The 121,896-nt window shown below is 37.2% G+C and overlaps 1 protein-coding gene and 1 pseudogene across 1 annotated transcript; both read right to left on the reverse strand.

Annotated features, from left to right (window-relative positions):
* Positions 1–54,178: 54,178 nt before the first annotated feature.
* Positions 54,179–106,200, reverse strand: LOC147828553 (uncharacterized; annotated as a pseudogene).
* A 5,424-nt stretch (positions 106,201–111,624) lies between these two features.
* On the reverse strand, positions 111,625–114,303 carry LOC101724300 (melanoma-associated antigen B3-like). Its single transcript, XM_087209316.1, has one exon. The coding sequence runs from the start codon at positions 113,215–113,217 to the stop codon at positions 112,135–112,137; it is 1,083 nt and encodes a 360-aa protein (XP_087065442.1). The 5' UTR covers positions 113,218–114,303; the 3' UTR covers positions 111,625–112,134.
* Between the last annotated feature and the right edge of the window lie 7,593 nt (positions 114,304–121,896).

Genomic DNA, 121,896 nt, shown 5'->3' on the forward strand with positions numbered 1-121,896 from the left:
AGAGGGAAACCTTAAAACTCATCAACAACAAAAATTTCAGTGTTACAGTACTGAAGAAAGGAAACAAATTAAGAATGATTAAGAATGATTCTGCTTGAAGTATCATTAAAATCAATGCAATCTTTCTTATTCTTCAAAAGTGAGGAGAATTGTAGTTAGCTCAGAGAAGTACTCTCTAATAGAAGTTATTGTGAGGGTAGAATGTATTATACTTGGACTATCAAACATGGAAAACTCCAACCTGTGAGGAATTAAAGTACATTACTGGATACTTCAGTGTACACAGTGCAAATATGTAAATAGATTTTTAATTAATTTAAAATTGTTTAAATTTAAGTAGCCACATCTGATTACTAGTTACAATATTGAGTAGCATGACTTTAGAGCTTGTTTTTAAACTGTGGGTTGAAAGACATTAATGGACTCTTAAGAATAATTTCATGTCTCATGTCAGCATGTCTTTAAAAAGGATTAAAATAGTATAAATAATAGCAAAGTTTCTCACCTAAAGACCACCAGTAACTGTCATTTCATAAAATTTTCAAAGAGAAGAAATAAAAAGACTAACTAAGCACGGAAGAAAAGGTGTTCTGTGGGAATTACTGACCACTACCCCACAGAGTCTTTGAAAAAGTAACTATAAAAGAAGAATCTCTCTCTCTGAGGACAAGGTATTTTTGTTTGCAAAGACAGTAAGAAACTATGTGGTAGTAGCTCCACCTTGAGGTCTCGGGATAACATTTCAAGTGGAAATATCAAGGAAAGACAGAAAGGAAATGAAATAGATAAGAAATACCACAGTTTTCTCCTAATGTTTGCAGTACAATACTTTTCTTTTCTTCCCATGCTTCCAAAATCAGGGCCTTATGCATGCCAACTTTCCAGAACCTAGACTGGCCACCTCACACACATGTTCTAGCAAGAGTCTACGATCCAGGACAGAACCTGCCATGTGATACTCCCATGGTACTCTGGTGGTGGTTTTTGATGTGTCATTTCAAAGAGCGACAAAAACAACCCATTGGGATTTATCCAATAGACAGCTCAGAGGCAGGCTTTGCAGGTGGCTGCTTACTCAGGGCTACTAGTATTGAACATCTCCTTGTGTGAAGAGAGCATAGTCCCTAAATCCTCAAAACCTACTGGAGTCCTACAGATAAAAAGTATGGCAATTCTGTGGCCCTAAAATTGTTTACATCGAGTCCCACTAATAGAATCTGTTAGTTGATATGATTTTATTATACGATTTTATTGTAGAATGAGAGGAGGTAAATTGTCAAGGAAAGAATACATATCATTGGTTATGTTTTGGACCTAAAATGTCTCTCCAATGTCTCATGTGAAAGATGCTTGGATTATAGAGCTGCTATACTCATTTGTGGATTGAATCATTGATGCAGTCATGTGCTATTGGAAGGTTGACCCCAATGGAGGGGCGGGTCACTGGGGGTGTGACATGAAAGCTGGGTGTATTCTTTCTCTGGCTCCACCCCTCTGTTGCTCTTCTTCCAGGCGGCCATAGGCTGAGCATCTTCATGAGCCCTGATAAAAAATATAGAGAATGCTGCTGCCTAGTCCCATGCAACAGAAAGGCAGCTTATAGAAACACTACAGTGTGCCCTCCTCCACCTTATTCATCAGATTTGGCACCCTACAACTTCTGGCTCTTCCGAAAAGTCAAAATAAACATGAAAGATGAACATTGTTAATTGATCCAGATTATGAAGGCAGCCAGAATAGCACAACTAGACACTCAGGCAAGAAGACTTCCAGAAGTGCTTCAGAAAATGGCAAGAATGATGGCAAGAGTGTTTGAAGAAAGGAGGAATATTTTGAGGAGGATTAATGCCAATGTATCTTTTACTGTAATAATTCTTTTAAAATTTAAATATTCACTATATTTTTATACCTCATGTAGTCATACCACTTATTTTATATAATCTATATATGAATATTTTAAAATAACCAGCTGCTATTCATTTTATTTGTATCTTTGAAGAGTAGATTTTTAAAATTCTGATGATTTTATTTTCCTTAAGGTATGGATGTAAAAATTAACAAAAATTTTGTCTAAATATTTGATGGAATTCACAAATGAAGCCATCCAAACTCAAAGTTTTCTCTGGAAGATTTTTAATTTGTATATGCAATTTCTTCAATTGATATTGATCTATTTAGATTTTCTACTTCCCAGTATTTTATTTTCAAATATTTGAATATCTTTAAGACCATATACCCAACTATTTGCTTTCATTAACCTCTTTTGCATTATGTTTTGATGTGTTATCCTTTACTTTTCAAAAACTATTTAGAATTTGAATTATAACATTTCACATTGAATGGAGAAATCTTACAACAGCCTAAGCCCATGCATCTCCACATTTCTTGTACTATATTTGTTATCTGTATTAAATAAATACCAGATGCCAATATTATTATCATTTTTACTTTGTAACTAGTGAGATACTTCAAAGAAATTGTAAAGAAAATACGCTCGTTTATAGTGAACCATAATTTTAGCATTTTGGATGCTCTTCCCTCTCTCTGAATTTCTTAGTATCCATTTAATATCATTTCCTTTCAGCCTGAAGAACTTCTATCTTATGGGTGTAGGGGGAATATTTCACCTAATTTTCTTTTATGTAAAAGCCTTTTAATTTCAATGTCATTAGTGAAAGACATTTCTACTTAATATAGAATTTGAGTTGAGAGGTTTGTTCTTTAAGCACTTAAAGATATGGCCAAGACTATTTAGGTATTGACATTTTTCTGCAAAAGGAGCATTCAAGTAGATTTTTGCTATTTCCTGCTCTATCAGTATCAATAGTTTGTGTTTATTGAGGACATTAGCCACTCTACTGAGGTTGCTGTTTGATAGGCATAAAGTTTTAGATAAGATTTTTATGTTCTTTTGATGATGGTGCATTATATATTATGCTTTTCATTTTATTACTAATAGAATAGTTTCGTGTTTCTATGTTTTAATCAAATGATTTGGCATTAATTAGTTATATTATCTTTTCTAAACCTTATATTTAATGGTGAAAAGCTGAAGGCATTTCCTCTAAGACTGGAATCAAGACAAGGATGTGTACTGTCGATGTTTCTATGGGACATTTTCTGGGGGCCATGGCCAAGAAATAAAGAAAATAAAAGAAATTTTAGAATATCTCACATTAGTAACAAACAAACACCCCCCCATCTCTTTTTTTTTAATTCTTAAGTTCTTTTATTGGTACATTTTAGGTATACAATACGTTTACATTTGTCATTGGGTGCTTGTACCTGTACATGATGTATCTTGGTTCTTATTTTTTCCCCATTACCTGTGCGCCCTTCACCCCCTCCACCCTTCCCTATTTACATAGTTTTCATTTCCACTTTTTTTTTCTTTTCTCATAATTTTTCCTTTCCCTTCTTTCCTTTCCTCTTTCCCTTCCATCACCCCTACCCCTTTGGACTTTTCTTCCTATTTCAAATTATCAATTATTCATTTTAATCATTTTAACCTTTATTTACACTTTCAGTTTCATATTCCTGTATTATATATTATATTCATACTATATATATATTCTTTGAAAAATGCTAAAAGCTTTATTATATCCTTTAAGTCTAGGCTGTGGACAAATGAAAACTTAAATGTATCATTGAATAAAAATGACCTGAAACACAGTCAGGGATGTAGTTCAGTGGTACAGCACATGCTTGGCAAGCATGAGGCCCTGAGTTCGATTCCCATTACCAAAAAAAATAAAACAATATAAAATAACCTGACACAAAACCCTGTTGAGGCAATTGGGAATATCTATCATTTATACTTCCAAGAATTTATTCCACAAATATATAAATATGTGCAAAATGTTGTATATACTACATGTTATTACTTATTTATTTATTAGAAATTTTTAGCAATAAGCATGTGTTTAGCTATTTATGGTACTTCAATACAATGACATATAATAATCTTTAAAACATATACTTGATTCCCTGTAATGATATGGTTCCTTTTTTCCTTACTTATTTTTAAATGTAGCATTAAAAGTGAAACCTATGTGCATGGAATATTATTATTTTTCTTTTTAAGAAAATAATACATATCTACTTATTAAAAATTTTTAAGAAACATACATAACTGATTAGTGATTACTAGAACAAGATTAGGAGGCAGATACTACTTTTCAGAGTATCTTTTTATATTCATTAAATTTTATATATAACCTACTTGTACACTAAATTAATAAAAATTTTATATTCAATATATATATACAATTTATCAACATCTAAAATGAACTATTTATTCACATCTGTGCTGAAGACTATAGCTTAAATAGAAATGGAAAGACATCTAGATGTTTATAGGTATTATTCTCTGAGCAGAGCCGGTAAAAGTTTACACATTCTGGAAATTTTACATATTACTATTTATTAAATAGGTACCTAAAATAAAAATACAATCAAAACCTAGCTCAAAATGTCACCAGTCAAAGGTCTGAGGATGTTCCTAAAGCTTAGATAAGAAATTTAACTCACCTTAATCTAGAACAGGATCTCAGGTTCACTGATTCTCATTGCAGAAAAGGAAGTTTTAAGACTAGTAAGAGGCAGGAAGATTGTCGTTAGGCAGAAATTAAAAGGTACACACTCAAAGAAACAAAGTATAGACCCTCAGAAGAGAGCAACACCTTATTTCCTGGAACTATTAATACGTATTCTTCTCTTAAAAGGGTGGAGCCTCCAGGAAAATGAGGCTCACCTCTCACAAGGCTACTGGCCCATGTGACAGGTATAAACCCAGGTTTTGTTCTTTTTTTTTTTTAATGGATAATTTCAGCAGTCTGAATTCTCTTAATCCTTTAATCCTTTCCTTTATCTTACGATAAGGTAATTTCTCCTTACTTTCTCAAATAAGTTCATACATGGACTTCAGTACTCCTGAGGAAATTTTGAGTGTGATGAGTCTGGGAGGAAAGGAGCTTAATAAATTAAATCAAGGGAGTATTGGTGTGGATTATATTGAGGAACTTTGCTTAGTCATGGAAATTGTAGTTTTCTTAAAAGTATAATTGTTTTAGTTATGAGTTCCTTTGTCTCCATTCTAGTTTATTTCTTCTATGCTACCACACTATATTCCTATAAAAACCTTCATTTGCTAAGATACTTTTTAAAGTGGTACAGAATTCACTCCCCTTTGTGAGGCAGACTAAGTATACTAGAAATTATTAATCTAACTTTGTGTCAAAAACTGCGAAGTTCAATTTATGAATACACAAATGAACCTGGGTAAGTTTTAAATCATCTAGGTTAAAAAGAAATTTAAAAAAGAATATATACTTTCAGGAGGTGTGCACTGGAGAGAGTACAAGATTGAAATGTATAAAACAGTGATTAAAATCTTAACTCCTCATGTAGAGAGGTGCTGTTTTACTTACTAGTTTTATTTTCAATATTCCCCACCCATGGACATAAGTCCTGTTTTCACAGGGTCACAGTCAAATTAGAATGTTTAAGAGATTTTGAAAAGCTTATCACTGTGCTATGCAATGTATAAATATAAACTAATATGTCCCAGTTCATGACTGTGGGAAAGTGGAAAAGAATGAAAGATTATTCAAAGATTACTCTAAGTCAATGTCTAATTCATACACCAGGAAGGCCAGAGGGGCTCCCATTAACCAAGACCCCTTAGCATGAGAAAGCCACAAATATAGCCCCGAAGTGAAGCCTCTGTGGTCTTTTTTGGATAGCACCAGAAAACAAACATGAAAGAAAAGTTCCTCCCTGTCCAGGAACTCATGTAGGGGACTGAGAAGAACAGGAAAGTCAGGGTGGTCTGTTACATGACTGGTCTTGGGACCAATTTAAATGATAAATAGGAGTATAAGGAGAACAAGGCCAGATCGTTCATTCCTCAAGTCAGTAACTTGGTCCCCCTTGGACTTGTGGCCCAGTAGGATATCTTTTTTTTTTTTTTTTTTTTGGTACCAGGGATGGAACTCGGGACCTTGCACTTGCGAGGCAGGCAGCAGAACCACTTAGCTAAATCCCTGGCTGTTATCTTTTAATCTCTGGAAGGTTTTGGGTGTGTGGCTCCAAATGTCCCTTTCCTCTGGGTATCCATCTCATACATATCTGTGGCCAACACCTCTACACTAATATTAGTTAACCCTGGCTCCATATCTACATACAACTTTTCAAAATGGCTTTTTAAAAACATAAGTCACACTGCACTGTACAATTAATATGCAATCAGAAACCAAGACTGTATAATCTCAGAAAGTATTTGAACTTGTTTTTCATAATCTCTTAATATCAGTAAATAAATATTAAGTGATATTGACTGATATTCAATATAATTCCTTTTCAAATATTAGTAATAATTAATATTAGTAGAGATTGTGTCTTATTTTTGAATTCAAAAGTGCAGTGATATTTAGGTTCATTAAATTGAGATTTTTAAATGAAACTTGATTAATATAATTACTAGAATCAACAACCTTAGATTTCAAATATTTCTGCAACTTGAAATGAAATTTGTTCCTGAAATTACTAAAATTAGTATTTTTGCCCACTGCTGAAAATCAACTATTATGACCACAAGCAACAAGAACAAAGATACTTTCTTGTATCAAAATCAGAAAAAAACCAAAATTAAATTTGGCAAATATTCCTTTTAATTGGCCACTTATACTCATCAAATGATAATTTGATTCTATAAGATAAAAGTATATGGATCTCTAAAATATCATTGTATAACTAGAACTGGGTTTGATGGTGCATGCCTAAAATTCCAACACTCAAGAGGCTGAGTCAGGAGGATTCCTTCAAGTTTGAGGCTAGCATGGGCTATGTAGTGAGTTCAAGTCAAGCTTGAAATACAGAGAGTTACTGGCTCAAAAATAAAAATAAAAAGTGATTAATACTCAATTGTTATCACAAAGTAAAAAAAGTAAAAATCTTAGAATATAATACAACAAACTACATACAATAAAGACTTAAACTCTGATTTACTAGCACATAAGTAGACAGAATAATGGTAGAGAAAGTTTTAAATCTATGTATATTTATCAATTTATCATATACTTAAATTTTTATCTCTTTTATGTTTAATCTACTTTAATAAACATAGGGGCTGGGGATTTAGCTCAGTGGCATTGCACCTGCCTTGTAAGCATAAGGTCCTAAGTTTGATCCCTGGTACTGCAAAAATAAATAAATGAATAAACATAAAAGACTACATGAAAATGAGAGATACTTTATATGTTTAGTGTGGGGAAAATTCAAAGGACAGGAAAAAACGGTTAGAACATTGAGCTATATTACCAAGCTAGGTACTTTAATTACTCTTAACATGGAAAACTGTTTCCTTTTACAGAGTCAAAATCAAGTTTAAATCTATAATATATGTTGAAATACTTACTCATAGTCTATGCAATCTGCAAAGATAGACTAATATTAATTACTTCTAGATTAGTGTTACCTGTTAGATATATTCGGATGTAAATGTAGATATCAAAATAAAATGTTACTCTAGCTAAAGGACTTGCATCTCTAGTATAGAAAGAACTTTATGAACTAATTTAAAACACATAAAAAAGAATATAATATTAAGAATTAAGCTCCAAATATAGACATATCCATGAAATATAGAGGAAAGTATTTAAGTTCCTCAAAGTAAGATGAACACAATTTAGAAGTGCATGGAGAAATTAAGACAGTGCATGTCAGTTATTTTAGAACTCAGGAGGCTGAGGCGAGAGGATTGCTTTGAGTGTGAGGCCAGCCCAGGATATATAGTGAGGTCAAGTCCTAGACAACTACATAGTGAGACACTGTTCAAGAAACAAACAAATAAAAAAGGGACATTGATTTCATTTGTCAATTTTGTAAGAGCAAATATTCAATAATACCTCATGTTTGTGATGGTAAGGACAAATGGGAGTAGGAGAGTGTAAACTGGAAACCAGCCACATATATTCATATATATGTGGATATATGTGATAGATAGATAGGTAGATGGATAGATAAAGAGAGTAGATGGACATGATAAGTACTCTGCAGATATTAGACCCTCATCACAGCAGGTATGGATAGAAATGGACAGGATTAAAAATACATATTTAACTAGTGTGGTAGTGCACACCTGTAAGCCCAGCACTCTTGGGAAGTTGAGGCAAGAAGATTGCAAATTCCAGGCAATCCTGGGCAATTTAGCAATTTATCAAGACCCTATGTCTGTACAAACAAACAAATAAACCAACAAACAAGCTGGGATGTAGCTCAGTGAAAAGAACCTGAGCTCAATACATAACACCAAGAAACAAAACAAAACAAAGTAACAAAAATGCAAAAAAAAAAAAAAAGTGTAAAATTTTCTCATCACATTTGTTTTCACAATAACTGAATCCTGGAAAAAACTTAACTGCCTACCACTAGAAACATGTTAAATACATTTTTGTGAGAAAGTATAGAAGAAATAATGATAGGTGGAAAGGAAACTCAATTTTTGCCTCCCGTATGTTAACACTGTGAGTCAAACCTCTGCTTAGCTTCCATTTAAGTATAGAATCACTGAAGGAGGATCAATATTGCAAGGTTTCTTAGCCCTTAATTTAACCTACTTTATCTCATTCCCCTTCAGTACTGAAGATAATAAGATAAGAGTAACTAAATTAATTTTCGTGGTTTACAGAGACATCCAATTTCCAGGCTGTACAATATCCAGTTCCAGAATGTATGGACCGATGCCTGCATGTCTCCAAACTTCCAGTCACCTCAGATTCCAGAAAACAGCAGAGACTCACAGACCACCTCATGGTAATATCTCCTCCTTCCAAGCAGGTGGGTTTACTCATCACAGAAGAGAGGAAGTCCCCGCTTCCCAGCAGGAACAATCATCTCATGGGAGCCACATTGTCCCTCAAGTCTTAAGGGTGCCTCTACGCTATGAAGCAAGAACTGAGATAATGATTGACAAGTGTTCGGCCCTCCTCAGATATCCCATAAAAGCTGGCATTGTGCTTTTGTTATTTCAAAAATATTCCAGAAGGTTAAAGGTGAAAAAAGAATACAAATACTTTTCTATAGTAGGGTATCCAAGATTTGGGGAAAGGGATGTGAGGAAGAATTGGGGCAAGTTAAAACAGGTACATAGAAGCAAAACTCTGAACTTTTCACCAGTATGTTTTCTCAATCATGGATTACAAGATCAGGGAAAGTACAATTTAAAGGGTAGAAAAACTGAACAAAACAAAAGTGCATAGTGGATTCCTGGCTGAAGATAATTAGTTGCAGAATGCCTAAAGGCTTCTGTGCTTGCACAGGATTCTTCTCTGCACTACTTTGGGTCCATTTGCATAGCAATTCTGTCCAGAGGGTGGTTTTTATCTGTTCCTCTTTCTTGACCATTTCTCCCTGAAGCATTTTCTCATCTGATGTGCATGAATTTAAACTCCTTGAGGCACAGTTACTATATATAGAAAAAAGGAGAATTTCCTACTAATTATTTTTAGTAAACTTTTAGCTTGATTTTTATCCCTTTGACATTAAATCCACACGAAAGTGAATGCCTGAAATAGCCAAGCATCTGACACAAAGAAAAAATAATAATATTCATAGACAATAACATATTACTCACCTCATGAACTGAATTATTACTCTCAAAATAGTTTAGAGGGTGCCTCAATCTAGCTGCTATCACAATATAAATAATAGGAAAGATGTATTCAAAGGTTTGAATGCTAGAAGGTCCAAAATCAAGGTTCTAGAGAATTTAGTGTCTGATGAAGGCTCCTATCCTATTCTAGTTCACAAAAGAAGGGTTTTCATTGTTTGTATGCTCACACGGCAAGAAGAGGCAAAGGAGAACAAGGGGGCCTCTTCTTTTGAAGGAAAGAAGGCTTCACACTAGCCCTAACTATATCCCAAAGTCCCAACTTCTAAATATTACCACACTGGTGAATATGTTTCAACATATTTCCATAAACTTTTGGAGACACAAACATCCAGACCAGAATACAGTGTCAAACATGCCGTAACTCTTTCTTTTTTTCTGACCCCTGTCCTGAAGACACTGAAGTGTGTAGTCAAAAGACATAGCAGTGGGAAACAAACTGGGTATAGTGTATTAGAAAGAACAAAGAAAAATTCGTGGTATACAAGAGGGACTCCAAGGGAGGCCACTGAGGAGGAGCCCACATTCCAGAGTTTATGTGCATCTTGTTGGAACATTTTGGTAGACACACAAAAATGAAACAATCTGATTGCCACTTCTCCTCAGGAGGAGCTGACTTCCTGTACGTCCCAACTTCCCCGGGCTTATCTCTGTTTTCTCAGGCACTTGATCTTTGAAACAATGCGGTTGACAATTTCGGATAGGTCTCTACGTTAGGAGAACAGACTTTCTCTGCCCTCACAGGGGCAAAGCCAGTAAGTCTCCCTTCCTTTGTGTTTTAATCTTCCCGAGGCCTGTTTTGGTTTACTCAAGGACCCATCTTTGCTGCCTATTGTTTGTCTGGATCCTACTCTCAATGCTAAGTTGTCTAAGGTCACAAAAAATTAAGTGATTATGCTGAGTGATTAGCTAAAGTACATTAATCTTCCCTGTGTTGTTTTTCTGGTACAACATGTCACTGCCACAGAAACTAATTCTCTTTATCATGGGTTAAGTTGGTATTACAAGTCACTCACAGTCCTTGATACTGAGTTTTAGATGTGTAAATAAATGAAGATCATCTCATATTGTAGGATAGATCTAACCAATTGATTCCAGGCTCTTGCATATGATGAGCAAAGAATTGCAAACATACACCCAAATGGTGAAAGAAAAGCAATTGCGTTCATTGAAGACAACAGGAAGAATGTTTTGGGGCAGATTTGTGCCAGTAGAAAACAAAAACGTGTCACAAATAGAAAAGTGATGCTGGAGCTACAAGAACAGCAAAAGGCACACTGCTCAAATCAGGCTTTCAGACCACTAGGGAAGGGCAACCCAACAGGTGCCTCTCACTGGGTCTCTAGGGGAGTCTGACAGCAGTGATTAACAGAATGCCGAGTCATCCTCAGGTGGCAGCTTTCAACACGTACATTTGTTCAGCCTTCACTCTGATTAAGCTACATGTAACACTGGAAGTAGGATTGGACCTGGGACATTGACCAGACTCAAGTGGGTAGAGGGGAGTGATTACTGGAGTGGTCCTGACGGCCCTCCCTGGAGTACTGTCATAACATGCTTAGGGAACCACCCTGGGCAGAGACACTGCGCCCCATGATGTCAGGCTAGCAAGGTCGCTAGTAACTGGGACACAGGTTGCCAGAGCTTTCAATGTTAGAATGGCCCTGAGTACGAAAAGTGTATAGCTTTCAGTTACTGGAATTCTGTGTGACTGGTTGGAGGAACATACTGCATTTGGTTTTCTCTAGTTACTTTAAAAGTTGTAAGTGAGGGCAAACATTTAAAAAGTAGCAGTTGTTGGACAAATTCTTACCCAGTTGATGCAGAGGTTGTGGGTCACAATCCTATTTTTAATAATGGTCTGACCTTTGACCTTATGTACACACAGTTCTTACTGCCCTGAAAGAATTCACACTTTGCTGTGCAAATACATGGCCAAGAGGACTTAAACATTTATCTTAGTGTGGCTGAATGTTCAGTAGGCTTCTTCCTGGCCCTAGGCTCTGCCCTCCCATTTTTTAGAACACTTATTTTAAAAATTTTGTGTTTCTTTTGTACTTTATATGTCAATCATTTAAAATCTTACCAGTTTTATAAATTACGACTGTCTTTCTCAAGGGCCTACAAATCAATCTTTTGAAATATAGTCATCCAGAAAGAGGTAAAGGGAACCCCTACATCCCAATTTCTGTGGAAAAGTGAAGTCTAATTTTGGTACCAAATTCACCTGATTTTGGTGGGGGGGTTTATAAAACTCCCACCTTTCAAGAAGACAAACTTTATTTTTCCTTTGAGTGAGAATAGTTAGCAAACCCCTATGGGCTCTGAACTCCCCTACATAGTTCTTGAAAACCCTTCCATCTTTATTTCTGTGGAGTTGGGATCAGATGGTGATGATGATGATGATGATGATGATGATGATGATTTTGCTTAGTTCAATAGTCTTAAATGAAGTTGACACATATAGCAGAAAGGCTAAAGCAAAAATCTGATTTCTAATGTAAACAATTATGTACACATGTAAATATGTATAAAACTCTTAATTAGCAAATCGAGTCTTACATAATTAGAAAATTGAGTCTTTTTTTTCCCCATTAAGTTTATTGGTACATTTTCAGTATAAAATACAGTTACATTCATCATTGGGATCTTGTACCATTACATGAGTCTCTTGGTTCTTATTTTTTCCCCTTCCCTTGCCCTCCCTTCACCCCCTCCATCCTTCCCTATTTGCAAAGACCTTGTTTCCATTTTTTTTCCTCTTTTCAGATTTTTTTCCTTTCCCTTTTTTCCCCTTCCCCTACCCCTCCCAATTACCCTGCTCTTTTAGACCTTTTCTTCCTGTTATACAATATCAGTTATACATTTTTTTAAATTACAATATTAAGATCTAGGAGACATTACCACAGATTTTACAGAATTTAAAAGGATATAGAAAGCATATTACAAAAATCTTTTTTGAAATAAATTTGACAACTTCTAAGAAGTACCTTGGAAGACAAATTAATGAAACTAACTCTGGAGGAAATATAAAATTTGAATAGCACCTATTAAAGAAAGTATATTCCTAGCTTGAAAACCCACCTATATGACAACAGCAGGCTCATAAACATTTTAACTGATAAATTCTATCAAACAATTAAAGCAGAAAAAAGAAGGAGCACTTCTCCCCTAATTTTAGGAACTCAACATTGTGTTAATCCTAAAACTGGATAAAGGTAATAGAAGAAAAAAGTATGAACATAGATAGAAATTTGTTTAACAATGTACTCCTACATAACTTTTAAATTTCAATATCCAATTCTTCATTTATAGCAAGTATACACAGACCTGAAGTTTTATATATACCTTGTGTTTTCTAATCCTGCTAAATTCAAGTACAAGTTCTAGGGTCTCCTAGAGATTTCTTAGTATTTTCTCTGTAGATGATCATTTCATCTACATATAAAGATTTTATTTCTGCCCTGCCAATCCTATCCTAGTTGTGTCATTTTATTGCCAGACTATTTTGGTGGGGACTAGGTTTCAAAGTTTAATGGACAGATAAAGAGTAAGCATATCTGCCCTTGTTCCCCACCTGAAGGAGAAAGCATTGTATCGTCTCCATTCATAGAAGGAGTTTTTGTTGGAAGTATGGAGTACATGTCTTTGATCTGTTGAGAAGTTTCTGTTCTACTTCTAGGCTCCTGATAGCTTTGACCATAAACAGCTGTAGAATTTAGTCCAATACTTTTTCTCCAACTAGTGACAGGATCATATGGCTTTTTCCTTTCCTCTGTTGAAATGATGACTTTTGGGGTGGATCTTCCAATGCTGACCCAACACTGCCATCCCTATAAGAAAATTGAGTCTTTTGGGGCAGTTGTTTCACTCACTATGGGCCACTAATATTTTTAAATGAAAATAAAACATATAGAGCATGTCCCTCTTTATTATTTTGAATAGCTTTCATGTCTCAATATTTTAAGGCATTTTATCCCCTCATATATAACATATCATGATTGATTTCCCCCCTGAGGCTTGGATACTTCAGGGTACATCTGAAGTTAAATATATTTAATTTATCTCAAAAAATAGAATGTGCTTTGTTCTTATTAAACACTTCTAAATAATAACTGTTACAGACAGATTTTACCCTCCATTGTCTCCCAACTTTTATTAAGAAGATGTGAAAAAGTATCTCATATTTCTCACTTTCAACAGTTATCTAAAGCTCTTTGAACTCCATTGCAGGTGAAATTACAAGTTGTCCAAGGAAGTAAAAGGATCTTTGTTATTTTTTGTCCTATGACTTCATTTTCCTCAATAAATTAGAGGTTCATCATCAGACCCTTTAAAAATACAGCATTTACCAGAAACTCTTATCCATGGTCCAGGTCTGAGAATCATACAAAAGAAGATTTAGTTTATAGAAAGAACAGCACTGTTGATTCAGGCAAAGCTGGACAGTAACTGACAAGTGATATCAAACCTAAATAAATGGCTAAGATGAGCAAAAGATCGAAGAGAGAGAATTATAACTTGCAGGGCTTAATTGTAGAGACATAGAAGTCAGAAAAGAGATAGACTGATGTTACTGTTTGGGTCTAGATGCCCACCCCCAAGCCTCATGTAGTCATAGGCTTGATTCAGAATGTGTGAAGCTGGAATTGATTCATGATGCTTTGCTAGGCTCGAGGGCACTAGGATTAAGAGTGTGAGTGCTGCCCACCCTAAGTAGTCTGAATTAAGATAAAAGGGGCAGGGATACCCTGTTAACTCTCTTGTTACCTTTGCTGCCTGTGCGCCCCGTGTTGTTTCTGCCCTGCCATACCTGTTTGTCATCCCTGCCTTGGAGTTGGCTGATTGTGGACTGAAACCTCTATGAACTGTAAGCCAAATAAACTCCTTCCCCTTTAACTTTGGGTGTCTGGTATTTGGTCTCAGCAATGAGAGAAAAGTAACTAACACAGCTGAGAAATTCATGTAAGTAGAAATGAAATCATTAGAGCTGTGTAAAACTCTGGGCATACATACACTTCATGGATTGTCACAGGCACTGTGTGTCTTTGAGGGCCAGCTGTTCTTTTAATATCATTCATTTGGTGGCTCAGCTCCAGATCCTGGACTGACAACATATAATAGTCCTCTGCTGATTGTGTGTCTAAGTGCAAAACATTACTTTGGAAATGAAAATAATATAAAGTTAAATATTTAACACCACCCTATTTCTTTTTATTAATATTTTCATTGGAAATATTAACATTATGTATTTGTCATTTGTTCTTAATACTCTGTAATAAATATGTATGACTTAATCAGAAAAACTTGCTACTAAATATTATACCTGCTTGATGAGACAAATGCTAAAAATTACAGCATAAAACCACTTTCTTATTTGAGTAATTCTTAAAAGGACCAGAATAAAGTAAATTTTACATTATAATTGCTTTTATTTATGTGTGGGTGTGAATATCTAGAGTTACAATATATCTGTACTATTATTATGGAGAAGTTCTATATCAGTATTTAGTAAAATATTGTGGTGCTATTCACATTGTCCTAAGAGGCTGTGGAATAAAAAATTAATAAATGAACAGCTGAGTAACTGAGAAAATGAATAAAAATGTCCTCCATTTGTGAACATGTGGCTTGAAAGTAAATTATGAGAGTGCAGAATAAAATATTCCAAATAAGATCATGAATTTAGTGTAGCCTTGTGGCTGATCTCAATTATTATGAAATAAAAAATATCTTCTCCTATGCCTAGCTTCCTGGAGTCACCATCTCCATTGTGTTATTATGTTTCACTTACATCTTAACGCTTAGAAAAATGTGGCATTTTCTGGCATTCTATGCAGCTCTTAGTGTACTTTATGCTATAGAGATAGAATTGATCGCTTCTCGGCCTTTTGGCCGAGATCAAGTGTGGAGATAGAATTGATATAGTTATTAAATTAGGCTCACAAATTTAGAGAGTTTTAGAGGACAAGATTGTTTTCAGGAATCATTTAATCAAAAACTCTTCATTTGTTATATCAGACACAAGAGAATAAATGCTAAGAATGTTTCCCCAGTTTACACACTGGGTGAGCGTTAGCTAAGGTTAGGATCCAGGGCTGTTCTTGGTCACCATTTGGCCCCTGCACTATATGAGACTATTTTCTTAAAGAACACAAAGAAACCTTGTGGTAGGATAAAATAATATTTTAATGTAATAGTTAAACAAATTTAAAGTAAGTAACCAGAATAAAAGATGCGTGGGATGGGATTATTAGATTTGGTTTTATATGTATTAAAAATATATTATCTTATATTTCATGCACTTTTATTTTCACTTCTTGTTGGTTAGTCATGAACCATAACTAAAATTGATATTCATAACTCAAATAAAATATAATGAAAGGGAAAACTGACAAATGCTAATAATATTGAGAACTGCTGAATGTTCATTGTATGTTGTTGAGTCTATCCAAATACCTCACTCAGAGATTTGACTAAAGGTTAGCAGTTCATATCTGTTTCCCTAGCATGATTTCAGTCCCCCTTAAATTGCCTGAGAAAGTTTAATGGTGACAGGAAAACAGATTTTTTGTTCCAATCAAAACCTGGTAATAGGTAGTTAAGCCCCTGAACCTCCTGTTAGAGCAGTTGCTTGAAAAATCATGCAATAATCAATCCTTTCACTGCTCTTTGGTATGCAAATATGTCTTTGAAATTGTTTCCTCAAGGAGCTGAGACCCATCTCTTTGTAAGGTAGACATTTAGAAAGTTGACTTGCTTAAATGTTACTTGCTGCAAGTCCCTATGAAAGGATGAGGACCTAATATCAATGGATACCTTCCTCAAACTGTCACTAGTGCATCCTGCCATGAAGACAGAAATTTGTTTCTCCTTCCCATAAATACCATTGAACAAAATGAGGTGGCTTAGTCACATTGGACTATTCTCATTCACATCTCCCAGTGCCTTTATTTTTAACATAAGCTCTGTATTAAAACATTTCCTGTTGCAGTAATACTAAATGAGTAAGCTCTGTACTTATTGCTTTAGTTAATTCCAACATTGTGTATCTTTGACAATTTGTTAGTGGATGACTAGAATTAACACATCAAGCTTGAACTATGGGCAACTGAATGAGTTACCTCATTTAATAAGCAAAGAAGGTCATCAAGGTCTACACCCAGAGGATAACACAAAAATGAACTCCTTTCTCTCCTGTAATGCACTCATTTCATAATGCCTTTTGACATTAAACATTTTAAACATGAATATTTGAATGCTGAAGGCCTTCAGTACAGGTAGAGGACTCTATTGCAGATGCTGAAGACAGAAGGATTAAGCCCATGACCCTGTCCAAACAGCTTTACTCAGAGTAAATCCTTGATAATCATAAAGCAGCCTCCAGCACTTAAGTTTTCAAAGGCCAAGTGAGTTAAATGTGTAAAGTCTTTGTTATAAATGACAGAGAGTCCAGGAAACTATTGCTAAGTACACTGTACAAGTATTCAAAAAACTTTCAAATTTATAATAAAAATAATCTTTACTAATATATAAACTAATTTTGAGCCTTAATTGTTGATGTATTTACCTATGATTTGTGAAAATTATTGAAAGCATGAAAAATATTATTTGAGGTTAGTATTTTATTAAATGCTAAGACATATCTTTTTTTGTTGAAACTTTCTTTCAGATAAAGATGGATTTGTTTTTTCAAAATAACATACTGTATTTATAAATATAACTTCTAATATATGCTGTGTTTTAAGAAATAATGTTTTGAAATTATTTGTATTTTAACATGTTACACACTTTTACATATTTCTTTAATCTTTTAGAGATATATGGAAGTTATGATCATGTCAGATATTTGAGTACCTCGTACAATGAGAGTATTATATGTACCAAATATAAAGCCAACAACAAAATTTTTTGTCACAACTATTCTCTAGGAAGTGTAATCCATTTAACAAACTTGAAAACAAAAATGTGTTTCTAATGTTAAATCAGTTTTCAGTCTCTCCATCTTTGGTGTTAATTAATGTGAACAGATGTATTTTTCTAGCAGAAATAAGGAATTCTGAGAATTTTATAGATTTATTTTTAGTTTTGGTTAAAAGGAACAGGTGTTGAACTCCAAGTTTACATCAGTATACCAGTTATTAGTAGACAGACCATGCCAAGATTTAAGAGAGACCATTAGAACCAGACAAAGGAAGGAGCCAAAGACAACATTAACCAACGCGATAATTTACCAATGAAATTCACATCACCTTGGCTTCAGTAGTTACCCTAAACAATATCAACAGTGCTGCTAAATGTTCACACGTTTGATAGGAAGGATTTCTTGAGTGCCTATGAAACTCAGTGCCTTGTACTTTGTCAAAATCTGAAAAAGGTACATAACAAGAGTTAAGCCATTTAAACAGACAAGTAGGATGAAGGGTCATGTGTAAATGTCTTAATCCATTTTCTGTCATTATAGCTGAATACCACAGACTGGGTAAATTAAAAAGAGCAGAAATTTATTTGGCTTATGGTTCCAGAGGCTGAGAAGCCCAAGAGCATGGTACCAGCATCTTCTTAGCTTCTGTTGAGGGACTTCTTACTGTATCATAACATGGTAGAGTTTGTCATAGGCTAGAAGTGAACAAGTCTGCCATAAAGAGCTCACTTTTATAACAAAGCCACGCCTAAAATAACTTGTGAAGATATTAATTCATTTGTTCATGAATGGAATAATCCATTCATGAGATGAACTTCAGGGTCCTGCCTTCAAATAACATTAACAAATACATTTGTTCATCTTCACTAGAAAGAGTGATTGTTTCTAAAACATGACCTTTGTTCCCAACACAAGAAATCTGGGGGACATTTCAAATCATAGCAGCGAGTCATTAATTTTCTTAATTTTATTTGTAAATATATCTATTTTCTTTATCCTGTAAGGAACATTCATAAACAGAAAAACATTACAAAGGTACCAGGGTTTTCATGCCAGTTGAGCAGTTGCCTATTATTAGCAGAATTTGGGGAAGTAATACATTTAAAAAATAATTATAAAGGCAATACTCAATGGAAATGTTTTTGAGAACTTGAATTAGAAAAGAAAATTGAAGAAAGATGTGTGAACATAATGCCAGTCAGCAGGCAGAGAGGTTCATTAAGGATGAGATTCTTCTGTTTGTAACTTCTGTTGCCAAATCTTATTGCTGGCTTCTCTTCTGTCTTCATCTCATAAGTGACTTTGGCTTCCATCCACACATTACTTATTAACATTGAGTACCTGCAAATGATTCCCGATTTAAAAAAAAAAGAAAAAGAAAAAGAGAACAGTGCTCTAAATGACGGAAAAAGAGACTGATATTTACTTGACATTACCTTCTTAAGTACATAATCAGCAATCTCTCTCCACTTGACACAACATAGAAAAAAATCCATCTTCTCTGAAAGCAGTGACTGTTAAAGATGTGGAAATCTGTAGTGTGAATAGCTGTGGAACCGTTATATAGAAACCAGGCATGAAGAAAACCCTGGCGTGGGCCAGGGATTTATCTCAGTGGTTCCACTGCCACCTGCCTTGCAAGGTCCCGAGTTTAATCCCTGGTACCAAAAAAAGGAAAGAAAAGAAAAGAAAACCCTGGAGTCCAAGAAACACGAATAAGGAAGATTAAGGAAGATTTATGTTTTATATTTAGTCTACTCAAGAAAATACAGAGAGATACAAAGGTTTTAGTTAAATCATGTTATTTTAACTGAAAAAGAATCCCAGCATGTTTCTATACAAATTCTCATCTTCAAAATAATGAAGCCTAAAGAGGAAGAGAGTAATATTATGTGTTTAAGGAGAAAAGCATTGGATCATATTCAAATAGTAGAAATAGCAGAGAGCACAGAAACCATACTGTGAATAACTTGCTTAAAAGAAAAAATTTGAAAAATTGGAAATAAATAAAGTGACAAAATTAAATTACCATATGCAATTTGAATTAACAGTATGACAGAACTGAAGGTAGCTTTTACAATTTATATGACTCTTTAAGACTAAAACATAGAACAAAAGGCCAAATGATCATTTATTTAATTTGCAGCCAAATGAAAATGTACAGAATCGATGTGTCCTAAAAATAATCATTTCAAATTAACATTTAATGATTTAGTGATTAACATTTAATGATTTAAACTCAAGGGATGATATAAAAAATTTTAAAAAGCTATTTTTAATTTGCAAAATAGGAGCAAAGTTGAATTATTTATTTATTTTTAAAAATTCTTTTATTGGTACAGTTTAGGTATACAATACATTCACATTTATCATTGGCATCTTGTACCTGTCCATGATGCATCTTGGTTTTTATTTTTTCCCCATTCTCTGTCCTCCCTTCACCTCCTCCACCCTTTCCTATTTATAAATACACTGTTTCCATTTTTTCATTTTCTCATAATTTTTCCTTTCCCTTCTTTCCTTTCCCCTTCCCCTCCCACTTCCCCTATCACTTTGGACCTTTTCTTCCTATTTCAAATTATCAATTATTCATTTTAATCATTTTAATCCTTATATACACTTTCAGTTTCTCGCACCAGAGAAACTATTTGATATTTACACGTGTGTCCTATGTATTTCACTTAAGAGTATTGCCTCAATGTGCATCCACTTAGCTATAAATGTCTCTAGTTTCTCATTCTTTATGGCTGAGTAGTACTCCATTTTATTAAAAAAAAAACCCACATCTTCTTTATCCAGTTTCCAGTTGATGGGCACTTGGGCTTTAGCTATTACAAACTATGCCGCTATAAACATGGGTGTACATATATCATTGTGGTATGATTCTTTTAGTTCTTTTGGGAAGGTCCTCAGTAGGGGAATAGCTGAGTCAAATGGGACCTTCAGCCCTAGTTCTTTGAGTTATCTCCATACTAATTTCCACAGTGGTTGCACCAGTCTGCAGTCCCATCAACAATGGAGAAGGGTTCCTTTCTCCCCACACCCCTGCCAGCATTTGTTATTGGTTGATTTCTTGATAGCAGCCATTCTTTGTGGGGTGAGGTGGAATCTCAGTGTTGTTTTCATCTGCATCTCTCGAATGACCAGTGATGTTAAACATTATTTTCATATATTTATTGCCTACTTTTACTTCTTTGTCTGAGAAATGTCTGTTCATTTCAGATGCCCATTTTTGAATTGGGTCTTTGAATTTTGGGGGTCTGATTTTTTTCAATTCTTTATATATTCTAGATAGTAGGCCTTTTGTTGAGGTACAGCTGCTAAAAATTTTTTCCCACATTGTACGTTGTCTCTTAGCTCTGTTGGTTGTTTCTCTTGCAGTGCACAAGCTTTTTAATAAAATGAGATCCCAGATGTTGTTTCTTTGTGCTAGTTCCCATGCTACTGTTCATAAAGTCTTTTCCTATGCCAATGTCTTCAAGAGTTCTACCTAACTTATCTTCCAGCAATTTTAGTGTTTGTCTTAATATTTAGATCTTTAATCCACTTCAAACTTAGTTTAGTGCATGGTGATAGGTATGGGTCTAGTGTTAATCTTTGACAGGTTGATATCCAGTTTTTCCAATACCATTTATTAAAGGGGCTACCTTTCCTCCAGTGAGGGTGGTTGACTCCTTTGTCAAAGATGAGGTGGATGAGTATGTCTGGAGTTGTTTCTGCATCTTCTAATCTATTCCACTGATCCTCAGGTCTGTTTCTTTGCCAGTACCATGCTGGTTTTATCACAGTAGCTTTGTAGTATAGTTTCAAATTGGGGATTGTGATACCCCCAGCCATGTCTCTGTTGCCTAGAATTGCTTTAGCTATTCTAGGTCTCTTCTGGTTCCAAATGAATTTTTGTATTGTTTTCTCTAGTTCTGTGAAGTATATTGTTGGAATTTCAATCGACATTGCATTAAATCTATATAGTAGTTTGGGAAGTATGGCCATTTTCACTATATTGATTCTTCCTACCCAGGAACAAGAGATGTCTTTCCATTTTCTTATATCTTCCTTCATCACCTTTTTCAGAGTGCTGTAGTTTTCAGTGTAGAGGTCTTTTGCTTCCTTTGTTAGGTTGATTCCTAGATATTTCACTTTTTTGGATGCTACTGTAAAAGGAATTGTTTCCCTAATTTCTTTCTCAGTGAGTCTGCGATCTGTGTTTAAGAAGGCTATTGTTTTTTGAGTGTTGACTTTATATCCAGCTACTCTACTGAATCTGTCAATTAGGTCTAGAATACTTCTGACTGAGTTTTTTGGTTCTTCTATGTAAAGTATCATATCATAAGCAAATAATGACAGTTTAACTTCTTCCTTTTCTATCTTTATTCCTTTTATTTCTTTCTCTTTTCTAATTGCTGTGGCTAATGTTTCCAGAACAATATTGAACAGTAGTGGTGATAGTGGGTGTCCTTGTCTTGCTGCTGATTTTAGCATGAAATTTTTCAGTTTTTGAGCATTTAGTATGATGTTGGCTGTTGGTTTTTCATAAATAGCCTTAATCAAGTTGAGATAAAGACTGTCTATTCTAATTTTCTGTAGCATTTTTATTATGAATGTGTGTTGGATTCTGTCAAATGCCTTTTCTTCATCCATTGAGATGATCATATGGCTTTTGTCCTTGACTCTGTTAATATAGTGTATTACATTTATTGATTTACGAATGTTGAACCATCCCTGCATCCCTGGGATAAATCCGATTTGGTCAGGGTGTATGATCTTCTTGATGACACTCTGTATTCTGTTTGCCAGTATCCTCTTGAGGATTTTTGCATCTATGTTCATTAGGGAGATTGGTCTGTAGTTCTCTTTTTGCATTGGGTCTTTCCCTGGTTTTGGAATCAGAGTAACACTTGCTTCCAGGAATGAATTTGGAAGCCTTGCTTCCCTTTCAATTTCCTCGATGAGTTTAAAGAGTAATGGTGACAGTTGTTCTTTAAATGTCTTGTAGAATGCAGCAGTGAAGCCATCAGGACATGGGCTTTTCTTTGTTGGTAAATTTTTTTATTACATGTTCAATTTCACTCATTGTAATTGGGGAGTTTAGAATTTCTATATCTTCTTCATTTAACTTTGGTAATTCATATGTGTCTAGAAATCTGTCCATTTCTTCTGTGTTTTCCATTTTATTAGAGTACAGGTTCTCAAAGTCGGTATTGATGATCCTCTGGATTTCTGCTGGGTCTGTCATGACTTCACCTTTTTTGTTCTTAACTGCATGGATTTGAGCCTTTTCTTTCCTTTTTTTTTTTTTGATAAGGTTGGCTGAAGGTTTATCCATTTTATTTATTCTTTTGAAAAACCAACTCTTTGATTCATTAATTTTTGTATTGTTCTCTTTGTTTCCATTGCATTGATTTCTGCTCTGATCTTTATAATTTTCTTTCTTGTATGAGCATTGGGTTTGCTATGCTCTTCTTTTTCTAGAAGCTTGAAGTTCTGCATTAGGTTAATTAACTGAGTTCTCTGTTTTCCTAATATGGGCATTCATTGCTATGAATTTCCCGTGTAGAACTCTTTCATTGTGTCCCATAGATTCTTAAATGTTGTATTTGCATTATCATTTACTTGTAGAAACTGTCTAATTTCTTCTTTAATTTCCTCTGTGACCCATTGGTTGTTCAGGAGGGTGTTATTCAATTTCAATGTGTTTGTGGGAGTTTTGGGGTTTCTTATGTTATTGACCTCCAATTTCATTGAGCTGATAATATACAGGGGATAACTTCAATTCTTTCACATTTACTTAGACATGTCCTATGCGCTAGCATGTGGTCTATTTTGGAGAATGACCTGTGTGCAGCTGAAAAGAATGTGTATTCTGATTTTGTGGGGTGGGACACTCTGTAAACATCTATGAGTCCATTTGTTCAATAGTTCCATTGGTTCAGTTCTAGAATTGCATTGTTAATTTTTTTTTCTAGGTGATCTGTCTATTTGTGATAATGGGGTATTAAGGTCCCGCACTACAATTGTGTTAGTGCTTATTTGGTTTTTCATGTCCATTAATATTTGTTTTGTATAGTTGGGGGCATTCATATTTCATGCATATATATTTAGGTTTGTCATCTCTTCCTCTTGGATTGTTCCCTTCACAAGGATGTAGTGACCATCTTTGTCTCTCTTAGTTTTGGTTTGAAATCTATTTTGCCTGCAAATAAGATTGCTCTCCCTGTTTTTTTCCGGTTTTCTGTCGCATGGAGAACTGTTTTCCATCCTTTTACTTTCAGTCTATGAATTTCCTTTTGAGTTAGGTGCGTTTCTTGTATACAGAATATTGCTGGATTTTGCTTCTTAATCCATTCTATTTCTTTTGATTGGTGAATTGAGGCCATTAATATTGATAGTTATAATTCATAGATATTGACTCATCCTTGTCATGATGTTTTACTGTTGTTGGCTCTTTTTTTTTCGTATTTTCCCCCCTTTCCCTTTAGTGTCTTACCTTGCCTGGTGGCTTCCTTCTGTTGGGTCTCATGGAGTTGCGACCTTCATTGTCTTTTTCTAGGATATTGCTTAGAATTGTTTGGAGTGCTGGTTTGGTGTTCATGAAATTTCTCAGGTGTTCCTTGTGGTGGAAGTATCTAATTTCCCCATCCAGTTTGAAAGATAATTTTGCGGGATACAACAGTCTAGGTTGGAAGTTATTTTCTTTTAGGACTTGAAATACTTCACTCCAGGCTCTCCTTGATTTGAGGGTTTGTGTTGAGAAATCTGCCGTGATTCTGATGGTTTTTCCTGTGTAGGTGATTTGTTTCTTTTCTCTAACTGCCTGTAGGATTTTGTTCTTCTGTTCAGTTTCTGGGATCTTGACTATTTTATGTCTAGGCTTAGATTTATTTTTGATCATGGCTAGTTGGAGTTCTATATGCCTCACTTATCTGAATGTCCAATTCTCCACCTCTGTCTTGGAAGTTTTCTATTATTACTTCTGTGAACAGATTTTTTTATGTCAATTGTACTTTCTCCTGTTTGTTCGTGGACTGCTATCAGTCTTATGTTGTTCTTCTTTGCATCATCTAACAGCTGCGGGATTGATTTCTGTGGTCCCTTACTATTTTTAAGAAATCTCTGTTTTCATGGTCCTTCACTGCAATCCTGCCTTCTACATCTGATATTCTATCTTCAGATTCCCTTAATCTTTTCTGTATGCTTTCAGTGGAGTTTTTAATCTCCTGAATATCTGTTTGAATCTGTTTCATAGATTCCATTTCTTTCTTATATTGGGCAATTATAGTTTCCATTTCTTTCTTATGCTGGGCATTCAAGGCTTCCAGCATATTTCTGAGCTCATCTAGTTTTTTTTATCTGTTTCTATTCTAGAGCCTCTAATCATGTCTTTCACTCTGCTCACCATCTCTGTAGTTATCTGGGAAATTATTTCTGTTTTGAATTTTTCTACAGCCTCATTCATCTGTTTTGTTACTTCCTGTGCTATCAGTTCAGGGTGTCCAGGTTGGTTGATTATTGGACTTTTCCACCTCATTTACCCCAGAATTTGCCTTTTGTGGGGTGCAAGTTGCCTTACTTAAATGTCTTCTCATTTTTGTTTTTGGTACTGTCCTTGGTTTAAATCCTGGGTTGATATTTTGAAGTTGCTAATTGTAAGCATCTTTGTTGATGTATTTAGAACCCTTATGAAATGATTGCTTCTCAGAGGTGTCTTCCAAACATAGCTAGTCTTTAGGTTTTGAGTCTCTAATGACTCTGAGGCTATCTCATTTTCATTATACCAGGAAGCACCAGTGACTAGATCAATAAGAACACCTTCACCCAAGTGATACAATCTGCAACACAATAACATCAAGTACCTCTTAGAAAATGACAATTTGTGGTAGTTATTAATCTATCACCTTTAACTGTGTGAATTAAATCAAAATCAAGAACCAACCCAACATATGTTTATAGTGAATAAACTCTTCAATATAGCAACTTTGCTCTTCAGAAAGGGGAGTTAGGAGAAGTTGGGGAGGGAGGGATACGTAGGTAGAAGGATAGGGGAAGGTTAACAGTGAGGCCAGAGGACACAGGTGAGAGAAGGAAAAAGAAGAAAAGAAAAATAAAGAAGAAATATGAATTAGAGCCAGAACAGGAACACAAAGGGTGATGAAGAACAATGTGGGACACCAAGGGAGTGAGGGAGAGACAGAGAAAGAAAGAAAAGAGAAAAGAAAGAAAAAAGAGAAAAATTTTAAAAGAGTAGAAAAATAAGAAAAAAATTAAAAATAAGAGCAAAAAAATAATGGTAATTTTGAAAATAACAAATAAAAGATAAAAATGAAGGGCCTCCTTCAGGGTATGTCTCTGCTGTCACAATAGACAATGTGGGCAGCAGTGTGCAGCTATAAGTCAATGAGTCCCAGTAAGCCAGTCACAGACTCATGAGATTCAGGCTGATTTCTGGCTGCAAGTCCCAAGTTGAGCTCCCTGACCTCCTGCAGGGTTGAACTGTGGAAGTTTCTATTGCAGGTTCCAGCTGCCCTTCCCCTGAAGATAGTCCAGGTTCTTATGAGAGGTGATGATCCCTCCAACTTACCAAGTAGAGTGGTCTGGTGTGCCTTTATTGCAGAGATTCTCTTCACCTTTCCAGTGGGCTTCAGTTTTCATCAGGGAGCCTGAGAGTGGCCCACTCTCTCTTGTTCACTTCTGCACCTCAGGACAATGGCCTTTATGTCCCTCTGTGCCTCTGTAGTGTGGAAACAGTTAGCTGCACAATGAAGAGGCCAGAGGTGGGGGTGGTGGTTCTGTTGCTGCAGGCATCTGTGCATGTCCACAGGCAGCTGGTGGGCATTGTAGTTGTGGTTTTTATGTATTATTATTACAAAATGGAACATAGCAACAACTCCATGTATTTTCTCCAATAAAAATATTTTTAATGTATTTTGTAAATCATTTGTTATAATGCGAATTTATAGATTCATCACCCTAAGAAAATTCCAACATGTCATTAAAGCCATTAACACAATTTTCACAACAAAAAAATTCTGAAGAGATTGTACAAAATTTTATTATAAAACCTTCTAATTTTTCTTTTTCTAATCTTCAGAGTTTATCAAGTTGCAAAGCTCAGAAAATGTGGCAACTTATTTACAGCCCATATATCACACAATGTAAATTGATCCCCATGTGCTGTGAAGTCCTTGCTGAATCAAGGTTGAAAGGTGCCATGAAGACTATTTGTTTGATTCCAGGAAGAATGGCTTATATACACACTAATTCCACAAATGTTAAAAGGGCACCTGCTACCTGAGCCCATGAAAAAGTTCCTAAAATAACTAGTGGCTTTAATTTGAAGGAGTCATGAGGAAAAAGAGCTGGAAAGTTTTCTTTATGTGGAAAGCAGAACTAGTTTCTTCACCAAGTTTTCCCTAAATAAAGCAGGGAAGAGAGAACTATCCTAGTAGCAAAACTGGGAAGTAATAGTTTAACTTCTACCCAGAGGTAGGATGCACCTTGATGAATGAACACTTACGAAAAAGACAGCAACAGCTGAGGCAAGATTTATTTCTAAACCGTCTATGGGATGGGTCAAAATTACTGCTACCTACAACCTCCTAAATTTATTTAAACTTTATAATCATATTTGTAAATGTTAGTGGTGTGTGTGTGACGGATGGTGTATCTTATCATTTTGATGCTATTGTGATTCCCCTAATTTCTCTCTCAGTGAGTTTATTATTTTTGTAAAGGAATGCTATTGAGTTTTGAGTGTTGTCTCTGTATCTCACCATGCTATTGAATTTGATTATTAAATCTAGAAGTCTTTTGGTGGATTTTTGGAGGTCTTCAGTGTAGAGTATTCAGTCATCCACAAATAATGGTAATTTACCTTCTCCTTTCCTATCTTTATTACTTTTATTTCATTCTCTTGTCTAATTACTCTGGCTAATGTTTCCAGAACTATATTGATTAGAAGTGGTGATAGTGGACATGCTTCTCTTGTTCTTGATTTTGGAGTGAAGACCAAGAAGATTTTGACCATTTAGTATAACATTGGCTGTTGATTTTTCATAGATGGCTTTTATTAGATTGAGATAAAGATCATCTATTCCAATTTTCTGTAGAGTTTTTTTCATCATGAATGAGTGTTGGAATTTGTCAAATGATTTTTCTGTATCCATTCAGATGTCCTTGGTTCTGTTAATATGGTGTATCACTCAACTGTAGGAAGACCAGGCTAATGAAGTCCTGGGATATAATTGTTTCTCTTTTTAGTTTTGTGAGAAGGCTATCGCTGTGTATTCCAGGACAGCCTGAAATTCACTGTTTCTCAGGCTGGCCTCAAACTCATGACCCATTTGCTTCAGGTTTCTGAGTGCTGGAATTACAGATGTGTCCTACAACAATCACCATAGTATAATTTTTAAAGAAATAGTTCCTAGAAAGATATTTAAACAAGTTTTTCAAATTAATAAAAGCCCCTCCATATTCGAGGAGTTAAACCATTTAAGGAAAATATCCTTGACAAGTCCCTATTGAACAGTAAATATTTCTAGATTTTTCTAAGGGATAAATGCTATCTCCTCCAACTTGACTGAAAGCATCACATAGAAGAAAATAATTAATTATGTAGAGACATGTAAACTTAAGGTCAACATTGAACCTAACCACTGAATTTGATTTAGTTTACAGCCAATTCGGTTTACAACCAAAATTGTGAAAAGAATTAAGTCCATGAGCCAATGTACTGCAGTAATTATCAAGTTACCAAAACCTTAAACTTCCCACAGCAGATGGAAGCTATGGTAGTAGCACTTGAGCTCATCCAGCACCCTCTGTCTCAGTGACTTCTTTACTGCCACTGGGGCTGCTGGGCTCTACATCCTCCTCCAGCTTTTTGTTCTTGACCTTCAGGGACTGGAGTCATGGCCTAGAGGGGGCAACAAATGCCAGCCACGCACCAGAAGGTATCGGCCCCCCCGACAAACACAGTGGGTGCAGCGGGAGTCCATGGTGCTCCTACCACCACACACACACAGGCGCTTGGGCCCCGGCGTCCAGCAGCCACCGGGCTCAGCTCTGAGGCACAGCTACAACTTCTACTGTGATATTGAAGAAAAATTGTGAGAAGAGAAATCTTTGCCATATTTCTGATCTCAGCAAGGAAGATTTGTGTCTCTCATCATGCACAGCAGCAATGGTATCCATCAGTGTCTTATAGATGTTCTTTCAAGGCATGCTACTGAGAATGTCCATTAATGGAATGTTGCTCCAAGAATGATTCAGGCAGGGTCAGCTGAAGAAGCCACGTTGCAACCAGACTCATGGTCCCTAATATTGAACATATTTGAAGTCTTTATATTCTGAGATGTTTCCTTATGCAGTGATAATTAAACCAGGATGCTGATTTCTGTGAAGACATCAGGATCTGGGAGTGAGGGAAGGACAAGGAGCTGTGCTGCTTCCTCTTAGACATCAGAGAGCCCCTGTGATTGAGGTGCGGAAGCCACACCAGCCCCATGCACAGGATCTTGCTATGTAGTTCAGGCTGGCCTTGAACACAGTATGTAGCTGAGGCTGACTTCAAATGTGTATCCTCAGTCTCCTGGTGCTGGGATTACAAGCATCCTCCACCATGTCTGGAAGCAGTTAACAATTTTTTGGCAACACATGAGCTGATACTCTCTTCCTGATAAATGCTCCTGCTCCCAGCCAGCCGCACAGTCATGAAGGGTAAACAAGTGGTGTTCCAAAGGGGACTGTCTTGTACAAGCTATCTTCTTCAGGTTCACCTCTTTGCAGATCCTGAAATCAAGATTTCAATAGCTCAACATTGCTGGAATCAGGTTGACCCTCACATAGAAGAAATTTGTTATACAACTTTCTAGAGCAGGCCCAGAGACAGCATAGCCACATAAAATCCTCAGATGCACTTCACAGTGCAAAACAGCAAAAAGCTGGAGGAGTAGAGCCCCCCCCCAGTGCCAAGGAGGTGAGCTATGTGGGCGCCAGCAGCACTGCTCTCCCCCACCCCGGTGGCTGCTCTGAGACAGTATTGGGATCCACAGCACAGAGGCACAGGGGGTCATAAAGGACATTGTTCTGAGCTCCTGAAGATAGAGCAGAAGGGAGCAACAGAAAGAGGGCATCTCTCAGGCTCCTTGATGAAAATGGAAGCCCATTGGAAAAGTGAAGAAAATCTCTGCAATAAAGGCACAGCAGACCACTGTAGTTGCACACTGAATCAGGCAGGATGGTGCGTGACTGCAGTCCCAGCACTCTGGACAGGTGAAGTAAGAAGATCACATGGTGGAGTCCAGCCAGACCAATTGGGTGAGTTAGTGAGACCCTTAGTGGGTATCTGGAGTAAAATGTCTGAGGATATAGTTCACTGAGGAGATGCAGAGTACAAGCCCCAGTAATGCAAAAGTGAAAAACTAACAGATAGATGAGAAATAGAAAAATATATTCATAGATACTTAGATAAAAATAACAAAATAAGTGGCCACTGACTTATTTAGTATGAAGAAAAAATGGCTGTCATGGGGGGACACAGGGGGAGAATCCTCTCAGTCCCGGGCCTGACTCTCCCAAGGTTGCAGAGGGTTGTGGAAGAATCTCATAGAGACCAAAAGCTTAGAAGAAAAGTTGTACTTTTATTCAGCAAGCATGCAAGGGTACAGCTGCCTTCTCACAGAGAGACAGGCAGGGGTGACCAAAATGGAGCCACCATTGAACGGGGGCTCAAGATGGTGGTTTTATAGTAGTTAGGCCCTATCCTGCCTCTGAGCTGAGGGCACCCCTACTTGATTGGTTAATGATTAATTTAGCTCATTACTTGGGACAACAGGGAAGTGTCTTTTCAGGGGCCCTTTATGTCTTAGGGCCAAGGTTCTTTTTCCTTTTGATCTTAGCAAACTAAGCTTTGCAGGGTACAGGGTGAAGAGGAGATGCAGCCTCAGTAGACTGTCAGCTTTCTATGCATGGTTAACCCTGTTCTGCCAGCTACCTGAACTCCTTTGGGGAAGGGCTCATCTCTCTCTGCCTAGGGGTCTCTATCCCTACAGGGCTATAGGCTTTTCTATTACATGGAGACTCAGGTTATGGAACCCCAAGACATGAGCTCACTTCCTTGGCAACTTCTCCAAACAGAATTTGAAACCCTTGTTAATGGGCAGAAAGTAGCCAAGCAACAAGGGACCCTAACAATGTCTTTCTGTGCTTTTTACTCTATCCAGGCCACTAGGATTAGGGTGGTGCCAAACCAATCGGTGGGCTGATTTAGTTATCACACACCCTTAATCCCAGCATCACACTCTAGGTTCAGGCACTTCTGAGAAAGCCCCATCTAAAACAGCATAAGGCTTGGGGGAACATCTAGACACAGCCATAACATTCTGCCCCTGGACCCCAAAGACTCATGCACATCCCTTTATGCAAAGCCATTTAGTCCATCTCTGAGAGTTGTCAAAGTCCTAACAGTTTCAGCACTGCTGAAAAGTCCAAGTTCAAAGTCTCCTCTGAGAGTTAAGGCAAACTCCAAGGTGCAAGTCCCTGTACAAATAAAAAGGAAGTTAGATACTTCCAACATTCAATGTCACCAGGTAGACATTTCCATTCCAACAGTTACAAATAGGGGGATACAAAAACATGGGACCAAAGCCTAGTCTAAAATCCAGCAGGGTGAACATTAAGTCCTATACTTCTATGTGCAGCATCCGAGGCAATCTGTGGCAAGATGTGAACTCCAAAGGGCTTGCGTGGCTCCACCCCTGTGGCACTTCTGGTTGTAGCTCCCATGGCTTCTCTCTTGGGCTGGCTCTGCTCTCTCCTTGCAGTTTTCCTCAGATGATCCTCCTTCCTGGCTTCTCCAAACTTCTAGAGTCTCCATTTTACCTTTGGTTTCACACTCACAGCTTCACCCACTGCCCTGTCAGGGGCACACAGCCTGGCCTCCCAGGCCTTCTTCTGAAATCTAGATGGAAGCCTTCCTGACCCTACAACTCTTGCATTCTACATGTGCCAAAAATCAGCACCACATGGATGATGCTAAGGTCTGCCACCAGCTGGAGCAGCAGCCAGGCTTCCTTCTTTCTTGGCTGTAGGGGTTGAGTGCCTGTGAACCAAATCTTGAGGAGCAATTTCCCTAGGCTGCTGCCATTTTGCAACATGGTGCTCTGGGACTCTCTTCTCAAAGCAAAATCTTCTACTTTTGCAATTGTGAAGCTGCAAGGGGTGGAGTCCTGCTGCTTTTGTGAATCCCTCAGGCCATCTTTTTTATTCTGTTCCTTCTCAGCATTTAAGATCTCCTCTGGTCTATCTTTGCAGTCCACAACTTTATTGGAGCTTCCTTTCTGGTCAAATTCAAAATGTTTTAAATCATTCTGCTGTGCTCTTTGCTCTTGATTCTCAACATAAATCTGGTTAAAAGCTCCCAATAGTAGCCATTCCATGACCTCAACATAAGACTGCCTTGAAATTTCTTCTGCCAGATTAATTAGTCTGCCACCCTTACTCTCAGGTTCAGGTAAACTCTCTAGACATGAGCAAAATGCAGACAAACTTTCTGTCAAGGCATAACATATATCATCTGGAGTCCAACAGCCATTGCAGTTCTTCCCAGCAGAAATTTCCTGAGCCTGGTCTTTACTGGTTTTTTTGGTCTTCTGAGCTCTGATCAGAATCTCTCATACAATTCAGCCTAAGGTATTCCAGCTCTACTTTTTCAGCTGGCATCTCCAAACCTTTCCTAACTCACTCCCTTCCCACAAGCCAGCTGCAAAGGCTTTTGAGCCACAAAGCCAGGTAATGTCATAGCAACAGCCCCATTTCTCTGGTACCAACTTCTGTCTTAATTATGTTTCTCATTGCTGAGACAAAATACCTGACATTGAAAGTTAGGTAGGGAAAGGTTTATTTAGCTCACAGTTTGCAAAGGTTTCAGCCCACAGTCATAGGTCTCCAAGTAGAATGGCACAGCAGACACACATTGCAGAGGAGAAACAGTTCATGGTGGACATAAGGTAGCAAAAACAACAACCCAAAGTACCCTTTTTTACCACCAAATTTCTGAGAAGTTTTTGCACTTTCCCCCGGTAAACAAGTCCTCCAAGCCAGTAGGTCTCAGGTTTTAACGAGCTTACCAGTCTTCAAATTCTTGTTAAAATGCAGGTTCTGACTCACTAATTCCACTCACTAAGTGCCTCACAGTCTGCATTTCTCATAAGATTCCAGTTGGTGCCCATGTATATACTTTAGCAAAGCTGTAAGCCACAATGTGCACAATTGATGAAGGAGTCTTCATTACCGCTTGAAATAGAATAGAATCAACTTCCTTCATGGTAATGAAGCATGACATGTTTACCCAGTCCGCTGACCTTTGAAAGATAGCATCAAGGTTAAAAGCACAGTATTCCTAGTCCTTTTCACAGACGATAACCCACAGTTTCAAGATTGGACTTTGAATTTTAAGTTAGGTAATGAATATTTCAATGGCAGAAAACATTGAAATCTGACCTTCTCCATAATTTTCTAAAAATGTAATTTGTTAAAGTTAAAAGTTATGGGATGCTTAAAAGAAGAGTATGTCATTTGTATATATCATAATCTCTCAGAATATCTTTATATTTTGTGCTACTTATTAGTCTATATCTTAAAAATCAAAAGCTGCTACAGAAGGTGATCTAAAGTATTTGGCTTAGAGTGATCATCATGTCAGAGCTGCTAATTAGGACAGCTCCTTCAATTAGGAAAGCAATTTGAGGACATTCTGTCTGATGGGTGAATAATACAAAGCAAGGGAAGCAACGCAGGGCTTTGTATTTGTATTTGTATTTGCAGGACCTCACTGGCCCATCAGTTCCATGCACAGGTGGGACAAGTGCTGTTTTCATTTTATGTGAACAGGAAACTGAGCACAAGTGTAGCATTTCAGAAGAATGGTACAGGAAGGGGCAAGCAGAAATGTATGTGAAAGAGCAGAGTGTCTGTCTTACCTTCTGATTATATCTAGCCAGTTAAATGTCCTTGATTGGCAGTTCCAAAGAGTTCCTTATGAAGGCAAAAATGCTGTGATAAGGGCCTCTATATGATGGGAAGGACTTTAAGAGGGACACATAGTCCAAGACAGGGTGAGGCAGAACAATAGAACAGAAGTGTCTGGCGTGGATGTTGATTGATTGAGAAACTGGATAGGAAAAGAAAGTCTTTTCACAATTCTGGCTTGGAAACTTGAGGACAGCCTCAGTGAAAACATATTCTGCTTGGGAATAAAGTGAGTTAGAGAATTAATTACTTCTCTAAATGAACATTGGCAAAGCAGTTTACAGAACGATCTATCAAATGTTACGTCCATTTTAGAGATGCAACCATTGAAACGCAGGAGGCCATAATTTGACAGAGATAAAAGTATCAGTTATGCAGATGCCTCCTGAGTCTGTGATCTTTTTAAGAAACCACACAGTTTACATAAGTTTCCACATGTAATATTTTATTTTCTTAGGCAATTCCAACTTTTGAAATCAGACTACACAATTTCTGAGTTTCAGCATGTAACAGTCATGATAGTAGTCCTGTTGCATGTCCCAGCACTGCAAGATGAAACACTAGGATTCGGGTTTAAACAGCTAGCGAATGGGAATTTGGGCCAGTATACCATTTAGGTATTGGCAAATTTGAGGTTTACGTGAATAAATCTTAGCTATCCCTGCCTTGTGGATGAGCTCAGTTCTGTTTCTACTCTGGCAGCTGAACTTTTCCAAAATATTTGGAATTTGAAGCAACCTCCCAGTACCTGGTGAGCTTTTCCACAGGAATGGATTCAGACACTAAGGAGATTCAAGTCTTCCATCTCCTGCTTCCCTGCATTCCACCGGCAACTGGACCAAACACGACCCCTTCGTGCCAATTTTCAAAACATGATGTTTGGATTATTCAGAAAATCATAATACTCTTCAAGGATCAGAATTTACTTTAAGCTATTTCAAGAGATGCTTCCCCAAGTAAGAAAATGATCATTGTAACTATCCCAAACACTTTTTGAAAAGAACATTTTATACCCATCCAGACCGTCTTATTCAATTATTGGATCAATATACCACATCATTTCCTGCAAAATAACATTTTACAAGTTAAAAATCTATATATTTGCATTCCTATGTAGCAGAAGATGCATGTAAAAGAAAAATACTTGAGTAATATTTCATTTTCTGTTGATTACAAAATTAACATGGGAACCCAGAAGAGCAGCTGATTTTTAGCCATACTTGGAAATTATACTTGTGATGTTTTCCTTAAGGTTTGTACATATCTCCACAAAAAGTAAGGTAAGCATGAAAAAATCCAAGAGATACTGTAACTACTTGAAATCCCAGAGTTGAAATTATGAAGTCTCTGAATATGCTGGCTTTAAAATGTTGCTTAAGCTTTTAGATGGCCCTTTCAGGTCAAAATTACATGTTTATGATATTCAGATTATGAAGGAAATGAGAAAAGAATAAGAAAAAGTAAAAGATACATGTACATGACATGAAAAATGTAAACATTGTGTACTGCAAATAAGTACCAATAAAAACAAAATTATTAAATTGAAAGAAAATGCAAAAGGGAAAGAGAGCATAAATTAATTAAGAAAAACTAACTGGGACAATCCACAAAGTATTATTTTCTTCAAAAGTACAAAAATCTCTGAATAGATTGATCAAGTATAATGCAAAATTAAATAATAATGGAAATTACTAGAGATATATCTAAAGTTCTTTAGAAAATTGAAAAGCCTTAAAAGAAAACTAGAAAATACTGGTTGTCTTTTCATTTTCTTGATTGTATCATCTGTATCCTAAATGTTTTTGTAAAGTCCAATTTGCCTATTCCTTTTTTCGTTTGTGGTCCTGTTGTTTATCTAACAAACTATTGCCTAACTCAAGGTAAAGGTTTATTCCTATATCATTTTTAGAAATTTTAAATGTGTATGCCTTACATTTAGGTTATGATCCATATTGAGGTAATTTTTGTGTATGGTGGTGGGGGGGATTCAGGGAAGTTCTTTACTATGTGGATATCCAGTCTTCTAGTATTTTGGGTAAAGACTAATTTTTGCTCCATTGAATTGTGTTAACACTCTTGTCAAAATCAACTGATCACACAAGTGAGGACTGTCAAATGAATTCCACCAATGCATGTATCTATTCTTATGTCAGTATTACACTATTCCAAGAGCTATAGTCCTAGACTAGCTGCTGAGGTTTGAGGATTCCTGTGCTCTTGACCTGACCTCACTCACTGTCACACTTAAGAAGTACCAAGAGGTGGCCTTGGTTCAAATGCCACTGACTAATTGTTCTCATTGATATTTAGATTGCCCAAAAGAAATCCTTCAATCCTTCCCATGTTCTGAGTGTACTTAGGCCAATTTTCAGTGGCCTCATTTGTGGATTTTTTTTTCTTTCAATCTTTATCACTTCTGATTGTTTCTTTGAGATGAGGATCCATAATGCTGATCAAACCACCATCCAGAAGCTCTTTCTAGGCTTTGGATTTTGTTCAGTTTTTATTTTCTCCTGCAAATTTTTAGTTTGGGTAGTGGGTATTGCTGAATTCAGGTTCACTGCTCTTTTCTTCTGTAGTGCAAATTTTCTGTTCAACAGCATATGAGTTTTTCATTTTAGATACTGTAATTTTCACCTCCAGAAGTTATATTTAGTTTCTTAGTATTTCTCTCATTGCTACATTCATGTTTTCCTTTTATTCTTTGATCATATTTAGTATTGATAATAATAATTATTTTGAAGTTTATGACTGCTGGTTTCATCATCTCTACACTTTTGTCCCATTTTTATTGTCTGAGTTTTCTCCCAGTTATGTTTCACATTTTCCTATTTTTTGCCACGTCTTGTAATTTTTTTATTACATTCTGAGCATTCCAATATCATGTGCTTGTGTATGTAGACTTTTTATTTTTAGGAGGAGGCTGAATATTTTCTTCTGAAAACTGTGTTACTTAATTGCTTTGATATTTTATTTTTTACTTATTAGTACATTTTGTGATACATAAGGGCTCCTTTCATTGTGGGTATTTGGTACATGTACACAACACGTCTTAGTTCTATTTTACTTCTACTTCCGCTTCCCTTCCTGTCCTGGACCCCCTTCCTTCCATCTCTTTCCTTACCATTTCCAAAAGATCTATCTCCCTGTTTCCTTTTACTTTGCTCTTTACTTTATTTATACTTTGGCATTCTCATATAAAAGGACCATATAGTATTTAAGTTTGTGCATCTGATTTATTCACTGATTTATTCATATCTTCAAGGTGCATTCATTTTCCTACAAAGGCTCATGTTTAGTCTATTACAGTTTGGGTGCAAAGTAAACTTTTATCCAGGGATACTTTATCCCTACTGCTAAGATAGGACTTATCTAGGGTCTCTACCAATGTCTCAGTGATTTGTAAGTTCCATCCACTTTGATTTGCTAGAGGTCAAATATATATCTACCCAATCTGACTCTGGGAATTGTTTCATCTGATAGCTTCTTGATCCTTTTTTGCCGAGGCTCATTACACTTCATCTTATGCATGGGTGGCTCAACATTTTGCTTAAGACTCAGAGGGAACTCTGTGGACTGACTCTTCTGGAAGTATTTATTTATATTCAGTTCCCTTCTATTATCCTAATCTCTGGCCATAATTTTCATCACTGCAACTTCACTAAAAGCTGAGGTCTGTTTCCTAAACTCAACATGAAAAGGATGCTCTACTTGGAGTCCCTCCCATGTTTCAGGGTCCAAAGTGTGGGTGCAGACAGGAAGCCATGGCAACCACAGAGCTCATCTAATCTCCTTTGTGCCCTTTCCCCAGGGCACAGTGCAAAGATGCCTGTTCTCCAAAATCCAGAAACAGTTTTTAACACATTTTGTCCATTTTCTAATTGTACAACAATTAGAAACAACAAAGAATAAGTCTGGCCCATTTTATTACATTGTCTGCAGAGATTAAATCACCATAATAAATTTCTAAGGAAAGTCATATTGTGAAACCACTATAAGAGGATAAGTTTGAAAATGGTGAACAAAATACAAAAAACAAATGTACATCCATCTCTGACCTCAAGAAGATTATAGTTTAATGTTATAATGCTGGTGATGTTTTCATAATTTTATTAAAATACATCAAGAAAACATGACCTCCTAGTTTAGATGCTTTTTGTGTATTCTTATGTCTTATATCAGAGATCTTCATATGTGGCTATAAAAGAGAACCAATGGATATCTTTTTAAAATGCATAGATAATGCCTTAAATCTCTTTTATCAATTTTCAGTATTCAATAAAGTATTATCAAATATATTCACCATCCTGTGCTTTAAAAAAAAAAAGGTAAGGAAAACAAGGCCAAAACCCCACAATTTTAGTTTCAGTTAGTCTGACTGAAATCCAGAAATCTCTGTTTCTAAACAATCTCCCCGGGGAACTCGTACACAACTAACCTTGGACACTCTGGATGCAGGCTTGACTACCTTAGATTGCCTTTCTGGGAACCATCAATTCTGAAAGTTGCTTCTATTTAGGTAAATACTGATCTGAGATGTTTTGCTTTTCTTCATCTCTTCTAAAGTCCTCTAGTTTTAGTTTTTTAAAATGTATTAATGCATATTAATTATACCAAATAGTGAGTTTTGTTGCAGCATAGTCATGCATGTATATTATACTTTGATCTTTTCTCCCCTTATGCACTGCCTTCCCTTACCCCCTCCCTCCTCCTGGTTCCCCTACCTCATCTCAATAGTTTCCCTAACATTTTCATGTTTTGCCCCTAGATTCCACATATGACAGAAAACTTGTAATACTTGTCTTCCTCTGCGTTTATTATTGCACTCAATATGCTGCTCTGTAGTTTCATCCAGTTTCCTCCACGTGACATGATTTCATTATTCTTAAGGGCTGAATATAAATATCTGGTGTCCTACTAGGTGCCCATCAACAGATGCATAAAGAAAATGTGATATACATATATTACGTATATTTTCTTTATCCACACATCGGTTATAGGCACCTAGATGGCTTCCATAACTTGGTTATTGTGTGAGGCTATCTTATTACTCTGCTCTCTAGCTGAGTTGAATATTTCTTGGAAGCCCAAGTAGCCCCAAACTTTTCCAACCTATATAATGTAGCTCATTGTCCCACATCGGGTCCCTTAAGAGCCTAACAGATCTACCTCATCTCACTGCCACTGGGGTTTGCTAAGCATCTAGTGAATTCCATTCACCCCTTCCGTAAAATAAATTTACCCATAGGAACACTTTTTCTGGTCTTTCTGCCTGAATGACTCCTTCTCCGGGGCTCAGACTTTTCTTCAGTGACACTCTGTTTGCCTTCCTCAGTGTCTAACAGTCTTGACTCCTCTTTCCATCTAACACTATTTTCTAGGGAAATCCCCGAAGGCTCTCTACTCAGAGAGACTTCAACAGAGGAGTCCAATATGCCTCTTTCTGGCTTCTCTGGACAAGCCAGCTGGCCTGCTCTCCCTTTTCCCCAGCTGTGTTGAAGCCCCATCTGCATTTTGACCTCCATGGCACAGAAAGTAAATTCTGATCTGGGGTTGGCCAGTGTCCCTTGGCAGTGAATCATATCACCTCATTTTGCACATCTGATCTAGGAAATTAAGTCCAATTGGATAATGAGAAAGGCTAAATCATTTCTAAGATCATAATGAAAAACACTTCCTGCCCAACTCAATGCTAGCTAGGATCTGGGACTGGCAGGATGGCAGATTAGATTCACCAAATGTGTATCTGCCAAATTTCCTTTTTAGTTCATCCAGACAATTTAAAAAATATCAAATAGTGACAGTTGTATAAGGAGAACGAAGACCATATGTTAATTCCAGAGGGAGAGTCTATTAATTAAAATATTGATGGAGGATGAAGTAGGATGAAAAAGATATTCTTAAACAAGCCTAAGCATGAAACTCTGAGGGAAACAAAACAGGCTCCACTTTTAGCCTGGTCTGCACTACCATTGGATGACTTGATCATAAAAATGGATAACTACATACAAACGTGTATTACATTTATTCCGAAACCATGTATCCTGACCTCCATCCACACATCTATTTGTCTCTATCTTGATGCACCCATTCAGTGACTAAATGTGGCCAGCACTAAAGTCAACAAACCAACACTCTGGCAGCTAAGGAAAATGGAAAAAGAGGTAGTGGACCCATGGCTTGCTGGTTAAATACAAAAATCTAAAAGTGGTGGGGGGAGTATGTGCTGGGTGTTTATTTACTCATGCACTTGAACGTTTATTTTGCAATGCCCTGGGTACACATGAGTCAGTGTATGAGATTCTGTCCTCAGAGTGGAGAGACAAAAGAGTATGGAAAACTATAAACACAAGTATCCTTTACTATCAAACCTATTCTATGCATGCACTTTTCAGTGAGGAATATTATTTTCTCTGGATTTAACTGGTTTCTAACTTTTGAATAGTGAGAAGAGAAGGTTTGGGTGTAAGAGATATATCTAAACAGCTTTCCAAATCGATTTATGTGCTGAGTTTTGAGATCAAGAGTTCATGTGACAAGAGAGCTGAAGCCAGATATGATCTCACAGGCCTGTAAGCCCAGCACTCTGGGAGGCTGAGGCAGGAGTATCACAGGTTTGAGCCCAACCTGGGTAACTTAGAGACCCTGTCTTAAAGGGCTGAGGACATGGCTCACTGTGAAGGCCCTGGAGTTTAATGCCCTGTATTGCAAGATAGAAGGGGCAGGGGAGAAGGAGGGAGGGAGATTACTGATTTCCAGGAACAGAACATACATGTGCTGGAAAATTGTGATAGCTATCATACAGCAAAAATGAGTTCTTGTCGTTAATAACAGGATGAAAATTTCAACATGGATAGAATGATCATGGGACTCCTCTCTGATTGCATGACATCTCAGAGGTGACCTAGAATGAGGAGCTGGCTGCGTGAGGGAAATCTCTTTCCCTATGATACTCTTTGGTGTTTGGCCATTAAGATCATGCATGCAAAGACCGTGAAGTCAGAAAGGGCTGGAAGAAACTAGTGTGGTTGTGTAGTGGTGGTGAGAGGGGCACGGGCTGAGGACAGAGCTCTAGGGAGATCCCTGACCTTGCAGTAAATGGGACCAGAATGCTGTTTAGGTTCATTTTAAGGGCAATAGCTGGCCACGCTAGGGTTATCTTTTATAACTCTTCATAATGGAACCAAAGTGGCTCCCTGGGCTCATCATAAGACCCTAGAGTCAGACCAGGAGACTATCTCTTAGAGTAATAGACTTTCCCTAGGGGTATGAAGGCCTCTTATGCATCAAATTGGGCCTAAAGGCTGTTATTAAGCCTTCAGATTTAGACCCTTGGAAATGGAAGTTCTAACATCCAACGAAGCTCCTGGAAACTCATATCACACTACATGGTAACAAAATGGCAAATATACAATATCTTTGCTTTTCTCTTTCATTCTCATATGAGTGAGTAGATCGAAAGTAATAACCACACATGAAAAGCAACTAAGTCCAATGAAGAGACACTGCAGAATAAGGCAAAGGCATGAAGATACCAGAGGATAAACAAAAATGTCAGTGCAATTGAAAAGGCTGAATGTCTCAGACAAAAAGAGACTCCATTCCAGTTTGAGCTCCCCATTTCTAAGGTTTAACTAGTGCAGATACATCTGTGAGAAGTCAGAGGGTGACTGTATACTCACTAATTGTCATCACTGTGGAATTAACTTCTAGATTCAGCTCTCCACTAATGTAATAGGTTTACATTGCTCGGGAGTCCTTCATCTCTTAGACTTAATGATACTTCTCCAGTCATGACACTGACAACTCAGGTAGTAGCAACAACAATCTTGGAATATCAGATACAGCTAGAGCAGCTGTTGGAGAAAAATCTGAGTCTGAACAAAAGTCAAAACCTTGAAAAACTAGCTACTTACACAGATGTTTATGTACCGAGAATTAACAGCACAAAGATGCATTTCTCACTTTCAATACATCTTAGACTACTTGAATAATGGGCTAGTAATATCAATTTGCGTCATCTCATTCTTTAACTTATGCTATAAAAGATGATCTAAAAGAATCCACAAAGCAGTAACAGGACCATTTTATATTTCTGCCAATTGCAGGCAAAGATGGAGCCTTATTTGAAACTAAATGACAACAGCAGCAAAAAAGAACTTCAAAATATTTTTTAATAAAAAATTAGAGAAACATAGCATGAGAAAGATAGAAGAACAAACATAGATTGCTATAAGAAAGCAGAAACACTTTTAGGCTTAAGTCTAAACATTTTAGGTAGAGACTCTTTGCAGCTCAAAGAAATACTATGTTTTTTGTCAATACATAAAAAATAAAATAAGATAGCAAAACAAGAAGAAGTGGGTTATAGAAAAGAAAGAACACAATCTTAGGACATAAAAAGTACCATAATGTAACCAGAAACTTCAGAGATGAACCAACTGCAGAAAGTCCAAGCAATGAGAAGAATAAGGTTGGCAAGGTCTTTGAAAGCACAAGGAATGAAGAAATGAAAAATAACAAAAAGAAAGAAATAGCAGATACTGCAAGAGAGAACAGGAATGTGGCACATGTATAACTGATATTTCTGAAGAAGGAATAGGAAAAAAGTGAACCTCATTATTTTTCTTATTCAGATCCATTATGCCCCATGGTTTCTGTCTATGAGATACATTAAGGAACAAATGGCACACATTTAACACTCATGCTATTAAGGTATTGGTCCATTTTTTGGTTTGTATTTCTGTGCTTCAGCTTTATAGGTTCATTCTATTATTTGGCACCCTATATTTTAAATATAAACAGAAGCTATAAATCAATAAATACCAAGACTCTCCTAATAGAAAAATTGGCAGGGAAACTATTGGTTCTACAAATAGGAAAAGTAGTGAATACACGATAAATAAAAATGAAAACTCTTACTGTTAATCAAACATAAGCCTATGAAAATAGTAATGAGAACAATTTTCACCAATTAAAATGAAAAGATTTTTTTAAAATGACTATATTCTATTGGATCAATGATGTAGGGAAAATGGCATATCTTACATAGTTTAAGATAATCAGCACTGGAAGGGAACTTCTCCATACACTTAAGGAGCCACAAATAATTCATGTTATTTGACTGATCAATGAAATAATATTGGAAAATCTTAAATGTTCACAAATTCCTTTTAAGAATAAATATAGATTGTATATCATCAGACTGGCTATCAGAGATTTATACATAATGTGTGTGGACACATTGCTATTAGGAAATAAAAACTGGCCACTCCAATTTCTTCATGGCTGACTTCTGTACTATCAGTAATTTGTTTTACTCTTTCTGTTTCTCTGTAACTACCATATTTATGTTTTCCAAATGAATAATGCTTTCTTTATTATACATGAAAATAAAGGAGCAAAAATAGAATAATAGTAATCATAGATTTCACCTCAAGTTGATCAAGGAACATGAAATATATGTATTATACAGTTTATAAAGCTGATCTAATTAATCCACTTCCATCATCCACTATTTTTTTTAAGAGACAGGGTCTAGCTTTGTTGCTTGGGCTGGCTCAAGCAATTCTCCTGTTTCAGCCTCTTGAGTGCCTGCAACTACAGGCATGTACCGCCATGCCCAACTTCTGATAAACTTGAATCATTTTTAGGAATATGGATTCACTCTGAGATAATGGTAAGTAAAATAATTCAGACATACAATCTTAAGTATTGCATGGTCTCTCTTGTATGAGAAAGCCAAAATATAAATAAAGAGCAAAATAAAAGATAGGTAAGAGGAAAGAGGGAAATAGAACTTTTGCAAAAGGAGAGGGGATCAGGAGTTGGGGGTGTGAACAAAGAATTAGGATGTGCTGTGTACACGGCCCCACTCCCCGTGAGGAGTGTCAGCATTATGTCCTGCAAACAAGTAAAAATAAAAATTAAAAACTACTTTAAGAAGTTCATAGAAGATAGTAAATAATAAACAAGTCTGAAAACTCCAAATTTTCCAGACTGAAGTAGAATTTTTTGTTATAGTGAATACATACATAAAGCATATAATTTACTGACTCCACCAAAAAAACCCTCCAAATATCTACTTGGATAAAGTTCACATCTATGGTTGATATAAAGAAACAAAGGTGATCAGCAAAGCTGAAATCACAGATAAATTAGGATACAACTTTTAATTGATACATTCTTAAAAATCAGAAGAGGAGTGTTGACAATGTCAAGGTCCAGTTTGGGAGAAAAAAATAATGAGATAAATCTAGCTGAAATGAAAGAAAATACATGATTAACAAAGTCAGACATGAGTCGGAGAGTGCAACAGGACTTTTTTACAAGACTCTTATTCTCTGTTCAATTTTGATACACCCACCTCCTAAATGAGTCACATGAACTTTTTTCGTGTCTGAAGATAAAACAACTGAATTATATCAGAGATGGTAGCATTTCACTATTTTTAGTTTCTTTGATTACAAGTTGTATGTAAGGGATCAGGTGTGCAGTACCCAATTGAAGCACCAGAGGAAGAGAAACAAAACCAGATGCATGCTGATTCGACTAGCAAAGGAGAGAGACTTCACAGTGCAGCTACAGCAGGGCCCTGGAAGGTTTGGTCCATAGAAAAAGCGTCATCACATCCTAAGGAACAGTCTCCTACCCCTCTCTCCACAGGGAATTCCGGGCCAAGGCAGGCGTAAGGAGCTCTCCATAGACATTAAACTGTACTTTGCTGACCTTGTTGGTTTTGTATGATTGTTTTTTCCAGCAGACGAATCTGTCTCTCCTCCCTGCCGGAGACTAATGCCCAGCTTTGTCCTTTATGCTGGTCTCCACCTAGGATGTTTTGCAGGAGTTGTTTACTAAGTGCAGTATGTTTTGTTCCTTAGAGACCTGCCCAGGTTTTTGTGGAGGTTGTTCTGGGCCACACAGCGCTGTGAGTGTGTAGAAAGGGAAGGAGAGGCAATTTGGGATCCTGTCTTTGGGGTTCAAAGAAGGTAGGAGCTCCTCAGAAGCAGTCTGGGAGGGCAGGCTGACAGTTTCCACAGGAAAATAGACCCTAATCTTTGGCCCTGCCCCTGAGCGACAAGACCCAGGAAAAGAAAGGTCACCAAGGCCAGGGCTGGCCATTAGGGGCCTTTCGAAGCCTTCCCGAGTCCTCCTTCTGGAGGGGACCACTGTGAAGGTGGTGTGACAGGAAGAGACCTTCCAGGCCCACAAACTGTTGTCTTGAGACAATGGGCAGGAATTCTCTGGTGTCCCATCTTTGCTAATCTTGGTGGTCAGACTGCAAAACAGGGTTCTAATGTATTTAAATCCCAGTAGAAGATCAGGAGTAAGAAACGAAATAAGCCACAGAAAATTCATTTTTATCCTGAATGTCGTAACCTTAACCATGGGTTATAAATCCAAATCAAAATTAATATATTCTTCAAATTGAAAAAATGCCGTGAAATGAATTCTCTAAAGGAGTTCATACCTAATAAACATCTTCATCTCAAATAATCCTTGGGATATCGAGGAATGATTCTTGTCTTCATTTTCACTCTGGATAAAACCTAGGCTTAGAGGATTTAAATAAATTGCCCAAAGAAGTCTAAGGTAAAGAAATGACAATGCCTACCCTTTCTTCCTCTCTGCCCATTAATCTGTTAACTCCAAGCAAACAAGGTCTCAAAACTTCTCAGGAAACATTCGATTGAACAAAGTTGTCTGACAGAATTTCCTAGCATACAAATGGTGGAAATATATAAAATTTAGATTTTAAGTAGAAAGAGTGATAATGTTTTCCCCATCATAAAGAGGCTGCCGAGAAGGACGATATCACCACAAAGTTATCACTGAAATCCCTGTAGAATCAGAGCAAATTTCTAAAATCCTGCACAATCTCACTTTATCATATTCTGGCCACATACCTTTTAACAAGGATGCACGTATGTATGAGCGTGCACTCACATACACATCTATTTATTTATGTACCTATTTGTACTAAGTGGGAATAAGAAATGAGTGAAAATCTGAGAAGAAAGGAAGGTTAGGCGGAGAGTTTGTGCTGCCTAGGCTAGGTATTCACTGTCATCTGAAATATGTTCCCTTGGTGCATCCAAGTAAGTCACCATTTCTGAAACCCGCCGGTTAGTAGAACGCAGGCAATGCTGTTTAAAATTCTAGATTCTCAAGCTCCATCCCTGGAGATTTGAGCCTACAGGTCTGAGGGCTGGGAATTTGGATAGTAAAAGTGATGGCTGGGGGTGTGTTTGGAAAACAATGAGCCATACTTTCCTGCTGAGCGTGTTCTGTATTTAATCCTGACAGAACCAGGCGATGTTAGCACCAAGAGACTTTGATATCCTGGAGCTCACTTCTCTCTTAGTTGAGAAAATTGAGCCCCAGGAAAAGTAAGCCACTTAGCCTTGGGTTTAGTGGTTTAAACCAAAATAAATAATTTAAACAGCAAAATAAAAAGAGACGTGTTAAGCAACAGAGGCAGGCTCTGGAGAGATTCGAGCAGGAGATCTGAGGAAACAGAGGGCAGTTGAGGGAGAGAAAGTAAAAATGATCAGGCTGTGATACACAGAGGCACCAATTCCCCAAGCTAAGTATAATCAGCATATCACCAAGACGCCAACAAACAAGGTGTTGGAGAGCTGGAACCTCGGCTCCTTTCTTCCTCCAGCACTTTCTCCTTTCTGCCAATAGAGGGAGACCGAAGCCCATTTATCTTTTTCATCCCTTACTTCCCAGGTCCCTGCCTTAATGGGGAGGCTTCTGATTTGCAACATTTGTGTCAAATCACAGAACAGTCCTGAAGCCCACCTCTCCTTAGTGCATATATTCATAGACTTAAAATTAATAGGAGCTATATTAACAACGATGAATTGCTACTATTGCTTAGATCTTAGAATACCCAGAGAACTGGTTCTGAAGCACAACCTCTATGCCTGACCTCTCTGCACCCTTGCAAAAGCCTCTTGATAAGCATAGCACATTCTCCTATTCCCATTTTTCAGATGGAAAAAGTAAGGTACAAAGAGTAGGTGCCTCGCCTGGGCTCAACAAGCCTGTTGGTGGTGGAACTGACAGCAGAGTTAATGGCCTTAACCCCTGCAAACCCCTGCGCTGGGGAACAAGCAGGAGTGGTCCAGGCAGAGCAGGGAGTTGGATTCCTCTGGGAGTGAGGGAAGAGTGCACCAGAGAGCAGAGACCACCTGATCAAAGGGAGAGGGGTGAAAAGACATGGTGGGGTGGCTGCAGCCTTGCTAAATCAGAAAACAGCAAAGGCAGTGAGGAGAGATGTAAGCAGGAGAGCCACAGAGACCCTGTGATGCTAGGCATTGAGCCACGATAGAGAGCCTTTTACTTCGAAGGAAAAGAGACTCCTGCCGTGTTTTAAGCTGGGAAAGGTAAGATACACTTTCCATTTTGTAAAACTCATGTTGCTTGCTTGCTGGATGGAAGGCAGATTAGTAGGGGGCTGTGCACAGGTAGAGGATGGCTGAAGAGCACTGAGTACTGAACACCTTGCAGTGAGGGAGCACAGTGGCCCGGATGGCTGGGGATGTGCAGAGAAGGAGGACAGACCTCTGCAGCAGAGATTCTACACCTCCACACTCCCAAGCTTGACTGGATGGTAGCACTCTGTTGTGTGGGGTCAGCGGGCTGCCCTGGGCTTTTTAAAATGATTAGCAGCATCCCTGGTCTCAGCCGACCGGTAAACCCCCAATCAGCCCCACACACATATCCATGCACAGACACACATCCATGCACACACACAAGTTGTGGCAATGAAAAATGTCTTGATCCTTACCATATGCCCCCGGGGGGAAAGATCTGCCCTGGTTGACAGCCACTACTGTGAAGCAGTCGGTCACCTACCCCAGTCTTCTAGATGAAACTGAGCCTGCAGGGACCTGGCCTCAGGCAGACCTGGATTCAAACCACAGCTTGGTCACTTCCCAGCCTGTTGGTCTCAGAGAAGAGGACTTCATCTGAGGAAAGGACAAGACCCATCCCTAAGAATGTGGCTGTGAGGTTTAACGAGAGAGCGGTACCTTGTGAGTGTCATGGTGCGTGGTAATCCCACTGGAAATGTGATGAACAACCAGGATGGTGGCCCCTGCTGTAAGAGATGGACACTACTTCAAGGAGACCCCACCAAGGGACACACACGCCTCTTCCTTCATCCACATCATGGATCCCCATCCACGGGCTCCTCCAACAGAAGTCCCTGGATTTCACTTATGACCCTGAGAACCAAGAATCAGCAAATGCCTAAAGGTGTGGCCACACACAACTGTAAGCCTAACACTCTGGGAGGCTGAGACAGGAGGATCACAAGTAAAAGTTTGATAGAAGGAAACAGGGAGATAGATCTTTAGCAAACTGGAAGAGGTCCAAGAGACTGAAGGCAAAGGGAGTGGGGAGGGGAAGGAGAAGTAAAATGATTTAGGATGTAGTGTTCATGTACCAAATACCAACAATGATTATAAACATTATATGTCATGAGTATAATACTAGCAGTAATACTGAAACTGGGGAAAAAGGATACAGAGATAGAGGGGGGAGGGTGGGGAGGGGAAAGGGAATAAAAGGAATTAAGATATGTTATGTACTTGTACCTACACCCTAAGATGAATGTAAACTCATGTATTAAAAACATGAACCAATAAAATAAAATTAAAAATAAAACAAGTTTAATCCCAACTTGGGAAATTTAGCCCTTCATTAGATCCTATCTCAAAATTAAAAATTAAAGGGTTGAGGATGCAGCTCAGTGCAAAAGTGCTGGGTTTAATCCCCAATGCTGAAAGACAGAGAGAGAGAGAGACCCCAGGCCACAGGCAGAGGGTCAGCTCCAAAGCCTTCTGCACCTCATGGCAAAGCAACAGGGGGGACGCTGCCCTCGCGCACAGCCAGACTCACTCCGCCCCCACTGAGCCGGGCTGATGCTGCCACTGTCCTTGGGGTGACAGTGGGACCCCCTGTGTGATCTGGGATGATTGCCACCGAGACAGAGTGATGCTGCAGCATAGATGGAAGAAGGAGTGTACTGGCTCCCCAGAGCCCCCTGGAGAACCTCTTGTGTGAAAGTTAACACAAGGCTTCAGCCACCAGCCACAGCAAGCATCCTCCAGGCCCAGGCCAGCATCCACTGAAGTTGGAGTGGGGTTAGAGGAAGCCTAATGTGGTTCCAGGAGAGCACAGGCTGAGTGCCCCATCAGCTCCCAACTTGCCCAAGAATCTTTTTCAGGAATCTAGTGTGGTGGACCTTGGATAATAATCTCCTTTTGTTTTGTACTTGTCTGTTACACACACACACACACACACACACACACACACACACAGACAAAAGCCACTTCCTGGCTTCATCGCTCTTATTATGCTTCAAGACTATTTTTATTGAAGGCCTTTTCCTCAAACCTGCCAATCTTGTGCTTGAAAATAATTTTTATTATAATTTAATGACAATCTTTCAGTCTGCCTTTGTTTCTAGAGAATTCATATTTATTATTTATTCAAATAGTTCCCCTGTGCATTTCTTTTTTCTCTCTGCTTTTTGGGGCTTGTTTTATCTGAATGCTGATAACTTCTTTTCTCCACTCTGTTTACCTACTTCTCCTGAGAGTCCACTGATTTCTAAAAGAGGTCCTTCACCTGGTCCTTCCACTGAGATATGATCAGCAGTCTCTGTTTAGGACCCTTTTGTGTTGGAGATTGTGAATACATTTAAGCAGTATTGACTCTACTGCCCTCCTTTTGATAACCTGTCATTGTTGTTTCATATAGTTGATTTCCATCCTTATCTATCCTAGAATGTCTACAAAGCCTGTTTTAAAATCCTGGAATGTACCTTCCAATAATTCTGCGGTGGAGATTCAGTCATGCCCAGCCCAGATGCAGCCTGGCTTTGGGGTGGCTGTTGTGGTTCAGTCCTTGAGTTATTTTGCCCTGTGAGCTCACATTCTGTAGGAGGGAGGGCCAGCTACTCTGACGGATGCAGGGAGAGGGATCGGGGTAGAGCCCAGGGGTGTGCAGGACAGGAGCAAATCCCTGCAACTCCTTCCTAGTCCTTCAGGGCCTGCCTGTTGTCAGTTTTACTTTACAGAGTTAGAAACTGGGAGCATTTGGAGTAAAACTCAGTTTGAAATCCATCATTCCAGCCAGCTGGAGGAAGAGGGAGAGGGGCAGGACTGCCTGAGAGAGGTGGGGCAGACTGCAGGTAGGTGCAATAACTTGCCCTCCAAATCTCTGCCCTTCACCGTTTTGTATGAATGGCCTGTGGCTAGGAAGCGTGCGCCACTGTGGCGGGAAATCCAGATCTTCTGATTAGAAATGATTGTCCATTTCCTACTTTTTTAGGGCACAGGGGAAAAAAAGAAGAAAGACAAAGTGACAACAGCAAAAGAAGGATCAGGCCCTCAGGAAACTTGTATCACAGCTGCTGGGGATGAAGGATGAGAAGAATTCTCTGGTGGGGGCAATGCAGATACGCAGTTTAATTTGGATTTCAGATCATCCACGGGTAAATTTTTGTGGCACTGTGTCCCATCTAATATCTGAGTTATGCTAAAATATGTTTGTCATTCCATATAATGGGTGTCCTTATTGCATGTGGCATATTTACAGGAAGTTACATACTGAAGTACTTCACCTGATGAACTTGGAATGAGGAAGGAGACATATGTCACATGCTCATTATTTCTGTTAGGAAAAGGCTTCTCTATGGGAGGAAGGAATGAGGAGACATTGCTACGCTGATGCTCTAAATACCAGCACTGTCCAGTTCTCTTCTGGTCTCAGCCTCACATCCTCAGTCCTGCTTCTCCGGGGGAGTGGGGAGTGGCCTGAGATTAGCAGAGACTCAGAAAAGTGGCCAAAGGGAACAGTGTGATTTCTCTTTAGCTGAATAAAAAGGCAAAAATAGCATTTTTTATCTAGTCTAGACAACTCGAATCTCTAAAATCCCAATGATGTGAAGAGGACATAAAGAGGCAAAAATAAATAAATAAAACTCTTTTGCACAACAACTAGCATGGTGAAGAGACAACTTACAGAAATGGAAAAAATCTTGTCAGTCATTCTTCTTCCAGAGAACTAATATCTAGACTTACTAGTGAGCTAAAAGAAAACTAGACCCTACCCCGCAATGGCCAATTGAAATGAGTAGACACTTCTCAAAATAAGTACACGTGGCCAACAAGTATGAGAGAAGATGTTTAGCATCTTTGGCTATTAGAGAACTTCAAATCAAGACAACACCACTGAGATTACATCTCACTCCTCCAACAATAGTTATCAGCATTTAAAAAATAGCAAATGTGGGGGAAAAGGAACTTGTGCATTTTTTGTTGGAAGTATAAACTAGTACAAGCACTATGGAAATTAGTATGGAGGTATCTCAAAAAACTAAAACTAGAAATTCCACTTGTCCCATTTACCTCTTCTGGGTAACTTCCTGAGAGTTAGAGTCATCATATTACAGTATGTGGATGTCCATGTTTTAGCAACATAACTCTTAAGAGCTAAACCATAGAAGTGGCCTATCTGCCCATCAGCAGATGAATGGGTAAAAAATGTGGTATATTTCCACAACGGAGTACTAGTCAGCCACAAAGAAGGACAAGCTTGAGTCATTTGTAGGAAAATGAACAGACCTTCAGACCATAATGCTACGTGAAATAAGTCAGACACAGAAGGTTAAATATTGCATGGCTCCTCTAATACAAGAAATGCAAAATATGAATGATTTAAAGAGCAAAATCAAGATGAGATGATAAGAAAAAGGGAGTTTGTCTTTTTGGAGATAGGAAGGGAATTTGAGTAAAAAGGGAGCGGGAAGTGGGAGTAAAGTGATTAAGAGGTCATACATATATGCACCAATTCTCTAAGAGGAATGTAATTATTATGTATCACAAACATATCTCTCTGCTGCCTCTCAAAGTCGCACAATAAAAGCTAGAATGGTTAGCTGAGGAGTTGGGTGTCTGAGTGCCTGTGGAGCGAGGCTTCTGTGGTGGACTGGGTTCTTAGGAAGGACAATACCAATACGAGGTGTGCAGTACTTCTGGGTCATGACATTCCTGGTTTGCAGGGCGCAACTGCAGTAGGACTTCCTGAGATGTGCCTGACACTGCCCTAAAATTGGGTGGTGTTTTTGTAAGCAGGGCATAAGCTTTATTACAAATACTGTGTCAACTTTATTTCTACTAAATAATTATATTCTACATGATGTAATACATGAAAATGTTTTCAAAAAACTATAAAGCAGCAAATACCTGAATATTATTACTTCGGGGAGCAGGTAAGGCTTCTGCCTGGGTCAGTCTGAATGATGCACAAAGCTGCCTGAGAGTCATGGCCTTATGCCAGTTTTGTCTTAATAACTCAATTGCATTGCTCATCTGCCTAACTAAGGATGTGGTTTCAATGTTTTGGGGCTGGCCCCAAGTTGCATCTTGATACTATCTGTGAATTGGTCCTGTATGGATCTGATAGAAAAAGCAGGTGTATTATCACTCAGGGCTCACTCAGAGAGACGGAAACTACAGTTTTAACAAGGAAAGTTTAACATGAAGAATTAATAATTGGCAGACACGGAAGATTAAATATTGAATGATCTCTCTAATGGGAAAGACCTTAAATACACATAATTCCAGGAGGAAAATAAAAGAGAGGTAGTAGGAGACAGGGAAGTAGAGTATGAAGTTGGAGGGGATCTGGGGTGGGAGGAAGGGGGGATGGCGTGGGAAAGGGCAGGTAAAAATGATCCAGATGTGATACATACCCCAGCTTCCCAAGATGAATATAATGACTATGAATCACAAATGGATACAAATAAAAAAACCTTTCAGAACACTAATATCATAGCTTAGCTTAGGATATAGTGCTTATCTTTGTAAGGGAGAGTTGGGGTTTATTTGTCTAGGCATTGGTTTGTGGAGGGCTGGGGTACCTGTGCCACCCTACTATGCCAGGGAAGCTGCTGGCCAACCTGCGCTGCAGGCAGCAGGAGGAAACAGTGGCGGAGCCTCACGGGAGGAGCCAGGAAAACTGTCCCCCTCCTTCTACAACAGAATTACAGCTGTACCCTTCACAGACATTGTGGCTGCCGGAACCTGAGAACTATCCACGGGGCCCACTTTGATGACTGCAGCATAGTGCACAGGTGGGCAATTTTAGCTGAGTGGTAATAAATTGGTAACCACCACGGCTAGTGTCAGCAATAAGATTTGTGTTCTTCAGAATAAACCATCTGCAGACAGGAAGGAAGGAGGTCTATCTCGGTCCTGGATCGCTGCTTCAGCAGGCAAGTGAACGACCTGCATGTTTAAACGCAGATTCTGGAGTCCTCTTTGAGGGTTCTGATCCCAGATCTATGAAGGGGTTGGGACATTTGTATCACCCGCCAGTTCTCAAGGGATCCTGATACTTAAGTCTCTTTTCACCTTTAGGTGACTTTCTTCTTGTTTTTTATACCTGCTTTTATGACCAGAGCCACATTCTGAGTAGCCCTGTATTAGTTTATCTGCTGTCTTCTAATTTAGTTATCATACATAAAAAGCAGGAAATCTTGATCTGTCTAAAAGCTCATACTCAGAATTTTTAATAAGATCATTTCCCAAAATTATATCTTTGATTATTTACAAGAACTTTATCCTTTCTAAATTTGGGATATTTATGAACAGACTAAAGAAAGGTATAACTGCAGTAATATTTTCTCAATTATTCTAGTAAAACGTCTACTCCAATAACATTATGACTGCGAGCTTTCAATTTCACACATGATTTGACAGTAAATAACTGATTTACAAACCTCAAGAAACTAACCAAAGGGTTTTTCTATCGAGAAATTGTGGTATAGAAATGAACACAAAGGTAGAAGAGGAAAAAAAAGTAAAAACTGTTTTTGGCAGTTTCTTTCCCTTTCTTTCCATGCTGAGTCAGATGGTAAGAACAAAGAAAACCCAGCAGGCTCAATTTTTCCTATGTAATACCTGGGGGTTATTGTTTATTTTTCATTCACAGAAGTGAAATATACAGCAACAATGATATATCTCTTCATCTTAATAAAATCTATATCTATATTAAGCTGCATGACAGCAATATGCTTCACTTTGAACTGAAGCACTATTTTGAGTCTATATTCCCTAAGACTTCCCTTTTTCAGAAGAATAATGACAATTTTATTACTCAATTGGATCAAACACCCTCCACCCAAAAACAAGAGCCAACAACGAGTATAAAAATCACATAAATTTTAGGTTTCCTTCAGATCGGGTAGGCGCTATGCTTTTTATATTACTTATGTTCACAGGTTTTTGAGACAGAGGAATTTTTACAGGACACTGAAACTGTGACAACTGACCTCTTTCTTGTAGTTTTCTCATTCACAGGGTCTTGATCTGGTGTAGATTCCTACATGTGGGCCAACTAAGGGGTTTTGTGCATCTCTTCTACTAACGTTTTTCTCCATACTGTTGCTTCAACCCTGTGAATGGAACCCAGGTAATAGAAGTTTTCCTGCAATCTACCTTGACAGGAGGTCCCTCCTTTAGGCATTCTCAGGTCAGCTACGGTGGTTTTGGGATAAGAGGCCTTCCACATTCTGTCTTTAGGGCTTCTTTAGTCCTTCTATGATTTTGCAAGTAGCCAGAGCTCCTGAAGACTGCCCCATATCCCTCACATGCAGTGTCCGTCCCCATTGTGAGTTTTTCCTGTCTTAGCATTTTGCTGTACTCTCGGAAAGCCTTCCCACAAAGCTCACACACATAAGGTTTCTCTCCATTGCGGTTTCCTTTCTGTATTCGAAGAGCACTGGCACAAGTGAAGGCTTTTGCACAGTGCTTACATACAAAATGTTTCTCTCTAGTGTGGAATCTTTTGTGTATTTCAAGGAAACTGGAACACCAGCAGGATTTCCCATATTGGTGGCATAGACAGGGGTTTTTTCCAGTGTAAATTTGGGCAGGCTTTCAATTGTAGGTGGAACAGGTGAAGGTTTTCCCACACTGCATACATGCTTAAGGTTTCTCTCCAGTGTGAGTCCTTTCATGATTTAAAAGGCCGTAGGACCACTTAAAGGCTTTATCCCATTTTTTACATTCCTGGGGCCTCCCTGTACATTCCTGATACTCAGACAACCTGTGTCCACGGTTAATTATGATGTTCCTTGGAAACAATGAAAGACCACTGGCCACTTCTCTACACGCATGCCTTTTACTCCTTTCACCTTAGAGGTTTTCTTGTTCACTCCGTGATCTGGAGTCTTGCTGAACATTTCTCCATGTCATCTTTCTTTATTTTTAAAGAGTCTCTGTAGCTCTTGACATCTTAGATTTTTATTGAGATTTTTGTACTCAATGGTCTGGTGTTGGCATTTTTGACCTACAGAAGCCATGTTCCCGAAGGTCTCTCACATCACAGCTCTGTAGAGATTCTTCTGGGAAGGCTTCAGCAAAGCCCACTCCTCCTGGGTGAAGTCCACAGCCACATCTCAAAGCTCGCTGACTCTGGCTACGGAAGATGGTCTGTCCAGCTCTCTCCCAGACTCCCTCCCTTTGGCCACCTCAGGTGCGGGCAGTGAGAGGGCCCAGCTCCTTCCCACCTGGGCCAGGCCCTTCCATCCAGGCAGGACACAGACTCAGCCCCATGAGGAGCCAAGACCGTCCTCTACTCAGAGATTCGGGAGAGGCTGGGATGGTGGGATCTTCCTTCCAGCCACTCAGAAGGCCGTGGCAGGATTCTGAGTTTGAGGCCAACTTTCCCTGGATCCCAGGGGTCCTGGTCCTCCCCATGGACCTTGCAGCTGGCACTGTGTACAGAGGGACCCAGACCCCCACCACCAGTGTCCTTCAAGACAGTGCACTTCACTTCATCCATATAATTTTGTTTCAGAAGATCTTTACTTTTATTCCAGAAAATTATCTTTGAGCTAATCTGTTCTTGCCAATCATTTCCACGGCTTCCTGAAACTTCCTCCAATATATAAGTGAGACCGCTTTCTTAGTGCAGAAAGTCAAGCTGCAGAACGCCTGGCTGTGAGTCACGATGCCTGTGGTTTCTATTTGAATTCAGCAGCCAATTTTGGGACCTCCAACAAATGCTTAGAACATGTTTTCCCTTCTGGACATCAGTTTTCTCATATGTAAAATGACAAGTTTAAGAAGCTGCTCCTCTAGAATCCTCTGCTTCTCTAATTTTTTATCAAAATGTCTTTAAAATAGGTTTAGCTTTATGAAAGAGTTAAGAAAAGACCGATAAAATTATTATTTTTCTTTTATTGTTATTTAAACATAACTTTATGAGTTTTATCAAGATGGACGAAGAGTGTTGTATAATGACAGACATGTGCTAGTGTCTGAGTTATTGTTCTTACTATTTTGTTTTCTTTCAAGTAACAGGGCAGACAATGGCAAATGAAAGGCTCATCTTCCTAGTGCAGCATAATAAAACAAACCATTAGGGGGCAGTACAATGCAGAAAATGGTTGGAATTGAGGCTTCTGTGGTTGTAATAAGTGCTTTGTCTGGTCACATCATCTTCAACTTGAATTATTTAATCAATACAAACCGTAAGAAACCAGTGAGCTGGAAAATATTGATATAACTTTTCTGGATGTTTTTAAAGAAGATCAATGTTATAAATTTTGCAGTGAAATGCATTCCAAGAAATAACTCTGGAACGCTTGGATTTCTCAACATTTCGAGAATTTTACAAGATTAGTGAAAGATATTTAACAGTCAAGTAGAGTGCTTTCTTTAAAAGTAGGCACTCTTAACTATGAACTGTGGGGAAAGGATTTGGCAAGTGGGAAAGGCATAACTTATTCATCTTCATTTATTTTTAAGGTCGGGCAGTGAGGTACATTTGCCTCATTGGCATGCACGGGCAGAGATGAGGTGTTTCCTAGGTTTCAGAGTGGGGCAGTGGCCTAAAGCCAAGGACAACACATTCTCAAATCATGGACTCCTCATAACTGGGACTCATCCACCTTCCTAGTAATTTCTTTAAAGGTTACAGTTTAGACTCTAGTGGCAACCACTCCCTAAACTTTCCCTCCAGCCCATTAGGAGGAGGCTAGAGCAAAGTGCTGAATTCAGTATTGATGGTGAGATTTTTGTGACCCTCAGGAAAGGGGAGACAAAAAAGACACAAAGACTTGGGTGAAATGACCACAGCTGAGAACTCAATTGCAGTTGGGACCTCCGCAGCAGAAGGAATAAAGACTGTGGGGAAGTGAGGCTCCATGAGATTTCAGCACATCACACTTGGGAGAGGTTATCAGGAAAAATACACAGTGCTTTCACATGCATTCCTAGTGAGTTGAGATTTCTGAATACACCTTTATTATGTTGCTGGTCTCCTTTGTAGAGTTAACTTTCAGCCACCATCTAATTTGCTGACAAAAGCAGCACATTACTAGGTTTGGATTTTTTGGTAATTCCGCTTAAAGATGCTGTTGAAATTGTTAGTATTTGTGTCTCGTTTATCTTTTTTATCTCCCACGACTGGCAGAGTTACTGGCACAGAAAAGTCATTCAATAAATATAGAACTAAAAAGATAGAGTGTTTCTGTATATATTTTGCTTTGGATTTTTTCTGGCTCATTTATTTCCATTACTGGATTTCCTGCACTCCATTGTCAGGCAGCTGTTGCTAAAACAACCACACGTTGGAATCAACCATAGAACCTTAAATAAAACTCTACTGTATAGATCTCTTCCTCTGAGATTTTGATCTAATTGGTCTGTTGTGTAGTCTGGATCACTGGGGTTTATAAAAATTCCTAGGAGATTCTAAAATGCAATCAAAATTGAGAAACGTCACAATCAAAATTCCTTCTTGCCAATTTTTTCTTCAGCTATATTTAATCTACAGTTTTACCTATTCATTGAGATCCTAATAACTATGTTTTCTTTAAATTTCTAGGTCACCATATATTATTGTATTTGGTTATAGTGCTATTTTCTTAAATGTGAATCATCATTTTCCAAACTTGTATCATTTTGAATCTGTTCTACAGCTTCAATTGAATGATAATAAAATAGGAAATTCTTGGGCTTCTCCTCTTTCTCTTTTTTGTGTGCTCTCTTGATTACTGAGGCCTGTTCTCTTGCACGTTTTATACTTCTGGGTTGCGAGCCTCATGTAAGCAGGGTTCTCTCTGGGAACTCTTGGCAGTTGTGCCAAAAGCCAACACTTTCTCCATGGGCCTAATAAACAGTTTTAAGAAAATTTCTACAGTTCTCCATTTCTGAAACCCAGGATATTTGTATTTCCCCTCTCCAATCCACATTAGTGGACAAAGCTGGCATTCACAATTCCTGGATAATTTTTCCCTCTGAGCCAGCCAAGGATAGAAAAGACTGCTCCTTGTCCTCTCCTGTGGTTGAATGTGTGTGGGACAATTGCTTCCTACAGAGTGGATGGCTTCCTAGTCATCACTTGCTTCTTGCAGGCCTGTTACCCTTCTTGGTTCCACAAAGCCATGGCTGCCCAATACACCAGTTTGGTCACTGCCCCTTCAGACACCTGTCCAAGAAAGTTGGACCTCATTCCTCATTCTTAGTTCCGTGGTTCATTTCTACTAGAAAGGCACTTTCTTCTTCCGCAGTACCTCAGCTACTCACCGGAAATGATGTTTGTGTCACTCTACCCGCCATTTCTATGAGTTTCTTTCAAGAGACTTTTGGGTTAGGCTCCTGCATAGCCTAGCTGCTATCCTTTCTCACTGAACCCCACTGAACACACTGTGCTTAGCAGGAGCCTCCGATTTCAAGGCCCACCAGGCCCCCTGCCCCTTCAGCCCCTGCCCTTCTGCTCCAGTCATAGTTAACTGAAAGCCATTCATTACCCCGTTAGCATCCTTGTGGGTCATTTTGTCATTTTCTTTCCCACGTACCATGGACTGTTAGCATTTTCACATTATGAAGCTTGCTTTTTTATTTTTAAAGGATGAAAGAGTTTCTTAAAGTCTCATCTGTCCCAGCATGGTTACAAGCCCCAAAGAGATAATTTTTAAATAGGCATAGATTTCTGAAAATTTTAATAATTTGGGGGAAAAAAACACAAATACTTCACTACTTCTCCCAAAAAGGTCTTGCATGGATGCATCCTTATAATTTAATGAATTCTACCAAAAAATGTGAGTTTGCTAGTGTTTAATGCATTTAGAAATGAAGTCTAAGAGATAAGCTAAAATAGAGGGCTGCATATTGGCAAAATATTGAAATTTTGTGAGCTTGTTAATGATGGATCTGGGGTTCAGGCTGACTCCTTTTTTTATTGATCCCACACATCTTAAGGGGCAGAAAGTGGTATAAACATTTTAAAGGACTTCCAGAAAGATAATAAGAATATTAACCAAGCAAAAGACATGGCTACTCTACAGTAATATTGTGAGAAAGCACAATAACAAAATATCTGTAGTGTAATTGGAAATTAGTTTTGAAATCACATTGGTTTACTTAAATTGCCAAGGAAAGAAAAGATAACGAAAGTATCATCCATCATCAGATTTCTTAGATTGCATGAAAATGCTCCTGCCCTTAGATAAAAAAAGAAATCAGTGTTGCTTGCATATGATTAGCCAGGCTTGGATTTGATTGTCTCCATTATGATCTTCTTGTTAGAGTGTAATGAGATTCAGTCCTGTGCCTATGAATCCCCAACGCCTGTCACTGCGCCATCTGTCCACGACTTAAAGGCATGAGCATGCTGTGTTCGATGAATAGAAAAAAATGGAAATTTATATTAGAATCGTTTCCCTTTGTTCTTTATTCGTGATTTAAAGCCAACAGCATCTATTCACTGGGATTCAGACATCAGCGGACAACCAATGCAGCGAATTTAGTATGTTCTAAAATTGGGGTAGATTTTGTCAGCTGGACATCAGTCTTCTTCCTGTACCAACATATTTTAAGGAATTCTTAAAAACAAAACTGTTTTTTAGAGACTTACAGGTTTACAGAAAACTTGAATAAAATCTATGGAGCTCTATTCACTGTCTTTCTTCCCCTGGTTTCCCCCGTTGTTAATATCAGTGTATTGTTCTAGAACGTTTGTTAAAATTGATGAACCAATATTGTTATTATTAATATTATTATTAGTGCTAATATTATTATTGACTAATGTCCATAGTTTACATTAGGGTTCACTCTGTGTTGTGCTCTTCTATGGGTTTTGCCGAATGCATACTGTCCCATGTATTCACTACTACAGTGATAAATATAAAAGTTTCACTGCACTAAATTACACCATCTTTCACCTCTTCATCCTTGTGCTCCAACTCCTGACAACCACTGATATTTTTAACTCCGACATTTTTCATTTTATGGGAAGTCATAGAGTTTGAATTATGCAACATGTTGCCTTTTCAGACTAGCAACTTTCCCCTAGCAATATTTATTTTTAAATTCTTTTATTGGTACATTGTAGGTATACAACACAATTACATTTCTCATTGGGAATTGTACCTTTACACAATGCATCTTGGTTCTTATTTTTTCCCCATTTCTAGTCCTTCCTTCACTCCCTCCACACTTCCCTATTTACAAAGACTTTATTTCCATTTTTCCATTTCTCATCATTTTTCCTTTCCCTTCTTTCCTTTCCCCTGCCCCTCCCACTACCCCTACCCCTTTGGACCTTTTCTTCCTATTTTACATTATCGATTATTCATTCTAATCATTGGTACATTTTAGGTATACAATGTAATGACATTCATTGGAAATTTGCACCTTTACCTAATCTCTCTTGGTTCTTATTTTTCACCCTTGCCCAGCCCTCCCTTCAACCCCTCCATTCCTCCCTATTTACAAAGATTTTGCTCCTATTTTTCCATTTTCTCATACTAATTCCATACCCTTCTTTCCTTTCCCCTAGCCCTCCCACTTCCTTCCCCTTTGCCCCTTTTCTTCCTATTTCACATTACCTATTATACATTTTAGGCCTTATTTACACTTTCAGTTTCTCACACCAGAGAAACTATTCGGTATTTATTCATGTGTGTCCTATTTATTTCACTTAAGAGTATTGCCTCAATGTGCATCCACTTAGCTATAAATGTCTCTAATTTCTCATTTTTGATGGCTGAGTAGCACTCCATTTTATAAAAAAAACTCACGTTTTCTTTATCCAGTCTCCAGTTGATGGGCATTTGGGCTGTTTCCATGTTTTAGCTATCACAAACTGTGCTGCTATGAACATGGGTGCACATATATCACTGTGGTATGATTCTTTGAATTCTTTGGGGAAGATCCCCAGCAGGGGAATAGCAGGGTCAAATGGGGCTTCCAGTCCTAATTCTTTGAGGTATCTCCATACTGATTTCCACAGTGCTTACACCAGTCTACACTCCCACCAGCAGTGGAGCAGGGTTCCTCTTTCCCCACAGCCCCACCAGCATTTGTTATTGGTTGATTTCATGATGGCAGCCATTCTTTCAGGAGTGAGGTGGAATCTCAGCGTTGTTTTCATTTGCATCTCTCAAATGACCAGCGATGTTGAACATTTTTTCATGTATTTATTTGCTATTTTTACTTCTTTGTCTGATAAATGTCGGTTCATTTCAGATGCCCATTTTCAGACCGCGTCTTAAATTTGGGATGTCTGATCTTTTTAAATTCTTTATAGATTCAAGATAGTAGACCTTTGTCTGAGGAAGAGCAGGTGAAGATTTTTTTCCCACATTTTGGGTTGTTTCTTCACACTGCTGGTGGTTTGTCTTGCTGTGCAGAAGCTTTTTAATAAGAAGAGATCCCACTTGTTGATTGTTTGTGCTAGTTCATGGGCAACTGAGGTTTTGTTCATAAAATCTTTTCCTACACCAATGTCTTCAAGAGTTCTACCTAACCTCTGTTCCAACTGGTTCAGTGTTTCTATTTTAATATTTAGATCTTTAATCCATTTTGATTTTAGTTTAGTGCACAGTGAGAGATATAGGTCTAGTTTTAATCTTTGGCAAGTTGAAACCCAATTTTTCCAGCACCATTTATTAAAGAGGCTATCTTTCCTCCAGTGAGGGTGTTTGGCTCCTTTATTGAAGATGAGATGGCTGAGTGTGTCTGGAGTTATTTCTGCATCTTCTAATCTGTTCCACTGGTCCTCAAGTCTGTTTCTTTGCCAGTACCATGCTGTTTTTACAACAGTAGCTTTGTAGTATAGTTGCAGGTTGGGGATTGTGATACCCCCTGCCATGTCTCTGTTAACCTACAGTTGCTTTTGCTATTCTGGGTCTCTTCTTGTTCCAAATGAATTTTTGGATTGTTTTCTCAAGGTCTATGAAGTATGCTGCTGGGATCTCAATTGGAATTGCATTGAATCTATATAGCAGTTTTGGAAGTATGGCCATTTTCACTCTATTAATCCTTCCTACCCAGGAGCAGGGGATGTCTGTTCATTTTCTGATATCATCTTCAATCTCTCTTTTCAGAGTGCCATAGTTTTCAGAGAAGAGGTCTTTGATTTCTTTTGTTAGGTTGATTCCTAGGTATTTCAATTTTTTGGATGCTTTTGTGAAAGAAATTGTTTGCCCGATTTCTCTCTCAGGGAGTCTGTCATTGGTGTAGAGGAAAGCTATTGATTTTTGTGTGTTGACCTTGTAACCAGCTACTTGACTGAATTTGGTTATTAAGTTTAGAAGACTTTTGGTGGAGTTCTTGGGATCTTCTATATAGTATCATGTCATCTGAAAATAATGACAATTTGATTTCTTCATTTCCTATCTTTATTCCTTTTATTTCTTTCTCTTGTCCAATAGCCATGGCTAATGTTTCCCAAACTATATTGAACAGGAGTGGTGATAGTGGACATCTTTGTCTTGTTCCTAATTTTAGTGTGAAGGATTTCAGTTTTTGACCATTTAGTATGATATTGGCTGTTGGTTTTTCATAGATGGCTTTTATCAGTTTGAGGTAGAGACCATCTATTCCAATTTTTTGTAGGGTTTTTATCATAAATGCATGTTGGGTTTTGTCAAATGCCTTTTTCTGCCTCTATGGAGATAATCATGTGGGTTTTGTCCTTGGCTCTATTGATATAGTGTATTACATTGATTGATTTGCATATGTTGAACCATCCCTGCATCCCTGGGATCAATCCCACCTGATCAGGGTGTATGATCTCCTTGATGATCTTCTGCATTCTATTTGCCAGAATCTTATTAAGGATTTTTGCATTTATGTTTACTAGTGAGATTGGCCTATAGTTCTCCTTTTCGGTTGGGTCTTTCTCTGCTTTGGGGATCAAGCTGATGTTTGCTTCCAGGAATAAATTTGGGAGTATTGCTTCCCTTTCAATTTCATTGAAGAGTTTAAACAGTAGGGCAGTGGTTCCTCTCTAAATGTCTTGTAGAATTCAGCAGTGAAGCCATCAGGGCTGGGGCTTTTCCTAGTTGATAAGTTTTTAACTACATTTTCAATTTCATTGGTTGATATTGGGTTGTTTAGTATTTTTAGGTCTTCTTCATTCAACTTTGGTAATTCATATATATCTAGGAATCTGTCCATTTCTTCTGTGTTTTCCATCTTATTGGCATATAGGTTCTGGAAGTAGGCATTGATGATCGTCTGGATTTCTGCTGGGTCTGTTGTAATTTCACCCTTTTCATTCTTAATTGCATGGATTTAGGCCTTTTCTTTCCTTTTTCTGATAAGGTTGGCTAAGGATTTGTCAATTTTGTTGATTCTTTCGAAGAACCAACTCTTGGCTTCATTGATTTTTTGTATCGTTCTCTTAGTCTCCATTGCACTGATTTCTCCTCTGATCTTTATAGTTTCCTCCCTTCTATGAGCTTTGGGGTTGTCCTGCTCTTCTTTTTCTAGAAGCTTGAGGTTCAGCATCAGGTTGTTTAATTGGGCTCATTCGGTTTTCCTAATATGCGTATTCACTGCTATGAATTTTCCTCATAAGACTGCTTTCATTGTGTCCCATAGATTCCAATATGTTGTATTGTCATTGTCATTTAATTGAAGGAACTGTCTGATTTCTTCTTTAATTTCTTCTATGACCCATTGGTTATTCAGAAGTGTGTTGTTCAATTTCCACGTGTTTATGAAATTTTTGGAGTTTCTTTTGCTATGGATCTCCAGTTTCATTGCACTATGGTCTGATAATATACAGGGGATAACTTCAATTCCTTTGCACCTACTTAATCATGTTCTGTGTGTGAGTATATGGTCTATTTTTGAGAATGACCCATGTGCAGCTGAGAAGAATGTGTATTCTGTTTTTGTGGGGTGGAAGACTCTGTAAACATCTGTTAAGTTCATTTGTTCAAGAGTTCAATTGAGTTCTAGTATTTCATTACTTATTTTTTGTCTAGTTGATTTATCTATTTGTGACAGTGGGGTGTTGAGGTTCCCCACTACAATTGTATCAGTGCATATATGACTCTTCATGTCTGTTAGTATTTGTTTTATATAGTTGGGTGCATAGTTTTATATAGTTTTATATAGTTTGGTGCATAGAAATTTATGATTGTCATCTCTTCCTCTTGGATTCTTCCCTTTACAGGGATGTAGTGTCCTTCTTCATTTCTCTTAATCAGTGTTGGTTTGAAATTTACTTGATCTGCAAAGAGGATAGCTACTCCTGCTTTTTTGTGTGTGTTCCTGTCACATGGAGTATTGTTTTCCATCCTTTAACTTTCTGTCTTTGAGTTTGCTTTTGAATTAAGTGTGTTTCTTGTATGCAACATATTGTTGGATTTTGTTTCTTGACACATTCTGCCAGTCTGTTTCTTTTTTTTCCCTCCATTAAGTTTATTGGTACATTTTCTGTATAAGATACAGTTACATTCATCATTGGGATCTTGTACCTTTACATGAGTCTCTTGGTTCTTATTTTTTTTCCCCTTCCCTTGCCCTCCCTACACCCCCTCCACCCTTCCCTATTTGCAAAGACTTTGTTTCCATTTTTTTGCCTCTTCTCATATTTTTTCCTGTCCCTTTTTTCCCTCCCCTACCCCTCCCAATTACCCTGTTCTTTTAGACCTTTTCTTCCTGTTACACAATATCAGTTATACATTTTTTAAATTACAAAATTAAGATCTAGGAGACATTACCACAGATTTTACAGAATTTAAAAGGATATAGAAAGCATACTACAAAAATATTTTGAAATAAATTTGACCACTTCTAAGAAGTAACTTGGAAGACAAATTACTGAAACTAACTCTGGAAGAAATATAAAATTTGAATAGCACCTATTAAAGAAAGTATATTCCTAGCTTGAAAACCCACCTATATGACAACAACAGGCTCATAAACATTTTAACTGATAAATTCTATCAAACAATTAAAGCAGAAAAAAGAAGGAACACTTCTCCCCTCATTTTAGGAACTCAACATTGTGTTAATCCTAAAACTGGATAAAGATAATAGAAGAAAAAAGTATGAACATAGATAGAAATTTGTTTAACAAAACAAACTATTGGAAGTCAGATCTGGCAGGATGTAGAAAGTGATTTTGTTATAGGGATGGCAATGTTGGTTCAGCATTGGAAGAGTCATCCCCAAAAGTCATCATTTCAACAGAGGAAAGGAAAAAGCCATATGATCCTGTCACTAGTTGGAGAAAAAGTATTGGAGTAAATTCTACAGCTGTTTGTGGTAAAAGCTATCAGGAGACTAGAAGTAGAACAGAACCTTCTCAACAGATTAAAGACATGTACTCCATACTTCCAGCGAGAATGCCTTATATGAATGGAGAAGATACAATGCTTTCTCCTTAAGGTGGGGAACAAGGGCAGATATGCTTACTCTTTATCTGCCCATTAAACTTTGAAACCTAGTCCCCACCAAAATAGTCTGGCAATAAAATGACACAACTAGGATAGGATTGGCAGGGCAGAAGCAAAATCTTTATATGTAGATGCAATGATCATCTACAGAGAAAATACTAAGAAATCTCTAGGAGCCCCTAGAACTTGTATTTGAATTTAGCAGGATTAGAAAACACAAGGTATATATAAAACTTTAGGTCTGTGTATACTTGCTATAAATGAAGAATTGGATATTGAAATTTAAAAGTTATGTAGGAGTACAAAGGACCTAGAAAAGTTAAAAACAAAAACGAAAACGGTGTTGGAAGACATTTAGTACCTAATTTTAAGACTTCTTCTAAAGCTACAGTAATCAAGGCAGTGTTGGTGTAAGGAAAGACATATAGATCATTGGAATAAAACAGAGAATCTAGAAATAGAACCACACATATATGGTCCACTGAGTTTTGAAAGATTATTTAACTTTAGCATTTTATAGAATATAAACTGAATTCAAGAGCTGAGGAAGAGATAGTGTTTTCAGCAAACGGCACTAGAACACCTGGTGTCCGTATATAAAAAAATAACCTCAACCCTTTTTTGCCATACATAAAAATAACTTGAAGGGATTTATGAACCTAAATAAGAAAGCCTAAAAGTATAAAACTTTAAGAAGAAATTATAAGGGAAAATATTTATGAATTCAGGGTAGGCAAGAACTACCTAGGATACAAAAAACATGATGTATAAAAGAAAAATATTGATAAATGAAATTCCATCAAAATTTAGAACTTTAAATGACATCCTGAAAATGAAAAGTAGTCCTTAAACAGACCATATTTACAATGCATATAACCTATGACCAGAATATATAAAGAATTCTTAGAGCTCATTAATAGACAACCCAATTAAAATGTAGACATAAGAAGATGATAAATAGCAAGTATAGCACAGGGAATGGTGTGCAACTCTAGAATCAGAAAAATACTAATCAGTACAATAATAAAATTGAATTATACACTCATTAGGGAGATGAAGTTAAAAGTTTTAAAAGCCTTGTCAGGACTTTTTCTTTTTGTTGGATTCTCCCCCTTTGCATTTAATTTGTCATGCCCAATGGATTTATTCTGCTGGGTTTCCTGGGGTTGTGATCCTCATTGTCTTTTCCTAGGATATTGTCTAAAATTTTTTGGAGTGCCGATTTGGTATTCATGAAGTTCCTGAGGTGCTCTTTATCATGAAAGTATCTTATTTCTCCATCAATTTTGAAAGATAGTTTTGCAGGGTACATAAATCTGGGTTGGAGGTTGTTTTCCTTTAGGGCTTGAAATACATCACTCCAAGCTCCTCTTGCCTTGAGGGTTTGCATTGAAAAGTCTACTGTGATTCTGATATACTTTCCTTTGTATGTGATTTGTTTCTTTTCTCTCACTGCTTGTAGAATTTTGTTCTTCTGTTGGATTTCTGGAATCCTAACTATTATATGCCTATGTGTAGATTTTTTTTGATTAAGGCTAGCTGGAGTCCTATATGCCTCACTTATCTGTATGTCAAGTTCTTTTTCCCTCCTTGGGAAGCTTTCTGCCATCACTTCTGTGAACAGTTTTTATATGTCATCTGCACTCTCTCCTCTTTCTTCATTGACTCCAAGCAGTCTTATGTTATTCTTCTTTGCATCATCTAGCAGCTGCTGGATTGATTTCTCATGTTCCCTTACAATTTTAAAGCAATTTTTCTTTTCCTCCTCACTAATTGCAATCTTATCTTCTATATGTGAAATTCTATCGTCACATTGGTTCATTCTGCTGTGCAGACTTTCGATGGAGTTTTTAACCTCTTGCAAATCTGTTTGCATCTCTTTTATGGATTCCATTTGTTTCCTATGTTGGGATTCCATCATGTTCCTCAGATCCTCTGTTTTTTTATCTGTGTCCTCTCTAGATTTATTAATCATGTCTTGCACCATGAGCAAAATCTTTGCTGTTATCTGAGTAATTATTTCTGATTTCATTTTTCCCAGATCCTCTTTTGTTGCCAGTTCAGAGAGTCCAGGTGGTTTAGTATAGATTGTTCCATCTCGTTTCCCTTTGGGGTTGCTGTAGGTGATCTGGAAATCTGGTTTTGAGACTTATTTACGTGTTTTCTCATTTCGACTGGGGGGGGGGGGCGGCAGGGGGGTGCTCTTGGCGTCCACGCGGCTCACCTCCTCTGATCTGGGAGAGGTGGGCCAGGGTTCGGGAGCAGCAGTAGGGATGGTGGTCTGTAAGCCCCTTCCTCTGGACCAGGACTGGCGGGACTTTTGGTGGCCCAGAAACCCCTTCCTCTGGACCAGGAGCAATGGGACAGTGGCTCAGAAGCCCCTACCTCTGGGCAGGAATTTTTTAAATGCTGAGTATTTGATTAGCTCCAGTACAGTGGTCTGTTGGTCTGGTGTCCTCTGCATCTTTGTAGTGTGGAACCAGGTGGCTGTACAGAGAAGAGGCCAAAGGAGTGGGGCGGGGGGGGCTCCAATGGATTGCTGCCAGGCATGGGCTGATTCGGTGTTTTCAGTGCGACTGGCAACTTCAGGACCACGTCCACAGACCTGCCTGTCTGCAGCAGGCTGATTCGGTGTTTTTTCTGCGCAACCAGTGACCTCGGGACCACGTGCACAGACCTGCCTATCTACAGTGGGCTGATCGGTGTTTTCAGCATGACTGGCGACTTCGGGACCACATCAGCAGACCTCTCCCCTAGCAATATTCATTTCATGAGTTTTTAATCAATTGAGTAAATTTTTATTTTAGACCAATTCACTCTCTTTTCTTCTATTTCTTCCTACTTTATTTTTTATTTTTTCCATTATACACTAATCTCATCACTAATTTCCATCATCAGTGTAAAAAACTATCAGAAAAATATTTAAATAAATGTTTAGAGTGAGATTTAAAACATTTATGTAATATTAAGTAACTCCACTTTGTAAACAAAGACAAATAACAATGAGAAATAAGACAGAGGGTGAGGGTATGATGGAAAGATGTAGCATAGCCCTTTGAATTTCAGAGCCTCTGTTTCTTCAGTTCTGAAATGGCGATCCTAGTATACCTTCACAAGGATTAAATATTTTATATGCCTCTTTGTAGATAGCAGTCTGTGACAGTGAAGAAAAAAGATGAGAAATACAAGAGAGCAGAAAGGCCAAGATGAGGAGAGGAAAGAATAGAAGATGAGGGGGGAAATATACAGAAGTGGGGTGGGGGGGTCTTGCTCTGACCCAAAGGGGAAGTTGTTTCTGAGAACAGCTTCCATCATCAGGCTATAAAACTCTCTTGAAGGTGTAAAATAGGAAAATGTTGACCTTTCAGATCATCCCATGGCTGTGATTTTTTTCAAGTGTTTCCTCAAAATCAATACAATAGTCATAATATGTAAGTCCTATTTCTAGTCTCTAATAATTCTAAAATAAATTTAAGCAGCAAACATTATCCTAACTAGAGTAACAATAATAAAATATAACTATAATATTTTAGTTACTTCCACCCAAATAACTCTTTCTCTGATTTTCCATCATTCTCATCACTAGGTTGACATTTAAAGTGACGATGACAGCCTTCTTCAATATTGTTAAATATTTTAGACACAGACGATGGCATATTCTGATCTTACATTCTTATCACAGCACTTTTTAAAATTAATGATAGAAATAAGTAAGAGATTGTTTAAACTGAGGAGATAACAAAAGGCAAATAATGGTTGGGTGTTCTACACACCTGAATAATATTTACAAGAGTTGCTTCCTGACACAGCTGATTCCAGGTGAGCCCTAAAGTTTCCCCATAAGACTGCCTTAGAGTCAGACTCTTACCTGGCAAGGGAGCAGAACTCTCTAGCATCTGTGGACTGGAGCCCTTGACTGCCTCGCAGTTACCAGAATCCTGAATATTTCGGGGCAACATTGAGGTACCAGCCTTTGCTATCAAAAAAGGAGGGATGGAGCTGCCTACTCCAGTTATTAAGAGTGAATCATACAGATTTTACAACTAGAAATTCTCAGTACTTAGGATTCCTATGCTTGCATTTACAAACCCATCTACACTCAGGCAAATTGTCCTAGGGGATGCTCACTGGTCATCCTTAGGAATCACCACATCCACTGCTCAGTGGTGATGAGCCAGCGTTCCATCTGTGGTGATCTTCGTGAGTATCCTAGTTTATATTCATTTATAAACCTTAGATACCAGCCTGAGTCTCTTTCTGTCCGGGATAAACACTAGAATCATCCCCAATGCAGCCAACTCCCTGTTCTCAGAGTCTGAAGGAGCTGGGGAACAGGGTCCTGATTTGTGTGATGGTTTTTATGTAGATGCAGAGCTGAGTGTCTCAGGTCCCCTTCAGGACTCTCTCCTGGTGAGTTCTGTGAGGAGAGGATGGCATCTAGCTGTTTGCTCCTTCAAGATCTGCTCAGGGTTTGTTCAAGGGAGCCTCCAGGAACTGACTTCTGGACCTGGCTTCTGCCCAAAGCAGGTCACCCCGGTCAGTACACTTTCCTCCACAGCACTCCCTTGGGGCTGGCAAAGACTTTGTCAGTCCACATTGTGGTCTGATGGCTTTTGCTGCCCTATTCAGTTCCTGCTCCTTTTCTTTCACAGTTGTTGCTCCTCAACAAGGTTTTCGTTGTCCTGTAACTCACTGTCCACCTCCTGTGTCAAGTATTATCTACCCAATTATTTATACAAGTCCTTAACTACAGAGGGTGAGACCTTTTTGGGGCCTTGACATCGTGTTAAATGATAGGTGACTAGCTGTTTTTCATCACACATGGAGATTTTGTATAACTGCATAGTCAGCTTTCTGTCAGGGTAATAAAATACTTGAGATACTCTACTTATGAAGAGGATAGATTTATTTTGGCTCATAGTTTGAGATTTCAGTTCACAGTCCCTTGGTCCCACTATGTTGGAGCCTGTGGCAGCACAGTATATCATGGAAGGAACACATGGCGGAGGAGACCGCTCAATCCATGGTGACCAGGAAACAAAAAGAGGAAAGGACTAGGATCCAATATCTCTTTCAAGGGTCCAACATCAATAACCTTCCTTCCTGCCACTATTTCCCATATCTTAAAAGTTCCACCACATTTTCTCCACAGCCTGGAAAACATGCTGTTAGCGCATGGGATTTTGGGGAAGATTTACTATCCAAACTCTAACAATAAACTTGCAACAAAAGTGTATTGAATTTAATTTCCCTATATTTTATATTCCAGAATTCATCTTTGGCTACATTGTCCTTGTTTTTTATTAATATAGCCTCCCACTCCACCCCACTCCCCAGAGCATACCTTTGTACACCTCAGCTCAAGGTTTATATCTCAATTACTCAGGCATGATTGTATGATTAACCCATGTAGATCCAGGGTAACTACCTGCTTGTTTCAGTCTCCATTTGCATAGGAAGGATGGCCCCTCTCTGCCAAGCCAGAAAGTGCAAACTATTAGGAGACAAAAACCACCTAATTCCTTCAGCCAACAATGCTTATTTTTCTCTTTCTCTGATGAGGTCTCTTCTCATCTAATTCCAAAGCTCTCCTAACTGTTCTAGTTTGACATTCTCCTCTTTGGTCCTCTTTACTCTTGAATTCTTTCACAACTCTACCACCTCACAGTAAGCATCCCCTTGGGCTTTGTTTTGGGATAATCATTCTCTCCCTCGGAATTTACCTTTGAGGCTTCCCAATCCATAAAACATTCACTGAAGATTGCAATTTAAATCCTAAATGCTCAGCTGCCTCTCTGTATGAATAGAGGCTTTTTACTGTTTATTCAAGATTATTGGTTAATTTGGGGATGGACACAAGCCACTCACGAATGCGGCATGAAGATATCCTCTTAAAACGTCTATCTTCTTCACTTGAGGTCCACAAAATTTGTACTGGCCGTTAGAAGGACCCATAAACCTTGAGGGGTGTGTGTGTGTGTGTGTATGTGTGTGTGTGTGTGTGTGTGTGTGTGTGTATGTATGAATTCAACTGTGACTCCTATGCAGAGAGAGCTAAAGCACTGTCAAAGTAGTGAGGACACTATGCAGAATGCGTTTATTGTAGGTGACCTCAGAACACTGTTGTTACATAGAACCTGGTAGTCTCAAAAAGAGAGAAAAGAAAAGAAATTTCAAGGATTACTTTGGTTTCCTTGAAATCTTTAGTCTTTTCATAGAGCCCTACTCCACACTCTCGATGCTTCCTCTGATGGAAGCCTAATTCTTTCTCTTTTTCTCTCACTATGGTTAGGAAGTAATCAAATCTTTAGATAAAAAATTCACAGGATCAACCTTTTCTTTGATTGATTTCTCTATTATTTGTCTCTTTTAGATTTTGCTGATTGTTGACATTACTATTGTTGTCACTCTTTCCTTACTTTCTCTTATTTTTAGTTGCTTTGTAATTTTTTTTTCTTTTTTTTTTTGCCTTTTAGGGCCCAAAATTTCATCACTGATTTTCTTTTACCAAAAAATAATAAAAGCATATACCTATCTAAATGTCTATGTCCCATGATGTTGACATGCTGTATATTCACTACCATTCAGTTAAAAGTATTTTTTGATATTCCTTCCATTTTCAGAACATATATATGTATCATAAATATATTGTTTTTGCTTCATATTCTTTTGGAATCCTGTTATTAGTTTCATATATACATATATATATATATATATATATATAATTATTATAGGTGCCCAAAATTAGCTGTTTCTATCTTTATGAGAAATATCCCTATATCTCTGGAAATACACTTTGCTTTTAGATGTCTATTATCTGTCCTTCCATGAGCGTTTTTCAGCCTTCCTAAGGTGACTGCATGATTCATTTGTTGCTATCCATTTACTTTTCATCTATCAGTGTTTATTTTTAAGAGATATTTTTATTAGCTGTAAATCGTTCTGAAAACTCCTGCTTTTTAATTGGAGTGTTTGACCACAGCAGTTTATGTAATTTTTGGCATGACTGGATATAGACTTTCTAGTTCATTTTTACTGCTTTTCCTTTCATTTCTTGATTCTCTATCCTTTTATAAATTTTATTTTCTAAATTATTTGACTACTTTTTAAATGCTACACTCATCTATTTGCTCTTTAGTTATCCTCTTTTGCATTATTTTTTGATGTGTTAGCCTTTACTTTTCAGAAACTATTTAGAATTTATATTATATTGTTTCACATTAAATGTAGAAATCTTACAAAAATCAAAGCCTATGCATCTCTGTATCATTTATACTATATTTGTTATATGTATTAAATAAATGCCATGCAAATACCAGACAACCATATAATCATTTTTGCCTTTTAAATAGTCAGATGCTTCAAAGAAATTGAAGAGGAAATACAGTCTTTTATAGTGAACTATAATTTTACCATTTTGGATGTTCTTCACTCTTTCTGAATTTCTTAGTATCCATTTAGTATCATTTCCTTTCAGCCTGAAGAATTTCCTTTACAATATCTTATAGCATATGGCTGTTGGAGAATACTGCACTTAATTTTATCTAAGAGCATTTTAATTTCAACATCATTAGTGAAAGAAAGACTTTTTTGCTTACTATGGAATTTTGACTTGGCAGGTTTATTCTTTCAGCATCTAAAGATATGGCCCAGATTGTTTAAGCATTGACATTTTTGTGCAAAATCGGCACACATTTGAAAAGCTGCTCCTTTGTAGGAATACTATGTAAATTTCCTCTTGCTTCTTTCAAGATTTAGCTTTGATTTTTAGCATTTTGAATATGATATCATTAGGCATAGTGTTTGCCATCTCTATCTTGCTTGGTGTATATAATGGACTTCTTGAACCTGTAATTTGTTTTATTAAAGATGAGAAATCTTTCCATCTTTATATTTGCGGATGATTTCTGTACCACTCTATTTTTAACTTGTAGAACTCCCATAGATGCGTATGTTGTTTGTGATGCCTTGCTGTTGTGCCACAGTCTGTGAGTATCTGTCAACATTTTCATCTTTCTTGTCTCCTACTCACATGATCAGAACTGAATATCTGAGATCATTTATAAAGATGGAAGGATTGTCTTGGTTCTCTGGAGCTTCCAGTCAAGATTGGGTGGACTCACTGCTTTGGACAGCCAATGGGACTGGGACATGGTCAAAGGAGGGAAGGCCTCAGCAGAGTGAGTTGTTCAGATGTCAGCCAGGAAGCAAAGAGAAAGGCAGGCAGCAGAGGCCGCAGTCTCCATGGAGGCTGCTCCCTTAATGACCTAAGGACCTCCCCTTAGGCTCCTCTGCCTAGAAATTCTAACTCCTCCTCCTAGTGGCATCCTGGAGACCAGCTCTTTAACATATAGACCTTTGGGGTTGCTTATCCCAAGCCTGGCAACCATTTTCTGATTTATTTCTATTAGCTCAATTTTACATTTATTTGATATTTCCTTTCTGACTCCATTTTCCTGATAAGCCTGTCTAAGGGGACTTTTATAAGTGATATGTTATTTTTTTATTCTAGAATTTCCATTTGATTCTTTTCATAGCGTTTCCCTCATCTAAGTTTTATTTATTTTATCCATCACAAGCATGTTTTCTTTTAGCTCATTGTGCATAATTTTAATAACTGCTGTATTTAAATGTTAGCTTCAACACCTGGACTCTTTTGAAATTGTGTCACATTTTCTTGGTTCTTAGTATAGCCAATAATTGTATCCAGGTATTGAATTCTGTTACAATCCACAAGAACGTTGATTTTTTATTTTGCTTATTTTAACAGAAATTCACTTTGCTGAACTCAAATGCAAGTTGTGTGGTATTTACTTAAGCCAGAGTTCCAATCTCAGATCAATTCTTTCATCCTGAACTGGGCTCTATGAGTCTTCTCTACATATGCATTAAACAGAGTTAATCCACAAATTTTACCCGAGTTTAATACCAAATGTGAAACTCTCTCTGACTAGCTTCTTGCTTTTATTCCTACCTCACTCACCAGGAGCTCTTGTTCTTTCTGGATTTTCCAGCCAGAAACATTACAGCTTTTTAAACAAGTTTTTCACCTTATTTGTCACTGATTGAGGCCTGTCTTTTTGCTGATGTAATAAACAAAGCCATCAAATGGGAAACCATCTGGTACTATTCCTTTCATTGAAATATTGACCACCTCCTCCACTTCTGCCTACTTTTTTGGCAGTCTCTAGTGACTGTAGGTGGCTTTTGCATTGCATCTGTTTACAGAGCATGTGGCTATTTTCTGAAGCAGGGTCAGCCAGGGGAGAATTGAATTGGCCACATTAAAAGAAAACATAACAATTGATATTTTGATTTCCATCTGCTTGATTCCTTGATCTATGATGTTGAGTAAAGCAAAAATTAGAACCAGATATTAAGATGCAGCAATAATCATGGTAAGAGAGAAGAGATTGAATTGAAACAATTTTAAAAGGAATACAAAGAATGGGTGGATTTGAAATACCATGAAAAGAGAGAATTACTTGGATGTGGGGAAAATTGGATGTGGGAAGACTAAAGAATGTTCCTGAAACTAGTAGTTTTCTTAGATGAATAAGTAATGGTAGGAACTCTTTTGAGAGTGTTCAAAAGAAAATTCATGACTAAATCTGAAGAAGAGATGACAAAAATTGCATTAAAGCCTGAATGTATTATGTTTGAGGCACTGAGAGTATACTTCATGAAGACTACAACAAAGAAACAAAAAATTTAGATTTAAAGCCAAAAAGTGATATTAGGGGAGAATTTTGTGTTTGTAGACCCATGTTGACATTAGAGTTAAATACATTAGAAGTTTGAGAGATTCTATTTTAGTTTGAACCATTTGAAATTGTTATTTTTGTGGGTCAAATGTAGCCAAGTACTAACAATTTCTTAAGGTTCAACTAAATAAACAGAAATCAAAGAATAGAAACATAAGGAATATCAACCCTATTTGTGGAACAAAATATCTACCAGAAACCTAGCTGGGAGAGGTCAGAAAAGAAGCAGAAGGGGCCACAGGATCAATAAATACAGAAATCTGAAGTATGACTGAAGTAGCACTCGTGGGTGATGGAAAAATAAATTCAATAAATTCTGTTGGCAACATTGGCTACTTACATAGACCATATAAAATTACATTGTTACTCCATAGACAAAGACAAATTCCGAATATAGACTTAGAATGGAAAAAGAAACATCTAAACTCTTAGAAGAAACTATAGGAGAATATTTGTGATTTGGGACATGAATTCACAATTTGACAAACTTGATCATATTAAAATTAAAATTTTCTATTCATGAAGGACCATACTAACTAGGGTAAAATGACAATCTACAAATCAGAAAAAGCTGCTTGTTGCACTTTAAACTACTGAATGCATTAAACCAAAACTATATAATGAGCTTTTATAAATCTTTAAGAAAAAACAAGCAGCTCAATAGAAAAAACATCAAATGATTTGAAGATATATTTCACAAAGAAGGAAATAGGAATGACCCATAGATACATGAAATTATGTTTTACATCCTTAGCAATTACAAAATTGTAAATTTAGTTCTCATTGAACTAATTCATACTAATTAGGTTGTCAATAAGACACATAATAATTCCAAGCATTAATAAGGCTGTGGATCAATGAAACACATACACTTCTGTTGAGGTTATAAAATGGTGCAAGTGCTCTGGAATACAATACATTATACTCTAAATTTAAATGTTTCTATGCCTTAAGAACCAGTAACCAGCTCTGTTACCACTCATGAGAAACTTTTATACTTCTACCTGTATATATGCACACAAGAGTTTTCATGGAAGTGCCAGCTGTTGCATCTAAAATTGAAATTATATCAGAATATGTTCACAAGAGAATAGATCGATGAATTATTATATAAAACACAATATTATAGAGCAATGAAAGTGAACTACAGACACATGTATCAGTAATTAATATTTAGTCATGAAAGAAAGTTGTAGGTGACCGCATATGGTATATAACATTTCTATAAAATCACAAATAATCAAAATTTAACAATGTGGTGCTTTTCAATAATACAAATGTCATCAAACTACAAAAATGAAAAGACATTCATGAAAAATTGAAGCATTAAGGGAAGAGATATTATATGGAAGGGAACTCATAAGTATATATATTTTATTATAAAATTTATTTCCTAAGCTGAATAGTGAGTTCATGAATATTATTTTTACTGTTATTCTTTATCAAATATTCCTTCAAAATGAAAATAAATATTATGAATGTTGAGTACATTAAAACAATTATATAATAAAATATCAAAACACAAAAGTCTCATTACATTATATATTATACTATACAATAAAATAATACACATTATATTAGATAAATGATTTCTCACATATTATATTCTTTATGCTGTAAATATCTTAATATTAAAGCTACAATACATTACTATTCTCTATAGTTTCTCTAATGTGTAATAGCATACCAGAACTTGTTCCTAAGATGAACTCACATCTTAAAAATTATACTGAAAGTAGATGTTTTGTTTCTGGATAAAAATATATTAGTGAGAAACAGGAACAAGAAGTCTAGCTAAGACTTCTCAGGCTCAATGAAACAGCTAGTGTCCCAGAAATTTTCCTGTTTTCTCTCTTGAGAACTTAAATACTGACCATATATATTTTTCTTGACTAAAAGTAAACATCAGCCTCATGCTTCAACTGAGTATTAGTCCAGCAAGCCTTGAAAGAATCCAATGTCAGATCTAGGAGAAGAAGTAAAATGTGTCATCCGTTTCTTCTGCCTTCTGGTGAATTTCTTTCCACTGGGAAACACAGTGTAAGAATCTTTTGGGATCCACCTGCTAGGAAAAATATAATCAAATATGAGTGAAGGAAAAAAGAGGCAGATCATGTTCTGAATTCCTAGCATGGGTAGGGAAGTACAAGAAACTTTTGTTAACAATGCCTGTTTCCTATGCTAAATAGTATATCAAATGGTCTGCATTGCATCACTTTATATCTTGGACATGTCCTAATTATTTTGTAATAGAAAATTTTAAGCTCTTTAAATGAGAAACCAAGAGCCCAGTAAGCAATGATTCATTTTGCTAAGATTTCTTACACCCTGTTCTGGTCTGTGATAGACATTTCCTTTCTTGGGAAAAAGCAGAGGAACCTGAACACTAAATACCCAAATGACCCTATGTGAAGTGTCCTACATGCATGGAAAGCAGTATAAACACAGAGGCGTAGATGTTCAACAGGAAGTGATACTTCTGGTGAGCAAGGACTACATGGATCACTTCTCATTTCACCTGGAATTTAGGGATCAGAAAAATTTTCACGAAGATAATTGACTGTGGAAATATTCCAAAAGAGTTTTAAGATCGAATTTGCTTTTACTAGTGACTTTATTTATAAGAAATTTGCAAGGGAGTACTATAGAGCATGACTGGAACTTAGGAAACTTCTGGAAGGCATCACATGGTCAAAAAAGCAAGGTTCTTGGATGAGATGACTTGGGTCTCTCTCCTGAAGTAGCCATTTGGCAAGTTAATGTCTCAGAAGCACATCTGGTAACTGGGAAATGTTAACTCATTTTTTTTTCTTTTTTTTTTTGTTTGGTACCGGGGATCAAACTCAGGACCATGTGTTGCGAGGCAGGCGCCGGAACCACTGAGCTAAATCCCCAGCCTAATGTTAACTCATTTTAAAAAGAAAAATAAATCAAGTGATGAATTCCCTCCAATATTATAAGACTTGAGGTTTTTATCTTTAAATGGTAGAAAAGAAATCTGAGATATAACTTTGGCCATTTGATGAACAACCATGTAGAGTCAGCCTTTACAGGTTTTCATGATGGATTGAAAGTAGAAAAGTTACAAATTAAAGAATGGCATTAAATGAGATTTATTGAGAGGTTAGTACTGTGTCATTAACAGACACGGAAAAATGGAAGAGACTGATTTGAAGTTCGAGATAACCGGTTTTGTTTTAAGCATGTAGACTTGGAGATACAACCAGAGTGTGCAAGCGAGCATGCCCCGGGGACGTGTGCGCGTGAGCAGCCACTGCCTGAAGTTCCTGTCAGCTTCACATGGGTCATTTTGCCTCAAGTGCCACATTTTAAGTGCATAAAAGTAGAGGATTAAATTACATGTGTCTCTCTCTTTTTTATTCCAAATAAAAATTCTGTAATTTGCTAATTTCATTATTACTTCTTAAGCCAGAAATATTAATAGTAAATGGGCCTCTACTCCAACAAAGCAATGTGTGTATGTGATCAGAATTATTAGAGGAGAACCAAAAGCAAAAACAAGCACTCATAACAAGGCTTAATGACACAGCTTCTTTTTATTTTTTATTTTTTGGTACCGGAGATCACACTTGGGACCTTGTGCTTGTAAGGCAGGTGGCAGAACCACTGAGCTAAATCCCCAGCCCAACTTAATTCTTTTTTAAAATTCACTTCCCTGTCATCCCCCCATTCTCCTTCCTCCATCTCTTCACCCCTTGTCCTTTTATAAAAATTCTATCTCTCTGTTTTTTATTATCTATCTTTTATTTTCCTCTTTAATTTATTTACACTTTGTGTTTCGCAAATAAGAGAAACTGTGTAATATTTATGCTGGTGTGGCTGATTTAATTTACTTAAACTTCTAGTCTGGAGGTGCATCCATTCTCCTACAAATGAATCAAATTTATCTTTTTTTATGGTGGAGTAGTACTTCATTGTATGTAAACATTAACTTTTCTTTCCTTTATTTTGTTCTTTATTTATGCTTTGGTTATCTCATAGGAGAGAAACTATATGGTATTTAAGGTAGTATATCCTATTTATATCCTATTTATTTCACTTAGCATTATGTTTTCAAAGTACATCCCCACAAGGAATGTAATGGAGGGAAGCCTGGCAAGTGGTCTTACCAGACAAGAAGTGATGCAACATGAATGAGTTACTTATATTTTTTCTGGGCATCATGGCAGTCATTACTCTACTTGAGTAATTCACTTGGTGACACTTTGGTTTAGGTAAATACCAGTCACCTCTCTGCATCCTAGTGATGAAAAACAAAGTAGAAATTACAAAATGGATGTTTAGTTCCAGTAAGACTTACAGGAGATTTTCGTAGCATGGAACCTATATCCTGAAAGAGCTATGAACAGAGCCCCAAAGACAACCAGGTTGCCAGATGCAGGCTTTAGTTAAGTAAAACAAGTCTCATTGCTGGAAGAGAATGGAGCAGATAATATCGTTAAGATGAACAGACCTGCAGTCAGATTCCTGGGTTCCCACCAGGAATTGATCCACTGCAGATTACTTAGTGTCTCTGACTTTTGCTATCTCCATCTCAAATGTGTGTTTTATGATATTCCCCACCTCATGAATTACTGCATTAAGTTCCACTCTGTGTTCCAGGTACCAAGGAGAGGACAGGAGCAGTGACTCACACCCCAGTTCTTATGGAGTTGAAGTTTTACTCAGGGAAAATGTAAAGGCCCTTTGATTTGCACCAGGCAGTAGCTTCATACAGCAGGACCCTCTGCCTCACATTTAGATATGCAACATATATGAGCAAATTGTTTTAGCTTTAGTGAGATATTTATGTAATGTTTGCAATTTGACAAGGAAAGGAGCAAGGGAAAATTATTTCTAGTTAATATATTCTGGTGGAAACACTTATAATTCCCAAACTACATAGAATGCTTTTCAACATTAAACTAAATATAATAAAAGCAATAAGTGAATTTGGGCTTGAAGTTATTGAATGACTCTTCATTTCACAATGAGTTATGGCAGGATGTTCTTGACTACTCAAGCAGAAAAGCAATCTAAAGAGGTTTATAGGTACCCAGATTGTCACAGTCTTTGGGGATCTCTATTTGTCACTTTTTCACCTAGTGCATATTTAAAAGACAGGTGATGAATTTTGTTTTATTCTATTTCAGACATCTAGGGAATACAATTTCAGCAGAAAGATTCAACTGCAGCCAAATCATTTTTCATATTTTTTCTGAGCCTACATCTTGAAGGAACCTCTGATAAAATTAGATTATACCCTAAAATTAAAAGCAAGTTTGAAGTAATTACCCATCTTTCAGGGATAACCATTTTCTAAATTATATTTATGACAATAAGTCAAATGGTCATAGATCTAGTCATGGGAAATCTGTTTCAAACATGCCACTCTATACAGGCACATATAAAGTGAATAACAGAATGGTTTATTCTAATTTCAAACCTTCTAAATGAGAATAAACCATTCTGTTATTCACTTTATACGTGCCTGTATAGAGTGGCATGCACTGTAATCTAAAGCATACTACTCACATTTATCACACTGGAATATAGTTGTTTGAAGAGGGCCTGATCTCCAGCTTTTCCTTAATTTGGTCAACCATCTATTCATTCAACAAGCAGTTGTCAGGCGTTTGTCATATGTTTGGTTGTTGGACCAAATGGACCCTGTCTTTCAGTTTCATGGTATCTAAAGAGAAGGAAACCTGAAAGAAATAAGTTAAACACTACAAGAGCAGTCAGCTGAGGAAATGCTGAACGATGCCTAAGGTAATGAAGGGAAACTTCTAACCATGGAGCTTTCACTAGATAGAATCTTGAAAGAGGAACAAAAATAAATACGGCAGAAAACGGAGAACATTTGTTTCAGGCAGACGGACATAAGCAGAAACCCATGCAGATGGAGCACGTTGTGTATTTTCCAACTACAAGAAGATGGCATTGTCTGGCACACTGCTGTGTCAGTGGGGAAGGAAGTGTCTTGTGATGAGGACTGTATCTCAGTGGTTAGTTCCTTGATAACCATCTACTGCTTTGAAGTGGAAAAGTCATGGCAATGTATAGGAGAGTCAGTGTCTGTAACTAGTTGCCACTGAATGCCCAAGTGCTTTGGGAAAACTGTTTAGTATCTTCTTGTGTAAAATGAAAGTATTGGTTTTTGAATGATTGTCAAACTTTAAAGGACCTTCAAAATCATTCAGATCATATTCATTTAACTTCCACATAACAAATTTTAAAAGATTAGGGAAATCTCACAAAATCACAAATCAATGACAACGAAGCCAATTGAAAAATGGGAAAAACATAATTAGATAATTTAGAAGGAGTAAACTGAAATGGCTAATAATAACTCGGACGGATTCTAAATCTTACTAGCAATCATGAAAATTCAAATTAAGATCACAAGAATTTTTCATTTTACATCCATCCAATTAGTAATAAATGAAACATATAAGATTATCAAGTGTTTGAAAAGATATGGACTAAAGGCAATTGTTTGGTATCCACTGTCAGTAGATTGAGTACACTGGTACAGTGACTTTGAAAAATGATTTGACATGACTTAGGAAATGCAAAGCGCTCATGCAATATGACTTGGTAGGAGATTGCACAATATTTGTTTAAATGCAGAACCTCTAACTTTTTATGCTTCTTTCTGATAAAATGTGCATGTATGTCCAGCAGGGTATATTGGGACCACATAGAGAAGATAAAAGAGGAAAGTTCCAGGGGATTATTCATGGGAATGAGTCAATGACCTGGCTATAGAACAGCCTCCCCAAAAGGTTGGCCATTAGTCAAAACCATTTCAATCTGAATCAAGTATTTGGAGAAGGCTCTTACCATAGAAGTAATTTTTATGACTAAGAAATATGAGCAAGGACTTGGGAATGAAGGATAACAACAACACTGAAATAGACACTGCCATGGTTTTCAGGAACACAGGAGTAGTTTGTGAGCAGTTAAAACTCTTTTAGTCAATTAGGTAGAAGGTTCTGGATCCAGAATGTTGGGGAATTCCTTTCAAAGCAAGCTCATCAAGACTTCCAAGTAAATGAATTTGATACAGGCTAAACACTTTGGCAGGACCTCAGACTTCCCATACTGGGTGAAATTCACAACAAACATTGAGAGAAACCAGGTGGGAAATGTGGAAGCCCAACTATATGAACTAAACCTATGTGTGTCCTTTGGAGAGTGGGATAAGGTATCATGTCTTAGTCTTATGTGCATACCACAGTTCTCCTCCAAGGTGCTTTAGCATCACTTTGTTTAGTAATAAAGACGACAGTTTTAACATTCAGCCTTGATGGTATCCTATGAAACCAGGAAAAAAGTAAACAAAGATCTACCATCTAGGCCTATGGTTTTCAAATATCACTTTGCTTACAAATCATGCAAGGGTGCTTCTTTTCAAAAATACACTTTTTCACATTAAGGTTTTTGTTTTCTTTCATGTACGGGAACTGAATTCAGTCGTGAAGCTAGAAATGAAAGATTACCATGCTTATAAAAGATAATCACAGAAAAGATAGCTCTAAAATCTGTATACATATTCTAATCAAATTATTGGCTGACTCCTAAGCTATGAATATATGAAGTAATAGCCAAATATCTAGAGGTAAAGACTAGCTAGGAAGCTAAAACAATTTCAGTAGTTCCCAATTTGGGAGAGACTAATTCTAGTGCTTTAAGATTTTCTAGTTTAGAGAATCCTTTATAAATTTTATGAGCTGTTCTTTAAAACCTCAAAAGCTCTTGTCATAGAAGTAATCCCTACACATGAGGAATATGAACAAGGGTTTAGTAATAAGGGGCAAGAATAACTATGAAATAATCACTGTAATTATATGTAAAAGCCATGTTACAGTAGAATGAACCAATGTCAAGTATCTTTTCACCTTTTTGAAGAAAAACAGTATTTTTAATATAATATTCATTATTAAGTAAAAGATTTAGAAGTCTTGATTTAAAAAGCACTTGATCAGAACTAAAAGAAACCGTAGATACTGGAAATATACTCATAATTGATGCAGATATTGGAGTTGTTAGGCAGAAACTCTCAAAAGAAAAAAATAAAAACTAAACTATGCTCAATATGTTCCAGATTAAAGAGAAAAGGAATAAATATTTCAGCACTGTGGCTGCCAGAAAAAGGCAGTACTCAGATCTCCTTTCAAGAGAGGACTTACTGGGAGAGACACAGTTGGCAGTCAGCCTCCAGTTTTACAACCAGAGGATGTGTGGCAGTGTTATTCCAAAGCCATGCTCTCCCCAGAACATTCTCAGCCAGTGACTGAGCATGGCAGATATATTCATCATAGATTCCTACTGAATAGCAGACTCCTTGATTGTTAGTCTTTGCTCTGGTGTTCCCATCAGTCTGAATGAGACTCAGAACCACACATCACCCGGTAGCTTTTCCTGCTCAATCCTCCCAATGATTCTTGACCAACTGAATATCTTGGTGCCTACACCATACTATATGCAGATTTTAGCTCTAGATATTTCACAGAAATAAAAGTGAAAGATAAAGCATTACAACTCTTGCAGAAATACATTGCGGTATATCTTCCTGATCTCAGAGTAAGCAAACAAACACTATCCAAGGCACAGAAAGTATAAACCTTGAAATCAAAGATTCCTAGATTAGATTTAATATTAATTTTTAAAAATTCTCTTAATCAAAAACACAATTAAGAGAGTGAAAAGATAATCCAAGTTCTAGCAGATGAGTTTATTATACATACACTATATGATAAAATATTCATACACACAAGGTATAAGTGACAATTACAAAAGAATGTGAAATACACAGCCAATGTAAAACCCCAAGCCAAACAGTTGAATAGGCATTTTATTTCTTTTTTTATTTATATATTTATGTTTTTAGTACGGGGGATCAAACTCGGGACCTTGTGCTTGCAAAGCAGGCGACGGCACCACTGAGCTAAATCTCCAGCCCTGAACAGGCACTTTAAAAAAGAGGATATTGTATCTAACTGATCCCAAACTGCAAGTTCCTAACACTATTACTTATTAGAGACAGCCAAATTAATATCAAAGTGGAATGTCTCCTTACTTTATATTTTGGAGAGGATAAAAAATAACTGGAAGTCATGTATTAGAAATGGGAATACACACTGAAAAACTAGCAATATGTAGTAGTAAAGCCAAAATATGCATCAATGACCAGTGATTTGAATCCTGAATACATATTCAAGAGAAAGTAATGCAGAGTTCTGTCAAGAGACATGAGCCTTGCTTATAATAGAAATCCATGGGGGCTGAAAGAAAAATTCCTCTTTAGAACACAAAGGATTTGGGGAAAGCCAATGGGATAAATCAGAAAGAAAACATTTATTCCAAAGTGTTATGGAGTGATCCTCTTAAATGTAAAGCAATATCTAAGATTTTCAGTTAAACAATGGTGCATAAAATATGATGGGATGATTCAGAGTACTTTAAATGATCATATACATTTCAGGGAGATTTTTTAAAAGTGTGCTCCATTCTGAAATAATTCTGGAAATAGTTGATCTTTGTATGATAAAACCATAATATATTCTTGACGTCTACAGGACCGAGTGAATGAAATATACAGTCAGGTGAGGAACACAGCAGGAAGCCAATGTCCAATGTTTGCTGACCACTGGAATTTTAATAGTTAGTGCATCTTCTGCAGGGCTGCTTTTTCTACTGTATGAATGCTTTGTTGTGAAAATCATACCTGTCATCCTCATGCCATTTTGCTGTGTGAGAGAGACAACTGTGACATTAAAGCAAGGAAATATTAGTTAAGAACACATGATGTTTCACAGAAATTGCAGTCTCGCGAGTCTATCATCATGGTTTTTGAACCTCAGCATAGTTTATTTGGATGCTCAGTTTTCTACCCTATAAAATTAGAAAAAAAATGATGATAATGTGAAATGGGTATGGGAATCAAATGAACTCATGTATATTGAGAGAGTCCAGGGACTGTCACCTCCAAACATGACATTAATACTGATTATTTTAAATTAAGAGAATTTAGCATAGAATGCTTGGAGACATTTTCTTCTGATATTTTTTTGTCTTCCTATAGCATAGACCTCCAAGGAAGAAAACAATGACCTCCTGTCCTTTCTTGAATTTCCACAAACTAAATTCATGTCAGAAGAGGAGACACTGCAGTTTGTCAACACACTACAACAGATTTTGTCACACACTGTTGTCTTCTATTTTATTCCCATTTAAATTTCCAAAGACATTCACTTAAAACCACTGTCTGGTGAAGCAGACTAGTCCCAGGTCATTACATGTTTTCCATGCTCATTAATTTCCCTTAATCACTTCAATTCCTCAAAGTTGTATGCATCCCCATTCTTTCCCACCTCTATAGAAGTGAAATATATAAGCTTAAATTGTTTGGGTTGTGGGTAGTCACTCTATTGAGATTTCTTCCTTTTGTACATTAATAAGTGTTTATGTCTCTGTTCCTGTTTTATCATTGTCAGTTTATTGTAGTGAGCATTTAGAGAATGAAAGGGAAATCTCCCTGCGTCATTAAAATTTTAACAAGTTCAAAGATATATATGAAGATATTTTGGAAGGCTTATCAAACCACAACTATAAAAGAACATGTCTGTATATTACATAAACAATGAAGTGGTAGCAGAAACAATTGCAATTTTTCCATGACTATTTTAATACAGACCTGAAAGGCTGCAAGTTTCAAGAAAACTTTTCTCATCTGTAAGTAGGAGGAGTTAATGAGGTAGTCTTGCAGTTACCCTGTTCTCTCAGCCAAACTCTGTCCCTTCGTGCCAGTACCATTGCCAACTGCTGTCCCATTGGTGAAGTTCTCTCGGCCAATTGTATCATCTTTGGATACTACGCTGTTGTGGGCTTCTGTACTATAAGTCTACTTTCCCTAACACCTGAATTCTTCCCACAGAATTAACATTCTGCCAAGCAGTTGAACTTTGAGTGGACACAACCCAAAGTAGGCCTGCTAAATGGCTATTTGGAATTAGAACTGAGACTCAATCTGATATGGATTTTTCCAAGGGCATAAACACACCTTAAAAGCTCTAAGGTAGCCGGGCACTGCCCACCATGTTCTGAAAGAGGAGCAAATACCCCATCTGCTGAGTCAAAGAGCCAGAGACAACAGGCAGCAGTGCAGCCATGGTGGTTTTACAGTTGGTTCCTGATCCCAGTTCTCAGGCAGTATGCACACCGGGGTTCTGAGAGATAAGCCTCGCTCCTTCAAATGAATTCCAACTTCATCATCAGCTATCTAGCTGGTTTTTGATATGTGCACCAAAGAACCTTGACTCAGAGTCCCAGGATCTATTTTTTCCAGTGTTAAAATATGAAATAAGTAATAGTAATAGCATGGCACTGTTTCTTCTGTGAATCTTTACACCATTTCACATTCTTTCTATGGGAAACACTGATTCAAGTTTCAAACAGTGACTCATATTTTGAAGAACTTGCCTTTGAAATACAAAGACTACCTGTTCTGTTTTTACTATTATTTCTGCTTCCTTTTAAAACAAGTACAAATACTTTATTTTTCACTTTGTAAATGACATGAGAGACAGAACTAATACTGCTGTCTCTATTCTGGCAATATATGGTGGACTAAATCAGGCCTTTTCTGTGACTCAGTTCATGTGTTCTAAAAGTCATGAAAATGGCAGTGAAAATATTTTTAAAAGGAAAACAAGCTAAAGTAAAATATCGTTATAATTCTTGAAATACCATTCCACCTTTCCCTCTGTTTTCTTGATAAAAAAAAAACAAAAACCTTACAAAATACAAAATATTTGGCTGGGAATATTGCTTATTTGTTGTTGCTAGTTGTTTGTTTCAGTTTGTTTGTTGATGCTTTAACTTTTAGCTGCTAATTTCCTCACAGGTTGACCAGAAGACTCCAGCTCTTTGGTGAGTAATTTTCATGTAGGTAATTTATGTAGAGGACTGCCTTCTTTGTGTGCTTCCCAGTATTCTCCAGCTATCCTTGTTTTGAGCTCCATGAAGTCTCTCATTCTTACAGGTTTCCCACCTGGTCACCAGGAGGTCAGTTGAGTCATGTAACTTATTCTGGCAGGAGGTGCCAGGGTTCCACACTGTCACAGGCTAGTGGAGATGTGCAAACTCATTTGAAATGTTTATTATATTTTATGATTTTAATTCATTTCCTGCTCCTGTGTGCTTACCATGCTATTTATTGGAGAATAAAAGTGCACAGGGGGCTTCCAATGATGAAGTCATTTAAAATATTTGGTTAAAATGTCTCCAAAAGTTTTCCAATGACACACTAGTCAAAAAAAAATCCAGTCACACAGGGTACTGAGGACTCACTGATCCTGCTGGCACTGCTTGAGCAAAATGTTTCTGAAAGAGCTTTCAAAAAACTTCGGGGTAGAGACTCCTTGAATGAAGTTCCTTTTATGAAACTAAAACAACACAAAACAAAAAGCCATTGCTTTTATTCTCTTGGTGTTTTGTATATGCCTTTAATACTGTCTACTGCAGCGCTAGTGTTATAGACTGGCTAAGCAGCAGGGCCTCCTAGCTCTCCTTCCAGCTCTTCAGTGTGCTATTCTTTCATAGACGTGCACAAAGAACCAAATAAAATAATGCTTCACAACCTCACTCCATAGGCTCCTTTCTGAATAGTACAATAATAATGAAACTAAAGAAAATATACAGAAGGTTAGAAAATGCAAGTGTTTTATCTGAACCAAAAAATGGAAAATCTCTTAGCTACTTCCATTCTCTCTTCCAAAAGGTAACATTGTAAACAACTTTGATCCAATGCCCAGCCTGGTGGCTATAGTTATCAATATAAAATTGTGTACTAAAAATTTGAGTAAATGTTCTCAACCACAAAACAAAACAGTAAGTAGATGATAGATGTGTTAATTAACTTGATTTTGGTAATTATTACAAGAGTATATGTATAACAAATCATCACATTGGACACTTTAAATTCATAACAATATTATTTGGTAATTTTACCTTAATCTATAATTCTTTCTTTTTAAAGGAAAATTGTTTAAAAACATACTTATTGCATATCTAAGTTGCTTATAGGTACAAATACAAAAATCATATTTTAAATAAAAGCCAGCAAAGCATTTTTAATTTAACAATATTTAGGGCAACTTCCATTTTAAAAATTATAAACTTTTAATTCTTATGCTTTGGAAATATATGAGATGTGAAATCTAGTCTTTACGAATTATTTCCTATTTTTTCTGAAGTATCCTGTTCTCCCATGTTTACATTTCAACAGAGATATTGGTATTATTCTATCAAATCTGAACTTCCTCATCAAATGCAGACACACACACACGTGTACACACACACACACACACACACACTGAGTAGTACCTTCCTTATCCACGGGTAAACATTCCAAGATCCCCATTGGACACCTAAAACCACACCTATTATATCAAACCCTAGATATGCTGTTTTTCCTGTTAATACATACACACCTTCTGTATGATTTATTTTGTAAATTAGAGGTCAAAACAATAATAAAAAATAAAACAATTATTTAAAATACAATAATAAAATTATTATATATTTTTATTTATTTCTGGCATTTTTCAGTTAATGTTTTCGACTATCATTGACCATGAGTAACTGAAACTGTGAATTGTGGAGGGAGAGTATTGCTGCGTTTGAAGTGCACTGAATGTCTACTAAAACAGTGTTGATGCTTTCATTTTCACTAGGGAATGCTGCTTCATTTCTTCCTATCTGAGCTCAAAACCTGTTATTTTTTTTCTTTCTTGCAAGATCTTCAGAACAGTGCTGTTGAAGTATGACACATATCTTCAAAGTAGTTTTGCATGCTCAGAGGGAAAGAATCATGTATTTCCACACTGAATGTGATACTAGCTGAAAGGTTTTCGAAGATGCACTTTATTAGATTAAGAAGTTCCTTTCTATTCCTAGCTTGCTGGTTTTTATATGAACCTTTATAGAAATACTCACATGGTATTTTTGTTTATTTTATTAATGTAATGATCTACATTTATTGATTTGTGAATGTTAAATTAATCTTTGCAAAGTTTCCTGATATCAATCAAATTGATCATGATATATTATACTTTAAGTACAGTATTGAATTTGATTTATGATGATGTTGTTTAGGGATTTGTCCAATATTTAGGAGAAATATTAACCATCAATTTTTTCATAGCCTTTTTCAGATTTTACTATTAAGGTCATAAAAATATAAAAAATGAACAGGAAAGCCTCTCTCACTCTCTTTTCTAGAAGAGTTTGTGTAACACTTGTTTATTTCTTAAATGTTTAGGAAATTCACCAGTGTGGCATTCTTTAACAAATTATCTTTGTGAAAATTGTTAATTTCATATTCTATATAATTGTACAGGAAGACTCAAATTAATTCTTTTTTATTTCAGTTTTCTTATATTTTTCAAGTGATTTTTTTCACTTCTTTGATATAATAAATTGTTCTGTAACAAAGTTGTTGATAGTTGTGGTAGATGTCATCGTGGTCTCAATTCTTTCTCTCCCACTTTTTAGTACACTGCTAGCCACCTACGTGGCTATAATCCAAGCAGTTGAAGTACAGAAGACTTGCAGACATATGGGAGATAATCAATAATTTTTGTTATTATGAATTTTGAGATGTTTTATTTATAATAGCTAAGTGTTAAAATAAAATTAGGTCTTATCATCCACTATTCAAATTTCAAATATATAATGTGGTTAATTTGGGCTTACTTCTGTTCTTACCACATGTACTAAAAAATTAACTAATTTATTGATCTTCCAATTTGTTTTTAATTTTGTGTCTGTTGTTGAATTTTGGTCTTATATTTACTATTACCTTGCTTTTATGTTTATGAATTTGAATTGCTGTTTTACTTAAATCAACTATTACTTCTACTCGTCCTCATAGTAGAACTATGGAAGAGTTAGATATGTTGGATATTTTCATTTTCCCCAGATGTCTCTCATACTGTTTTATCTCATGTATAAATAAATGTATGTCCTCTCTAAAGATCTGTCTTCTGTTCCTTTGCCTTCTTTGTGGTCTTTTATTACAGCTACCTAATACAATTTTAGTTTTAGTAATGTTTTCATTAGTTCTCAAATTTCCATTTGACAGTTTTGATGGATTCCAAATTTTTCCTTTAGTTTGTCATCTTTTCCTCCATTTCCTTGATGTGTTAATCCAAATTATCTTAAATATTGTCTTTGATACCTTCAATATCAGAATCATGTATGGATCTCTTTCTGTTTACTTCTATTCTTTGTCTCTAGTTTGTTATTATTTTAGCATATTTCATATTTAGATGCTGGTAAACACTGTAGTGATTCTTTCAAAAATGCTTAGTTTCCCATTAAAGGGTAGATACAATTCTAATGGATCAATGTTTCCTGTTGAAAGTTGGTTTTAGGACTTGGTAAGCATGAGTTATTTCAGTTTTGACCTTTCTTAAAGCATGACCTTTTTTAGGTCCAAGGACTCCCTCCCCACAATGGAGCCACATCCTAACTTCCGGGAGCTATGACTATACCATGTTACATTGCAAAGAAAACATCAACTTATGGATGCAATTAACTTTTCTACTCAGCTAACTGCATAGAACCCAGATTGTTCTGAATTATCTAAGTGGGTCCAATGAAACCAAAGTTCTTACTCGCAGAGAAAGGTGGCAATGAGAGAATAGAGATGAGACAGATTTGAGGGCCACTGTTGCCTTTCAAGATGGAACTGGTCCCCAAGCCAATGTCTCCAGCCAGCTTTAGAAACTAGAAAAGGCAAGAAGATGAATTCTCTCCTAGAACCTTCAAGAAAGGGTGCTGTCCTTCTGGCTACTTGATTTTAACTCAGTAAGGACCTATTTTAGACTTCTGACCTGCACAGCTGTAAGAATTTTTTTATTGTTTTAAGACTCTAGGCTTGTGCTAATTTGTTACAATAGCAGTAGGAAACTGACACCCATTGCTATGGACTGAATTGTGACTCCATCCCCAAATTTATATTTATATTTTTATATACAATGATATTTGAGACAGAGCCTTTAGGAAGTAATTAGGTTTAGAGGAGGTCATGAAGATGAGGCCTGAGAATGACATTAGTCCCCTGATAAAAAGGGACACAAGATCCCACCACAACCACCACCAGGTGAGAACACAGTGAAAAGGCAGCAGTGGTCAGGAATGGATCCCTCACCAGTACTCAACTTACTGCCATCCACACCTCATGCTTCCAGCCTCCATAACTGTGAGAAGAGAACTTTCTGTTGTTTAAGCCTCCTAGTCATAGTGTTTCGTTATCACAGCCTAAACAGACTAGGATGCAGAATAATGTGGACTTCATTTCTTATTCACCAGCATCATTCAGTTATTGAAATCTCTGCTTAGCTCTTTAGCCTTCTAAGTTTTGCTTTTAAATTGAGATTTTATTTTTCTTGGAATCCTACCCTGTATATATGCACATTTTAAGAGCCTGTTCTTAACTGGAGAAAAGTTTCTTTGCAGATATATGTAGTCTCCCTTTGCTCAGTTTCCCTCTTTTCCAAGGTGTTCAAGATCAAGCACTCTGACAATCCGATCACTGCTGGGTCTCCTCAGTCTAGTAAGACTTCTGTTTTGAAAGTGGATTTCATTACCCTCTGCTGCAGTGAACTGGAAAATACTTTCAGGGAAAAGATGGGTTAATGTAGAGCTTCTGCCTCCACCATCTTTAAGGACTGCTGTCTAATCAATTCTTATTTACTATTATTGTTCATTAATGCTTTTAGCAGTTGGTTTTTTCTATTATGACCATTTTGTATAATAGTACCAACAGGAGGGTTAATTGAACTCCAGCTACTTTGGCCTTACTGGAGCTGAACTCTGATCCAACAATTTAATTTAAAACACTAAACTAATATATTAAATAGGTTATAAGCCCAAGGAGGTCTTAGTAGATCAGTTAGGAAGAAAAATTGCTCGAAGGAAGAGTTAATGTATTTCTGAGGGCTGGGGATTTAGCTCAGTGGTTCCCCTGCCTACCTCACAAGCAGAAGGTCCCAAGTTTGATCCCTGGTACCAAAAGAAAAATGTATTTCTGGACAAATCTATTCTATTGTTTTTAAATTTTAAGAATTTTTTTAAACTAAATGAATTAATCCAAATTTATGAAATTTAATTTTTTGATCAGTGATTAGAACTTGCACCTTAAATATTGTGATATCTTTCCCTGGATTTTCATTTAGTTTTGTGAAAACGACAGGTGCAGATACTGGATGAATTGAAAGATACCAAAGTGAGAGTCTAACTTTCAAATAACTTCTGCTGATAAAATTCCTTTTTGCTGGAATTCTGTGTATATAAAATATCTTCTCTTTTGAAGTAAAAAATTTAGTAAGTAAAGTCTTCTCATTATAGAATGTTGAGTGTAGACAGAATATGGTTAAGAAGATAAAGAATAAATAAAATTTTATGGCAAAGAGGAGAGCTACATTGCATTTTTCCAGGAAATATTGATTGAAATATATTTTCATCTTTCTGAAACTTTATGGATATTCTAGCAATTTGGGGAGAGTGGTTGCTCAAATAGCATTATAGCAATAAAACACCATCCAATAAACAAGGTATATAGCTTATCTATACTTTCCTTGGTTTTGTGTTTCATTTATTCAACAAGTACATGTTGAATGGCTCCCATTTTTTGATGCCTACTACCCCTAGACATTAGGTATAAGTCAGTCAATGAGAAGTAAGTTCTATAGTACAAAATGTAACAAGATGGGCATGCTGTGAGTTACAAGGCATACAACAAAACATAAATTACTTCTATTTCCAAATACTGTTAATGTCTCTAAATGTATCATTAGGTAATTTTTATTAATTCATATCAAATATGATCTATATTTTATGTACTTTATAACGTAGGGAGCTGAAGCATAATCAAATTATTTTAGAAATAAAGGAAAATGAATTTTAATCACTTTTTTTCAGAGGAAAAGATTATGTTGTTTTCTTTAAATAAAATGTCAAGATTCATGTCCAGCTGAGAAATCAAAAGCCCTACTGTCCTGTAATAATAATCCCTTGGCTACTGCATATCCCACTATTAAGTGTTACTTGTCTTCATTTTTACTTCTTTACTAGGAAAATGTAAGGAATAAAGATGATTACCAAAAATGCAAATTTTATGTCATGTAGGGAAGCACATTACTTCATACTGAATCTCTGTGGAACAAGAATGCCTGCAGAGGTAGAGTCACGTTTTTTCATGACTTGGAAACAAGACAAGGATAACTGTTTTGCCTTATAGATCAAAGACATTACCCATCACCACCTACAGTGTTCCTTGACTTCTGATTATCTTTAGGGAAGTTATCCACAGTTCCCCCTGAGTCCTTGCTTCTGTTGCTCTATGTGAGCAGAGATCTCAGGCCTCTAGCTTCTCCCTTGTTCCTGCTAATAGTACCAATTTCATCCTGTAGATGAAACAAGATGGTTGGACTATGCCTTCACAATAGGGATGCTCCTAAATTCAACCCTCTCAGAATTTTCATTTGATAGTAATACAGGTTGACATTTTTGTTACATATTTCTTGAAGATATTTTGGATTATGTGAGTATACATGGAAAATTGGATATGTGAGAACATCTTTCTCCACTGGTTATAGAATTCATGAATCCCATTCCAACTCAAGCCATTTCCTTAAAACATTAGAATTTGTATTTGTGTTTTATTCCATATCCTTCTAGGTTTTATTTTGATTGAATACATGCATTTCTTAATAAAGTTTGAAAGCATTCTGAGTTGGCTATAATTCTCTTGGCCTTCATAGGATACTGCAGGAGCTTCTCATCCTTTAGTCATATGGCTCACTTTAAATACATTCTTTTTTCTGTAGACTTAACTTGTTATTTCAGTGGCCTCATTCAGTAGGATTTTAAAATAAACTTTCCCATTCTAGGACTGCTGGTCAACCTCTGCAGACACCTTGAGGGGGCACAAGTTTGGCGGGGGACATCTGGCTATATGATGCCAAGCTAATTAAATTGAGATTAAAATTCTACAATTCCAAAGTAATCATTTCAGAAGTTGGGATGATTTTCCATCATTCTCAGATTTTGAGATAGGAAATGTCTTTCCATGCAACTAAAGGAAGAAGTGATAAGAAAAGAAGGGAAATGAGAGAGATTGGTTTCTAATTGAAAGCTTTCAGTCCATTTAGTTAAGGCAGTGACAACAGAAGAGAGAGTGAAGTATGATGAGAAAGAACAGAAAGATCCAAAATGTTAAAGTAGAGACCTATAGTATTTTCCTAAATAGAATTTTTTCTAACATATTCAAATATTAAATCCCCAGAAAGGACAATATATAGTAACTTGTAGGAGGATAAATATAAATAATAAAAGACCAAACAAAGGAGAAATGGCATATATATATATATATATATATATATATATATATATATATATGACATTGGAGATCCATAAAACATGTTAATGTTTTTCTGATGAAAAAGTATTTAGGATATTTATACATCATACTGATATATGTGGAAGTATAGTTCCTTATATCTACTGAAAATTTTAAAAATAGGCCTAGTAATATTTAGCATGAGTTTAAATATTAAAGCCAATATTCAGTAGCTTCTTATAATTCAAATATTATTTGTAGTCTAGAATATTATATATTGTACCATGAAAAATAAAACACAACATCATTATATCCACTTAGAAACACCAGAGAAGATAGCCAGTTCCAATCTGTAGTATCATTTAACAACAGGATATTTTCTGCATTTAGTATTTCTTTCATTTAGTAGAAGAGAAAATAATTCTTGGCCTAGACAAGGAAACTACTCTGAAATTCAAAAAATTTAAATACAGCACCCTATTTCCCACTAGAGTTTAATGGCATAATTATAAATGATGGCTTTTGTTGTGAGAGATTCATTTTTCTTAGTAAAACAACTGCATGAGTATATTTACTTTGGATTGTGTTACTTGAAATTTCAATTCATACTCTCACACTATCCATTACAACTGAGAAAAACTCATTTCATTTCATTACATGTTCTTGTGTCTCTGTATTTTTAATCTTAATTCTTTCAACTAGTCATGTTTTATGTGCTCTGCAGCTCATATTGTTCTTTCCTCATTTGAAATTCTTACTGAAATAAATTTGATATTTTATTTATTTCCCTTCTAGTTTGACAGAAGAAGTAATAAAAACACTCAATGTAGGTTTCATTTCTTTCCTTTCTAGCAATTATGCACTATAATTAGTAATACAAATTTATATATTTAGTTCATAAACAACTTTTTAGAGATATATACCTATATGTGAAGCATTTTGCTTGGGGCTGATATTTTTTTAACGGTATGGTATTTACAAGGTATTTGGAAACATAACAAAACCTATTTTCTTTTATATTATATTTTGAATGATATAAAATATGGAAAATTAAAATTTATAATATATGTAATTTTATATCAAATAAAGTAGAAAATGGAGGTTTAGTTGTTTTAACTTGATGTGATAACATTTCAAAATATAATCTATCATTTCCATTCATGATAATTTTTTGCTATAGTCAGATATTTTCAAATCCATGTGCATGCAGATGAAGCATTTTATAATAATTAATAATGTGAGTACATTCAAACTTATATCATACTCCTGGAAAGTCTGTTTCAACATTATGTTATGTTTTTATGTTATTATTTGAAATTATTTATAATGGCAGATGCTCAAAATTATTGATGGTTTGGTGAACACTTAATATGAAAGTTAGTATTTTAATTAAGAATTAAATTCAGAAATATTAAGGAAGAATGCATTGCATTGTTATTGATAATGTGAGTAAATTCATAACTATCACTTTCTCATGGTATTTTTATAGTCTTACCTTTTAAAAGTACAGTGGTAGGAACAGCTTTTAAAAATATTTCTAGGTTTATCACACAATCATGATATTTCTGCTTCTCTAATAGTCACAGAATGTCTTAGTTTATTTTCTATCCCTATGCCAGAATTTTCCAGACTGGATAATTTATAAAGAAAATGAGTTTATTTGGTTCATAATTCTAGAGAGAAGTCCATGAACATCGTGCCAGCATTTACTCAGCTTCTGGTGAGGACTTCACGCTATTTCAACTCACATGGAGTGGGGACAATAACACAGGCATGGGTAAAGGGGAAAACATCAGGAGCATCCGCTCTTTCAGGGCATCCCACTGTTGAGATACTAATCCTGTCCTACCAGAGCTACCTTAATCCTTCTTAATGACCTAATCACTTCTTAAGGGCTTCCTACTTGTCAACATTGTTACATAGGAGACCCAATTTCAACATGAATTTCAGAGAGGAAAAACCATGTCCTAAACACAGCAGAAGATAATTGATTTTTCCAAAAGATATTGCTGTAACAGTAAAGGCAAATTTAATTTTTCTACCAGAGAGGTGCCTATGGAGAGGGAAGTCTTTTTGGATTCACAGTAAAAGGATGTCTAGCTAATATTTTGTCAAGCAGTAATTTCCTTGCACAAGTCCCTCTCTTGTAGAAAGGTAGAACATTAGTAAATCATACCAGGATGATCTACGTGTGAGAGTTTTTAACCATCTCTCACCCTGTGTGCCTCCCACAGCTTTCCACACTGCTTCTAGGATTGGAAGAAACTCCTACCCACCACTTCCACTGACAGGATTTAGGCAAGCCCCTTCTCCCTCTGGGTGAGTCGAACAATTTCTAAAACCTAGAAATGCGTTTCTTATCACCACACCTGCACCCAAAGGTTTTGTTCCTAAATGGCATTATTGCCATTATAGTCCTAGCCCAATGCCAGGTCTATAATCATGACTAACTTAGGAACCCCACCATTATTGATCACATTATTTCTAAAGAAAAGTGAATTCCCTCAGCAATGAAATTATCTGAAAAAGAATGGACTTTTTAAAATACAAAAAGTGTTTCACAACCTCTCACATCAGAATCTACTTCTATTTTGCCTTTAATTATATATCTCAAAATCAGGCATTATGTAGTATCTGTGTCTGTGCTAAAATCAAGACGTCTGCTTTTCTTGGAAATCTAATTCCAAAATACAATAACTCAATGAAAACCCATTGCTAAGTTTCCTCTAGAATGATAAGAGAAGATCTTATGTCCACTGCAGAAACTTCTGCTTTTCATACATACTGAAGGTGACAGCATATTTTTAGATGCAGAAAAGCCTTGCAGGTTGCCAGCTTTTGGGGAATCTTACTTTCCCAAGTCCTCATGCTTTACTAGCTTCTTTCAAGTAAAATTTTCATGTGTCTTTCAAGCCTAACACCTGGGTTGGGTTCATGCATGTGATTCCTGTGCAGCTGCACAAGGGACCCACTCTTGGTACAATTTTCTATAGTCAAAGTCTTGAGATTTTCTCTCTAAACTTGTGTTTTTCAGTGGTCTGATGGGGCAATTGAACACACAAGTGGTCAGAGGAGATAATATTCACTGTGTTTTTCCATGGAGCTTCGGTGCCTGATTTGCATGGTGCATTCCCAAAGCTCTCCAGCTCCTTCCATGGAGCTCCTTCCAGGGGATCCATGCATATGAAGTTCAGTGTGACTCAAACAGGGGGTAATATGGTTTGAAATAAGAATGTCCTCCAAAGGCCTCATGCATTCATAGCCAATGCTTTGGAAAGGTGACTGAATCATGAGGATGATATAGCTGAGGGCTGTTAGGAGGTGGAGCCTGGTCAGAAGAGGCAAGTCCCTGGAGGCGTTACCAAGGAGGGTGTATTTCCCTCCTCAGCTATTCTCTGCTCTTTCTGCTTCCTGGCCTCCACGACTAGAGCAAATGTCCTCTGCTCAGGCTCTTCCACCACACCTTCTTATTTTGGAGTCAGTTGTCCATGGACTGAAAATATAAGCCAAAATAAACTTCTCTGCAGGGGACCGAAATATTGATTATGCTCAAAGCAGGCTGTAAGCAGTGCAGGATGTAAAGAGCTAACTCCACAACAGGCTTTATCGAAATGAGTTCAGCTGAAGCCTCCGTGCCGAGGTCAGAGTAAGTTGCACCCAAATTCCTTTCCCATAACTAAACCTTTCTTAACTAGAAGGATAATGTTCTATTGCAACCAAATATTTTGTCTATTCTGTTCCTAATTTGAGAATTCTTTGTCTTGTCCTTTATGAGGCTTGCTTACATTAATTTTCATGGAAACCACACAGACCTTACATCATTACACACAGTCCTATTCTTGCATGTAGCTCGCCTTTACCCCACTTGATCACCAGTAAAAATCAGTGGCTTGGACCAGCCAGTGCCTTTGTTGGCTACACCAGCACTGGTCTTCCCAGTTTCCCCAATTTCTGTCTCTTTTAGCGCTGTCATTTATTTTCTTTTTTTCTTCAGGCTTGCATCGTACACTGAGCAGGAAACTGGAGCCTACTGCAGAGGTTTCCAGTAACATTTCAGAGGTTTCCAGGACTTCTTTAAATTATAGATATCATATATTGTCTCTCAGTGATGAAGAAAGTGACTAAGACAGAGGGGAACTAAGTTAGCAAGTGAATTAACAGAAGTAGTACTAGTAGCTCTGAGAAATCACACTTTCTGTTCAAACCAGAACTTATTTCTTATTTCTTGAGCAAAGAAGTCCTGTATGATCCTGGGAGTGAACTGAACCATTGAAGGCTACCTTCCCCCTTTCCATAACAGGGGCACAATGCTTGTTTAATCTCAGAGCAGAAAGCAGATACTTGAGACTACGAGTCTCAACTGTGACACCCCAATGATTCATTTGTGTGAAGACGCAGTTTACTTTTTTTAGATTCTGAGATCTCATTCAACCTCAGCCTTCTCCCATTCTTTATCTAATCCTTCTGGTATGAAGTCCTCATACCAAAGCCTCATACAGTTGTGAATCTGCAGATCCAATCCTTTCGATGTTTGCTCCAGCTGACAACTCTGCTCTGACCTCTTTCCCACCCTTTATCCCAACCCTTCTAAAACTAAACCAGACCATTGACTCAGTGAGTGAACTTTGCTTAAAACCTCTCCAGTTTTGCCCAGATGGCTGAATTCAGTTTTTCCCTTTGGACTCAAAGTAATAACCCAGGCCCTGAAGCCAGTTCATAGCCCAGAGAGAATTTAAATGTCACCAGTCTCTCGGGTGAACCACATATGGAAATAATGTGTGAAGCCAGTGAAAATGAAAATAGGTGGTGTAAGTTGAAAGATGGTAGCTATTATGTAAAACTAATAGTCTATTCTTTGTTATTCAATTGTATTTATTGGGTAACTGTAGTGTTGTAGATTCTAGGAACATAGTGAAGAGGAGGAGAAAAAACAAGCAAAAATACTCTCTGCCTTTGCAATACTTCCAGTCAAGTATACAAGTACACGACATGCCTCCTTCATCTCTAAAACTTTTATTTCTATTCCATCCATGAGAGGAAGGTAAACATTAAAAAAAACACAAGGCTGAGACATAGACTATTTTAATTTCTCTTAGGAAAAATTTCTGAAAAGCCCAATTTTAAGTACTCCTTTTAAGAAAGAATATGCTTCATGGTACAGTTTTGGGTAACAGTTGAAAAAGATTGAGGGAATGAATGAGATTTCAGTAGCAAGAAAAAGAGCCATTTCAGTATCCTGGATGGGAAGAGAGCAAACTCTCATCATAGCCATCAATTATTATTGTAGCTTCTCAGTATTCATGCTCCAATCTCTGCTCAGGGAGTCTCTCAGAATGCAAGCTTTTTCTGGGATTCGTATATATATTTTCAATGTCCCGGAAGAAGGCTTTTGTGCATAGGAAAGATTATTTGGAGCACAACCTTTAAAAAGAGAATATTAAATTATTATAACTTCAACTCCAAAAATCTATTCTTCCTTAAACAGTGAACTCAGATGATACATTTTATCATTCTGTTTACAAATCAACAAGCTATTTGGCAATCTTTTTTTTTACAGAGGCCTTGCTAATTACTTCATCTTATGTATAAATTTAATCCATCATATTCTTGGTGATAATTTTAACTGAAGTATTGATGATTGTCTTTTTAAGTGCTATTTTTTGAGTGACAGAAAAATCTCAAGTACTATGGTAACTCTTAAAAGCTAATGAATTAAATAGGCATATTATTAAAGTAATTTCTCAAACAACCTAATTCAGAGCTATGGTCAAATAAAGTTTAGCAGCAAAGAGACAGGCATTCGAAACAATCCAGAGTGAGCCTTGATAAAGACATTGTACGGGAGAAAGTGGTAAGGTAAACATTTTAGATTGGATTTTTAAAATTGTTATTAAGATGATATTGCAAGCCTCATTAAATGTAGCATTTTCAAAGGCATAAAAACAGCTGGGGTCAGAAGTTATTAAGCTAATTGATGTTTATCAGAAAGTTGTTGAAGCATGTTATCATGTATGTTGATAAGCATCTCTCAGAAGGGTTCTTGATCACCGCACATCACAGAGTTCTGCCCCAGTGCAGGGTCTGGATGACTGGTTCTCTTTCTTAAGATGATGAGTCTTAAATTAATATCTAATATCACAGTAAATTTCTATTTAAAATCTCAGCCAAGTCAGTTACTCAGTTAACCAGTTTTAATTCTAATTACCCCATCATGGCAAGTTATTTATAATGTTAAAAACACTTAACATTTGTAATCACGTAGAATCCTCTTTAACACAGAAATGTGAATACTTTAAATTTGATTCCTTCAATGTTTTCATAGATGATGAGGTCTTTCCAGGGTTAAAAGTCACTTAGCCACTGGGGATACACTAATCCTGCTGACTGAATGAAGATCTTTACTGAAGATCTCAGCTGAATTTGAGGTCTGGGAATTCATCTATGGGTGACATTTTTTCTCCCAAACTTGCCAATCCCTTTCTCTCTTTCTTTCCTTTCTTTCTTTCTTTCTTTCCTTCTTTCTTTCTTTCTTTCTTTCTTTCTTTCTTTCTTTCTTTCTTTCTTTCTTTCTCTCTCTCTCTCTTTCTTTCTTCCTTCCTTCCTTTCTTTTTCTCTTTCTTTCCTTTTTTTTTTTGTACCAGGGATCAAACTCAGGACCTTGCGCTTGTGAGGCAGGCAATGGCACCACTGAGCTAAATCCCCCGCTATCCCTTTCTTTTAGTCACCATGTTCAACTCCTTAAGAGAATGTTGCTCTCTTAGCCCACATTGCCCATGTCACCTTATTTAACATTAGAACTGTCTATGTTTTCGATTACTAGTGAAGATTGGAACGCTCCACTAAGAATAGCTAACTTTGCTAAATGGTGTTACATGTATTTGCCTCTTTTGTATTTAATAATTTTTTGTCTAAATTTAAAAATGCATTGAGGGGCCGGGGATTTAGCTCAGTAGTTCCACCGCCTGCCTCACAAGTGCAAGGACCCATGTTTGATCCCAGGTAACAAAAAATAAAAAATAAAATAAAATAAAAAATAAAAATGCATTGGGGTCATTCTGGTAGATACTTCACATACTGAAATGATTTGGTCACGCCCTCTTTGAGTTGGTTTGGATCTTTTCATGGTCCAGTCTGGTGATATTCAATGTCCCCTGTGATAGCAGTGCTAATGGTGCTAATGACAGCAGATGTGGATGCTATGGAGGTATCCTGTATGAACTGTAAGCACCCTGGCATCCATGCTAGTGTGTGCCTCTGGAAACCATCCTGGGAGCTCCTATCAACCAGCTTCCTTTGGCTCCCCATCATTTTTTCAACCCCCCTGATAGCCTTCCAATACACTAGTACAAGGGGCCGGGGATTTAGCTCAGTGATGCTGTACCTGCCTGGGAAGCACAAGGTCCTGAGTTTGATCCCCAGTACCAGAAAAAATCAATGTACTAGTACCTTTATACTGAATTATTTGCAGTCAGGAGCTCTGATATGCAAAATTGTGCCTAAGGAAAGAAAACTTAATACAGATGTAATTGTTGAACAATACCATAATGGTTTATAGGAATTTCTTTAAAGCATGTGGTAACTTGAGGGGTATTTTAAAGCATTTAACTCTAAATAATATGTTCTATTATTTTGATAAGTAAGTAATAAGAGTATATTTAAAATTTGGAAGGTACATAACAAATTATTAAAAATGATTATCATTGAAAATGATCATTTTTGTATGATGACATTATAGGTGATACATTTTCTCCTTGTCTGTATTTTTTAAGTCCATAAAATAGATAATTTTTAAAATTTCAAACTTGCATTTTTATAGAAAATAGCATATATGACTTTACCATTGCTATCTTTTTCTAAATCAAAGGCCTATAAATGTTAACATTATCAAAATAGACTGTTTAGAATGTTACTGAAATAACAGATACAATAGATACAATATCGAGAGGAATATAGATACAATAGACACAATATCGAGAGGAAGTTAATTGTCACCTCTCAGGAACTATAGAAATTCAAGACACTAAACCTGAAGAAAATGTGTCAAAATCTTGTAAGACTATTTTATAATACTATTAAATTAAAAATTGTTCCTGTTCTGTTACTTCAAATACTCTAAATATTTTTGTGCTGTTAGATAGTGACAATCTTGTTTTTTAATTATTTATATCTACTGTCATAAATAGTATCATAAATAACTATCATAAATAGCACTGTATAAGAAAAATAATGCTTATGTTAGCATGTATTTCATTATTTATCCTACCCTTGAGCATTTGGTCCATCATCACTACCTGGGATAATATTCTCCTTGGGAATTTAATTTGAGAATTGAGTGCTATTGAGTAAAACAGATTAGAGTAACATTAATAAATACAAGCAGTCACAATGTAAAATATTTCAGGAAAATGGCACTACCAAAATTGCATTTAAAGCTTTCGATATCTCTTCAAGCACTGCTTTACAAGAGTCTTACTTGTTCTGATATGTCAATTATTCATTATCATTTAAGTTAAAAACATTTTCTAATTACCATTATAATTTCCTATTTGATTCAGGGACATTATAGTTTCATTCCAAGGCAACCGAATAAATTACAAAAACACATATCATTAAGAAAAATACCAAGTATTCTTAGAAATGATTGTAAATCTAAGGAAATCCTAATCCAAACACATCAGATTTAATATGACATCCACTAAATAATTAAGTGATTTGTCTGTGTGCTAAAGTTTAGATACGGCTTGAGCGTGACCCCCAAAGATCCATGTGAAATGCGGTCCTCAATATGGTAATATTGGAGACTGGTGAAAGGTGATTAGGGCATTGAGTATCACCCTCTGAAATGGTCAATACTGGTCTCATGGAATGAGCTGGTTGTTCTCATGAGAACAAGATGTTGTAAGAGAGCAAGGTGGCACCTCCTTGTTCTCTGGTTCCTGATCTCATCATGGGATTGTTCTCACATGTGCCTCCACCATGTTACCATCTGCCATGATGTGACCAAGCCACAAGTATCATCACCAGAGCTGGTGTCATGCTGTTTGGACTCATGGCCTCCAAAACTGTGAGCATGAACTAATTCTTTTCTTTATACATTAACCAGCCTCAGGTACTTTGTTATAGCAGTAGGAAAATGGACCAATACAGTAGGACAATAAAATATGCAAAAATATCTAACAATCCTGTGTTTTGCTTCAACTGTCAGTTTTATTTTTCTGCTTTAAGGCACAGCTGAGTGTTACTTCCCCCAACATTGTAGCTGTCCAGATTCCCTTGTTCTGGTTCCAGCTCTGACTGCCAGATTCTGGGACCTGGGGAAGGCTATTGTCTCACTTGGCCTTTGCTGTAGAATGAGAGGATATGTTTCTACTACTGTAGGGCTAACTAATGTAGAGATGTGGGGCAGGAGGAATTATCAAGGCATGGAGCCTTAACTTATACCCACAGGAGAATCTTGTCCAAAGGACTCCTCCAAGTGACCCACTCCCACGAAGAACCTCTTTCTAGGGAAAATAAGCTGATGTTTATTGGGCAGGGAGTAGTGGGTCCACTGGCCAGTCAGGTGTGAGAATCTTTAATGCACCACTGCCCCACAGATGGCAGGGGCCTGAGAAGAGATCTACCCTGGGTGTGGTCAGTCCATAGCTGATACCATTTGCATTCTGACCAGAATTATTTTCCATACAGGTAGATCATATGGACTGCAAAATAAGAGATTTGCTTAGCTGATAATTTAAGCATTTGTAACTCTGAAGAAACCAACTGATTAGACTCAGTTTTATAATTCCTCTTCAGAACCCAGAAATAAGTTACATTTAGGGCAGTTATTTTTTCTAATTAACTTTTCGTTTTAGAGTATTTTTAGACTTACAGGTCCTCCATACACCCCAGGTATATTTTCTCTTATTATCAACATATAGTTAATGAGCCAATATTGATAATTTCTTGTTGAAGTCCATGCTTTTTCAGATTTTGATTTCTTCTCTTCCTCTTTATATTTCAAGGTCCTATCCAAGACAGTAGATTACACTTAGCTGACTTGCCTCCTTGCAGCTTCAATAAATTAAGATTTAATATGGGCTTGAACATACCTTTCTTGCTCAGAGGCAAGTGGCCCTGATGTGTTTTTGTACTCTAAGTGCTGTGATTTTATTTCATGCTGGGGCAACTTGTGGAAAAAAGGCTATCAAGGAAAGGTCTCAGCTTGAGTATGGCAGTAATTGTGCTATTTTGAACGTCCCTAGGGGCAAGAATGGGGGTGGCGTTCCAACAGTGTCTTAAGTCTTAAGGATCTCAGAAGAAAATGTTAGGTCCAGTCAAGTCCCTAGGACACAGTGGTCACAAAAACAATGAGAATGATTTTTTTCTCATAACACTTAGTTTACTAACATACTCTACATTCATTCAATATTGTAGAGAACTTTCGTAAACACTTAAAATTAAGCAGTAATGAATAATACAATAATGCTGACACAACCGGTTTCAGCACATGAATGCCTGTTTTAATCTTAATGTATACATTTTTTTATTATGTTCACTGGTTATCTGAAATGTTTGGAATGAGGACCATTTCCTGTAAAATGTTGCTGGTATTATACATTCCACAGTGACTTGTGAAGAATGTGCTTGTGTCTGTGTAAAATATAGGGTACATTTGTGCTACTTTCTCTGAGTGGTCTAAGGTAGTTTTATCCTATTTCCTCATAAACATTCAAAGAATTATGGGTCATTGCAGGATTTACTGTGGCATATAGGCAGAGATCCAAAAAATATCATTGTAACTTTGCAAGCTGTATTCTATTTTCCAGGAATATTGAGTTGGAAAATGTAAGTGAATATAAAATATGTATATCAGAAGTGGTTCTTTGATAATATATGCTCTTGAGAAATCTGGAGCATACTAAGAATTTAAATGTACATTAAATATACATAGATATAGTTAAATATATGATGCATTTAAATATGTACATATATTTAATTATATTTAAACACATATATGTGTATACACACAAAACATCTACCAACATGTTTATGTGCACAATACTGTTTGTTGTTTATGTGAATAATCTTTTAGTAAGCATTTGACTGTGGCAATTACCATGCTAAATATGTTATATGGGTTTTCTCATTGATGCTTTTCAGTGACCCTGAGGGGTGGAATATTACTCCTCTTTTTTAATGATATGGAAGGGTGAAGTATCTTACTCAACATCTTAGATCTAGAAAGCAACGGAAACAAGATAAAAGCCCAAATTCAGTTAAATGCAGGGCTGACTTTTACCAGAGAGGTGTCATATGCTTCCAAGTGGGGCCTCGTGCACAGGGTGGTGGGTGCTCCTGAATTTACACAAAGGCTTCGTAAGACTGACACGGCATACTTAGGTGTTCAAGAGTCAACTTCCACTTCCTTGGTCCTTCCTTCTGAGCTCTTTGCCAAGAAAGAACAAAACGATCCTTTGCTTACACTACTTATGGCAGAACATTCCTCGCCCACTTCCCTGTGAAGATACACTTCTCACCAACCTTGCAATTGGCTCCTGGATCTAAGTTGTCATCTACTTTCTTTGCTTCAGCTGTTTGGACCGGTGATGTTTCTGACTGCTCCACGTAGCATTCAGTTCTTTCTAACATAATTGGACAGTTTTTTCGAAGAGAGTGGCCAAGTGTTCCCATTTCTGGGAAGTCTCAAAAGCATCTGTCCCTTATAATTATTGGCTCTCAATTTGACTTTTTCCTTCCTCACAGAAAACAGAAAAGGAAAATAAATAAGATTTGGTGTATGTGCTGCTGAACCGAGCGTGGAAAATAAGTAAGATTTGGATTTTAAGAATCTGGTGACCATTTCCCAGCTCTAAATGAGGAGAATGGTCCTGCTGACATGACATTTACTTCCTGACTGGTCATCTTGGCCTGCAACACAGCAGTTTCCCAATAAGCTGTCAAGATTAACTTTTTACTTTTTGGCATCTCCTAAAAGACTTTCAAAAATCAGCTGTAAAAATGATAAAGTGCAAACTCAAAGATAGATCATAGGGAGCAGATAGATCTTTTGCAAATGGGAAGGGGAAGAAGAGTTGGAAGGAGCAAGGCAGGATGAGAGATGGAGGAGACAAAAATAAGAACCAAGATGTGCGATGTACCTGTGATGTCATCGTCATGTACTGCAAACAGGTACTAATTAAAAATGTTTAATAAGCGAGGAACATTTTTATTTTAAGTATTTTAGGGCATGAGTAAAGTAAATACCTTCTCACAGGTGACTATGAGCTGCTGCTATCTGGCCCATACTCACCCCAGGCAGGAGCAGATCCTCTTTTCAGAAGTGCAATCAAGTATTGTGCATTTCCAGTCTCTCACGGGCCTGCCCCAGTGTGGCTCACTCAAAAGTGATGTGCCAGAAAATGGTCATTACAATTTGAAATTGGAGTCTAAAGGATCACAAATAAATATACAGACTACCCACAACCTGGAACAAACAGACTCTGTGTCAGCACGAAAAGCAAAAATTAAGTAACTCAACCCCAGTAAAAAAATCGTGAGAGCCAAACCATGAACTTTCACAGGAGTTAAAGATATACGCTTCTGATACAAAACTGTCTTCACCTAAAAGCAAACAGATAATCACAAGAGATTGGCTGTTCATCATACAAAAATTTTTCATTGCAGCCTTATGGTGCAGTTCTTAAAAGATAGACGACTTCCTATCTGGACGAAAAGTTTGCAAAAACAAACGCTGTGTCTCTTTCCTGGCAGTATGAATGATGGTGAAACCTGGCCTTGCACAGAAGCCTAACTATTCTCTGAAAACCACGGATGACAGCAGCTTGATCTGCTACCGCAGTGAGCACTAGAGACACCACAGGTGTCTGCAAATCGAACCCTCATTTTCCAAGCAATTAATGCTGATTTGCACCAATAAAACAATAACAAGGGGCCACAACTAGAGGTGCCTGCTGTTTCCTAGAACTGTGTCTGCTAAAGCAGCTCAGCCACAAGTCCAAGCCATGAGATCTCCTGGGGCGGGTGAGCAGCAGAGAGGAGCCCTAATCCAGCCATCCCCATGAATCTGGGGTCAAACAGGGATGATTCTTCATTCTGGTAATGAACTCCTACCTCCTAGAAAAGGACAAGGTTCTCTTCTGCTCAGACTCTCTTCACTGCCACTCCACATGATGGCAATGATAATAAATATTACTAAAATAAAACTACTTAAAAAAAATCACTGTACAAGAGGAGCAGCCCAATGGCAACCAACATTGGTTGTAGGGTCATTGTGACAATGAGGTTACATCCTATACGTCTGTGTGTTATCCTTTATAATAAAAAATATGTGTTTTGATTATGTCTCTGGTTCCTACACAGAGCTTCTAATTCCTAGGAATTCCTGGAGTCATGGAAGCACTTTTTGTTCTACTGAGGGGACTCTTGGTGGCTCCCAGATGGATCTCATCACCAGAAAGACCAAGGTGTGACTAAAAGCTCAGGATTTCCAGCCCCATCACCATGCTGAGGGAAGAGGGGAAGATCTGAAGACTGAGTTAATAATCAGTCATGTCTACCCAATGAAGCTTCCATGAACCCCTGCAGGATTCAGAGTTTTGGGCTTGGTGAGCAAGAACATGCCCAAGTGCCAAGTGTTCAGTACCCCAGCTGTACGGTGACAGCTGCTTCTGCACGGGACACCTTTCCAAACTTGCTCCAAACATTGTTTCATCTGGCTGTTCAATTTTACCCTCTAAAAATACCTTTCTTAATACACTGATAATAGTACGGCAACTATTTCCCTGGCTTCTGTGAGAAACTACAGCAAATTGTCAAACACAAGAAAGGGGGTGAGCGAACCTCTGACCAAAGTTGAGAGTAAACTGGGGCCCACTTCTGAGGACTGAAGTGTAGTGGGGAGGACAGTCTGCTGAATCCGAGTGCAGAACCTGTGGAATCCGTAGTAACCTCCCCTGCAGAGCTGAACAGCATTGTAGGACACCTAGATGGAATCCACAGAGAGCTTCTTGGTGTTGGAGAATCTTACTCCTACACTCATTTTGGTGACCAGAAATGTTGCAAAACAGAAAAGGTGTTGGGAGCAATGCTACAGTAATTCTAGGGAAAAATCATTTGAGTAGGCCTGGTTCTCCTGCCTACAGGCCACCTACAACATTCCAGACATAATTGCGTTTTGGCCTCGGGTCACAACTGAGACCTCAGTGATCCCTGGATGCTGTAATCTCCAGGACAAGACCACACCTGTGGGAGAAGCCAGGGAGGAACCAGATCTTCATCTGCGTAGTTCCTCATTGTTCTCAGATTTCCCCTGCCCCCCAGTCTTTTTACACCTTGTTTATCCCAATGTGAAGTACTGAACTCCGCATTTCACTTGTTACATTTATTTCCCCACGTACTGACTAAAAGGTGCTGCAAGCTAGGGGGGTTTTAGTCTTTGCTGCCCAGAGCAGCACTGATCAGACCCAAAGCTCAGCTTCTTCTCAGTCTCATTTGTCTACCTTTCCTGTAATTCGCCCTGTGCTGCCCTGGCTCGCAGGAGACTAGGACTCACTGCAGAGGTTCTGGGAACGTCCCCTTCCCCTGTCCCTACAAAAAGGGAACAATTTGCTTTTCTCCTATGTGTCTGGGATAAAAAAGAAATTTGAAGAGCGATGAGAGTGTAAAAGGAAAAGCACTTTGTTCTTTCTCTCTCACAATAGCATATCTCAATTTAACTGATTTTGACTTTAGAACTAATACTTAAGACACGGCTTTTCTGGTTTAATCTTGACAACAACAACAATAAAATCTATGATTCGGTCATCTATAACTATTTATTGAGTCTCTACCATGCTCTGGCTACTGTTCTGGGCATTAAAAATGAATAGCTATCAAACCCAAGACCTGGCTCCATGTGGCAGCCCATTCCTGTAATCCCAGTACTGTGGGAGGCTGAGGGAGAAGGATCATAAATTTAAGCTCAGCCTGGGCAATTTAGAAAGATTTTGTATCAAAATTTAAATAATTAAAAAATGGTTAGGGATGTAGTTCAGTGTGAAGAAGGTCCTAAATTCAATCCCCAACCCAGTTAATAACAAAATAAAGCAAAAAGACTTGTCTCATGGCTCTTAATCCAGTGGGACTGACAGATTGTCTCCAGTTCTACAAGTTGATGTACAGGAAGTCTATAACAGTAAGTGCTTTGCCAAGAACCAAAATGTTCTTTAAGGGCCCGGAAGAGGTATTAGAGGTAGCTCATAGGCCACCTTGTGCAGTGGAGGACTGGGGCAATCTCACAGCAGGCGAGTGGAGGCAGAGGGAACAAGATGAGGGATGGTGTGAGAGGAAACTGGAGGTAGGCAAGCGGAGAGGACTAGGGAAAAGATACACAGAAGAGCTTTGTGAACCTTTGCAAGGATCTTAGCTTTCTCCTGTAGGTGAGATGGAAGCCAGTCATGGCAGAGCTATGAACATGGACACATGCAGGACCCCACACCCCACAGCCCATGTATTAGGAGGATCGAGACAATTCGATGCGTGCAAATGGAAACAAACTACCTGGCCCTCAAGGGCAGACCCAAGTTTGGTTTCATCTGAATCATATACTATTTCTGGGGGTCGAGGATTCTTATACAAAAACAGGATATTGACTTAATTACCAATATTAGCTATAAAATGTATTTTTAGAACAAAATTTGTTGGAAAGAAATCCCAATAAATTTCAAACATAAAATTGACCTTTAATGAGATGAAACTCACAAAAACTGAAAAACACTGCTTCCTTAATTAAGTGCCTAATATACCAGTTTTCCCCCTTAATATATCTGACTGAATACTGTTGCTCATCTCTTCATACAATAAGAATAAATAACATTTGTCTCTCTGGGGAGAATTAACAGATAATTTAATCCTTTCTCTAGTTTGATTGATTGAATTTTACCCTCTCCAAAAAAAACATGTTGGAGCCCTAATCCCCAGTACAGCTATCCATCATTTAATGACCAAATTCTACACCTGCAACTTAAGTGAATTGGCTGCTGAATGAGGAATTGTACATAGTATGCACATTACAATATTCAGAACAAAGAAATGGTCAAAGAAAACTTCAATTTCATGACTTTGTTTTTATTTGCCTAAATTACAGGCGGCACTGTAATGTATAACAGAACATAAAACTACAGTACTGTACTATACAGTACAGTCAGCAAAAAATGACAGTGCTGTAGAAGAAACCACTGTAAGGCTGCACTGCCATTCATGTTCCTTGGTCCTAAATCCCATGTGGTGCTAAATCCAAGTGATGAGTCCTAATTCCAAACAGCGCACCTCATCCAAAGTTTGTACAGCTGTTGAACAGGCAGTCCATTAAAAAAGGAATATCTGTATATGAGAAAATTGTTTTTTGGGGAGATAGAGTTGATGGAGATGGAATCAGCTAAAATGAGGTCATTCTGGATTAGGGTAGCTCCCTAATCCAATATGACTGGTGCCCATGCGAAGTCAGAGAAACAGAGAATGACATGAAATTGCAACATCCAGGAATACTGGGCTGCCAGTACCTTTAAAAAACAAAGAAGGACCTGCCCTTGAAAAATTTGAGGGTGCATGGTTCTACTCACAGCTTGAGTTTAGGCTTCTAGAGCATCTCTGGAACTATGACAACATTTCCATTGTCTTAAGTCACCTAATTTGTGATCCAGTGTCATGGAAGCCCTAGGAAAATAGTACATCCTATATGAGTAATCAAAAAACATTTTAGTAGAGAACTTGGAAAAAAATGACTTTTAATTTTACAACTTGTTTTTGATAATGTGATGAAAATATTTAGCACTTTTTGTTGACTCATATATTTGAACACACTGTGTGACTGAAATTTTTGATAGAAAGAACTCCTGTTTTGAATAATTTTCAACAAGAAACAAATCATTAACTTAAAATTTTGCAGGGCTGATGATTGGAAGGATTTTGTGCAGACTAGCCTCAGCCTCTGGAACATCAAGCTTTATTCCTCCTCTATCCACGTTTTCTTTTTTTTTTTTTTTTTTTAAAGTTATTCATTTTTATTTGTATGAAATTCAGAAAAAATAGAATACAAAACCAAATATTAACCACCTAACACCTTTCCTAATCCTCTATTCCACATACTTTTCTGCTATTCTTCACATTCTAAGAGATGTTTAATCAAATTTATGTAACTTTTCAGTATGTCAATAATGAAAATTAAAGTTTTCACCTTTTTAAAATAAAACAACAAAACTTTTAAACTCATTAACACGTGTGAGCAATCTTTTATATGCTTAGATTATAATGTTAAACATAGCAACATTATCCAAACTATTCAAGTGAATTAGGAACACAAAAGAATGCTAAACTATGTTCCCTCTAGACACTGTCACCCTTCACTGCTAGGAACAATGTCTCCTTTCTTCAGCTGCAATATGAAGCATCTTCGTCATCATCTTCAATGACTATGGGAGAAGTTATTATCAGGGGAATAGAACTTTGGCTGTCTGTGGTACTTGTGCTATCACTGAGTGAAATTATTTCATCAGCGCTCTCTTCTTCTCTCAAAGCCTCTTCATACCTGGCCTGGAAGGCAGTAGGTGTAGTATCATTGATCTTGGCCTAGAACTCCAGGACTTTCATCTTGCTGGTCTCAGCATAGGCTCTTGGGCCCCACAGGAACTTATACTGGGGAGGATCACTGTAGGGTACCTGGTGGTAGTCCAGGTATCTCAGCTTCACTAGATCACGTGTGATGAGCTTCCTGGGCTCCCCAAAAAGGAAGTGTTTCTTTCCAGCGTATATTTTCATCTTATTCAGAAATTCCCAGATCTCCTCCTCAGTGACGGAATTGCCCTTCATGAAGATCACGCCCAGAAGGTTCATCAGGAGACCAGTCTTGGGAAATCCCCTTCCACGCTTCAGCATCCCATTGTAGGGGAGATTCATTTTGCTGACAAGGATATAATAATGCTCGGTGCAATCAACTTCCTTTAAATCCATGCCAAATACCACCTCTATGTTGAAAGAAGCTCTTATCAGGAGCTCTGGGAAGCATTTCTTATACTTTCTCTTGATTATCTTCAACATATCTTTTTTCCTAATAGGGTTTTGCATCTTGTGCATTTCAATGATGTAGTTCACCAACCTGCTGGCCATTTTGGTTAGAGCATCTCTGGGAGACTGTACAGTGGGGAATGGAGCCTGAGAAGAAAGATACTTTTTCTTACATTTGCATTTGGTTCCTTCATTTGATCTTGGGTTTGAGTTATCTGTAGCTGTCGTAGCAGAAACTGCTCTCTGAGAGCCCTGTGGAGGATTTTGTGATTGAGAAGCAGAATCTGTACAAGGGATAATGACCAAAGGAGGAGCAGATGAAGACCAAAAAATGTTCTTCTTGGTAGCAGGAGCCAGAGCTTCCAGGAGGACCTGGGTCTTCCCTTCTACTGGGCAGGGCTTCTTAGGAGCTGGAGCTTCGTGGAAAACTTGGTGCTTCTTAGGAACCGTAGCTTCCTGGAGGACCTGGGTCTCCTCTTGGATTGGGCTGGGTTTGTTAGAAACTGGAGCTTCCTGGAGAACTTGGGTCTTCCCTTGGTCTGGGCAGTGATTCTTAGGAGCCAGAGCTCCCTGGAGGACCTGGGTCTCCTCTTGGCCTGGGCAGTGCTCTTTAGGAGCCGGACGCTTTCGCTTTTGCGTCCGAGGCATAATGGATGTGCAGGAGAGCCCATGAGGCAGGCACCCTTTTGTCCACGGAGTATAGTAGCTATGGTCAGAAGCAGCAGGCAGCAATGTGGGAAGATGGCAGGAAATGAGGTTACCTGGAGCTGGAGCTGCAGAAAGCCAGACGCCGCGCTGCTCGCCCCTCGCGGCTTGCTCGCTCACTCGCCGCCCACGGTGTGCTCCAGCAATTTCTGTCTATCCACGTTTTCATAGTGCCAAGAGCCTGATTCACGTTCGCATTGCAGGACAAGCCCTGGTCCACCACATTCATGAAACTGATGCCTTGTGAGTTGGCATTGGGCATGAGAGGAAAAATCTGGGAAGCCATTCTGCACTTGGAGCAGCTGGCTAGAATTTCTTTCTAACCAGATATGATTGAGCATCATAAAACCATGCAGCAACAAATCCAAGCTTTATGCATCCCCAACTTACTTTACTCTCAGCTAGAACCCAAAAATGTGCTTGGAGCCTGCAGTGCTTTCAAGTGGAAAGAGGAGTAGGATGGAAACAGGCAGTATCCTTGACCCTCCAGATTAAATATATTACTTTTACAACTTCCACAAAGCCTCACAAGTACACTGTTAGAGTCCTTCCCAGGGCCATTGAAGGACTCCTGTGCAGGTGGAGACAGGTAAATCTTGTGTCTCATTAGTGTGGTAGTAAATTTGTCTTATGTTTCTCATTTGCTGTTAGGAACCCGATTTGTTTTTAGGACAAGATGGTCCCAGGGCCCAGATTTGTGGATTTGCTTTGCCCTTCCGTTTACCACCAGGGTTCTCAAAGCACAGTGCATGTAAGAACCACCATATAGGTCTTTGTTTCTGAAATATAAACCTTATGAGTCATTTACAGAGTTCTTTGAAGGAAGTCATTAAAGGATAACTCCCTGTGTAGTAGAAACTGCATAAGAGCTCCCTTCAAAAAATCAGATCTTTCTACAAATAAGCTATGGAATATACCTTCTAAAAGAACAGAATTAGAGTAATATATAGAAGAAACAAAAAGGTTGTTTTTGTTAAGAAGCAAAAGGTCTCCCATTATTGATTTTAGAAAAAGGTGAGTAGTTTTTGCTAATTTTCTATTTAAGGGATGAAGCCACATCTGACCAAAAAAACAATTTCTCAATAAATCTATTATCTGGATAAGTAAAACCTGAACACTCAACATGAGATACCAAATTACTCATCAAAATGTTTTATTTCATAAGAAACTAAATACTGTAATTTAAGTTTAATAACATAATATTATAAAATTATTAAAGTCTACTTCATTTCCCAGCAAATGAGACGTGAAATAATTCAAGGATCTTTTCCAAGGTCACAGAGTGGGTATTTATCCTCAGCACACCTGCTAATAACAGACAAAAAATTAGTAATAATTATAGAAGTTTCTCAGACCTCAGCAATTGCCAAAATGGTATCTTCAGTCAGTGGGAAAACTTATTTTACACTGCTCAAATTCAGACAGATGCTCGTGGGTCCTGAAATCATAATGACTCACCACTGAAAAAGTTTATTGTGAGAAGTCACTATCCCTATGATACTGCACTGAATTTCACTTATAAAATTCCTCTGAAAGCAAACCAACTTAGAGGTGATGATTTTGGATCCAAGAATTATTACCTCAGATAAACCCATTAATGAAGTATTTCAGCATAATGGACTGTATATTTTTCTCTACTTTTAAAAAATCTTTTCTGTTCTTCCTTCCAACCAAGTTGTTTACGTGCACTGATTTTTTTCTATCTAGTTGAAATCATGAACTTGATTAATTATATTATGACCTTATTAAAGATATAGTCACTGGATTCAGAAAAGAGAAAAAATTTCCAATCCAATCTCTTAATTTAGAGATTAAGAAACTGAAACAACAGAAATGACTTCCCATGACTGTATTATGAATATGGACTAGAATTTAATTGCTTTGATATTTACTCTGATTTCTCCATTGTGCAGTATTGCTCTCCTATGTTATGTCAGTCTTCTTAGACTTCCCTTTCATATCATCCTCCTTTCCTCTGCGGTAAAACTGAGACTCCTAAACTTGACATTCAAGGTTCATTCCAATTTGGTGGAGGTTATTATGCTAATCATGTCCCTTATTATTCCTCAGCATAAATATTCTACTACACTAGTTTGATCCTTCAGCTGCCTTGCTGTCTGTATTAGGATTAAGACTAGATAAGAGACAACTACTAGATTGATGAGAATACCATACAAACATAATAATAAAGCAAATATCTTAGCGGTTCATTTTAGTCACCTCACACAACTTAACAGAAGGAGGACTCATTCATTTTGGCTCCATTTCAGTCTAAGGTTGGCCAGCTCCAAGGAAGCATCAGCAAGGCAGTGGGGCCAGTGGAAGAAAAGCTTCTAATGTCATGGTGACCAGGAAGCAGAGAGTCAAGGGGGGGAGGTCTAGGTCATGCCCCTCAGGATCTGCCTCTTCCAACCAGATACTACCTCTTAAAAGCAAGTCAGCTACACGGCAGCCATGATTCAATTGGCTTTCCAGAGCTCTGCCTATGAGTGAGTGAGGCTCTGGAGGGACATCTAGATATAAACCATAATACTAGTAAATCTGTTAATTTAGCGAAGGGTATTCCCATAAAGTCCAAAGTAAATGGGCTCTGAGTTAGAGAGTTCTGTAGAGTCATAAAGCAGAAAATTAGAGGTAAAAATAAAATGTATGAATGGACTGGTATCAATGTCTCATCATTTGTAAAAACCATATGGTGCTGCAAAGGGTGTAGACTCTCAAAAAAGTAGGTCAAGATTTGTTTGAATGAAAAGTGGAAATAGGCCAGAATTTAATTTCTCATGAACATACCTGGATCTGTATTTAAGGCACCACACTGGATTAAATGAGATGGGTAGGAGGGTAAATTCTAGATTCAGAGTGCCAGATAATGAATAACCCAGGGCCAGGCTCACTTCACTTAAAAGACACAGCTCAGACAAAGATAGTACCACCTTCCACTCTGGTCAGTCTAGTGCTGTGTAGTCCCAATCAGCAGGTACTTATTTCCTGGAGGCAGAGAAAGATAATTCTTATTCCCAATAGTTCTGGGTTGTCATTAAATATAGCTGGAGTTTGAAGCAAAACAATCTAAACAAACATACACATACGAATATATTAAGTGTGATTGAAATGTACAGCGAATGCTTAAATTAAAAACAAATTCTTACCATCAGGTTGTTATTAATCCCTCTCAAAATAGCCCCTGTTGCTCCAAATAAACTTATCCCATCTTTCTTGCAGTTCTGGACCTCATTTGTGAGTGTCTTTAGGAGGTATGATCAAAAATAAGGCGAATGCTGGAGCTGAGTGCCAACCAGTGGAAAGGCAGCTTGAAAAAAGCATGATAGTGCATTCTCAGCCACTGTTCTAACCAGATTTGACACCAGGAAACTTCTGGATCTTCCATAAAATAAAGACAACCATGAAAGGTAAACATTAGATAGGACAGGGCAACTAAAGACGTGAAAGAGGACTTCAGAATTGCTTCAGAACATGGCAAAAACAATGGGACGAATGTGTTTGAAGCAAGGAGGTGCACTTTGAAGGGGATTAATGACAATGTGTCTTTTATCATAACTTTTAAAATTTAAACACATACTGTATTTTTCCATCGCACTTTGTACACACAGAGAAGGCCACACACCTACACAACTATGCGTCAATTGTTCCCCTTCTTCCTCTCTGTCTAAATCCTATCCTTTTTTAGGGGGGATTGATACAGTATTTTCTTTGTACACATTCTTTTCCTTGATTGGTCTTTTTATTGCTCTCTGCATTGTTTTAAAAATCATCCACCCAATTCTTTCAGAAGGGAGATTCAGATCAGAATGGGAAACTAAAACTATAAATAGCAAGACAAAACACACACACACACACACACACAGTTTAAATGTGCTGGCTTGTAGCTATAAAAAATAGAGTTCTTTTAAGTTTATCAGTATCAAGAAGAAAATATAATTTGGGGAATGTTTCTATTACTCCTATATGAATACTCCTATATGAATATATATAATACTTCTATTACTCCTATTCATGTAAATCTAGGAGAAATGAGATGAAAACAGAAACTCAAAAGAACAGCTTATTATATAGTGGGCTCTAAATAAAATTACTGCCAAGGAAGAGCAGAATGAAAACAATAAGAGATATTTATCAGGTATGTTTATAAATAAGTCTAGAGCACACCAATAAAATGTATTACCTCCAGTTTAAATGGAACTACTGCATGAGTAAAATATTATTCTACAGTGGTTCTAGTTAATGTATCTTCTTAATGGTAGCAAATGGAAATATATCAATTAAGTTCCAATAATATCGTTGAAGAAAATGTAAATTTTTTTCAGACTTACAATGCATTGCTTTTTATATAAAAACAGTGGCTATGCTCTTATATATAACACAGAAGCCTTCATATGTGGAATATTAGAGAGTAATTCAGACATGTAAGTATAATGAATAAATATTAAAATTCTTAGGCATCATGTTGCTGTTAGCTTTTAGATCTTTTCCCCTAAGAGTTATTTAAGGAAACAGTCAGTTTCCTCTGTTACAAAACCACACTTGTGAGCTCTTTGTAAGGACAAAGTTTTCTATTCATCTTTGCACTTAAGCTGCATCTGACTGACTCCCATAGCTGTTCGTGCTGCTAACAGCGCTTAAAGACACCCCCCTTGCCCTCAAACCAAGCTTAGCCCATGCAAAATTAGTATGTACAAGATGAGCAATGTCACTCTGCTGCAGAGAGACCCAACTGAGTATGAAAGGAAGGCGCACACTGAGACATCTGCTTCAGAATGTCTGGACTCCTGGCTTCCAAGTGTAATTGCCAGACATGTGGAAATATTACCCAAACTAGATTTACTGCCTAGTCTCTCCGCACTGTCTGCTGTACACTCCTTCCACAAGGCCAATCTGTTTCCTAACTTCAGTCTGTCTGGCGACCAAGCAAAAAGAAAACAAAAAGCTTTAGACAGGTTTTGAATCAAAGGTAAAACTCTCTTCTCCACTGGATCCAAATATAGCAATTTTTAAGAGAAAACTGCTATCTTTATAACATATCTTGTTGGACATTATTTGTGGTCCTCTGAACAAGCTGTATTTTCTTCTTTAACAAATGGGTCCACATTAAGGGCTCTTTGTTGGGTCCCTAAAAAAACAGAATGTCATTTGCATACAGTTAACAGATGTTTCCTCCCAAGAAGACAAGATTGGGAAATAATTCTGAAACTCAATTCATTCAATGTAGCTTTGAAAATCCTGGCTAATAAGAATCCCGAAAGGATATGCCACTGGTTGTTTATATAAATGGATTTTGTTATAAAACTATGTTTATGAACAACCATTCATCTTTTGTTTTCTGCGTACTCAGTTTCAGTTTAACTATTATTTCAGAGGCAAGCATTACAGGCTTCTATTATTTATCTATTTGTGTTGCGATAAAACTGGGATTCATAAACAGACTGACAATATCCATGTCAAGCTTTCTTTATTATCTTGGTTCAGCTTTACTTCAGAAGTTGAAAATAAAATATGAAAGTGAAATATTTTCTCCTAATGGTCATTGTTTAATCCTCATCTTTCTGGCAGAGATCATTTTTGTTCTGAGTCTTTTATTCTGGGAATTATGAGCAAAAATTTTCCTAACATTCTTGGATTTGTTTTCACTTTTGTAAACTACCATAATGCTCAAAGTCAGCAAGTCCCAAAGCAATAAGGAACAATGGGTATAGGACATTGCCCTGTGGATCCATTTCTCAGGACTCTATGTGATTTGCTTTTTTAACAACCTAATAAACTACATTGTACAAAACCTAGCAAACCCAGATATGAAAACTGATTATAGAACTAAGTAACCATCCTACAACTACCTTTGCCATTGTGGCTCTGGCCCTTTTATAAAAAAATCATAGAATAAGATCCTTAGTTGAAATTGATTTTTTATGTTCAAGTGGCTTTTCAGGAGGGTCTCAACTCTGGAAATCACCCAATGTTCAATTGGTTCATTAAGTAGGAGGTTAACATTTTCTATAAACAAAAAATAGAAACCATTTTGTACTCAGCTGAAAGTTTTAGCTCATAAATAATGTTCCTTCTATCAATGTCTGAACTCTGTGAGGAAATAATCATCTTTTTCAAGCTGCACAGTGAAGAGCAGAAGGCTCTGAGATGAGTTAGTTCATGGTCATGTGCTTCCATCAAAGAAGATCAAAACTGTAAAGTATTTCAACACGATCTTTTGCTAAGCCCCTCACCACCTTGGTAGAAGCAAAATGGTAACAAAGGTGATGTTCATGGACAAAGAAGGCTCCAGTCCTTCAGCTGGAATCTAACCCACAGGAATTCAAATGACTGAAGTGGGATTTGAAGCCACCTCTACATGCTCAGAGAGCCTGACTCTGAATGTGGAGGAAAAAAAAAAAAAGGAGGATTGTTCCAATCAGATGAGTTTAATATGGATAAAGGCTAGTATTATAATCAATCAAGAATGAAAAGAGAAGAAAAGCCAGGTGAACGGCCTCATGATCAGGCAAAAGTGGACTGACTTTTGAATAACAGGTGATAGAATGCCTAATGGTTCCTCCAGAGGGATTTCTTAGCCAGTTTTCTTTTTTTATGTAGTAGTCACTGTAAGTCCTCTCCTGCTTCTTCTCACAAAATATGCATCAAAATACACTACTTGCTAATTTTTTGAAAAAAATATGAATGTATGTGTGTAGGCATTGTGTGGCTGGGAGTGTTGGGTTAGGATGATACAGTAATGAATCTTATTTCAACTTTGTCTTAAAGGCTGTCCTTAGAAGGAAAGTCACAAGAGAGTTAAAGTGAATATAATAATAATTTATCAATAGCAATATTTTCAGTGATTGGTTATGGTAAGAGATATGCTTGGCTCTCACAATAAATAGATCACTAATAAGGCCCTGCCCTATACCACTTTTAAAGATTGAGAGAAATTCCATATAATTTAAATGGAGAGATTTAGAAATGATATTATGAGAGAGTGGGTACCTGGAGAGGAGAGTATGGCTAATTAGTGTTTTAGGCCATAATAAGCATTTTTATTGTTTCTTATTTTAATTTTTAATAAAATATAAATTATTGAGTACAATGTTATATTTTGATATATGTTTACAGAGAGATGTGATTAAATTTTTTTAATTTAAAAAGAGAAATAGAGATGCTGATCAAAGTGTTCGAAGTGTCATTCAGAGAGAAGAAATACTAACATTTTTTTCCAGTACAGGGGATCAAATTCAGGGCCTTCCACTTGCCAGGCAGGCATGGTCCCACTGAGCTAAATCCCCAGCCCTAATTAACTTTAACTGGGGGAGGATTAGGATTATTTTAACATTTTTTAAAATTACTAGAAGTAAAATATAAAAAATTTGTTGGTAACGGAAATATTAAAAGAAAGAGATTAGTTAGGAAGGAATAAAATGTGGATGGTCGTCTCAGCTAGGCTGGGAGGATTTCAGGTAGAATGAAGCAGATGTATTTAAGATGAGACAGGGCTTAGTAATTTTGGGTAGAGGGAAATAGTGAGAGAGATGAAGAAACAAAGATGATGTTAAAGGTTTGACTTTGACCACATAGCAGAATCAACTGAAAAATGAAGACAGAAAAACTGTCTAGGAGACTATCACTGGGGGGATAGTTATTTTTAAAGTGAGGTATAGACACTTGATACATTGTTTTGATATTCAAAACAATATCAATAAAGATATACATTTGGGAGTCATGGCTACTCAGTGTTCACTCTCCTCTTTTCTATTGCTAATAAGACTTTAATTTTGTTCAAAGAGCTAATTTGCTGAACTAAAAATCCACTCCATATCAGTATCCCCTAACATAGCACATTGGCTCCATGGTTCTGTAGGTTCCAATGAAAACTAAGAAAGTATGCTTCGAGAAAGTGTAGGGAAAATCTTTGCTTTCATGGAAGAAATGGACTCTCTGGCTCATGTCCCATTTCTTTCCTCCTTGTGTCAAGTACTGCACGTCTGTGTAGCCCAGACTTATATATTTAAATCATATTCCAGGCCCTGCCACCAAGGTAATGATATTAGGAAGTATGGCCTTTGGGATGTGATTAGATCACGGTAATAAAGATCTTATGAATGGGATCAGTGTGTTATAAAAGGAACCCTGTTCAACTCTCTTGCCTTCTCTCCACCATGTAACAGTAGTTTGCAACCTGGAAGAGGTGACTTACCAAATCTGACCATACTGGGACCCTGATCTCAGACTTTCAGCCTGAAAAGCTATGAAAGATACATGGTTTTTAGTTATAAACTATCCAGTCTATATTAAATACTTTCCTGTCACTGAGGCAAAATACCTGACACCCACAATTTAAAGGAGGAGAGATTTATTTTGACTTACAGTTTCAGTGGGGTCAGTCCTTGTTCATTGGGCTCTGTGGCAGAGGAAAACTGCTCATCTCATGACAGCCAGGAAACAGAGAGAGAGCCATGGACAAGAATACCCCATTCCAGGTCACACCTTCAGTGATCCACCTGCTAACAGCTCATTTAGCTATGAACTCATCAAAGGACTGATCCACTGCTGAATATAGTCCTTCCATGATCCAATAATCTTCCAAAAGCTCCACTTTTGAACATGGGACTTTTGGGGACATTT

The sequence above is a fragment of the Heterocephalus glaber genome, unplaced genomic scaffold, assembly GCF_053883595.1.
Source record: "Heterocephalus glaber isolate CG9 unplaced genomic scaffold, H.glaber_assembly_v1.0 deba00001004, whole genome shotgun sequence".
In the NCBI taxonomy this organism is placed as follows: domain Eukaryota; kingdom Metazoa; phylum Chordata; class Mammalia; order Rodentia; family Bathyergidae; genus Heterocephalus; species Heterocephalus glaber.

Excerpts from the sequence above, each read along its gene's own strand:
- LOC101724300 (XM_087209316.1), bottom strand. The coding sequence starts at position 113,217 with ATGCCTCGGACGCAAAAGCGAAAGCGTCCGGCTCCTAAAGAGCACTGC.